At 44.2% G+C, this 142843-nt stretch overlaps 5 non-coding genes and 26 pseudogenes across 5 annotated transcripts; 5 read left to right on the top strand and 26 right to left on the bottom strand.

The window, feature by feature from the left end:
- The first annotated feature begins 65665 nt into the window (after positions 1-65665).
- On the top strand, positions 65666-65784 carry LOC141266913 (5S ribosomal RNA). Its single transcript, XR_012320932.1, has one exon. It is a non-coding gene; the product is annotated as a 5S ribosomal RNA (ribosomal RNA).
- Positions 65785-66405: 621 nt separating this feature from the next.
- Positions 66406-66525, top strand: LOC141269049 (5S ribosomal RNA; annotated as a pseudogene).
- A 2200-nt stretch (positions 66526-68725) lies between these two features.
- Positions 68726-68845, top strand: LOC141270341 (5S ribosomal RNA; annotated as a pseudogene).
- Positions 68846-69778: 933 nt separating this feature from the next.
- LOC141267031 (5S ribosomal RNA) lies at positions 69779-69897 on the top strand. The gene has a single exon (XR_012321050.1). It is a non-coding gene; the product is annotated as a 5S ribosomal RNA (ribosomal RNA).
- A 1684-nt stretch (positions 69898-71581) lies between these two features.
- LOC141267864 (5S ribosomal RNA) lies at positions 71582-71700 on the top strand (annotated as a pseudogene).
- A 3960-nt stretch (positions 71701-75660) lies between these two features.
- LOC141269151 (5S ribosomal RNA) lies at positions 75661-75779 on the bottom strand (annotated as a pseudogene).
- Positions 75780-76725: 946 nt separating this feature from the next.
- Positions 76726-76845, bottom strand: LOC141268984 (5S ribosomal RNA; annotated as a pseudogene).
- Positions 76846-77466: 621 nt separating this feature from the next.
- On the bottom strand, positions 77467-77585 carry LOC141267351 (5S ribosomal RNA; annotated as a pseudogene).
- Positions 77586-78526: 941 nt separating this feature from the next.
- LOC141269027 (5S ribosomal RNA) lies at positions 78527-78646 on the bottom strand (annotated as a pseudogene).
- A 7676-nt stretch (positions 78647-86322) lies between these two features.
- On the bottom strand, positions 86323-86442 carry LOC141268479 (5S ribosomal RNA; annotated as a pseudogene).
- A 622-nt stretch (positions 86443-87064) lies between these two features.
- On the bottom strand, positions 87065-87173 carry LOC141269132 (5S ribosomal RNA; annotated as a pseudogene).
- A 6077-nt stretch (positions 87174-93250) lies between these two features.
- On the bottom strand, positions 93251-93370 carry LOC141268683 (5S ribosomal RNA; annotated as a pseudogene).
- A 606-nt stretch (positions 93371-93976) lies between these two features.
- LOC141267085 (5S ribosomal RNA) lies at positions 93977-94095 on the bottom strand. The gene has a single exon (XR_012321100.1). It is a non-coding gene; the product is annotated as a 5S ribosomal RNA (ribosomal RNA).
- A 933-nt stretch (positions 94096-95028) lies between these two features.
- LOC141268621 (5S ribosomal RNA) lies at positions 95029-95148 on the bottom strand (annotated as a pseudogene).
- A 605-nt stretch (positions 95149-95753) lies between these two features.
- LOC141269792 (5S ribosomal RNA) lies at positions 95754-95862 on the bottom strand (annotated as a pseudogene).
- Positions 95863-96796: 934 nt separating this feature from the next.
- Positions 96797-96916, bottom strand: LOC141270184 (5S ribosomal RNA; annotated as a pseudogene).
- Positions 96917-97521: 605 nt separating this feature from the next.
- LOC141269342 (5S ribosomal RNA) lies at positions 97522-97630 on the bottom strand (annotated as a pseudogene).
- Positions 97631-98571: 941 nt separating this feature from the next.
- Positions 98572-98691, bottom strand: LOC141267817 (5S ribosomal RNA; annotated as a pseudogene).
- A 2189-nt stretch (positions 98692-100880) lies between these two features.
- Positions 100881-100990, bottom strand: LOC141270047 (5S ribosomal RNA; annotated as a pseudogene).
- Positions 100991-101611: 621 nt separating this feature from the next.
- On the bottom strand, positions 101612-101730 carry LOC141269541 (5S ribosomal RNA; annotated as a pseudogene).
- A 933-nt stretch (positions 101731-102663) lies between these two features.
- On the bottom strand, positions 102664-102783 carry LOC141268518 (5S ribosomal RNA; annotated as a pseudogene).
- Positions 102784-103404: 621 nt separating this feature from the next.
- On the bottom strand, positions 103405-103513 carry LOC141270335 (5S ribosomal RNA; annotated as a pseudogene).
- A 944-nt stretch (positions 103514-104457) lies between these two features.
- LOC141269331 (5S ribosomal RNA) lies at positions 104458-104577 on the bottom strand (annotated as a pseudogene).
- A 12782-nt stretch (positions 104578-117359) lies between these two features.
- Positions 117360-117478, bottom strand: LOC141267741 (5S ribosomal RNA; annotated as a pseudogene).
- Positions 117479-118399: 921 nt separating this feature from the next.
- LOC141268578 (5S ribosomal RNA) lies at positions 118400-118519 on the bottom strand (annotated as a pseudogene).
- A 621-nt stretch (positions 118520-119140) lies between these two features.
- LOC141269008 (5S ribosomal RNA) lies at positions 119141-119249 on the bottom strand (annotated as a pseudogene).
- A 1636-nt stretch (positions 119250-120885) lies between these two features.
- Positions 120886-121004, bottom strand: LOC141266172 (5S ribosomal RNA). The gene has a single exon (XR_012320226.1). It is a non-coding gene; the product is annotated as a 5S ribosomal RNA (ribosomal RNA).
- Positions 121005-121939: 935 nt separating this feature from the next.
- LOC141268339 (5S ribosomal RNA) lies at positions 121940-122059 on the bottom strand (annotated as a pseudogene).
- Positions 122060-139791: 17732 nt separating this feature from the next.
- LOC141269891 (5S ribosomal RNA) lies at positions 139792-139911 on the bottom strand (annotated as a pseudogene).
- A 605-nt stretch (positions 139912-140516) lies between these two features.
- LOC141269110 (5S ribosomal RNA) lies at positions 140517-140625 on the bottom strand (annotated as a pseudogene).
- Positions 140626-142299: 1674 nt separating this feature from the next.
- Positions 142300-142418, bottom strand: LOC141266190 (5S ribosomal RNA). The gene has a single exon (XR_012320244.1). It is a non-coding gene; the product is annotated as a 5S ribosomal RNA (ribosomal RNA).
- Positions 142419-142843: the final 425 nt, after the last annotated feature.

Below are 142843 nucleotides of genomic sequence, written 5' to 3'. Positions count from 1 at the left end.
TGTTCTATTAGTCCATCTATACTGACCTCCATAAGGTCGCAAACTGAATATAATTTTTTTCTGCATCTAGCACTGAAAAAATATTTGGCCTTCTAGCAGTGTGTGGGACTTGTTCTATTAGTCATCTATACTGACCTCCATCAGGTTGCAATTTCAAAATAATTTTTTGTCTGCATCTACCTCTGAAAAAATATTTGGCCTTCTAGCAGTGTGTGGGACTTGTTCTATTAGTCCATCTATACTGACCTCCATCAGGTTGCAAATTGAATATAATATTTTTCTGCATCTAGCTCTGAAAAAATGTTTGGCCTTCTAGCAGTGTGTGGGACTTGTTCTATTAGTCCATCTATACTGACCTCCATGAGGTTGCAAACTGAAAGTAATTTTTTTCTGCATCTACCTCTGAAAAAATATTTGGGCTTCTAGCTGTGTGTGGGACTTGTTCTATTAGTCCATCTATACTGACCTCCATAAGGTTGCAAACTGAATATAATTTTTTTCTGCATCTACCTCTGAAAAAATATTTGGCCTTCTAGCTGTGTGTGGGACCTGTTCTATTAGTCCATCTATACTGACCTCCATCAGGTTGCAAATTGAATATAATATTTTTCTGCATCTAGCTCTGAAAAAATGTTTGGCCTTCTAGCAGTGTGTGGGACTTGTTCTATTAGTCCATCTATACTGACCTCCATCAGGTTGCAAACTGAATATATTTTTTTCTGCATCTACCTCTGAAAAAATATTGGGCTTCTAGCTGTATGTGGGACTTGTTCTATTAATCCATCTATACAGACCTCCATCAGGTTGCAAATTGAATATAATATTTTTCTGCATCTAGCTCTGAAAAAATGTTTGGCCTTCTAGCAGTGTGTGGGACTTGTTCTATTAGTCCATCTATACTGACCTCCATCAGGTTGCAAACTAAATATAATTTTTTTCTGCATCTACCTCTGAAAAAATATTTGGGCTTCTAGCTGTGTGTGGGACTTGTTCTATTAGTCCATCTATACTGACCTCCATAAGGTTGCAAACTGAATATAATTTTTTTCTGCATCTACCTCTGAAAAAATATTTGGCCTTCTAGCTGTGTGTGGGACTTGTTCTATTAGTCCATCTATACTGACCTCCATCAGGTTGCAAATTGAATATAATATTTTTCTGCATCTAGCTCTGAAAAAATGTTTGGCCTTCTAGCAGTGTGTGGGACTTGTTCTATTAGTCCATCTATACTGACCTCCATCAGGTTGCAAACTGAATATATTTTTTTCTGCATCTACCTCTGAAAAAATATTGGGCTTCTAGCTGTGTGTGGGACTTGTTCTATTAATCCATCTATACAGATCTCCATCAGGTTGCAAACTGAATATATTTTCTTCTGCATCTACCTCTGAAAAAATATTGGGCTTCTAGCTGTGTGTGGGACTTGTTCTATTAATCCATCTATACAGACCTCCATCAGGTTGCAAACTGAATATATTTTTTTCTGCATCTACCTCTGAAAAAATATTGGGCTTCTAGCTGTGTGTGGGACTTGTTCTATTAATCCATCTATACAGACCTCCATCAGGTTGCAAACTGAATTTAATTTTTTTCTGCATCTACCTCTGAAAAAATATTTGGGCTTCTAGCTGTGTGTGGGACTTGTTCTATTAGTCCATCTATACTGACCTCCATAAGGTCGCAAACTGAATATAATTTTTTTCTGCATCTACCTCTGAAAAAATATTTGGCCTTCTAGCTGTGTGTGGGACTTGTTCTATTAGTCCATCTATACTGACCTCCATCAGGTTGCAAATTGAATATAATATTTTTCTGCATCTAGCTCTGAAAAAATGTTTGGGCTTCTAGCAGTGTGTGGGACTTGTTCTATTAGTCCATCTATACTGACCTCCATCAGGTTGCAAACTGAATATAATTTTTTTCTGCATCTACCTCTGAAAAAATATTTGGGCTTCTAGCTGTGTGTGGGACTTGTTCTATTAGTCCATCTATACTGACCTCCATAAGGTTGCAAACTGAATATAATTTTTTTCTGCATCTACCTCTGAAAAAATATTTGGCCTTCTAGCTGTGTGTGGGACTTGTTCTATTAGTCCATCTATACTGACCTCCATCAGGTTGAAAATTGAATATAATATTTTTCTGCATCTAGCTCTGAAAAAATGTTTGGCCTTCTAGCAGTGTGTGGGACTTGTTCTATTAGTCCATCTATACTGACCTCCATCAGGTTGCAAACTGAATATATTTTTTTCTGCATCTACCTCTGAAAAAATATTGGGCTTCTAGCTGTGTGTGGGACTTGTTCTATTAATCCATCTATACAGACCTCCATCAGGTTGCAAATTGAATATAATATTTTTCTGCATCTAGCTCTGAAAAAATGTTTGGCCTTCTAGCAGTGTGTGGGACTTGTTCTATTAGTCCATCTATACTGACCTCCATCAGGTTGCAAACTGAATATAATTTTTTTCTGCATCTACCTCTGAAAAAATATTTGGGCTTCTAGCTGTGTGAGGGACTTGTTCTATTAGTCCATCTATACTGACCTCCATAAGGTTGCAAACTGAATATAATTTTTTTCTGCATCTACCTCTGAAAAAATATTTGGCCTTCTAGCTGTGTGTGGGACTTGTTCTATTAGTCCATCTATACTGACCTCCATCAGGTTGCAAATTGAATATAATATTTTTCTGCATCTAGCTCTGAAAAAATGTTTGGCCTTCTAGCAGTGTGTGGGACTTGTTCTATTAGTCCATCTATACTGACCTCCATGAGGTTGCAAACTGAAAGTAATTTTTTTCTGCATCTACCTCTGAAAAAATATTTGGGCTTCTAGCTGTGTGTGGGACTTGTTCTATTAGTCCATCTATACTGACCTCCATAAGGTTGCAAACTGAATATAATTTTTTTCTGCATCTACCTCTGAAAAAATATTTGGCCTTCTAGCTGTGTGTGGGACCTGTTCTATTAGTCCATCTATACTGACCTCCATCAGGTTGCAAATTGAATATAATATTTTTCTGCATCTAGCTCTGAAAAAATGTTTGGCCTTCTAGCAGTGTGTGGGACTTGTTCTATTAGTCCATCTATACTGACCTCCATCAGGTTGCAAACTGAATATATTTTTTTCTGCATCTACCTCTGAAAAAATATTGGGCTTCTAGCTGTATGTGGGACTTGTTCTATTAATCCATCTATACAGACCTCCATCAGGTTGCAAATTGAATATAATATTTTTCTGCATCTAGCTCTGAAAAAATGTTTGGCCTTCTAGCAGTGTGTGGGACTTGTTCTATTAGTCCATCTATACTGACCTCCATCAGGTTGCAAACTAAATATAATTTTTTTCTGCATCTACCTCTGAAAAAATATTTGGGCTTCTAGCTGTGTGTGGGACTTGTTCTATTAGTCCATCTATACTGACCTCCATAAGGTTGCAAACTGAATATAATTTTTTTCTGCATCTACCTCTGAAAAAATATTTGGCCTTCTAGCTGTGTGTGGGACTTGTTCTATTAGTCCATCTATACTGACCTCCATCAGGTTGCAAATTGAATATAATATTTTTCTGCATCTAGCTCTGAAAAAATGTTTGGCCTTCTAGCAGTGTGTGGGACTTGTTCTATTAGTCCATCTATACTGACCTCCATCAGGTTGCAAACTGAATATATTTTTTTCTGCATCTACCTCTGAAAAAATATTGGGCTTCTAGCTGTGTGTGGGACTTGTTCTATTAATCCATCTATACAGATCTCCATCAGGTTGCAAACTGAATATATTTTCTTCTGCATCTACCTCTGAAAAAATATTGGGCTTCTAGCTGTGTGTGGGACTTGTTCTATTAATCCATCTATACAGACCTCCATCAGGTTGCAAACTGAATATATTTTTTTCTGCATCTACCTCTGAAAAAATATTGGGCTTCTAGCTGTGTGTGGGACTTGTTCTATTAATCCATCTATACAGACCTCCATCAGGTTGCAAACTGAATTTAATTTTTTTCTGCATCTACCTCTGAAAAAATATTTGGGCTTCTAGCTGTGTGTGGGACTTGTTCTATTAGTCCATCTATACTGACCTCCATAAGGTCGCAAACTGAATATAATTTTTTTCTGCATCTACCTCTGAAAAAATATTTGGCCTTCTAGCTGTGTGTGGGACTTGTTCTATTAGTCCATCTATACTGACCTCCATCAGGTTGCATATTGAATATAATATTTTTCTGCATCTAGCTCTGAAAAAATGTTTGGGCTTCTAGCAGTGTGTGGGACTTGTTCTATTAGTCCATCTATACTGACCTCCATCAGGTTGCAAACTGAATATAATTTTTTTCTGCATCTACCTCTGAAAAAATATTTGGGCTTCTAGCTGTGTGTGGGACTTGTTCTATTAGTCCATCTATACTGACCTCCATAAGGTTGCAAACTGAATATAATTTTTTTCTGCATCTACCTCTGAAAAAATATTTGGCCTTCTAGCTGTGTGTGGGACTTGTTCTATTAGTCCATCTATACTGACCTCCATCAGGTTGAAAATTGAATATAATATTTTTCTGCATCTAGCTCTGAAAAAATGTTTGGCCTTCTAGCAGTGTGTGGGACTTGTTCTATTAGTCCATCTATACTGACCTCCATCAGGTTGCAAACTGAATATATTTTTTTCTGCATCTACCTCTGAAAAAATATTGGGCTTCTAGCTGTGTGTGGGACTTGTTCTATTAATCCATCTATACAGACCTCCATCAGGTTGCAAATTGAATATAATATTTTTCTGCATCTAGCTCTGAAAAAATGTTTGGCCTTCTAGCAGTGTGTGGGACTTGTTCTATTAGTCCATCTATACTGACCTCCATCAGGTTGCAAACTGAATATAATTTTTTTCTGCATCTACCTCTGAAAAAATATTTGGGCTTCTAGCTGTGTGAGGGACTTGTTCTATTAGTCCATCTATACTGACCTCCATAAGGTTGCAAACTGAATATAATTTTTTTCTGCATCTACCTCTGAAAAAATATTTGGCCTTCTAGCTGTGTGTGGGACTTGTTCTATTAGTCCATCTATACTGACCTCCATAAGGTTGCAAATTGAATATAATATTTTTCTGCATCTAGCTCTGAAAAAATGTTTGGCCTTCTAGCAGTGTGTGGGACTTGTCCTATTAGTCCATCTATACTGACCTCCATCAGGTTGCAAACTGAATATATTTTTTTCTGCATCTACCTCTGAAACAATATTGGGCTTCTAGCTGTGTGTGGGACTTGTTCTATTAATCCATCTATACAGACCTCCTTCAGGTTGCAAACTGAATATATTTTTTTCTGCATCTACCTCTGAAAAAATATTGGGCTTCTAGCTGTGTGTGGGACTTGTTCTATTAATCCATCTTTACAGACCTCCATCAGGTTGCAAATTGAATATAATATTTTTCTGCATCTAGCTCTGAAAAAATGTTTGGCCTTCTAGCAGTGTGTGGGACTTGTTCTATTAGTCCATCTATACTGACCTCCATCAGGTTGCAAACTGAATATAATTTTTTTCTGCATCTACCTCTGAAAAAATATTTGGGCTTCTAGCTGTGTGTGGGACTTGTTCTATTAGTCCATCTATACTGACCTCCATAAGGTTGCAAACTGAATATAATTTTTTTCTGCATCTACCTCTGAAAAAATATTTGGCCTTCTAGCTGTGTGTGGGACTTGTTCTATTAGTCCATCTATACTGACCTCCATCAGGTTGCAAATTGAATATAATATTTTTCTGCATCTAGCTCTGAAAAAATGTTTGGCCTTCTAGCAGTGTGTGGGACTTGTTCTATTAGTCCATCTATACTGACCTCCATCAGGTTGCAAACTGAATATATTTTTTTCTGCATCTACCTCTGAAACAATATTGGGCTTCTAGCTGTGTGTGGGACTTGTTCTATTAATCCATCTATACAGACCTCCATCAGGTTGCAAACTGAATATATTTTTTTCTGCATCTACCTCTGAAAAAATATTGGGCTTCTAGCTGTGTGTGGGACTTGTTCTATTAATCCATCTATACAGACCTCCATCAGGCTGCAACTGAATATATTTTTTTCTGCATCTACCTCTGAAAAAATATTGGGCTTCTAGCTGTGTGTGGGACTTGTTCTATTAATCCATCTATACAGACCTCCATCAGGTTGCAAACTGAATATAATTTTTTTCTGCATCTACCTCTGAAAAAATATTTGGGCTTCTAGCTGTGTGTGGGACTTGTTCTATTAGTCCATCTATACTGACCTCCATAAGGTCGCAAACTGAATATAATTTTTTTCTGCATCTAGCACTGAAAAAATATTTGGCCTTCTAGCAGTGTGTGGGACTTGTTCTATTAGTCATCTATACTGACCTCCATCAGGTTGCAAATTCAAAATAATTTTTTGTCTGCATCTACCTCTGAAAAAATATTTGGCCTTCTAGCAGTGTGTGGGACTTGTTCTATTAGTCCATCTATACTGACCTCCATCAGGTTGCAAATTGAATATAATATTTTTCTGCATCTAGCTCTGAAAAAATGTTTGGCCTTCTAGCAGTGTGTGGGACTTGTTCTATTAGTCCATCTATACTGACCTCCATGAGGTTGCAAACTGAAAGTAATTTTTTTCTGCATCTACCTCTGAAAAAATATTTGGGCTTCTAGCTGTGTGTGGGACTTGTTCTATTAGTCCATCTATACTGACCTCCATAAGGTTGCAAACTGAATATAATTTTTTCTGCATCTACCTCTGAAAAAATATTTGGCCTTCTAGCTGTGTGTGGGACCTGTTCTATTAGTCCATCTATACTGACCTCCATCAGGTTGCAAATTGAATATAATATTTTTCTGCATCTAGCTCTGAAAAAATGTTTGGCCTTCTAGCAGTGTGTGGGACTTGTTCTATTAGTCCATCTATACTGACCTCCATCAGGTTGCAAACTGAATATATTTTTTTCTGCATCTACCTCTGAAAAAATATTGGGCTTCTAGCTGTATGTGGGACTTGTTCTATTAATCCATCTATACAGACCTCCATCAGGTTGCAAATTGAATATAATATTTTTCTGCATCTAGCTCTGAAAAAATGTTTGGCCTTCTAGCAGTGTGTGGGACTTGTTCTATTAGTCCATCTATACTGACCTCCATAAGGTTGCAAACTGAATATAATTTTTTTCTGCATCTACCTCTGAAAAAATATTTGGCCTTCTAGCTGTGTGTGGGACTTGTTCTATTAGTCCATCTATACTGACCTCCATCAGGTTGCAAATTGAATATAATATTTTTCTGCATCTAGCTCTGAAAAAATGTTTGGCCTTCTAGCAGTGTGTGGGACTTGTTCTATTAGTCCATCTATACTGACCTCCATCAGGTTGCAAACTGAATATATTTTTTTCTGCATCTACCTCTGAAAAAATATTGGGCTTCTAGCTGTGTGTGGGACTTGTTCTATTAATCCATCTATACAGACCTCCATCAGGTTGCAAATTGAATATAATATTTTTCTGCATCTAGCTCTGAAAAAATGTTTGGCCTTCTAGCAGTGTGTGGGACTTGTTCTATTAGTCCATCTATACTGACCTCCATCAGGTTGCAAACTGAATATAATTTTTTTCTGCATCTACCTCTGAAAAAATATTTGGGCTTCTAGCTGTGTGTGGGACTTGTTCTATTAGTCCATCTATACTGACCTCCATAAGGTTGCAAACTGAATATAATTTTTTTCTGCATCTACCTCTGAAAAAATATTTGGCCTTCTAGCTGTGTGTGGGACTTGTTCTATTAGTCCATCTATACTGACCTCCATCAGGTTGCAAATTGAATATAATATTTTTCTGCATCTAGCTCTGAAAAAATGTTTGGCCTTCTAGCAGTGTGTGGGACTTGTTCTATTAGTCCATCTATACTGACCTCCATCAGGTTGCAAACTGAATATATTTTTTTCTGCATCTACCTCTGAAACAATATTGGGCTTCTAGCTGTGTGTGGGACTTGTTCTATTAATCCATCTATACAGACCTCCTTCAGGTTGCAAACTGAATATATTTTTTTCTGCATCTACCTCTGAAAAAATATTGGGCTTCTAGCTGTTTGTGGGACTTGTTCTATTAATCCATCTTTACAGACCTCCATCAGGTTGCAAATTGAATATAATATTTTTCTGCATCTAGCTCTGAAAAAATGTTTGGCCTTCTAGCAGTGTGTGGGACTTGTTCTATTAGTCCATCTATACTGACCTCCATCAGGTTGCAAACTGAATATAATTTTTTTCTGCATCTACCTCTGAAAAAATATTTGGGCTTCTAGCTGTGTGTGGGACTTGTTCTATTAGTCCATCTATACTGACCTCCATAAGGTTGCAAACTGAATATAATTTTTTTCTGCATCTACCTCTGAAAAAATATTTGGCCTTCTAGCTGTGTGTGGGACTTGTTCTATTAGTCCATCTATACTGACCTCCATCAGGTTGCAAATTGAATATAATATTTTTCTGCATCTAGCTCTGAAAAAATGTTTGGCCTTCTAGCAGTGTGTGGGACTTGTTCTATTAGTCCATCTATACTGACCTCCATCAGGTTGCAAACTGAATATATTTTTTTCTGCATCTACCTCTGAAACAATATTGGGCTTCTAGCTGTGTGTGGGACTTGTTCTATTAATCCATCTATACAGACCTCCATCAGGTTGCAAACTGAATATATTTTTTTCTGCATCTACCTCTGAAAAAATATTGGGCTTCTAGCTGTGTGTGGGACTTGTTCTATTAATCCGTCTATACAGACCTCCATCAGGTTGCAACTGAATATATTTTTTTCTGCATCTACCTCTGAAAAAATATTGGGCTTCTAGCTGTGTGTGGGACTTGTTCTATTAATCCATCTATACAGACCTCCATCAGGTTGCAAACTGAATATAATTTTTTTCTGCATCTACCTCTGAAAAAATATTTGGGCTTCTAGCTGTGTGTGGGACTTGTTCTATTAGTCCATCTATACTGACCTCCATAAGGTCGCAAACTGAATATAATTTTTTTCTGCATCTAGCACTGAAAAAATATTTGGCCTTCTAGCAGTGTGTGGGACTTGTTCTATTAGTCATCTATACTGACCTCCATCAGGTTGCAAATTCAAAATAATTTTTTGTCTGCATCTACCTCTGAAAAAATATTTGGCCTTCTAGCAGTGTGTGGGACTTGTTCTATTAGTCCATCTATACTGACCTCCATCAGGTTGCAAATTGAATATAATATTTTTCTGCATCTAGCTCTGAAAAAATGTTTGGCCTTCTAGCAGTGTGTGGGACTTGTTCTATTAGTCCATCTATACTGACCTCCATGAGGTTGCAAACTGAAAGTAATTTTTTTCTGCATCTACCTCTGAAAAAATATTTGGGCTTCTAGCTGTGTGTGGGACTTGTTCTATTAGTCCATCTATACTGACCTCCATAAGGTTGCAAACTGAATATAATTTTTTCTGCATCTACCTCTGAAAAAATATTTGGCCTTCTAGCTGTGTGTGGGACCTGTTCTATTAGTCCATCTATACTGACCTCCATCAGGTTGCAAATTGAATATAATATTTTTCTGCATCTAGCTCTGAAAAAATGTTTGGCCTTCTAGCAGTGTGTGGGACTTGTTCTATTAGTCCATCTATACTGACCTCCATCAGGTTGCAAACTGAATATATTTTTTTCTGCATCTACCTCTGAAAAAATATTGGGCTTCTAGCTGTATGTGGGACTTGTTCTATTAATCCATCTATACAGACCTCCATCAGGTTGCAAATTGAATATAATATTTTTCTGCATCTAGCTCTGAAAAAATGTTTGGCCTTCTAGCAGTGTGTGGGACTTGTTCTATTAGTCCATCTATACTGACCTCCATCAGGTTGCAAACTAAATATAATTTTTTTCTGCATCTACCTCTGAAAAAATATTTGGGCTTCTAGCTGTGTGTGGGACTTGTTCTATTAGTCCATCTATACTGACCTCCATAAGGTTGCAAACTGAATATAATTTTTTTCTGCATCTACCTCTGAAAAAATATTTGGCCTTCTAGCTGTGTGTGGGACTTGTTCTATTAGTCCATCTATACTGACCTCCATCAGGTTGCAAATTGAATATAATATTTTTCTGCATCTAGCTCTGAAAAAATGTTTGGCCTTCTAGCAGTGTGTGGGACTTGTTCTATTAGTCCATCTATACTGACCTCCATCAGGTTGCAAACTGAATATATTTTTTTCTGCATCTACCTCTGAAAAAATATTGGGCTTCTAGATGTGTGTGGGACTTGTTCTATCAATCCATCTATACAGACCTCCATCAGGTTGCAAACTGAATATATTTTTTTCTGCATCTACCTCTGAAAAAATATTGGGCTTCTAGCTGCGTGTGGGACTTGTTCTATTAATCCATCTATACAGACCTCCATCAGGTTGCAAACTGAATTTAATTTTTTTCTGCATCTACCTCTGAAAAAATATTTGGCCTTCTAGCTGTGTGTGGGACTTGTTCTATTAGTCCATCTATACTGACCTCCATCAGGTTGCAAATTGAATATAATATTTTTCTGCATCTAGCTCTGAAAAAAATGTTTGGCCTTCTAGCAGTGTGTGGGATTTGTTCTATTAGTCCATCTATACTGACCTCCATCAGGTTGCAAACTGAATATATTTTTTTCTGCATCTACCTCTGAAAAAATATTGGGTTTCTAGCTTTGTGTGGGACTTGTTCTATTAATCCATCTATACAGACCTCCATCAGGTTGCAAACTGAATATATTTTCTTCTGCATCTACCTCTGAAAAAATATTGGGCTTCTAGCTGTGTGTGGGACTTGTTCTATTAATCCATCTATACAGACCTCCATCAGGTTGCAAACTGAATATATTTTTTTCTGCATCTACCTCTGAAAAAATATTGGGCTTCTAGCTGTGTGTGGGACTTGTTCTATTAATCCATCTATACAGACCTCCATCAGGTTGCAAACTGAATATAATTTTTTTATGCATCTACCTCTGAAAAAATATTTGGCCTTCTAGCTGTGTGTGGGACTTGTTCTATTAGTCCATCTATACTGACCTCCATAAGGTTGCAAACTGAATATAATTTTTTTATGCATCTACCTCTGAAAAAATATTTGGCCTTCTAGCTGTGTGTGGGACTTGTTCTATTAGTCCATCTATACTGACCTCCATCAGGTTGCAAATTGAATATAATATTTTTCTGCATCTAGCTCTGAAAAAATGTTTGGGCTTCTAGCAGTGTGTGGGACTTGTTCTATTAGTCCATCTATACTGACCTCCATCAGGTTGCAAACTGAATATAATTTTTTTCTGCATCTACCTCTGAAAAAATATTTGGGCTTCTAGCTGTGTGTGGGACTTGTTCTATTAGTCCATCTATACTGACCTCCATAAGGTTGCAAACTGAATATAATTTTTTTCTGCATCTACCTCTGAAAAAATATTTGGCCTTCTAGCTGTGTGTGGGACTTGTTCTATTAGTCCATCTATACTGACCTCCATCAGGTTGAAAATTGAATATAATATTTTTCTGCATCTAGCTCTGAAAAAATGTTTGGCCTTCTAGCAGTGTGTGGGACTTGTTCTATTAGTCCATCTATACTGACCTCCATCAGGTTGCAAACTGAATATATTTTTTTCTGCATCTACCTCTGAAAAAATATTGGGCTTCTAGCTGTGTGTGGGACTTGTTCTATTAATCCATCTATACAGACCTCCATCAGGTTGGAAATTGAATATAATATTTTTCTGCATCTAGCTCTGAAAAAATGTTTGGCCTTCTAGCAGTGTGTGGGACTTGTTCTATTAGTCCATCTATACTGACCTCCATCAGGTTGCAAACTTAATATAATTTTTTTCTGCATCTACCTCTGAAAAAATATTTGGGCTTCTAGCTGTGTGTGGGACTTGTTCTATTAGTCCATCTATACTGACCTCCATAAGGTTGCAAACTGAATATAATTTTTTTCTGCATCTACCTCTGAAAAAATATTTGGCCTTCTAGCTGTGTGTGGGACTTGTTCTATTAGTCCATCTATACTGACCTCCATCAGGTTGCAAATTGAATATAATATTTTTCTGCATCTAGCTCTGAAAAAATGTTTGGCCTTCTTGCAGTGTGTGGGACTTGTTCTATTAGTCCATCTATACTGACCTCCATCAGGTTGCAAACTGAATATATTTTTTTCTGCATCTACCTCTGAAAAAATATTGGGCTTCTAGATGTGTGTGGGACTTGTTCTATCAATCCATCTATACAGACCTCCATCAGGTTGCAAATTGAATATAATTTTTTCTGCATCTACCTCTGAAAAAATATTGGGCTTCTAGCTGTGTGTGGGACTTGTTCTATTAATCCATCTATACAGACCTCCATCAGGTTGCAAACTGAATTTATTTTTTTTCTGCATCTACCTCTGAAAAAATATTTGGGCTTCTAGCTGTGTGTGGGACTTGTTCTATTAGTCCATCTATACTGACCTCCATAAGGTTGCAAACTGAATATAATTTTTTCTGCATCTACCTCTGAAAAAATATTTGGCCTTCTAGCTGTGTGTGGGACTTGTTCTATTAGTCCATCTATACTGACCTCCATCAGGTTGCAAATTGAATATAATATTTTTCTGCATCTAGCTCTGAAAAAAATGTTTGGCCTTCTAGCAGTGTGTGGGACTTGTTCTATTAGTCCATCTATACTGACCTCCATCAGGTTGCAAACTGAATATATTTTTTTCTGCATCTACCTCTGAAAAAATATTGGGCTTCTAGCTGTGTGTGGGACTTGTTCTATTAATCCATCTATACAGACCTCCATCAGGTTGCAAACTGAATATATTTTCTTCTGCATCTACCTCTGAAAAAATATTGGGCTTCTAGCTGTGTGTGGGACTTGTTCTATTAATCCATCTATACAGACCTCCATCAGGTTGCAAACTGAATATATTTTTTTCTGCATCTACCTCTGAAAAAATATTGGGCTTCTAGCTGTGTGTGGGACTTGTTCTATTAATCCATCTATACAGACCTCCATCAGGTTGCAAACTGAATATAATTTTTTTCTGCATCTACCTCTGAAAAAATATTTGGGCTTCTAGCTGTGTGTGGGACTTGTTCTATTAGTCCATCTATACTGACCTCCATAAGGTTGCAAACTGAATATAATTTTTTTCTGCATCTACCTCTGAAAAAATATTTGGCCTTCTAGCTGTGTGTGGGACTTGTTCTATTAGTCCATCTATACTGACCTCCATCAGGTTGAAAATTGAATATAATATTTTTCTGCATCTAGCTCTGAAAAAATGTTTGGCCTTCTAGCAGTGTGTGGGACTTGTTCTATTAATCCATCTATACAGACCTCCATCAGGTTGCAAATTGAATATAATATTTTTCTGCATCTAGCTCTGAAAAAATGTTTGGCCTTCTAGCAGTGTGTGGGACTTGTTCTATTAGTCCATCTATACTGACCTCCATCAGGTTGCAAACTGAATATAATTTTTTTCTGCATCTACCTCTGAAAAAATATTTGGGCTTCTAGCTGTGTGTGGGACTTGTTCTATTAGTCCATCTATACTGACCTCCATAAGGTTGCAAACTGAATATAATTTTTTTCTGCATCTACCTCTGAAAAAATATTTGGCCTTCTAGCTGTGTGTGGGACTTGTTCTATTAGTCCATCTATACTGACCTCCATCAGGTTGCAAATTGAATATAATATTTTTCTGCATCTAGCTCTGACAAAATGTTTGGCCTTCTAGCAGTGTGTGGGACTTGTTCTATTAGTCCATCTATACTGACCTCCATCAGGTTGCAAACTGAATATATTTTTTTCTGCATCTACCTCTGAAACAATAATGGGCTTCTAGCTGTGTGTGGGACTTGTTCTATTAATCCATCTATACAGACCTCCTTCAGGTTGCAAACTGAATATATTTTTTTCTGCATCTACCTCTGAAAAAATATTGGGCTTCTAGCTGTGTGTGGGACTTGTTCTATTAATCCATCTATACAGACCTCCATCAGGTTGCAAATTGAATATAATATTTTTCTGCATCTAGCTCTGAAAAAATGTTTGGCCTTCTAGCAGTGTGTGGGACTTGTTCTATTAGTCCATCTATACTGACCTCCATCAGGTTGCAAACTGAATATAATTTTTTTCTGCATCTACCTCTGAAAAAATATTTGGGCTTCTAGCTGTGTGTGGGACTTGTTCTATTAGTCCATCTATACTGACCTCCATAAGGTTGCAAACTGAATATAATTTTTTTCTGCATCTACCTCTGAAAAAATATTTGGCCTTCTAGCTGTGTGTGGGACTTGTTCTATTAGTCCATCTATACTGACCTCCATCAGGTTGCAAATTGAATATAATATTTTTCTGCATCTAGCTCTGAAAAAATGTTTGGCCTTCTAGCAGTGTGTGGGACTTGTTCTATTAGTCCATCTATACTGACCTCCATCAGGTTGCAATCTGAATATATTTTTTTCTGCATCTACCTCTGAAACAATATTGGGCTTCTAGCTGTGTGTGGGACTTGTTCTATTAATCCATCTATACAGACCTCCATCAGGTTGCAAACTGAATATATTTTTTTCTGCATCTACCTCTGAAAAAATATTGGGCTTCTAGCTGTGTGTGGGACTTGTTCTATTAATCCATCTATACAGACCTCCATCAGGTTGCAACTGAATATATTTTTTTCTGCATCTACCTCTGAAAAAATATTGGGCTTCTAGCTGTGTGTGGGACTTGTTCTATTAATCCATCTATACAGACCTCCATCAGGTTGCAAACTGAATATAATTTTTTTCTGCATCTACCTCTGAAAAAATATTTGGGCTTCTAGCTGTGTGTGGGACTTGTTCTATTAGTCCATCTATACTGACCTCCATAAGGTCGCAAACTGAATATAATTTTTTTCTGCATCTAGCACTGAAAAAATATTTGGCCTTCTAGCAGTGTGTGGGACTTGTTCTATTAGTCATCTATACTGACCTCCATCAGGTTGCAATTTCAAAATAATTTTTTGTCTGCATCTACCTCTGAAAAAATATTTGGCCTTCTAGCAGTGTGTGGGACTTGTTCTATTAGTCCATCTATACTGACCTCCATCAGGTTGCAAATTGAATATAATATTTTTCTGCATCTAGCTCTGAAAAAAATGTTTGGCCTTCTAGCAGTGTGTGGGACTTGTTCTATTAGTCCATCTATACTGACCTCCATCAGGTTGCAAACTGAATATATTTTTTTCTGCATCTACCTCTGAAAAAATATTGGGCTTCTAGCTGTGTGTGGGACTTGTTCTATTAATCCATCTATACAGACCTCCATCAGGTTGCAAACTGAATATATTTTCTTCTGCATCTACCTCTGAAAAAATATTGGGCTTCTAGCTGTGTGTGGGACTTGTTCTATTAATCCATCTATACAGACCTCCATCAGGTTGCAAACTAAATATATTTTTTTCTGCATCTACCTCTGAAAAAATATTGGGCTTCTAGCTGTGTGTGGGACTTGTTCTATTAATCCATCTATACAGACCTCCATCAGGTTGCAAACTGAATATAATTTTTTTCTGCATCTACCTCTGAAAAAATATTTGGGCTTCTAGCTGTGTGTGGGACTTGTTCTATTAGTCCATCTATACTGACCTCCATAAGGTTGCAAACTGAATATAATTTTTTTCTGCATCTACCTCTGAAAAAATATTTGGCCTTCTAGCTGTGTGTGGGACTTGTTCTATTAGTCCATCTATACTGACCTCCATCAGGTTGCAAATTGAATATAATATTTTTCTGCATCTAGCTCTGAAAAAATGTTTGGGCTTCTAGCAGTGTGTGGGACTTGTTATATTAGTCCATCTATACTGACCTCCATCAGGTTGCAAAGTGAATATAATTTTTTTCTGCATCTACCTCTGAAAAAATATTTGGCCTTCTAGCTGTGTGTGGGACTTGTTCTATTAGTCCATCTATACTGACCTCCATCAGGTTGAAAATTGAATATAATATTTTTCTGCATCTAGCTCTGAAAAAATGTTTGGCCTTCTAGCAGTGTGTGGGACTTGTTCTATTAGTCCATCTATACTGACCTCCATCAGGTTGCAAACTGAATATATTTTTTTCTGCATCTACCTCTGAAAAAATATTGGGCTTCTAGCTGTGTGTGGGACTTGTTCTATTAATCCATCTATACAGACCTCCATCAGGTTGCAAATTGAATATAATATTTTTCTGCATCTAGCTCTGAAAAAATGTTTGGCCTTCTAGCAGTGTGTGGGACTTGTTCTACTAGTCCATCTATACTGACCTCCATCAGGTTGCAAACTGAATATAATTTTTTTCTGCATCTACCTCTGAAAAAATATTTGGGCTTCTAGCTGTGTGTGGGACTTGTTCTATTAGTCCATCTATACTGACCTCCATAAGGTTGCAAACTGAATATAATTTTTTTCTGCATCTACCTCTGAAAAAATATTTGGCCTTCTAGCTGTGTGTGGGACTTGTTCTATTAGTCCATCTATACTGACCTCCATCAGGTTGCAAATTGAATATAATATTTTTCTGCATCTAGCTCTGAAAAAATGTTTGGCCTTCTAGCAGTGTGTGGGACTTGTTCTATTAGTCCATCTATACTGACCTCCATCAGGTTGCAAACTGAATATATTTTTTTCTGCATCTACCTCTGAAAAAATATTGGGCTTCTAGATGTGTGTGGGACTTGTTCTATCAATCCATCTATACAGACCTCCATCAGGTTGCAAATTGAATATAATTTTTTCTGCATCTACCTCTGAAAAAATATTGGGCTTCTAGCTGTGTGTGGGACTTGTTCTATTAATCCATCTATACAGACCTCCATCAGGTTGCAAACTGAATTTATTTTTTTTCTGCATCTACCTCTGAAAAAATATTTGGGCTTCTAGCTGTGTGTGGGACTTGTTCTATTAGTCCATCTATACTGACCTCCATAAGGTTGCAAACTGAATATAATTTTTTCTGCATCTACCTCTGAAAAAATATTTGGCCTTCTAGCTGTGTGTGGGACTTGTTCTATTAGTCCATCTATACTGACCTCCATCAGGTTGCAAATTAAATATAATATTTTTCTGCATCTAGCTCTGAAAAAAATGTTTGGCCTTCTAGCAGTGTGTGGGACTTGTTCTATTAGTCCATCTATACTGACCTCCATCAGGTTGCAAACTGAATATATTTTTTTCTGCATCTACCTCTGAAAAAATATTGGGCTTCTAGCTGTGTGTGGGACTTGTTCTATTAATCCATCTATACAGACCTCCATCAGGTTGCAAACTGAATATATTTTCTTCTGCATCTACCTCTGAAAAAATATTGGGCTTCTAGCTGTGTGTGGGACTTGTTCTATTAATCCATCTATACAGACCTCCATCAGGTTGCAAACTGAATATATTTTTTTCTGCATCTACCTCTGAAAAAATATTGGGCTTCTAGCTGTGTGTGGGACTTGTCCTATTAATCCATCTATACAGACCTCCATCAGGTTGCAAACTGAATATAATTTTTTTCTGCATCTACCTCTGAAAAAATATTTGGGCTTCTAGCTGTGTGTGGGACTTGTTCTATTAGTCCATCTATACTGACCTCCATAAGGTTGCAAACTGAATATAATTTTTTTCTGCATCTACCTCTGAAAAAATATTTGGCCTTCTAGCTGTGTGTGGGACTTGTTCTATTAGTCCATCTATACTGACCTCCATCAGGTTGCAAATTGAATATAATATTTTTCTGCATCTAGCTCTGAAAAAATGTTTGGGCTTCTAGCAGTGTGTGGGACTTGTTCTATTAGTCCATCTATACTGACATCCATCAGGTTGCAAACTGAATATAATTTTTTTCTGCATCTACCTCTGAAAAAATATTTGGGCTTCTAGCTGTGTGTGGGACTTGTTCTATTAGTCCATCTATACTGACCTCCATAAGGTTGCAAACTGAATATAATTTTTTTCTGCATCTACCTCTGAAAAAATATTTGGCCTTCTAGCTGTGTGTGGGACTTGTTCTATTAGTCCATCTATACTGACCTCCATCAGGTTGCAAATTGAATATAATATTTTTCTGCATCTAGCTCTGAAAAAATGTTTGGCCTTCTAGCAGTGTGTGGGACTTGTTCTATTAGTCCATCTATACTGACCTCCATCAGGTTGCAAACTGAATATATTTTTTTCTGCATCTACCTCTGAAAAAATATTGGGCTTCTAGCTGTGTGTGGGACTTGTTCTATTAATCCATCTATACAGACCTCCATCAGGTTGCAAATTGAATATAATATTTTTCTGCATCTAGCTCTGAAAAAATGTTTGGCCTTCTAGCAGTGTGTGGGACTTGTTCTATTAGTCCATCTATACTGACCTCCATCAGGTTGCAAACTGAATATAATTTTTTTCTGCATCTACCTCTGAAAAAATATTTGGGCTTCTAGCTGTGTGTGGGACTTGTTCTATTAATCCATCTATACAGACCTCCATCAGGTTGCAAACTGAATATATTTTTTTCTGCATCTACCTCTGAAAAAATATTGAGCTTCTAGCTGTGTGTGGGACTTGTTCTATTAATCCATCTATACAGACCTCCATCAGGTTGCAAACTGAATTTAATTTTTTTCTGCATCTACCTCTGAAAAAATATTTGGGCTTCTAGCTGTGTGTGGGACTTGTTCTATTAGTCCATCTATACTGACCTCCATAAGGTTGCAAACTGAATATAATTTTTTTCTGCATCTACCTCTGAAAAAATATTTGGCCTTCTAGCTGTGTGTGGGACTTGTTCTATTAGTCCATCTATACTGACCTCCATCAGGTAGCAAATTGAATATAATATTTTTCTGCATCTAGCTCTGAAAAAATGTTTGGCCTTCTAGCAGTGTGTGGGACTTGTTCTATTAGTCCATCTATACTGACCTCCATCAGGTTGCAAACTGAATATATTTTTTTCTGCATCTACCTCTGAAAAAATATTGGGCTTCTAGCTGTGTGTGGGACTTGTTCTATTAATCCATCTATACAGACCTCCATCAGGTTGCAAACTGAATATAATTTTTTTCTGCATCTACCTCTGAAAAAATATTTGGGCTTCTAGCTGTGTGTGGGACTTGTTCTATTAGTCCATCTATACTGACCTCCATAAGGTTGCAAACTGAATATAATTTTTTTCTGCATCTACCTCTGAAAAAATATTTGGCCTTCTAGCTGTGTGTGGGACTTGTTCTATTAGTCCATCTATACTGACCTCCATCAGGTTGCAAATTGAATATAATATTTTTCTGCATCTAGCTCTGAAAAAATGTTTGGGCTTCTAGCAGTGTGTGGGACTTGTTCTATTAGTCCATCTATACTGACCTCCATCAGGTTGCAAAGTGAATAAAAATTTTTTCTGCATCTACCTCTGAAAAAATATTTGGGCTTCTAGCTGTGTGTGGGACTTGTTCTATTAGTCCATCTATACTGACCTCCATAAGGTTGCAAACTGAATATAATTTTTTTCTGCATCTACCTCTGAAAAAATATTTGGCCTTCTAGCTGTGTGTGGGACTTGTTCTATTAGTCCATCTATACTGACCTCCATCAGGTTGAAAATTGAATATAATATTTTTCTGCATCTAGCTCTGAAAAAATGTTTGGCCTTCTAGCAGTGTGTGGGACTTGTTCTATTAGTCCATCTATACTGACCTCCATCAGGTTGCAAACTGAATATATTTTTTTCTGCATCTACCTCTGAAAAAATATTGGGCTTCTAGCTGTGTGTGGGACTTGTTCTATTAATCCATCTATACAGACCTCCATCAGGTTGCAAATTGAATATAATATTTTTCTGCATCTAGCTCTGAAAAAATGTTTGGCCTTCTAGCAGTGTGTGGGACTTGTTCTATTAGTCCATCTATACTGACCTCCATCAGGTTGCAAACTGAATATAATTTTTTTCTGCATCTACCTCTGAAAAAATATTTGGGCTTCTAGCTGTGTGTGGGACTTGTTCTATTAGTCCATCTATACTGACCTCCATAAGGTTGCAAACTGAATATAATTTTTTTCTGCATCTACCTCTGAAAAAATATTTGGCCTTCTAGCTGTGTGTGGGACTTGTTCTATTAGTCCATCTATACTGACCTCCATCAGGTTGCAAATTGAATATAATATTTTTCTGCATCTAGCTCTGAAAAAATGTTTGGCCTTCTAGCAGTGTGTGGGACTTGTTCTATTAGTCCATCTATACTGACCTCCATCAGGTTGCAAACTGAATATATTTTTTTCTGCATCTACCTCTGAAAAAATATTGGGCTTCTAGATGTGTGTGGGACTTGTTCTATCAATCCATCTATACAGACCTCCATCAGGTTGCAAATTGAATATAATTTTTTCTGCATCTACCTCTGAAAAAATATTGGGCTTCTAGCTGTGTGTGGGACTTGTTCTATTAATCCATCTATACAGACCTCCATCAGGTTGCAAACTGAATTTATTTTTTTTCTGCATCTACCTCTGAAAAAATATTTGGGCTTCTAGCTGTGTGTGGGACTTGTTCTATTAGTCCATCTATACTGACCTCCATAAGGTTGCAAACTGAATATAATTTTTTCTGCATCTACCTCTGAAAAAATATTTGGCCTTCTAGCTGTGTGTGGGACTTGTTCTATTAGTCCATCTATACTGACCTCCATCAGGTTGCAAATTAAATATAATATTTTTCTGCATCTAGCTCTGAAAAAAATGTTTGGCCTTCTAGCAGTGTGTGGGACTTGTTCTATTAGTCCATCTATACTGACCTCCATCAGGTTGCAAACTGAATATATTTTTTTCTGCATCTACCTCTGAAAAAATATTGGGCTTCTAGCTGTGTGTGGGACTTGTTCTATTAATCCATCTATACAGACCTCCATCAGGTTGCAAACTGAATATATTTTCTTCTGCATCTACCTCTGAAAAAATATTGGGCTTCTAGCTGTGTGTGGGACTTGTTCTATTAATCCATCTATACAGACCTCCATCAGGTTGCAAACTGAATATATTTTTTTCTGCATCTACCTCTGAAAAAATATTTGGCTTCTAGCTGTGTGTGGGACTTGTTCTATTAATCCATCTATACAGACCTCCATCAGGTTGCAAACTGAATATAATTTTTTTCTGCATCTACCTCTGAAAAAATATTTGGGCTTCTAGCTGTGTGTGGGACTTGTTCTATTAGTCCATCTATACTGACCTCCATAAGGTTGCAAACTGAATATAATTTTTTTCTGCATCTACCTCTGAAAAAATATTTGGCCTTCTAGCTGTGTGTGGGACTTGTTCTATTAGTCCATCTATACTGACCTCCATCAGGTTGCAAATTGAATATAATATTTTTCTGCATCTAGCTCTGAAAAAATGTTTGGGCTTCTAGCAGTGTGTGGGACTTGTTCTATTAGTCCATCTATACTGACATCCATCAGGTTGCAAACTGAATATAATTTTTTTCTGCATCTACCTCTGAAAAAATATTTGGGCTTCTAGCTGTGTGTGGGACTTGTTCTATTAGTCCATCTATACTGACCTCCATAAGGTTGCAAACTGAATATAATTTTTTTCTGCATCTACCTCTGAAAAAATATTTGGCCTTCTAGCTGTGTGTGGGACTTGTTCTATTAGTCCATCTATACTGACCTCCATCAGGTTGCAAATTGAATATAATATTTTTCTGCATCTAGCTCTGAAAAAATGTTTGGCCTTCTAGCAGTGTGTGGGACTTGTTCTATTAGTCCATCTATACTGACCTCCATCAGGTTGCAAACTGAATATATTTTTTTCTGCATCTACCTCTGAAAAAATATTGGGCTTCTAGCTGTGTGTGGGACTTGTTCTATTAATCCATCTATACAGACCTCCATCAGGTTGCAAATTGAATATAATATTTTTCTGCATCTAGCTCTGAAAAAATGTTTGGCCTTCTAGCAGTGTGTGGGACTTGTTCTATTAGTCCATCTATACTGACCTCCATCAGGTTGCAAACTGAATATAATTTTTTTCTGCATCTACCTCTGAAAAAATATTTGGGCTTCTAGCTGTGTGTGGGACTTGTTCTATTAATCCATCTATACAGACCTCCATCAGGTTGCAAACTGAATATATTTTTTTCTGCATCTACCTCTGAAAAAATATTGAGCTTCTAGCTGTGTGTGGGACTTGTTCTATTAATCCATCTATACAGACCTCCATCAGGTTGCAAACTGAATTTAATTTTTTTCTGCATCTACCTCTGAAAAAATATTTGGGCTTCTAGCTGTGTGTGGGACTTGTTCTATTAGTCCATCTATACTGACCTCCATAAGGTTGCAAACTGAATATAATTTTTTTCTGCATCTACCTCTGAAAAAATATTTGGCCTTCTAGCTGTGTGTGGGACTTGTTCTATTAGTCCATCTATACTGACCTCCATCAGGTAGCAAATTGAATATAATATTTTTCTGCATCTAGCTCTGAAAAAATGTTTGGCCTTCTAGCAGTGTGTGGGACTTGTTCTATTAGTCCATCTATACTGACCTCCATCAGGTTGCAAACTGAATATATTTTTTTCTGCATCTACCTCTGAAAAAATATTGGGCTTCTAGCTGTGTGTGGGACTTGTTCTATTAATCCATCTATACAGACCTCCATCAGGTTGCAAACTGAATATATTTTCTTCTGCATCTACCTCTGAAAAAATATTGGGCTTCTAGCTGTGTGTGGGACTTGTTCTATTAATCCATCTATACAGACCTCCATCAGGTTGCAAACTGAATATATTTTTTTATGCATCTACCTCTGAAAAAATATTGGGCTTCTAGCTGTGTGTGGGACTTGTTCTATTAATCCATCTATACAGACCTCCATCAGGTTGCAAACTGAATATAATTTTTTTCTGCATCTACCTCTGAAAAAATATTTGGGCTTCTAGCTGTGTGTGGGACTTGTTCTATTAGTCCATCTATACTGACCTCCATAAGGTCGCAAACTGAATATAATTTTTTTCTGCATCTAGCACTGAAAAAATATTTGGCCTTCTAGCAGTGTGTGGGACTTGTTCTATTAGTCATCTATACTGACCTCCATCAGGTTGCAAATTCAAAATAATTTTTTGTCTGCATCTACCTCTGAAAAAATATTTGGCCTTCTAGCAGTGTGTGGGACTTGTTCTATTAGTCCATCTATACTGACCTCCATCAGGTTGCAAATTGAATAAAATATTTTTCTGCATCTAGCTCTGAAAAAATGTTTGGCCTTCTAGCAGTGTGTGGGACTTGTTCTATTAGTCCATCTATACTGACCTCCATCAGGTTGCAAACTGAAAATAATTTTTTTCTGCATCTACCTCTGAAAAAATATTTGGGCTTCTAGCTGTGTGTGGGATTTGTTCTATTAGTCCATCTATACTGACCTCCATAAGGTTGCAAATTGAATATAATTTTTTTCTGCATCTACCTCTGAAAAAATATTTGGCCTTCTAGCTGTGTGTGGGACCTGTTCTATTAGTCCATCTATACTGACCTCCATCAGGTTGCAAATTGAATATAATATTTTTCTGCATCTAGCTCTGAAAAAATGTTTGGCCTTCTAGCAGTGTGTGGGACTTGTTCTATTAGTCCATCTATACTGACCTCCATCAGGTTGCAAACTGAATATATTTTTTTCTGCATCTACCTCTGAAAAAATATTGGGCTTCTAGTTGTATGTAGGACTTGTTCTATTAATCCATCTATACAGACCTCCATCAGGTTGCAAATTGAATATAATATTTTTCTGCATCTAGCTCTGAAAAAATGTTTGGCCTTCTAGCAGTGTGTGGGACTTGTTCTATTAGTCCATCTATACTGACCTCCATCAGGTTGCAAACTGAATATAATTTTTTTCTACATCTACCTCTGAAAAAATATTTGGGCTTCTAGCTGTGTGTGGGACTTGTTCTATTAGTCCATCTATACTAACCTCCATAAGGTTGCAAACTGAATATAATTTTTTTCTGCATCTACCTCTGAAAAAATATTTGGCCTTCTAGCTGTGTGTGGGACTTGTTCTATTAGTCCATCTATACTGACCTCCATCAGGTTGCAAATTGAATATAATATTTTTCTGCATCTAGCTCTGAAAAAATGTTTGGCCTTCTAGCAGTGTGTGGGACTTGTTCTATTAGTCCATCTATACTGACCTCCATCAGGTTGCAAACTGAATATAATTTTTTTCTGCATCTAGCACTGAAAAAATATTTGGCCTTCTAGCTGTGTGTGGGACTTGTTCTATTAGTCCATCTATACTGACCTCCATCAGGTTGCAAATTGAATATAATATTTTTCTGCATCTAGCTCTGAAAAAAATGTTTGGCCTTCTAGCAGTGTGTGGGACTTGTTCTATTAGTCCATCTATACTGACCTCCAACAGGTTGCAAACTGAATATATTTTTTTCTGCATCTACCTCTGAAAAAATATTGGGCTTCTAGCTGTGTGTGGGACTTGTTCTATTAATCCATCTATACAGACCTCCATCAGGTTGCAAACTGAATATATTTTTTTCTGCATCTACCTCTGAAAAAATATTGAGCTTCTAGCTGTGTGTGGGACTTGTTCTATTAATCCATCTATACAGACCTCCATCAGGTTGCAAACTGAATTTAATTTTTTTCTGCATCTACCTCTGAAAAAATATTTGGGCTTCTAGCTGTGTGTTGGACTTGTTCTATTAGTCCATCTATACTGACCTCCATAAGGTTGCAAACTGAATATAATTTTTTTCTGCATCTACCTCTGAAAAAATATTTGGCCTTCTAGCTGTGTGTGGGACTTGTTCTATTAGTCCATCTATACTGACCTCCATCAGGTAGCAAATTGAATATAATATTTTTCTGCATCTAGCTCTGAAAAAATGTTTGGCCTTCTAGCAGTGTGTGGGACTTGTTCTATTAGTCCATCTATACTGACCTCCATCAGGTTGCAAACTGAATATATTTTTTTCTGCATCTACCTCTGAAAAAATATTGGGCTTCTAGCTGTGTGTGGGACTTGTTCTATTAATCCATCTATACAGACCTCCATCAGGTTGCAAACTGAATATATTTTCTTCTGAATCTACCTCTGAAAAAATATTGGGCTTCTAGTTGTGTGTGGGACTTGTTCTATTAATCCATCTATACAGACCTCCATCAGGTTGCAAACTGAATATATTTTTTTCTGCATCTACCACTGAAAAAATATTGGGCTTCTAGCTGTGTGTGGGACTTGTTCTATTAATCCATCTATACAGACCTCCATCAGGTTGCAAACTGAATATAATTTTTTTCTGCATCTACCTCTGAAAAAATATTTGGGCTTCTAGCTGTGTGTGGGACTTGTTCTATTAGTCCATCTATACTGACCTCCATAAGGTCGCAAACTGAATATAATTTTTTTCTGCATCTAGCACTGAAAAAATATTTGGCCTTCTAGCAGTGTGTGGGACTTGTTCTATTAGTCATCTATACTGACCTCCATCAGGTTGCAAATTCAAAATAATTTTTTGTCTGCATCTACCTCTGAAAAAATATTTGGCCTTCTAGCAGTGTGTGGGACTTGTTCTATTAGTCCATCTATACTGACCTCCATCAGGTTGCAAATTGAATATAATATTTTTCTGCATCTAGCTCTGAAAAAATGTTTGGCCTTCTAGCAGTGTGTGGGACTTGTTCTATTAGTCCATCTATACTGACCTCCATCAGGTTGCAAACTGAAAATAATTTTTTTCTGCATCTACCTCTGAAAAAATATTTGGGCTTCTAGCTGTGTGTGGGACTTGTTCTATTAGTCCATCTATACTGACCTCCATAAGGTTGCAAACTGAATATAATTTTTTTCTGCATCTACCTCTGAAAAAATATTTGGCCTTCTATCTGTGTGTGGGACCTGTTCTATTAGTCCATCTATACTGACCTCCATCAGGTTGCAAATTGAATATAATATTTTTCTGCATCTAGCTCTGAAAAAATGTTTGGCCTTCTAGCAGTGTGTGGGACTTGTTCTATTAGTCCATCTATACTGACCTCCATCAGGTTGCAAACTGAATATATTTTTTTCTGCATCTACCTCTGAAAAAATATTGGGCTTCTAGCTGTATGTAGGACTTGTTCTATTAATCCATCTATACAGACCTCCATCAGGTTGCAAATTGAATATAATATTTTTCTGCATCTAGCTCTGAAAAAATGTTTGGCCTTCTAGCAGTGTGTGGGACTTGTTCTATTAGTCCATCTATACTGACCTCCATCAGGTTGCAAACTGAATATATTTTTTTCTGCATCTACCTCTGAAAAAATATTGGGCTTCTAGCTGTGTGTGGGACTTGTTCTATTAATCCATCTATACAGACCTCCATCAGGTTGCAAATTGAATATAATATTTTTCTGCATCTAGCTCTGAAAAAATGTTTGGCCTTCTAGCAGTGTGTGGGACTTGTTCTATTACTCCATCTATACTGACCTCCATCAGGTTGCAAACTGAATATAATTTTTTTCTGCATCTACCTCTGAAAAAATATTTGGGCTTCTAGCTGTGTGTGGGACTTGTTCTATTAGTCCATCTATACTGACCTCCATAAGGTTGCAAACTGAATATAATTTTTTTCTGCATCTACCTCTGAAAAAATATTTGGCCTTCTAGCTGTGTGTGGGACTTGTTCTATTAGTCCATCTATACTGACCTCCATCAGGTTGCAAATTGAATATAATATTTTTCTGCATCTAGCTCTGAAAAATGTTTGGCCTTCTAGCAGTGTGTGGGACTTGTTCTATTAGTCCATCTATACTGACCTCCATCAGGTTGCAAACTGAATATATTTTTTTCTGCATCTACCTCTGAAAAAATATTGGGCTTCTAGATGTGTGTGGGACTTGTTCTATCAATCCATCTATACAGACCTCCATCAGGTTGCAAATTGAATATAATTTTTTCTGCATCTACCTCTGAAAAAATATTGGGCTTCTAGCTGTGTGTGGGACTTGTTCTATTAATCCATCTATACAGACCTCCATCAGGTTGCAAACTGAATTTATTTTTTTTCTGCATCTGCCTCTGAAAAAATATTTGGCCTTCTAGCTGTGTGTGGGACTTGTTCTATTAGTCCATCTATACTGACCTCCATAAGGTTGCAAACTGAATTTAATTTTTTTCTGCATCTACCTCTGAAAAAATATTTGGCCTTCTAGCTGTGTGTGGGACTTGTTCTATTAGTCCATCTATACTGACCTCCATCAGGTTGCAAATTGAATATAATATTTTTCTGCATCTAGCTCTGAAAAAAATGTTTGGCCTTCTAGCAGTGTGTGGGACTTGTTCTATTAGTCCATCTATACTGACCTCCATCAGGTTGCAAACTGAATATATTTTTTTCTGCATCTACCTCTGAAAAAATATTGGGCTTCTAGCTGTGTGTGGGACTTGTTCTATTAATCCATCTATACAGACCTCCATCAGGTTGCAAACTGAATATATTTTCTTCTGCATCTACCTCTGAAAAAATATTGGGCTTCTAGCTGTGTGTGGGACTTGTTCTATTAATCCATCTATACAGACCTCCATCAGGTTGCAAACTGAATATATTTTTTTCTGCATCTACCTCTGAAAAAATATTGGGCTTCTAGCTGTGTGTGGGACTTGTTCTATTAATCCATCTATACAGACCTCCATCAGGTTGCAAACTGAATATAATTTTTTTCTGCATCTACCTCTGAAAAAATATTTGGGCTTCTAGCTGTGTGTGGGACTTGTTCTATTAGTCCATCTATACTGACCTCCATAAGGTTGCAAACTGAATATAATTTTTTTCTGCATCTACCTCTGAAAAAATATTTGGCCTTCTAGCTGTGTGTGGGACTTGTTCTATTAGTCCATCTATACTGACCTCCATCAGGTTGCAAATTGAATATAATATTTTTCTGCATCTAGCTCTGAAAAAATGTTTGGCCTTCTAGCAGTGTGTGGGACTTGTTCTATTAGTCCATCTATACTGACCTCCATCAGGTTGCAAACTGAATATATATTTTTCTGCATCTACCTCTGAAAAAATATTGGGCTTCTAGATGTGTGTGGGACTTGTTCTATCAATCCATCTATACAGACCTCCATCAGGTTGCAAATTGAATATAATTTTTTCTGCATCTACCTCTGAAAAAATATTTGGGCTTCTAGCTGTGTGTGGGACTTGTTCTATTAATCCATCTATACAGACCTCCATCAGGTTGCAAACTGAATTTATTTTTTTTCTGCATCTACCTCTGAAAAAATATTTGGGCTTCTAGCTGTGTGTGGGACTTGTTCTATTAGTCCATCTATACTGACCTCCATAAGGTTGCAAACTGAATATAATTTTTTTCTGCATCTACCTCTGAAAAAATATTTGGCCTTCTAGCTGTGTGTGGGACTTGTTCTATTAGTCCATCTATACTGACCTCCATCAGGTTGCAAATTGAATATAATATTTTTCTGCATCTAGCTCTGAAAAAAATGTTTGGCCTTCTAGCAGTGTGTGGGACTTGTTCTATTAGTCCATCTATACTGACCTCCATCAGGTTGCAAACTGAATATATTTTTTTCTGCATCTACCTCTGAAAAAATATTGGGCTTCTAGCTGTGTGTGGGACTTGTTCTATTAATCCATCTATACAGACCTCCATCAGGTTGCAAACTGAATATATTTTCTTCTGCATCTACCTCTGAAAAAATATTGGGCTTCTAGCTGTGTGTGGGACTTGTTCTATTAATCCATCTATACAGACCTCCATCAGGTTGCAAACTGAATATATTTTTTTCTGCATCTACCTCTGAAAAAATATTGGGCTTCTAGCTGTGTGTGGGACTTGTTCTATTAATCCATCTATACAGACCTCCATCAGGTTGCAAACTGAATATAATTTTTTTCTGCATCTACCTCTGAAAAAATATTTGGGCTTCTAGCTGTGTGTGGGACTTGTTCTATTAGTCCATCTATACTGACCTCCATAAGGTTGCAAACTGAATATAATTTTTTTCTGCATCTACCTCTGAAAAAATATTTGGCCTTCTAGCTGTGTGTGGGACTTGTTCTATTAGTCCATCTATACTGACCTCCATCAGGTTGCAAATTGAATATAATATTTTTCTGCATCTAGCTCTGAAAAAATGTTTGGCCTTCTAGCAGTGTGTGGGACTTGTTCTATTAGTCCATCTATACTGACCTCCATCAGGTTGCAAACTGAATATATTTTTTTCTGCATCTACCTCTGAAAAAATATTGGGCTTCTAGATGTGTGTGGGACTTGTTCTATCAATCCATCTATACAGACCTCCATCAGGTTGCAAATTGAATATAATTTTTTCTGCATCTACCTCTGAAAAAATATTTGGGCTTCTAGCTGTGTGTGGGACTTGTTCTATTAGTCCATCTATACTGACCTCCATAAGGTTGCAAATTGAATATAATATTTTTCTGCATCTAGCTCTGAAAAAAATGTTTGGCCTTCTAGCAGTGTGTGGGACTTGTTCTATTAGTCCATCTATACTGACCTCCATCAGGTTGCAAACTGAATATATTTTTTTCTGCATCTACCTCTGAAAAAATATTGGGCTTCGAGCTGTGTGTGGGACTTGTTCTATTAATCCATCTATACAGACCTCCATCAGGTTGCAAACTGAATATATTTTCTTCTGCATCTACCTCTGAAAAAATATTGGGCTTCTAGCTGTGTGTGGGACTTGTTCTATTAATCCATCTATACAGACCTCCATCAGGTTGCAAACTGAATATATTTTTTTCTGCATCTACCTCTGAAAAAATATTGGGCTTCTAGCGGTGTGTGGGACTTGTTCTATTAATCCATCTATACAGACCTCCATCAGGTTGCAAACTGAATATAATTTTTTTCTGCATCTACCTCTGAAAAAATATTTGGGCTTCTAGCTGTGTGTGGGACTTGTTCTATTAGTCCATCTATACTGACCTCCATAAGGTTGCAAACTGAATATAATTTTTTTCTGCATCTACCTCTGAAAAAATATTTGGCCTTCTAGCTGTGTGTGGGACATGTTCTATTAGTCCATCTATACTGACCTCCATCAGGTTGCAAATTGAATATAATATTTTTCTGCATCTAGCTCTGAAAAAATGTTTGGGCTTCTAGCAGTGTGTGGGACTTGTTCTATTAGTCCATCTATACTGACATCCATCAGGTTGCAAACTGAATTAATTTTTTTCTGCATCTACCTCTGAAAAAATATTTGGGCTTCTAGCTGTGTGTGGGAGTTGTTCTGTTAGTCCATCTATACTGACCTCCATAAGGTTGCAAACTGAATATAATTTTTTTCTGCATCTACCTCTGAAAAAATATTTGGCCTTCTAGCTGTGTGTGGGACTTGTTCTATTAGTCCATCTATACTGACCTCCATCAGGTTGCAAATTGAATATAATATTTTTCTGCATCTAGCTCTGAAAAAATGTTTGGCCTTCTAGCAGTGTGTGGGACTTGTTCTATTAGTCCATCTATACTGACCTCCATCAGGTTGCAAACTGAATATATTTTTTTCTGCATCTACCTCTGAAAAAATATTGGGCTTCTAGCTGTGTGTGGGACTTGTTCTATTAATCCATCTATACAGACCTCCATCAGGTTGCAAATTGAATATAATATTTTTCTGCATCTAGCTCTGAAAAAATGTTTGGCCTTCTAGCAGTGTGTGGGACTTGTTCTATTATTCCATCTATACTGACCTCCATCAGGTTGCAAACTGAATATAATTTTTTTCTGCATCTACCTCTGAAAAAATATTTGGGCTTCTAGCTGTGTGTGGGACTTGTTCTATTAGTCCATCTATACTGACCTCCATAAGGTTGCAAACTGAATATAATTTTTTTCTGCATCTACCTCTGAAAAAATATTTGGCCTTCTAGCTGTGTGTGGGACTTGTTCTATTAGTCCATCTATACTGACCTCCATCAGGTTGCAAATTGAATATAATATTTTTCTGCATCTAGCTCTGAAAAAATGTTTGGCCTTCTAGCAGTGTGTGGGACTTGTTCTATTAGTCCATCTATACTGACCTCCATCAGGTTGCAAACTGAATATATTTTTTTCTGCATCTACCTCTGAAAAAATATTGGGCTTCTAGCTGTGTGTGGGACTTGTTCTATTAATCCATCTATACAGACCTCCATCAGGTTGCAAACTGAATATATTTTTTTCTGCATCTACCTCTGAAAAAATATTGAGCTTCTAGCTGTGTGTGGGACTTGTTCTATTAATCCATCTATACAGACCTCCATCAGGTTGCAAACTGAATTTAATTTTTTTCTGCATATACCTCTGAAAAAATATTTGGGCTTCTAGCTGTGTGTGGGACTTGTTCTATTAGTCCATCTATACTGACCTCCATAAGGTTGCAAACTGAATATAATTTTTTTCTGCATCTACCTCTGAAAAAATATTTGGCCTTCTAGCTGTGTGTGGGACTTGTTCTATTAGTCCATCTATACTGACCTCCATCAGGTAGCAAATTGAATATAATATTTTTCTGCATCTAGCTCTGAAAAAATGTTTGGCCTTCTAGCAGTGTGTGGGACTTGTTCTATTAGTCCATCTATACTGACCTCCATCAGGTTGCAAACTGAATATATTTTTTTCTGCATCTACCTCTGAAAAAATATTGGGCTTCTAGCTGTGTGTGGGACTTGTTCTATTAATCCATCTATACAGACCTCCATCAGGTTGCAAACTGAATATATTTTCTTCTGCATCTACCTCTGAAAAAATATTGGGCTTCTAGCTGTGTGTGGGACTTGTTTTATTAATCCATCTATACAGACCTCCATCAGGTTGCAAACTGAATATATTTTTTTCTGCATCTACCTCTGAAGAAATATTGGGCTTCTAGCTGTGTGTGGGACTTGTTCTATTAATCCATCTATACAGACCTCTATCAGGTTGCAAACTGAATATATTTTTTTTCTGCATCTACCTCTGAAAAAATATTTGGGCTTCTAGCTGTGTGTGGGACTTGTTCTATTAGTCCATCTATACTGACCTCCATAAGGTCGCAAACTGAATATAATTTTTTTCTGCATCTAGCACTGAAAAAATATTTAGCCTTCTAGCAGTGTGTGGGACTTGTTCTATTAGTCATCTATACTGACCTCCATCAGGTTGCAAATTCAAAATAATTTTTTGTCTGCATCTACCTCTGAAAAAATATTTGGCCTTCTAGCAGTGTGTGGGACTTGTTCTATTAGTCCATCTATACTGACCTCCATCAGGTTGCAAATTGAATAAAATATTTTTCTGCATCTAGCTCTGAAAAAATGTTTGGCCTTCTAGCAGTGTGTGGGACTTGTTCTATTAGTCCATCTATACTGACCTCCATCAGGTTGCAAACTGAAAATAATTTTTTTCTGCATCTACCTCTGAAAAAATATTTGGGCTTCTAGCTGTGTGTGGGACTTGTTCTATTAGTCCATCTATACTGACCTCCATAAGGTTGCAAACTGAATATAATTTTTTTCTGCATCTACCTCTGAAAAAATATTTGGCCTTCTAGCTGTGTGTGGGACCTGTTCTATTAGTCCATCTATACTGACCTCCATCAGGTTGCAAATTGAATATAATATTTTTCTGCATCTAGCTCTGAAAAAATGTTTGGCCTTCTAGCAGTGTGTGGGACTTGTTCTATTAGTCCATCTATACTGACCTCCATCAGGTTGCAAACTGAATATATTTTTTTCTGCATCTACCTCTGAAAAAATATTGGGCTTCTAGTTGTATGTAGGACTTGTTCTATTAATCCATCTATACAGACCTCCATCAGGTTGCAAATTGAATATAATATTTTTCTGCATCTAGCTCTGAAAAAATGTTTGGCCTTCTAGCAGTGTGTGGGACTTGTTCTATTAGTCCATCTATACTGACCTCCATCAGGTTGCAAACTGAATATAATTTTTTTCTACATCTACCTCTGAAAAAATATTTGGGCTTCTAGCTGTGTGTGGGACTAGTTCTATTAGTCCATCTATACTGACCTCCATAAGGTTGCAAACTGAATATAATTTTTTTCTGCATCTACCTCTGAAAAAATATTTGGCCTTCAAGCTGTGTGTGGGACTTGTTCTATTAGTCCATCTATACTGACATCCATCAGGTTGCAAATTGAATATAATATTTTTCTGCATCTAGCTCTGAAAAAATGTTTGGCCTTCTAGCAGTGTGTGGGACTTGTTCTATTAGCCCATCTATACTGACCTCCATCAGGTTGCAAACTGAATATATTTTTTTCTGCATCTACCTCTGAAAAAATATTGGGCTTCTAGCTGTATGTAGGACTTGTTCTTTTAATCCATCTATACAGACCTCCATCAGGTTGCAAATTGAATATAATATTTTTCTGCATCTAGCTCTGAAAAAATGTTTGGCCTTCTAGCAGTGTGTGGGACTGGTTCTATTAGTCCATCTATACTGACCTCCATCAGGTTGCAAACTGAATATAATTTTTTTCTGCATCTAGCACTGAAAAAATATTTGGGCTTCTAGCTGTGTGTGGGACTTGTTCTATTAGTCCATCTATACTGACCTCCATCAGGTTGCAAATTGAATATAATATTTTTCTGCATCTAGCTCTGAAAAAAATGTTTGGCCTTCTAGCAGTGTGTGGGACTTGTTCTATTAGTCCATCTATACTGACCTCCATCAGGTTGCAAACTGAATATATTTTTTTCTGCATCTACCTCTGAAAAAATATTGGGCTTCTAGCTGTGTGTGGGACTTGTTCTATTAATCCATCTATACAGACCTCCATCAGGTTGCAAACTGAATATATTTTTTTCTGCATCTACCTCTGAAAAAATATTGAGCTTCTAGCTGTGTGTGGGACTTGTTCTATTAATCCATCTATACAGACCTCCATCAGGTTGCAAACTGAATTTAATTTTTTTCTGCATATACCTCTGAAAAAATATTTGGGCTTCTAGCTGTGTGTGGGACTTGTTCTATTAGTCCATCTATACTGACCTCCATAAGGTTGCAAACTGAATATAATTTTTTTCTGCATCTACCTCTGAAAAAATATTTGGCCTTCTAGCTGTGTGTGGGACTTGTTCTATTAGTCCATCTATACTGACCTCCATCAGGTAGCAAATTGAATATAATATTTTTCTGCATCTAGCTCTGAAAAAATGTTTGGCCTTCTAGCAGTGTGTGGGACTTGTTCTATTAGTCCATCTATACTGACCTCCATCAGGTTGCAAACTGAATATATTTTTTTCTGCATCTACCTCTGAAAAAATTTTGGGCTTCTAGCTGTGTGTGGGACTTGTTCTATTAATCCATCTATACAGACCTCCATCAGGTTGCAAACTGAATATATTTTCTTCTGCATCTACCTCTGAAAAAATATTGGGCTTCTAGCTGTGTGTGGGACTTGTTTTATTAATCCATCTATACAGACCTCCATCAGGTTGCAAACTGAATATATTTTTTTCTGCATCTACCTCTGAAGAAATATTGGGCTTCTAGCTGTGTGTGGGACTTGTTCTATTAATCCATCTATACAGACCTCTATCAGGTTGCAAACTGAATATAATTTTTTTCTGCATCTACCTCTGAAAAAATATTTGGGCTTCTAGCTGTGTGTGGGACTTGTTCTATTAGTCCATCTATACTGACCTCCATAAGGTCGCAAACTGAATATAATTTTTTTCTGCATCTAGCACTGAAAAAATATTTAGCCTTCTAGCAGTGTGTGGGACTTGTTCTATTAGTCATCTATACTGACCTCCATCAGGTTGCAAATTCAAAATAATTTTTTGTCTGCATCTACCTCTGAAAAAATATTTGGCCTTCTAGCAGTGTGTGGGACTTGTTCTATTAGTCCATCTATACTGACCTCCATCAGGTTGCAAATTGAATAAAATATTTTTCTGCATCTAGCTCTGAAAAAATGTTTGGCCTTCTAGCAGTGTGTGGGACTTGTTCTATTAGTCCATCTATACTGACCTCCATCAGGTTGCAAACTGAAAATAATTTTTTTCTGCATCTACCTCTGAAAAAATATTTGGGCTTCTAGCTGTGTGTGGGACTTGTTCTATTAGTCCATCTATACTGACCTCCATAAGGTTGCAAACTGAATATAATTTTTTTCTGCATCTACCTCTGAAAAAATATTTGGCCTTCTAGCTGTGTGTGGGACCTGTTCTATTAGTCCATCTATACTGACCTCCATCAGGTTGCAAATTGAATATAATATTTTTCTGCATCTAGCTCTGAAAAAATGTTTGGCCTTCTAGCAGTGTGTGGGACTTGTTCTATTAGTCCATCTATACTGACCTCCATCAGGTTGCAAACTGAATATATTTTTTTCTGCATCTACCTCTGAAAAAATATTGGGCTTCTAGTTGTATGTAGGACTTGTTCTATTAATCCATCTATACAGACCTCCATCAGGTTGCAAATTGAATATAATATTTTTCTGCATCTAGCTCTGAAAAAATGTTTGGCCTTCTAGCAGTGTGTGGGACTTGTTCTATTAGTCCATCTATACTGACCTCCATCAGGTTGCAAACTGAATATAATTTTTTTCTACATCTACCTCTGAAAAAATATTTGGGCTTCTAGCTGTGTGTGGGACTTGTTCTATTAGTCCATCTATACTGACCTCCATAAGGTTGCAAACTGAATATAATTTTTTTCTGCATCTACCTCTGAAAAAATATTTGGCCTTCAAGCTGTGTGTGGGACTTGTTCTATTAGTCCATCTATACTGACATCCATCAGGTTGCAAATTGAATATAATATTTTTCTGCATCTAGCTCTGAAAAAATGTTTGGCCTTCTAGCAGTGTGTGGGACTTGTTCTATTAGCCCATCTATACTGACCTCCATCAGGTTGCAAACTGAATATATTTTTTTCTGCATCTACCTCTGAAAAAATATTGGGCTTCTAGCTGTATGTAGGACTTGTTCTTTTAATCCATCTATACAGACCTCCATCAGGTTGCAAATTGAATATAATATTTTTCTGCATCTAGCTCTGAAAAAATGTTTGGCCTTCTAGCAGTGTGTGGGACTGGTTCTATTAGTCCATCTATACTGACCTCCATCAGGTTGCAAACTGAATATAATTTTTTTCTGCATCTAGCACTGAAAAAATATTTGGGCTTCTAGCTGTGTGTGGGACTTGTTCTATTAGTCCATCTATACTGACCTCCATCAGGTTGCAAATTGAATATAATATTTTTCTGCATCTAGCTCTGAAAAAAATGTTTGGCCTTCTAGCAGTGTGTGGGACTTGTTCTATTAGTCCATCTATACTGACCTCCATCAGGTTGCAAACTGAATATATTTTTTTCTGCATCTACCTCTGAAAAAATATTGGGCTTCTAGCTGTGTGTGGGACTTGTTCTATTAATCCATCTATACAGACCTCCATCAGGTTGCAAACTGAATATATTTTTTTCTGCATCTACCTCTGAAAACATATTGAGCTTCTAGCTGTGTGTGGGACTTGTTCTATTAATCCATCTATACAGACCTCCATCAGGTTGCAAACTGAATTTATTTTTTTTCTGCATCTACCTCTGAAAAAATATTTGGGCTTTTAGCTGTGTGTGGGACTTGTTCTATTAGTCCATCTATACTGACCTCCATCAGGTTGCAAACTGAATATATTTTTTTCTGCATCTACCTCTGAAAAAATATTGGGCTTCTAGCTGTGTGTGGGACTTGTTCTATTAATCCATCTATACAGACCTCCATCAGGTTGCAAACTGAATATATTTTTTTCTGCATCTACCTCTGAAAAAATATTGAGCTTCTAGCTGTGTGTGGGACTTGTTCTATTAATCCATCTATACAGACCTCCATCAGGTTGCAAACTGAATTTAATTTTTTTCTGCATGTACCTCTGAAAAAATATTTGGGCTTCTAGCTGTGTGTGGGACTTGTTCTATTAGTCCATCTATACTGACCTCCATAAGGTTGCAAACTGAATATAATTTTTTTCTGCATCTACCTCTGAAAAAATATTTGGCCTTCTAGCTGTGTGTGGGACTTGTTCTATTAGTCCATCTATACTGACCTCCATCAGGTAGCAAATTGAATATAATATTTTTCTGCATCTAGCTCTGAAAAAATGTTTGGCCTTCTAGCAGTGTGTGGGACTTGTTCTATTAGTCCATCTATACTGACCTCCATCAGGTTGCAAACTGAATATATTTTTTTCTGCATCTACCTCTGAAAAAATATTGGGCTTCTAGCTGTGTGTGGGACTTGTTCTATTAATCCATCTATACAGACCTCCATCAGGTTGCAAACTGAATATATTTTCTTCTGCATCTACCTCTGAAAAAATATTGGGCTTCTAGCTGTGTGTGGGACTTGTTTTATTAATCCATCTATACAGACCTCCATCAGGTTGCAAACTGAATATATTTTTTTCTGCATCTACCTCTGAAAAAATATTGGGCTTCTAGCTGTGTGTGGGACTTGTTCTATTAATCCATCTATACAGACCTCTATCAGGTTGCAAACTGAATATAATTTTTTTCTGCATCTACCTCTGAAAAAATATTTGGGCTTCTAGCTGTGTGTGGGACTTGTTCTATTAGTCCATCTATACTGACCTCCATAAGGTCGCAAACTGAATATAATTTTTTTCTGCATCTAGCACTGAAAAAATATTTAGCCTTCTAGCAGTGTGTGGGACTTGTTCTATTAGTCATCTATACTGACCTCCATCAGGTTGCAAATTCAAAATAATTTTTTGTCTGCATCTACCTCTGAAAAAATATTTGGCCTTCTAGCAGTGTGTGGGACTTGTTCTATTAGTCCATCTATACTGACCTCCATCAGGTTGCAAATTGAATAAAATATTTTTCTGCATCTAGCTCTGAAAAAATGTTTGGCCTTCTAGCAGTGTGTGGGACTTGTTCTATTAGTCCATCTATACTGACCTCCATCAGGTTGCAAACTGAAAATAATTTTTTTCTGCATCTACCTCTGAAAAAATATTTGGGCTTCTAGCTGTGTGTGGGACTTGTTCTATTAGTCCATCTATACTGACCTCCATCAGGTTGCAAACTGAATATAATTTTTTTCTGCATCTACCTCTGAAAAAATATTTGGCCTTCTAGCTGTGTGTGGGACCTGTTCTATTAGTCCATCTATACTGACCTCCATCAGGTTGCAAATTGAATATAATATTTTTCTGCATCTAGCTCTGAAAAAATGTTTGGCCTTCTAGCAGTGTGTGGGACTTGTTCTATTAGTCCATCTATACTGACCTCCATCAGGTTGCAAACTGAATATATTTTTTTCTGCATCTACCTCTGAAAAAATATTGGGCTTCTAGTTGTATGTAGGACTTGTTCTATTAATCCATCTATACAGACCTCCATCAGGTTGCAAATTGAATATAATATTTTTCTGCATCTAGCTCTGAAAAAATGTTTGGCCTTCTAGCAGTGTGTGGGACTTGTTCTATTAGTCCATCTATACTGACCTCCATCAGGTTGCAAACTGAATATAATTTTTTTCTACATCTACCTCTGAAAAAATATTTGGGCTTCTAGCTGTGTGTGGGACTTGTTCTATTAGTCCATCTATACTGACCTCCATAAGGTTGCAAACTGAATATAATTTTTTTCTGCATCTACCTCTGAAAAAATATTTGGCCTTCAAGCTGTGTGTGGGACTTGTTCTATTAGTCCATCTATACTGACATCCATCAGGTTGCAAATTGAATATAATATTTTTCTGCATCTAGCTCTGAAAAAATGTTTGGCCTTCTAGCAGTGTGTGGGACTTGTTCTATTAGTCCATCTATACTGACCTCCATCAGGTTGCAAACTGAATATATTTTTTTCTGCATCTACCTCTGAAAAAATATTGGGCTTCTAGCTGTATGTAGGACTTGTTCTATTAATCCATCTATACAGACCTCCATCAGGTTGCAAATTGAATATAATATTTTTCTGCATCTAGCTCTGAAAAAATGTTTGGCCTTCTAGCAGTGTGTGGGACTGGTTCTATTAGTCCATCTATACTGACCTCCATCAGGTTGCAAACTGAATATAATTTTTTTCTGCATCTAGCACTGAAAAAATATTTGGCCTTCTAGCTGTGTGTGGGACTTGTTCTATTAGTCCATCTATACTGACCTCCATCAGGTTGCAAATTGAATATAATATTTTTCTGCATCTAGCTCTGAAAAAAATGTTTGGCCTTCTAGCAGTGTGTGGGACTTGTTCTATTAGTCCATCTATACTGACCTCCATCAGGTTGCAAACTGAATATATTTTTTTCTGCATCTACCTCTGAAAACATATTGAGCTTCTAGCTGTGTGTGGGACTTGTTCTATTAATCCATCTATACAGACCTCCATCAGGTTGCAAACTGAATTTATTTTTTTTCTGCATCTACCTCTGAAAAAATATTTGGGCTTTTAGCTGTGTGTGGGACTTGTTCTATTAGTCCATCTATACTGACCTCCATAAGGTTGCAAACTGAATATAATTTTTTTCTGCATCTACCTCTGAAAAAATATTTGGCCTTCTAGCTGTGTGTGGGACTTGTTCTATTAGTCCATCTATACTGACCTCCATCAGGTAGCAAATTGAATATAATATTTTTCTGCATCTAGCTCTGAAAAAATGTTTGGCCTTCTAGCAGTGTGTGGGACTTGTTCTATTAGTCCATCTATACTGACCTCCATCAGGTTGCAAACTGAATATATTTTTTTCTGCATCTACCTCTGAAAAAATATTGGGCTTCTAGCTTTGTGTGGGACTTGTTCTATTAATCCATCTATACAGACCTCCATCAGGTTGCAAACTGAATATATTTTCTTCTGCATCTACCTCTGAAAAAATATTGGGCTTCTAGCTGTGTGTGGGACTTGTTCTATTAATCCATCTATACAGACCTCCATCAGGTTGCAAAATGAATATATTTTTTTCTGCATCTACCTCTGAAAAAATATTGGGCTTCTAGCTGTGTGTGGGACTTGTTCTATTAATCCATCTATACAGACCTCCATCAGGTTGCAAACTGAATATAATTTTTTTCTGCATCTACCTCTGAAAAAATATTTGGGCTTCTAGCAGTGTGTGGGACTTGTTCTATTAGTCCATCTATACTGACCTCTATAAGGTCGCAAACTGAATATAATTTTTTTCTGCATCTAGCACTGAAAAAATATTTGGCCTTCTAGCAGTGTGTGGGACTTGTTCTATTAGTCATCTATACTGACCTCCATCAGGTTGCAAATTCAAAATAATTTTTTGTCTGCATCTACCTCTGAAAAAATATTTGGCCTTCTAGCAGTGTGTGGGACTTGTTCTATTAGTCCATCTATACTGACCTCCATCAGGTTGCAAATTGAATATAATATTTTTCTGCATCTAGCTCTGAAAAAATGTTTGGCCTTCTAGCAGTGTGTGGGACTTGTTCTATTAGTCCATCTATACTGACCTCCATCAGGTTGCAAACTGAAAATAATTTTTTTCTGCATCTACCTCTGAAAAAATATTTGGGCTTCTAGCTGTGTGTGGGACTTGTTCTATTAGTCCATCTATACTGACCTCCATAAGGTTGCAAACTGAATATAATTTTTTTCTGCATCTACCTCTGAAAAAATATTTGGCCTTCTAGCTGTGTGTGGGACCTGTTCTATTAGTCCATCTATACTGACCTCCATCAGGTTGCAAATTGAATATAATATTTTTCTGCATCTAGCTCTGAAAAAATGTTTGGCCTTCTAGCAGTGTGTGGGACTTGTTCTATTAGTCCATCTATACTGACCTCCATCAGGTTGCAAACTGAATATATTTTTTTCTGCATCTACCTCTGAAAAAATATTGGGCTTCTAGCTGTATGTAGGACTTGTTCTATTAATCCATCTATACAGACCTCCATCAGGTTGCAAATTGAATATAATATTTTTCTGCATCTAGCTCTGAAAAAATGTTTGGCCTTCTAGCAGTGTGTGGGACTTGTTCTATTAGTCCATCTATACTGACCTCCATCAGGTTGCAAACTGAATATAATTTTTTTCTGCATCTACCTCTGAAAAAATATTTGGGCTTCTAGCTGTGTGTGGGACTTGTTCTATTAGTCCATCTATACTGACCTCCATAAGGTTGCAAACTGAATATAATTTTTTTCTGCATCTACCTCTGAAAAAATATTTGGCCTTCTAGCTGTGTGTGGGACTTGTTCTATTAGTCCATCTATACTGACCTCCATCAGGTTGCAAATTGAATATAATATTTTTCTGCATCTAGCTCTGAAAAAATGTTTGGCCTTCTAGCAGTGTGTGGGACTTGTTCTATTAGTCCATCTATACTGACCTCCATCAGGTTGCAAACTGAATATATTTTTTTCTGCATCTACCTCTGAAAAAATATTGGGCTTCTAGATGTGTGTGGGACTTGTTCTATCAATCCATCTATACAGACCTCCATCAGGTTGCAAATTGAATATAATTTTTTCTGCATCTACCTCTGAAAAAATATTGGGCTTCTAGCTGTGTGTGGGACTTGTTCTATCAATCCATCTATACAGACTTCCATCAGGTTGCAAACTGAATTTATTTTTTTTCTGCATCTACCTCTGAAAAAATATTTGGGCTTCTAGCTGTGTGTGGGACTTGTTCTTTTAGTCCATCTATACTGACCTCCATAAGGTTGCAAACTGAATATAATTTTTTTCTGCATCTACCTCTGAAAAAATATTTGGCCTTCTAGCTGTGTGTGGGACTTGTTCTATTAGTCCATCTATACTGACCTCCATCAGGTTGCAAATTGAATATAATATTTTTCTGCATCTAGCTCTGAAAAAAATGTTTGGCCTTCTAGCAGTGTGTGGGACTTGTTCTATTAGTCCATCTATACTGACCTCCATCAGGTTGCAAACTGAATATATTTTTTTCTGCATCTACCTCTGAAAAAATATTGGGCTTCTAGCTGTGTGTGGGACTTGTTCTATTAATCCATCTATACAGACCTCCATCAGGTTGCAAACTGAATATATTTTCTTCTGCATCTACCTCTGAAAAAATATTGGGCTTCTAGCTGTGTGTGGGACTTGTTCTATTAATCCATCTATACAGACCTCCATCAGGTTGCAAACTGAATATATTTTTTTCTGCATCTACCTCTGAAAAAATATTGGGCTTCTAGCTGTGTGTGGGACTTGTTCTATTAATCCATCTATACAGACCTCCATCAGGTTGCAAACTGAATATAATTTTTTTCTGCATCTACCTCTGAAAAAATATTTGGGCTTCTAGCTGTGTGTGGGACTTGTTCTATTAGTCCATCTATACTGACCTCCATAAGGTTGCAAACTGAATATAATTTTTTTCTGCATCTACCTCTGAAAAAATATTTGGCCTTCTAGCTGTGTGTGAGACTTGTTCTATTAGTCCATCTATACTGACCTCCATCAGGTTGCAAATTGAATATAATATTTTTCTGCATCTAGCTCTGAAAAAATGTTTGGGCTTCTAGCAGTGTGTGGGACTTGTTCTATTAGTCCATCTATACTGACATCCATCAGGTTGCAAACTGAATATAATTTTTTTCTGCATCTACCTCTGAAAAAATATTTGGGCTTCTAGCTGTGTGTGGGACTTGTTCTATTAGTCCATCTATACTGACCTCCATAAGGTTGCAAACTGAATATAATTTTTTTCTGCATCTACCTCTGAAAAAATATTTGGCCTTCTAGCTGTGTGTGGGACTTGTTCTATTAGTCCATCTATACTGACCTCCATCAGGTTGCAAATTGAATATAATATTTTTCTGCATCTAGCTCTGAAAAAATGTTTGGCCTTCTAGCAGTGTGTGGGACTTGTTCTATTAGTCCATCTATACTGACCTCCATCAGGTTGCAAACTGAATATATTTTTTTCTGCATCTACCTCTGAAAAAATATTGGGCTTCTAGCTGTGTGTGGGACTTGTTCTATTAATCCATCTATACAGACCTTCATCAGGTTGCAAACTGAATATATTTTTTTCTGCATCTACCTCTGAAAAAATATTGAGCTTCTAGCTGTGTGTGGGACTTGTTCTATTAATCCATCTATACAGACCTCCATCAGGTTGCAAACTGAATTTAATTTTTTTCTGCATCTACCTCTGAAAAAATATTTGGGCTTCTAGCTGTGTGTGGGACTTGTTCTATTAGTCCATCTATACTGACCTCCATAAGGTTGCAAACTGAATATAATTTTTTTCTGCATCTACCTCTGAAAAAATATTGGGCTTCTAGCTGTGTGTGGGACTTGTTCTATTAATCCATCTATACAGACCTCCATCAGGTTGCAAACTGAATATATTTTCTTCTGCATCTACCTCTGAAAAAATATTGGGCTTCTAGCTGTGTGTGGGACTTGTTCTATTAATCCATCTATACAGACCTCCATCAGGTTGCAAACTGAATATATTTTTTTCTGCATCTACCTCTGAAAAAATATTGGGCTTCTAGCTGTGTGTGGGACTTGTTCTATTAATCCATCTATACAGACCTCCATCAGGTTGCAAACTGAATATAATTTTTTTCTGCATCTACCTCTGAAAAAATATTTGGGCTTCTAGCTGTGTGTGGGACTTGTTCTATTAGTCCATCTATACTGACCTCCATAAGGTTGCAAACTGAATATAATTTTTTTCTGCATCTACCTCTGAAAAAATATTTGGCCTTCTAGCTGTGTGTGAGACTTGTTCTATTAGTCCATCTATACTGACCTCCATCAGGTTGCAAATTGAATATAATATTTTTCTGCATCTAGCTCTGAAAAAATGTTTGGGCTTCTAGCAGTGTGTGGGACTTGTTCTATTAGTCCATCTATACTGACATCCATCAGGTTGCAAACTGAATATAATTTTTTTCTGCATCTACCTCTGAAAAAATATTTGGGCTTCTAGCTGTGTGTGGGACTTGTTCTATTAGTCCATCTATACTGACCTCCATAAGGTTGCAAACTGAATATAATTTTTTTCTGCATCTACCTCTGAAAAAATATTTGGCCTTCTAGCTGTGTGTGGGACTTGTTCTATTAGTCCATCTATACTGACCTCCATCAGGTTGCAAATTGAATATAATATTTTTCTTCATCTAGCTCTGAAAAAATGTTTGGCCTTCTAGCAGTGTGTGGGACTTGTTCTATTAGTCCATCTATACTGACCTCCATCAGGTTGCAAACTGAATATATTTTTTTCTGCATCTACCTCTGAAAAAATATTGGGCTTCTAGCTGTGTGTGGGACTTGTTCTATTAATCCATCTATACAGACCTCCATCAGGTTGCAAACTGAATATATTTTTTTCTGCATCTACCTCTGAAAAAATATTGAGCTTCTAGCTGTGTGTGGGACTTGTTCTATTAATCCATCTATACAGACCTCCATCAGGTTGCAAACTGAATTTAATTTTTTTCTGCATCTACCTCTGAAAAAATATTTGGGCTTCTAGCTGTGTGTGGGACTTGTTCTATTAGTCCATCTATACTGACCTCCATAAGGTTGCAAACTGAATATAATTTTTTTCTGCATCTACCTCTGAAAAAATATTTGGCCTTCTAGCTGTGTGTGGGACTTGTTCTATTAGTCCATCTATACTGACCTCCATCAGGTAGCAAATTGAATATAATATTTTTCTGCATCTAGCTCTGAAAAAATGTTTGGCCTTCTAGCAGTGTGTGGGACTTGTTCTATTAGTCCATCTATACTGACCTCCATCAGGTTGCAAACTGAATATATTTTTTTCTGCATCTACCTCTGAAAAAATATTGGGCTTCTAGCTGTGTGTGGGACTTGTTCTATTAATCCATCTATACAGACCTCCATCAGGTTGCAAACTGAATATATTTTCTTCTGCATCTACCTCTGAAAAAATATTGGGCTTCTAGCTGTGTGTGGGACTTGTTCTATTAATCCATCTATACAGACCTCCATCAGGTTGCAAACTGAATATATTTTTTTCTGCATCTACCTTTGAAAAAATATTTGGGCTTCTAGCTGTGTGTGGGACTTGTTCTATTAGTCCATCTATACTGACCTCCATAAGGTCGCAAACTGAATATAATTTTTTTCTGCATCTAGCACTGAAAAAATATTTGGCCTTCTAGCAGTGTGTGGGACTTGTTCTATTAGTCATCTATACTGACCTCCATCAGGTTGCAAATTCAAAATAATTTTTTGTCTGCATCTACCTCTGAAAAAATATTTGGCCTTCTAGCAGTGTGTGGGACTTGTTCTATTAGTCCATCTATACTGACCTCCATCAGGTTGCAAATTGAATAAAATATTTTTCTGCATCTAGCTCTGAAAAAATGTTTGGCCTTCTAGCAGTGTGTGGGACTTGTTCTATTAGTCCATCTATACTGACCTCCATCAGGTTGCAAACTGAAAATAATTTTTTTCTGCATCTACCTCTGAAAAAATATTTGGGCTTCTAGCTGTGTGTGGGACTTGTTCTATTAGTCCATCTATACTGACCTCCATAAGGTTGCAAACTGAATATAATTTTTTTCTGCATCTACCTCTGAAAAAATATTTGGCCTTCTAGCTGTGTGTGGGACCTGTTCTATTAGTCCATCTATACTGACCTCCATCAGGTTGCAAATTGAATATAATATTTTTCTGCATCTAGCTCTGAAAAAATGTTTGGCCTTCAAGCAGTGTGTGGGACTTGTTCTATTAGTCCATCTATACTGACCTCCATCAGGTTGCAAACTGAATATATTTTTTTCTGCATCTACCTCTGAAAAAATATTGGGCTTCTAGCTGTGTGTGGGACTTGTTCTATTAATCCATCTATACAGACCTCCATCAGGTTGCAAACTGAATATATTTTCTTCTGCATCTACCTCTGAAAAAATATTGGGCTTCTAGCTGTGTGTGGGACTTGTTCTATTAATCCATCTATACAGACCTCCATCAGGTTGCAAACTGAATATATTTTTTTCTGCATCTACCTTTGAAAAAATATTTGGGCTTCTAGCTGTGTGTGGGACTTGTTCTATTAGTCCATCTATACTGACCTCCATAAGGTCGCAAACTGAATATAATTTTTTTCTGCATCTAGCACTGAAAAAATATTTGGCCTTCTAGCAGTGTGTGGGACTTGTTCTATTAGTCATCTATACTGACCTCCATCAGGTTGCAAATTCAAAATAATTTTTTGTCTGCATCTACCTCTGAAAAAATATTTGGCCTTCTAGCAGTGTGTGGGACTTGTTCTATTAGTCCATCTATACTGACCTCCATCAGGTTGCAAATTGAATAAAATATTTTTCTGCATCTAGCTCTGAAAAAATGTTTGGCCTTCTAGCAGTGTGTGGGACTTGTTCTATTAGTCCATCTATACTGACCTCCATCAGGTTGCAAATTGAATATAATATTTTTCTGCATCTAGCTCTGAAAAAATGTTTGGCCTTCTAGCAGTGTGTGGGACTTGTTCTATTAGTCCATCTATACTGACCTCCATCAGGTTGCAAACTGAATATATTTTTTTCTGCATCTACCTCTGAAAAAATATTGGGCTTCTAGTTGTATGTAGGACTTGTTCTATTAATCCATCTATACAGACCTCCATCAGGTTGCAAATTGAATATAATATTTTTCTGCATCTAGCTCTGAAAAAATGTTTGGCCTTCTAGCAGTGTGTGGGACTTGTTCTATTAGTCCATCTATACTGACCTCCATCAGGTTGCAAACTGAATATAATTTTTTTCTACATCTACCTCTGAAAAAATATTTGGGCTTCTAGCTGTGTGTGGGACTTGTTCTATTAGTCCATCTATACTGACCTCCATAAGGTTGCAAACTGAATATAATTTTTTTCTGCATCTACCTCTGAAAAAATATTTGGCCTTCTAGCTGTGTGTGGGACTTGTTCTATTAGTCCATCTATACTGACCTCCATCAGGTTGCAAATTGAATATAATATTTTTCTGCATCTAGCTCTGAAAAAATGTTTGGCCTTCTAGCAGTGTGTGGGACTTGTTCTATTAGTCCATCTATACTGACCTCCATCAGGTTGCAAACTGAATATATTTTTTTCTGCATCTACCTCTGAAAAAATATTGTTCTTCTAGCTGTATGTAGGACTTGTTCTATTAATCCATCTATACAGACCTCCATCAGGTTGCAAATTGAATATAATATTTTTCTGCATCTAGCTCTGAAAAAATGTTTGGCCTTCTAGCAGTGTGTGGGACTGGTTCTATTAGTCCATCTATACTGACCTCCATCAGGTTGCAAACTGAATATAATTTTTTTCTGCATCTAGCACTGAAAAAATATTTGGCCTTCTAGCTGTGTGTGGGACTTGTTCTATTAGTCCATCTATACTGACCTCCATCAGGTTGCAAATTGAATATAATATTTTTCTGCATCTAGCTCTGAAAAAAATGTTTGGCCTTCTAGCAGTGTGTGGGACTTGTTCTATTAGTCCATCTATACTGACCTCCATCAGGTTGCAAACTGAATATATTTTTTTCTGCATCTACCTCTGAAAAAATATTGGGCTTCTAGCTGTGTGTGGGACTTGTTCTATTAATCCATCTATACAGACCTCCATCAGGTTGCAAACTGAATATATTTTTTTCTGCATCTACCTCTGAAAAAATATTGAGCTTCTAGCTGTGTGTGGGACTTGTTCTATTAATCCATCTATACAGACCTCCATCAGGTTGCAAACTGAATTTAATTTTTTTCTGCATCTACCTCTGAAAAAATATTTGGGCTTCTAGCTGTGTGTGGGACTTGTTCTATTAGTCCATCTATACTGACCTCCATAAGGTTGCAAACTGAATATAATTTTTTTCTGCATCTACCTCTGAAAAAATATTTGGCCTTCTAGCTGTGTGTGGGACTTGTTCTATTAGTCCATCTATACTGACCTCCATCAGGTAGCAAATTGAATATAATATTTTTCTGCATCTAGCTCTGAAAAAATGTTTGGCCTTCTAGCAGTGTGTGGGACTTGTTCTATTAGTCCATCTATACTGACCTCCATCAGGTTGCAAACTGAATATATTTTTTTCTGCATCTACCTCTGAAAAAATATTGGGCTTCTAGCTGTGTGTGGGACTTGTTCTATTAATCCATCTATACAGATCTCCATCAGGTTGCAAACTGAATATATTTTCTTCTGCATCTACCTCTGAAAAAATATTGGGCTTCTAGCTGTGTGTGGGACTTGTTCTATTAATCCATCTATACAGACCTCCATCAGGTTGCAAACTGAATATATTTTTTTCTGCATCTACCTCTGAAAAAATATTGGGCTTCTAGCTGTGTGTGGGACTTGTTCTATTAATCCATCTATACAGACCTCCATCAGGTTGCAAACTGAATATAATTTTTTTCTGCATCTACCTCTGAAAAAATATTTGGGCTTCTAGCTGTGTGTGGGACTTGTTCTATTAGTCCATCTATACTGACCTCCATAAGGTCGCAAACTGAATATAATTTTTTTCTGCATCTAGCACTGAAAAAATATTTGGCCTTCTAGCAGTGTGTGGGACTTGTTCTATTAGTCATCTATACTGACCTCCATCAGGTTGCAAATTCAAAATAATTTTTTGTCTGCATCTACCTCTGAAAAAATATTTGGCCTTCTAGCAGTGTGTGGGACTTGTTCTATTAGTCCATCTATACTGACCTCCATCAGGTTGCAAATTGAATATAATATTTTTCTGCATCTAGCTCTGAAAAAATGTTTGGCCTTCTAGCAGTGTGTGGGACTTGTTCTATTAGTCCATCTATACTGACCTCCATCAGGTTGCAAACTGAAAATAATTTTTTTCTGCATCTACCTCTGAAAAAATATTTGGGCTTCTAGCTGTGTGTGGGACTTGTTCTATTAGTCCATCTATACTGACCTCCATCAGGTTGCAAATTGAATATAATATTTTTCTGCATCTAGCTCTGAAAAAAATGTTTGGCCTTCTAGCAGTGTGTGGGACTTGTTCTATTAGTCCATCTATACTGACCTCCATCAGGTTGCAAACTGAATATATTTTTTTCTGCATCTTCCTCTGAAAAAATATTGGGCTTCTAGCTGTGTGTGGGACTTGTTCTATTAATCCATCTATACAGACCTCCATCAGGTTGCAAACTGAATATATTTTCTTCTGCATCTACCTCTGAAAAAATATTGGGCTTCTAGCTGTGTGTGGGACTTGTTCTATTAATCCATCTATACAGACCTCCATCAGGTTGCAAACTGAATATATTTTTTTCTGCATCTACCTCTGAAAAAATATTGGGCTTCTAGCTGTGTGTGGGACTTGTTCTATTAATCCATCTATACAGACCTCCATCAGGTTGCAAACTGAATATAATTTTTTTCTGCATCTACCTCTGAAAAAATATTTGGGCTTCTAGCAGTGTGTGGGACTTGTTCTATTAGTCCATCTATACTGACCTCCATCAGGTTGCAAATTGAATATGATATTTTTCTGCATCTAGCTCTGAAAAAATGTTTAGCCTTCTAGCAGTGTGTGGGACTTGTTCTATTAGTCCATCTATACTGACCTCCATCAGGTTGCAAACTGAATATATTTTTTTCTGCATCTACCTCTGAAAAAATATTGGGCTTCTAGCTGTGTGTGGGACTTGTTCTATTAATCCATCTATACAGACCTCAATCAGGTTGCAAACTGAATATATTTTTTTCTGCATCTACCTCTGAAAAAATATTGGGCTTCTAGCTGTGTGTGGGACTTGTTCTATTAATCCATCTATACAGACCTCCATCAGGTTGCAAACTGAATATATTTTTTTCTGCATCTACCTCTGAAAAAATATTGGGCTTCTAGCTGTGTGTGGGACTTGTTCTATTAATCCATCTATACAGACCTCCATCAGGTTGCAAACTGAATATAATTTTTTTCTGCATCTACCTCTGAAAAAATATTGGGCTTCTAGCTGTGTGTGGGACTTGTTCTATTAGTCCATCTATACTGACCTCCATAAGGTTGCAAACTGAATATAATTTTTTTCTGCATCTAGCACTGAAAAAATATTTGGCCTTCTAGCAGTGTGTGGGACTTGTTCTATTAGTCATCTATACTGACCTCCATCAGGTTGCAAATTCAAAATAATTTTTTGTCTGCATCTACCTCTGAAAAAATATTTGGCCTTCTAGCAGTGTGTGGGACTTGTTCTATTAGTCCATCTATACTGACCTCCATCAGGTTGCAAACTGAATATAATTTTTTTCTGCATCTAACTCTGAAAAAATATTTGGCCTTCTAGCAGTGTGTGGGTCTCATTGTATTAGGCCATCTATACCAAGCTCCACCAGCTTTTCAATTAATAATAATTTTTTGCTGCATCTAGCCCTGAAAATAATTTTTCTTCCCAATAGTGGTAGCAATAGAAATATGGGGCGCGCTCCTGGCTTACAAAAATATACGCTTCATAACAAAAAACACCACCTTAGCGCACTGCATTAATAAGATGGCATCATTGTCTCTCCCAGTGCTAGGCCTACTACCCAGGCTAGCATTCCTGTGCCTAAAACACAATGTATGGGTCCGCGCTAGCCACTATGCTGAGTGGTCTAAAGCTGCTGCTAACGCTTTATAACAATTCAATTGGCAGATTTTCACAGAGCTCTTCCACAATGCCCACCCATCGGGACAACAGTTGCCCACCTTCCCTATGGGATCTAGTGGCGAATAGTTGATGCCATTAATCAGAGCGTCAGTTGCCCCGTCGACGTGGCAAGCATACGGTAAGGCATGGGAAGAGTGGACACGACTAGTAGCAGGCAGACGGGTTGACCAATGTGAACAAGCCAGATCACAAGTCACCATAGAATTTCTCCACCAGCTAATGATGAGGGGCATATCAGGGGCGTCAGCGCAGCGGTGTCTGACCGGAGTAGCATTTCACTTCCAACTACTGAATTGGGGAGATGTGACAAAGATTCATCATCAGACAATCCATAAAAGGGTGGAAAAGGGGTCAGCCAAGTCAGGAGTGTAGACGTCCCGTCCCGTGTCACTAAAACTGATTTCTCACATCATATCCCTAACACCATTAACATGACACTCACAATTTGAAGCAACACTACTGTCTACTGCATTTGTGATCGCCTTCTTCGGGGCGCTATGCATAAGCGAATTAGTCCCTCAATCCAAAATTAGCACCAGTGGAGGCTTATTACACCAGGACGTAGTCATAGGCAATAATGCAATACGTCTACGCATACACAAATCGAAAATGGTTCCAGCGGGCAGGGGCACTTGGGTACTTCTACAACCCACAAACGGTACACTGAGTCGGGTAACAATAGTAAAACCATATCTAACCATCAGATCACAAAGTAATTTGTTCCTATCACACATTGATGGGACGCCATTATCAAGATACCAGTTCCAAGCTATATTTAATTAATGCATAACATCGGCAGGGAACCACCCCAAAGATTACGGGACACACTCATTCCGCATAGGCGCGGCCACAGAAGCAGCAAGAGCAGGACTGTCACAAACGGAAGTTCAGAGGATAGAGAGATGGTGATCCACGTGTTTGGCAAGATACATAAGACCGGACTTGTTATCCTAACGTGGTTTGTTTCTTTTACAGGTGACGCTAAGCCAACAGTGTGGGTGATAGGCCACTCGTATATATATTGGGCAGATTAAAGGGCGAAAGTCCGCCCAGGCGGGAGGAAATTAGAGTTTCATAACACATATTTCAACTGGAGAGGTATTAGAGGCCTGCTGTGGCCACAGGTACTAATGGAGGTAATCAAGGTAGGGAGAGAGGCAAGATGTCTGGTCATCTTAGTTATACAGGCCGGGGGAAACAACCTAGGTCATCACAAGAGCGCATAACTAATGGCAATAATGAAACTAGACACTGAGCGCTTCAGAGAATTTTTCACAAAACTAGCTATAGTATGGTCAGAGATTGTGCCGATAGCGGTATGGCAAGGTGCGCGAGACATCACGGCCATCGAACGGACAAGGCGGATAATAAATATTCGGATGGCAAAATTTAGAAGAGACAGAGGCGGTGTAGTGGTACGACACCGACAACTGGAAGGAGATTAAGCAGGCCTCATACGGCCCGACGGTGTTCACTTAATGGATATTGGACTGGACATATTCCTGTCAGGACTCCAGGACGGAGTGGAACAAGCGTTAAGAGTGATGGGTGGGGGTCAGAGTCCTGCATACGAGTACGCAGGATCCTCCGTGGCCTGGAAATAGAAAGGACATGTTGGAGAGTTACACTTGTTGGCCAAGTTGCCGGAGTGGAGACCCAGGGCATGCTGCAACAAGCTGAATTATTTTAGAAATAAAATGTCTTTCTAATGGAATGAGTATAAAGAGTTAATAAAGCTGTGACCGATCCTCACCCATCCAGTTGTAAGAGTTACATTATTGTTTTGTCAAGGAAAGGTGGGCGGTAGGGGGGCTGAGCGTCTGGGTTTGGTTGGGCGTCCCCACAGTCTGCCTAGGCTAGATGCATTTAAAAATTCTTATTAGATACACAGGCGGTGCAGCTTGCTTCGCAGCTGGGCTACTACGCCCAAAGTATTGCCTAGGCTAGATGTAGTTAAAAATTCTACGCTGACTAGCAGACACTGAAGATTTGGAGCAGACCTCTGAGTAAACAGCTCTTCAGACTCAATCATCTGTGTTACCCCAAGCCATAGTGTATGTAGTTTCTTACAGTTAAAAGGGGGGGGGGAGCGACCCAACCCACCGGGAATTGACGATGCCAACGTCACGTAAGACACAGCAAGGGGACTCCAAAAAGAGTTTCCATTTTTTCCCAAAATTGTGGCACAGACACCACTTAACCCTAGAACGCATACCTGGGGCCTCGCAGTCCCGCCCTGTTAATTGTTTTCTATTTTCTGCAAGATTACTTTAGTTAGAATTTTGAAACTCTAGGTATTCTTCATGTATATAGTTGTTTGTCATTTGAGTTTGAGTTATTCAATGTTATTTGCACACGGGCCTAAAAGGCCCCAGGTATATGAAAGTGTAGATTTTTATGGTCATGCGTTCTAGGGTTAAGTGGCATCAATTGCCCCACAGTTGCTTAAAACGGTTGGTGAGGTGATATTACCAAATCCTCAAGCTTTTAGCCTCCCAAGGATAACACAGGATTAGAAAAGTCCTTGCGAATCCATGATTTGTTCATCTTTATGAACGTGAGTCTGTCTACATTCTCAGTGGACAGCCGCGTGCGCTTATCTGTCAGCACACCATCAGCAGCGCTGAACACACGTTCAGAGAGAACACTGGCTGCAGGGCATGACAAGATCTCCAAGGCGTGAGTGGCGAGCTCCGGCCATTTTTCCAGATTGGAATACCAAAATGAGCAAGGGTCCAGTGACACAGTCATGGCTTCGATGTTCACTTGGAGATACTCCTGCACCATCCTCTCTAGGCATTGACTATGTGTCAGACTTCTTGTCTCCTGTGGCCTTGCAAAGGATGGTCTAAAAAAGTGGTGAAACGATTTCACAAAATTGCTGTTACCAGCAGATACTGTGTTACTGTTACGGTTTGAGTGATGAAGACTCGACAGTCCCGCGGTTGGCAAGTTAGAACTGTGAGATTCACTTCGTGCACCACTGGTGTTTTGTGGAAAAGCACATGTAAGATTCTGCAACAGCGTCTGCAGATACTCCTGCATGCGTCAATCCCTTTTTATGGCAGGAATTATTTCGGCAAATTTACTTTTGTACCGGGGATCTAAGAGTGTGGCAACCCAGTAGTCGAGATTACTTCGAATTCTGCAATCTGAGGGTCATGTTGCAGGTAGTGCAGCAAGAAGGCACTCATGTGTCTTGCGCATCCAGGAGGACCAAGTCCTTGTTGTGTTCGTAGCGAGGTAAGAATCATGCTTCTTTCCTCTGCCCTCTCCTCCCAACCTCGCACAACAGAAATGTGATCAAGGTCTCCCTCATCTGATGAGTCTTCCATGCCCATCGCCAGTTCATCCTCCACTTCTTCCTCGGCTCCTGCACCTTCCTCAACAGTTTGGCTGCTACCATGCGCCCTGTTTAATCCCTCTCCCCCACCCTCCCATGCCTGCCTCCTTGGTGCTGCCAACCGTCTGGACCTTGGAGATGTTATCCCTTCCGCATACGACTCCTCCTCTACTTCCTCCACCTCCTCTTGTCCGACCACCTGACTCTGAATTCTGTTTAATGTGTGCTCCAGCATGTAAATCACCGGAATAGTTATGCTGATAATGGCATCGTCGTCAGCACTAAACATCTTCGTCGCCATTTCAAAACTGTGCAGAAAGGTGTGTGGCGCCCCTGAGGGTGCAGTCACCACAGAGTTACTGCATCTCACCCAGAGGTGTGGTATCTCACCCTCAGGTAAGGAAGGCGTATGGCTCGGGACCCTAACACCTGCATCCAACACATACCCGCAGTGGGGTTAGGGCGAGATTGCTCCTAAGGGAGAGCACAGTCCCAGGTCCCTAGCTGGTGGGAGGATCCTATGTAGTGGGTGCTTAGGGGAGCAGCTTAGGGGAGCACATGACAGGGAGAGTATAAATAGGAAGCCATCTTAGAAAGAGCAAGCCAGTCAGAGGAGGAAAAGTGACAGGAGCAGAGGCTCGGCATGAGCTCTGCTCCGGAGGCGGGCCTAGCCTGGGAGGCCCAGGACTGAAGGAGAGAAGAGAGGAGTGGGAGCAGGAAGGCTCCAGTAACCGAAGGGACCCTAGGGCTACGGGCCGTGCAGAAGGCCACCTGTACTCCCGCTGCTACCAGGAGGTAGAGGGGTCAGGCCAGATAAGGGGAACCGGTCCCTCAACTAGAGGAGAAACAGCAAGGCTCAACTAGAAACCGGAGGCTGCAGCATTTCATGTACTGCAGGCAAAAGTCCACACCAGTCTCACTAAGAAGGTAGCCACATAGGACCCAGGGGACGGAACACAAGTCGACCGCCAAGGCCCGAGGATACCGGATAGAAGTGTCACTGGGTGTGAGGTGCAGGGAGAAGGCCAGAGAAAGGACACACAGAAGGGGGTCCTGCTAAGTACTCCGGAGCTATCTGGGGGTGGACTGAGCCCCTCACTGAGTACGCACAGCACGACGGGTGAGATAGCTCTGGTACCTGTAATCTGGACTGCAACAACTGTGAGTTAAGATCTTGGGACTGCATCACACGGACTCTGTGTTCATTACCGACTCCCTACACTACAACCACCATCATCCACCCACACTGCCCTGAAGCTACACTCTTCCTGTGGTGAGTAATAATACCATTGCAGCAAAACCACCAGCTTCAGAGGACTGTTCCGCAGCGGCGGCCCCTTTGGCCGCACTCCACAGGTGGCGTAGTCGGACATTATAAAATCCATATATACAAATTACCGTTGGATTGACCGCCCTGGGTAACGGACCGGGTCACCGCCACAGTGACTACAACCCCCAGCGTCTACCGGCCCGGCTCCGGGTACCCCACGGCCCAGGGGGCGCGTCAACTTCATAGGTCCCTGATCTGAGACCACTCCTGCTGTGTGATTTGCCCCACCTCTGGATCTTGTTGGCCCAGGCTATACGTCAGAAACTATTGCATCAGGGCTTGTCGGTGCTGCCACAGTCGCTGCAACATGTGCAGAGTTGAATTCCACCGTGTCGGAACATCGCATTTCAGCCGGTGAACTGGCAGGCCCAACGACTTCTGTAGAGATGTAAGTCGTTGAGCTGCGGGATGCGAACGGCGGAAGTGAGCACACAGCGACCGTGCCCTCTGCAGAAGGCCACCTAGTCCGGGATAGTGGGCTAAAAATTTATGGACAACCAGGTTCAACACGTGAGCCATACAAGGCACGTGTGTAACATTGCCCCGGCGAAGGGCCGCACCCAGGTTTGCAGCATTGTCGCACACGGCCTTCCCTGGTTGCAGGTCCAGTGGAGACAACCATTCATGAAACTGGGTCTCCAGAGCTGACCACAAGTCCTCAGCTGTGTGACTCACATTTCCCAGACATTTCAAAGTAAACACTGATGCCGTTGAGCCCTGCTGCCAGCATAGTAAGGAGGTGCGCAGTTAGAAAGCAGGTGGCATTACCAGACAGGCTTTGGGTGCAGGTGGAGGACCGAGAGGAGGTTGAGGAGGCAGAACCAGTGGAGGAACTTCTAGATAAAGAGGATTGACGTACAACTCGCGGGGACGGCAAGACTTGGACAGCAGCCCCTTGTCCTGCTGTCACCATAGTTACCCAGTGCCCTGTCAGCGACATGTAACGCCCCTGTCCATGCCTACTCGTCCAAGTGTCTGTGGTGAAATGCACCCTGTCACACACAGAGTTTCTCAAAGAAGCGGTGATGTTGTGTGCGACATGCTGGTGGAGCGCAGGCACATCTTTCTTTGAGAAGTAGTGCCGACTGGGCATCTGGTACTGGGTGTAACGGGTCTGGGAGGTGGAACCTCTGGGCTACTATACAAGGGGGCGGTCCTTGTAAGGGAGCGGGTGGCGACCAGGCAGGCAGTCACAGCAGGTGACCGGGACAGTCTCTAGAAGAACGGGCAGGAGGTCACGGCAAGTGACCGGGGCAGTCTCTGGATGAACGGGCAGATGTTCACGGCAAGTGACCGGGGCAGTCTCTGGGTGAACGGGCAGATGGTCACGGCAAGTGACCGGGGCAGTCTCTGGGTGAACGGGCAGATGGTCACGGCAAGTGACCGGGGCAGTCTCTGGGTAAAGGGTTGGTACGACCTGTGGCGGCTGATGGTAGACGTGAGCTCCCAGGTGAGCAGGCGAGAGTCTCTGGATAAACGGGTGGTCACAGCATGTGACGGCGGAGCCTCCAGGAAGACCAACAGACAGGCGGCAGAAGAGCGCTCCCAGGTGAGCGGGCAGGAGTCACTGGACAGGCAGGTGGTCACAGCACGTGACGGCAGAGCCTCCAGGTAGGCTAGCAGACAGGTAGCAGATGTGCGCTCCCAGGTGAGCGGGCAAGCTGGTCCATAGACACACTGACAAGAGTTGGAAGGCAGACCGTCGGACCTCAGGCAAGCAGGCAGGTAGTTGATGTGCGCTCCCAGGTGAGCGGGCAAGCTGGTCCTTAGACAGACTGACAGGAGAAGTAAGGCAGACCGTCGGACCTCAGGCTAGCAGGCAGGTAGCAGGATATCAGGCAGGAATTAGACAGCAGACTGGCAGGAATCTGGTAGGAATCTGGCAGGTAACTGGCAACGGGACCTGAGGGCTGAAGCAGAGTAGTGAACAGTGCTACAACATTGCTCGGGCACCTCCATTTTGGAGGAGGTGCCTTTTATATGGGAGGTCCTCCGGCAATTGGCCGGGGACTCCTTAGGACGGCGCGCGTGGTCCCTTTAAGAGAGGGGGAGCGCGCGCGCCCTAAGCACACTGCCGGGGAAGGAGCGCGTGCCGGAAGCAGCGGGGAGAGCAGCGCTGGAGGACGCCGCGCCAGGAGCGGGGAGGTGAGAGGGACGGCGTCTCTGCCTAGAACGGGGCAGAGACGCCGATGCTACAGTACCCCCCCCCTTTAGGCCCCCTCTTTTTTTGGCCAGAAAGAAATTTCTCAAGGAGAAGCGGGGCGTTGATGTTCTCCCTGGGTTCCCAAGTTCTCTCCTCTGGACCAAACCCCTTCCAATCTACCAGAAAAAAGTTTTTTCCTCTTACCCTCTTGGAGGCCAGAATACTCTCTACCTCAAAGATGTCATCAGCGGAAACCGGAGCAGGAGGGGCACCTGGATTTTTGGAAAAAAAGTTAAAGACAACGGGTTTGAGGAGAGATACGTGGAAGGAGTTGGGGATCCGTAGGGTGGCCGGGAGTTTTAATTTGTAGGCCACAGGGTTAATTTGCCTGAGGACTTCGAAGGGGCCGATGAATCGAGGACCCAACTTGTAGGAGGGTACTTTGAGCCGCACATGTTTGGATGAGAGCCAAACCTTGTCTCCCGGACGGAATTGGGGCAGATCCAGACGTCTCTTATCAGCATATCTCTTCATCCGCTCAGAGGAGAGAAGAAGAGCGGACCTGGTGCTCTCCCAAATAGTAGAAAATTCGCTGACAAGAGACTCCGCAGCAGGGTTGTCCACAGAAACGGAGACAGGAAGTGGAATCCGGGGATGTTGGCCACCGACTATAAAGAACAGGGATTTGGAAGAGGACTCGCTCTCATGGTTGTTATAAGAGAACTCGGCCCATGGTAGGAGATCCACCCAGTCCGAGTGGTGAGCATCAACGAAGTGCCGGAGGTAGCTGGACTAGATCTGATTGATCCGCTCCACTTGACCATTGGACTGAGGGTGGTAAGCGGAGGAGAAATCCAGGGAAATGTCCAGCAGCTTACATGTGGCTCTCCAGAAGCGAGAGGTGAACTGAACCCCACGATCCGACACGATGTGGAGGGGCAGACCATGGAGACGGAAGATGTGGCGGATAAAGTCTTTAGCCAGCTCTGGTGCAGACGGAAGACCAGGCAGGGGAATGAAGTGGGCCATCTTAGAAAAACGGTCAGCGACAACCCAAATGACAGTGCAACCGGCAGAAACTGGAAGGTCGGTGATAAAGTCCATAGCGATGTGTTGCCAAGGAGCAGCAGGTACGGGAAGGGGCAGGAGATGGCCGGCAGGTAGATGTCGGGGAACTTTGTTACGGGCACAGGATGAACAGGCCGCGACGAAGTCTACCACGTCCTTACGCAGGGTAGGCCACCAGTAATGCCGGGTAATAAGTTGGAAGGTCTTCTTTTGGCCAGCATGGCCAGCTAGTTTAGAAGAATGTCCCCAGCGAAGAACCCTCTCCCGATCTGGCACAGCTACGAACGTCTTACCGGGTGGAAGACGAGTCAGATCCAAGGGGGCCACATTCATCACCTTGGAGGAGTCGATGATGTGCGTAGGTTCCTCCTCTTGATCGGAGGACAGGAAGGACCGGGACAAGGCATCAGCTTTGACGTTCTTGTCCGCCGGACGGAAATGAAGAATGAAGTCGAAGCGGGCAAAAAACAACGACCACCGGGCCTGGCGAGGATTGAGTCTCTGGGCATTTTGGAGATATGCCAGGTTTTTGTGATCCGTGTAGATAATTACCGGGTAGAGAGCCCCTTCAAGCAGATAGCGCCACTCTCCCAGTGCCAATTTGATGGCTAGCAATTCCCAGTCTCCAATGGAGTAGTTGCGCTCCGACGAGGAGAAGATTTTGGAGAAGAAGCCGCACGTTACCATTCTCCCAGTAGAAGACTTCTGGGTGAGCACCGCTCCGGCTCCGGAAGAGGAGGCATCAACCTCCAGGTAGAATTGTTTATTACAGTCCGGACGGTGCAGGAAGGGAGCAGAGGTGAAGGCTTTCTTTAGGGAAAGGAAGGCCTCCTCGGCTTCAGGCGACCATGTTCTGCGGTTAGCCCCCTTACGGGTAAGTGCAGACATGGGAGCAGTCCGAGACGAGAAGTGTGGGATGAAAAGACGATAATAATTAGCGAAGCCCAGGAATCGCTGTATCGCCTTCAAACCTTCAGGACGAGGCCATTTTAGAACGGAAGAGAGCTTCTCGAGATCCATTTGCAGACCTGTTTGGGAGATGACATAGCCCAAGAACGGAAGGGAGGTCTGATCGAAGAGGCACTTCTCGTATTTGGCGTAAAGGTGGTTCTGCCGAAGCCTAAGCAGGACCTGACGAACATCCCTCCGGTGTGTGGGGAGATCCGGAGAGAAGACTAAGATATCGTCCAGGTATACCACTACGCAGGAGTACAGGAGGTCACGGAAGATGTCGTTGACTAGTTCCTGAAAGACCGCGGGAGCATTACAGAGACCGAAGGGCATCACAAGGTACTCGTAGTGACCGTCCCGGGTATTGAATGCCGTCTTCCACTCGTCTCCTTGACGGATACGGACCAGATTATACGCTCCTCGTAGATCCAGCTTGGAGAAGATCCTGGCGCCCTTGAGACGGTCAAACAATTCGGAGATGAGTGGCAGGGGATATTTGTTTTTTACCGTGATGAGATTGAGTCCTCTGTAGTCAATACAGGGACGTAGCGAGCCGTCTTTCTTTTTGACAAAGAAGAATCCGACTCCTGCCGGGGAGGTAGATTTTCGGATAAATCCCCTAGCCAGATTCTCTTCAATGTACTCAGACATGGCTCGGGTCTCGGCTGCAGACAACGGGTAGATACGCCCACGGGGAGGAGTGGTGCCAGGTACCAGGTCGATCGGGCAATCGTATGGCCTATGGGGTGGCAACGTCTCAGCTTCCTTCTTACCGAAGATGTCCGCATAGGGCCAGTAGGGAGCCGGGAGACCAGGTAAGTTAGCTGGAGTAGGCTGAGGGCGAAGTGGACGGACCGGGACCAAGCAGGTCCTATGGCAATCAGGACCCCATCGGAGTACTTCACCGGACCGCCAGTTCAATACGGGTTCATGTGTCTGGAGCCAAGGTAGACCTAGCAACAGGGAGTGAGAAAGTCCGGACAGCACATGGAATGAGATCTCCTCAGAGTGCAGCATTCCCACCTGCAGGGTTATGGGTTCGGTGACGAGCAGGATGGTCTCCGAGAGAAGTCTTCCATCCACGGAGGCGGCTGACAATGGTTCAGCCAGGGACTTGGTGGGAATATGGTATCTCTCTACCAGAGACTGGGAGATGAGGTTTCCAGCAGCTCCAGAATCCAGATGGGCGAGTTCAAAGAGACAGTTTTCTCCCCAAGCAATAGAGACCGGTAAGGTCAGAGACGGAGAGGGCTTACTTTTGTCTAGGACGACCTCTCCGAGTGGTCCTAGACACTGGCGTTTCCCGGCTTTTCCGGGCAGGAACGGATGAAGTGCTTCATACTGCCACAATAGAAACAGCTTCCCTCGGCTCGGCGAGATTCTTGGAGAGAACCGACCATCTTGGTCTGGTCGACCTGCATAGGCTCAGGAGAGTGTAGCTGAGGAGAGACGGAGGGAGTGACGGGTTTCTGAAAAGTAGGAGCTAGACGTGGAAACCTCCTCTCACGGGTGACCTCTTTGGCACGCTCCTGGAACCGCAGGTCAATCCGGGTGGCAAGAGTTATTAGGTCATCGAGAGTGGTAGGAATATCCCGACCGGCAAGTTCATCTTTTATATGGCCGGACAGACCCTCCCAGAAGACGGAAAAAAGAGCGTCATTATCCCAGGCCAGCTCCGAGGCAAGGGTACGGAACCGTATGGCATATTGGCCCACGGTGAGACTTCCCTGACGGAGGCGTAGCAGAGATGATGCGGATGAGGTCTTCTGTCCGGGTTCGTCGAAGACTTTCCGGAAAGCCGTGAGAAAGGCAGGCAAGTCGGACACCAGGGGGTCTCCTCTCTCCCATAGAGGATTTAGCCAGGCCAGGGCCTCTCCGGTGAGATGGGTCAAGATGAAGGCAATTTTGGCCCTGTCGGAGTTAAACTGGTGAGACAGGAGTTCAAAGTGCAGGGTGCACTGATTTATGAAGCCCCGAGCCTGGGCGGAGTCGCCTCCGAAACGAGGAGGTGCAGAAAGCCGGGGTCCGGGGTAGGATACCATGTTATTAGTGGGCAGTGGAGCTGCCGGATTGCGAGTCATGGCACTGGCGGTGGTTGCAGGCAGAGCAGTCAGAGTGTCCAGGCGAGAATTGACATTCCGCAGGTGACCCAGGATGGACTCCTGTTGGGACCTCTGACGGGACAGTTCATGACACAGGTCCGAGAGCGAGGGATCTTGGGGGCCACCGGGTTCCATGGCCCGAGCAAACTGTAACGGGTCTGGGAGGCGGAACCTCTGGGCTACTATACAAGGGGGCGGTCCTTGTAAGGGAGCGGGTGGCGACCAGGCAGGCAGTCACAGCAGGTGACCGGACAGTCTCCAGGTAGGCTAGCAGACAGGTAGCAGATGTGCACTCCCAGGTGAGCGGGCAAGCTGGTCCATAGACAGACTGACAAGAGTTGGAAGGCAGACCGTCGGACCTCAGGCAAGCAGGCAGGTTGTTGATGTGCGCTCCCAGGTGAGCGGGCAAGCTGGTCCTTAGACAGACTGACAGGAGTAGTAAGGCAGACCGTCGGACCTCAGGCTAGCAGGCAGGTAGCAGGATATCAGGCAGGAATTAGACAGCAGACTGGCAGGAATCTGGCAGGTATCTGGCAGGTAACTGGCAACGGGACCTGAGGGCTGAAGCAGAGTAGTGAACAGTGCTACAACATTGCTCGGGCACCTCCATTTTGGAGGAGGTGCCTTTTATATGGGAGGTCCTCCGGCAATTGGCCGGGGACCCCTTAGGACGGCGCGCGCGGTCCCTTTAAGAGAGGGGGAGCGCGCGCGCGCACCCTAAGCACACTGCCGGGGAAGGAGCGCGTGCCGGAAGCAGCGGGAAAAGCAGCGCTGGAGGACGCCGCGCCAGGAGCGGGGAGGTGAGAGGGACGGCGTCTCTGCCTAGAACGGGGCAGAGACGCCGATGCTACACTGGGGCACTGCGACGGACATAAGGTCTCAAAAATCCACTGTGTCCTCCAGGCGGAAAGGCAGCATTTCTGTAGCCAACAGCTTGCAGATGGTGAAATTCAACCTCTTAGCTTTCTCATGGCTAGGAGGAAATCGTCTTTTACTTGTCTACATCTGAGGGACCGAGGGCTGGCTGTTGTGCTTTGACGGGGTTGAGTAGGGTGTCCCTGGCAAACTGCCGGTCTGTGAGGAAGATGCAGGCGGACATGTTAGGTTGCCTTGATCCAAAGGTGGTGCTCTCGATGTCAGAGAGCTCTCAACACCAGCAGGTGTTTCCACTTCCCAATGAACTGACGACCTGCCAATCACACTGGCTGTTGCAGGTAAAGAGGTGGCAGGTCTGCGTCCAAAAACATGTGTGACTGCTGTCCCCCCAGTCACAGAGGATGAAGAGGCCGTGAATGCAAAAGATGGGGCAGACGGTGGTTGGCCCAGCCTGCTAGGCCGCATTGTAGCACAGTGAGCTTCCCACTGCAACTTATGCTTCATATCCATGTGACGGTACATGCATGAAGTACTCAAACTATGGATTTTTTGGCCTCTACTTAGCTTTTGGTGACAAATATTACAGATAACACGAGTTGGGTCATCCTTATCGATCTGAATAAATGCCCAGGCTATGCAAGGCTTGGAGCCCATGCGACCTGAAGAGCCACTACGACTTGTGGTCAGAGGCGGAGTAGTGGTTGAGGATGCAGTTGTTGACGTGCTTCCAGTACTCCGTCTCTGTCCAGGAAGGCGCAACCTAACCTCGTCGTCAATAGCATCTGTGACGCCCCGCTGCGCTTGGTATCACAGATCCTAGAAGAGTGTATTGATGGAATCCTCCACAAGAGGCCCCCATAAACATTCACACATCTCCACCTTCCACCTCAGACCAGCAGAGGGAGCCCGTTAGGGATATAAATAGGGAAGGTGGAGCTAGGCAGTTCAGTTCCTCTGAAGAGTTCCTGCAGTAGAGAAGCCTAAGAGAGGTCAGTCTGCAGTGGAGCTCAGTCTAGTCTAGAGAACTCAGTTAATAGTTCAGCAGTGGAGCACGAGGCTCCTGCTAGCTAGATTCAGGGAGCCCAGATAGAGCTTAAGGTGTGCCGGCGACATAAGATCGGTGAAGCGCGGCAAGCTGCCGTTAGTGTGTATAGCCTATTGAGGGCCCGAGTAGGCCGAAGGCGAGTGGCGAGTTAGTATATAAGGGGCAGAGGAGCTTAACCAGCTCACCCCGAAGCATTTACCGGACACCGGATCCGAGCTTACCGGGATCTCTATGACCCAGTAAGGCATAACCGGAATCCCTGGAGAACTACAAGTCCCAGGATCGCTAAGGTGCTGATACGTAACAGAGCCAGGAGACGCTTAGGCCCCGCATACTGGGAGCGTGAACTTCAAGAGAAGGCCCTACCACAAGGTCAGCCAGCGCAGGACAGAGACAAAGTTAGGCCTAGCTCCAGGCAGGTCAGAAACTTACTGCGCAAAGGCAAGAAACAGGAGGCCCTACACCCGCTCATTGGGGATGATCCTGATATGCACCCTTCACCCTACAGTGCTCCAGGATGTGCCTGAATTTCCTCCAGTAAAAGGTACTGAAGTGACTACCGTGTCCGTTTCCGTTCTTGCTCTGACCCAGCTGGGTCTCGCCTGTCCTGCATTCCCCCTGCATACGCTGCCCTGAGACCTAGCTCCACCTGTGGGGAGCTATACCATCGAGCTGCCTTATCACGGGCCTCAGTGGACTGCTGCAGCGCTGGTGCTTCTCACCAGATACCACAGGTGGTGTCACAAACTCTTATAAAATTAACAATTATCCACCCTTTTAAAGAGTGACCCCAGGGTACGGGCCAGGGAGCCGACCACCGCGACATCCCAAAGGCCAGGCAAAGGCCCGGGTGACCTCATCGACTGGCTGACTGTGGGTTGACAGTAAGTGGGATCTCCAACCTTGTCATCATCACCCTGTGTGTTATCACACCCGTCGTCCTCAAAGCCAACCTCTTCCTGCCCTGACCGAAAAGTCAAGTTGTCGCTCCAATCAGGTATTTGAGTCTCATCATCGTCTTCATCATTGTCTCCACCAACAGGAGTTACAGTTTGGGAACGAGGGTCTACATTATGCTCAGAACCTTCTTCATCTGGTCCTGGATCCGACTTATAAAGATTCTGGGCATCAGTGCAGATCATTTCCTCGTCTGGATTAACAGAAGCTCTGGAGCAGACCTCCGTTTCCCAGGCTATAGTATGAGTAAACAGCTGTGCAGACTCAACCATCTGTGTTACCCCATACTCAGACCGGCAGCTGGAGACTTGGGAGCTGTGAGGAAGCAAGTGCGATTGGGGTGACACCTCTGAGGACTGGAGTATTTGTGATGTTGAAGTTGAGGTGGAGGAGAGCCCACTTGAAGGAGCACTTGATATCCGCTGAAGCACCTGCTGTTTTTGTGCCTCATCTGGAATTTGTAGCGATGGGCGTGTCTGTAACAAAGGGATCGTATCACAGTATCACATTGTCCACGAAAAGAAGTCGACATGTTAGTTTGGCTGGAAGATGGTCTTTCTTCTGCAGATGTTACTCCCCCCCCACCGCGGGGGGCTCGACCCACCAGCGGACAGGCACCAGTATTAGGAGAGGGGGGCTGGCCGTCAGGGTTCACCGCGGCTCTGGCACAAACCCGGCGACACGGAGGTGGCACGGGCAGGAACGGACTGGCTGTGTCGGCTTCTCACTTTTTGGATTTTAGAAGGGCATGACATGCCTATATCTGTGTCTCCCCCTCCTTTTACTCCTCCACCTCTTTTATTTTCGCATGACTATATGTACTTGTCACTTTTCCATGTGTTAGTTATGTCTTCTGAGCAGTTTGTCAGCTTTTGGACACCTTTGAAGGTGTTTTCTATGTGTTTCTATGTGTTTTTGTTTGCCTGCCATTGGTTTTAACGGTGTTCGAAGGTGTTCGACGAACAGTTCGGCGAACACACGGGTGTTCGACGAACCGAACTGAACTCGAACACTACGGGGGTGGCTCAACACTAGTTGTGTCTACAAGACCTTTTAAGGAAGCCAGCAAAAAAATTGAAAAGAAGGGAAAGCACAAAAGGACCTGGACTTGCTGAGCACTGGAAAGGGCAGCCGGCAACCAGACGTCAAAGTAGAAAAGCAGCAAGTGAGAGACTTATCTCTGCCTACGGCCACACCACCCTGAACACGCCTGATCTCGTCTGATCTTGGAAGCTAAGCAGAGTTTGGCCTGGTTAGTACTTGGATGGGAGACCCCCTGGGAATACCAGGTGCTGTAGGCTTTTGCTTTTTCCTTCATTCCACCAGCAGGGGGCACTCTCTTCTATGCCTTTTTTCCATTCCCTTTCACAAGTGCACACATTCATTCTCTTTTCTTTTTTTCATTTGCTTTCTCTCTTGCGCTATTACATCTCTGCAAAATACCAGCATCCTTCTGATCACCGTGGGCCTCCAGCATTGTTGCTTCTTTACTTTTAATACTAGGCTCCTTTTCACCAGGACCGGCGTCTCCCGCGTGGCTGGAAGCAACCAACGGTAACCCCAAGCAGAAGACCTTTGCAGGCAACACGAACCTCCCCACTGAAGAACAGCTCAAAGTCACTGGCAACCATCTCACCCTCTTCCTTCATTCACCCCTGGATGTCTCGCTCCGCCCCCAGGTTACGGATCCAGCGTGCTCTTTCTGTCACATTACCGCGATGAAGGGTTTAGCCTGCAGGAGACCCTGCGCCGAGACATTTTTGAAGACACCTGATGCGGCGGGTGAATCACTGCTAAACAAACCACACCTGTAGGGACGGCACAGCCTTTGCATGGACACTTCGGAGCCCGCCCCATCACGGCCAGATTGCTCGCCACCAAGCGATCCTGAGAAAAGCTGGCCGGGCGATGGATCAAGCAGCGTCTACTGGCCACACCACCTTGGATACGCCTGATCTCTTCTGATCTCGGAAGCAAAGCAGTGCTGGGCTCGGACAGTACTTGGATGGGAGACCTCCTGGGAACACTGGGTGCTGTAGACCATTTTGATGACGTTTTGCCCTACTGCCCAGCTCGGCTAGCATGGAACGGCGCCTTGCCGGACACCGACCTTAAGTAACTTAGATGATGGAAGCCCCAAGGCCTCTGAGCCAGTTAGCAGCTGAGTACGCTACCCCGCCGCCTTCACGCAGGCCTGACACCGAGCTCCTTGCCACGACTAGGAGTGCTTATTGACTCCGCAGCTCGCCGTGTGGAAATGATTGTATTAAAAGCACCCGGGGCCGTGAAGGGGCCAGGCTTACAGCAGGTGCCCAGGGAAGGTTTTGGATGCCGGCCGCCTAGCGAGGGCCAGCAGAAGTAACATGTTTCTCTGCAAAGAAGCTTGTGTAACCAAGCCAGACGGCTAACAAAGAGCTAACCTCAGTGCAAGGAAGGCAAGGAAGGTGCGGAAGGAATTGGGGAGGGGGGGGGTGATTCCTGCTAGGGCCCTGAAATCATAAAACAGGCAGGAGAGTCTGACGCATGGTGACGGAGAGGTTGTAGGGGCAGATAGGGGGTGTTGTCACGTGCGAGCACGTGTGCATGCTGGCTTGTGTGTGAGAGTGCGCTTCCTTGGTGTTGCGCGCTGCAGACAGTCAAAGGGATTGTTCCCTTTCATTAAAAGTTAATCCCCGGCTGCAGGCTATTAGAAAGCAACTAACCGCGCTCTACTCACCCTACCCGGGTCTACCGGTGAGTCTCGCCTCTGCTCCCGGCCTGTGGCATTGGCCGTGAAGCTGACGTTCCGTCGACAGCGCTGCAGCCGATCAGTGAGCTCAGCGGCTCTGAGTGGGGCGTTGTGTCTACAAGACCTTTTAAGAAAGCCAGCAAAAAAATTGAAGAGAAGGGAACGCACAAAAGGACCTGGTCTTGCTGAGCACTGGAAAGGGCAGCCGGCAGCCAGACGTCAAAGTAGAAAATCAGCAAGTGAGAGGCTTGTCTCTGCCTATGGCCACACCACCCTGAACACGCCCAATCTCATCTGATCTCAGAAGCTAAGTAGGGTTGGGCCTGGTTAGTACTTGGATGGGAGACTGTAAAATAATTCTCTTCCTGAATTATTTTTTTCTACTGAGGACTTCTCAAAGTATCAATATCACGATATTCTTATAAAAAAATGTATCTATTTATTCTTGGATTGTCCATTAAAAAGAATCAGATTGCAGCAGGTACATACAATAATTAGTTATAAAGTAATTGTCCATTTGTCCATAATTAGCTTAATTGTTGAGATTCACCCATCTTTCCTTGGATCCTGGCTGGTAAATCATGTCTTTGTCCAGCATGTGTCCAGGCCTACATGTCATCTGCTTCTCAGCATGAAGATTCTGTGTCTTGTGGGGTGGGCAGAGCAAGAGAGCCCCCCCTTTCTGTACCATGGGCTTTTATAGCCAGTCGTATGGCACACCTGTTCTACATATTGTAGTGAACCAAAAATACACACACAAATAGCGCATGTCAACTAGACACGATGGCTGAGGCATAGAACTCAGAAAAATGATTATCGATTAACATTCCAAATGAATTTCCATAATTAACCATTTAACAGAGACCGCCTGGGAATGCCAGGTGCTGTAGGCTTTTGCTTTTTCCTTCCTTCCACCAGCAGGGGGCACTCTCTTCTGTGCCTTTTTTCCATTCCCTTTCACAAGTGCACACATTCATTCTCTTTTCTTTTTTTCATTTGCTTTCTCTCTTGCGCTATTTCATCTCTGCAAAATACCAGCATCCTTCTGATCACCGTGGGCCTCCAGCATTGTTGCTTCTTTACTTTTAATACTAGGCTCCTTTTCACCAGGACCAACGTCTCCCTTGTGGCTGGAGGCAACCACCGGTAACCCTAAGCAGAAGACCTTTGCAGGCAACACGACCCTCCCCCCTGAAGAGCAGCTCAAAGTCACTGGCAACCATCTCACTCTCTTCCTTCAATCACCCCTGGACGTCTCGCTCTGCCCCCAAGTTACGGGTTCAGCTTGCTCTTTCTGTCACATTACCGTGATGAAGGGTTTAGCCTGCAGGAGACCCTGCGCCGAGACATTTTTGAAGACACCTGATGCGGCGGGTGAATCACTGCTAAACAAACCACACCTGTAGGGACGGCACAGCCTTTGCATGGACCCTTCGGAGCCCGCCCCGTCACGGCCAGATTGCTCGCCACCAAGCGATCCTGAGAAATGCTGGCCGGGCGATGGATCGAGCAGCGTCTACTGGCCATACCACCTTGGATATGCCCGATCTTGTCTGATCTCAAAAGCAAAGCAGGGCTGGGCTTGGACAGTGCTTGGATGGGAGACCTCCTGGGAACATCAGATGCTGTAAACCATTTTGATGACGTTTTGCCCTACTGCCCAGCTCGGCTAGCATGGAACGGCGCCTTGCCGGACACCGACCTTAAGCAACTTAGATGATGGAAGCCCCAAGGCCTCTGAGCCAGTTGGCAGCTAAGTACGCTACCACGCAGGCCTGACACCGAGCTCCTTGCCACGGCTAGGAGTGCCTATTGACACCGCAGCTCGCCTTGTGGAAATGATGGCGTTAAAAGCACCCGGGGCTGTGAAGGGGCCAAGCTTACAGCAGGTGCCCAAGGAAGGTTTTGGATGCCGGCCGCCTAGCGAGGGACAGCAGAAGCAACATGTTTCTCTGCAAAGAAGCTTGTGTAACCAAGCCAGACGGCTGACAAAGAGCTAACCTCAGTGAATGTAAGGCAAGGAAGGTGCGGAAGGAATTGGGGAAGGGGGGGGGGGGATACCTGCTAGGGCCCTGAAATCATAAAGCAGGCAGGAGAGTCTGACACATGGTGACGGAGAGGTTGTAGGGGCAGATAGGGGGTGTTGTCACGTGCGAGCACGTGTGCATGCTGGCTTGTGTGTGAGAGTGCGCTTCCTAGGTGTGGCGCGCTGCAGACAGTCAAAGGGATTGTTCCCTTTCATTAAAAGTTAATCCCCGGCTGCAGGCTATTAGAAAGCAACTAACCGCGCTCTACTCACCCTACCCGGGTCTACCGGTGAGTCTCGCCTCTGCTCCCGGCCTGTGGCATTGGCCGTGAAGCTGACGCTCCGTCGACAGCGCTGCAGCCGATCAGTGAGCTCAGTGGCTCTGAGTGGGGCGTTCTTTCTACAAGACCTTTTAAGGAAGCCAGCAAAAAAATTGAAGAGAAGGGAAAGCACAAAAGGACCTGGTCTTGCTGAACAGTGGAAAGGGCATCCGGCAGCCAGACTTCAAGGTAGGAAAGCAGCAAGTGAGAGGTTTGTCTCTGCCTACGGCCACACCACACTGAACACGCTTGATCTCATCTGATCTTGGAAGCTAAGCAGGGTTGGGCCTGGTTAGTACTTGGATGGGAGACTGCCTGTGAATACCAGGTGCTGTAGGCTTTTGCTTTTTCCTTCCATCCACCAGCAGGGGGCACTCTCTTCTATGCCTTTTTTCCATTCCCTTTCACAAGTGCACACATTCATTCTCTTTTCTTTTTTTCATTTGCTTTCTCTCTTGCGCTATTTCATCTCTGCAAAATACCAGCATCCTTCTGATCACCGTGGGCCTCCAGCATTGTTGCTTCTTTACTTTTAATAGTAGGCTCCTTTTCACCAGGACCAGCGTCTCCCGGGTGGCTGGAGGCAACAACCGGTAACCCCAAGCAGAAGACCTTTGCAGGCAACACGACCCTGCCCCCTGAAGAGCAGCTCAAATTCACTGGCAACCATCTCACCCGCTTCCTTCATTCACCCCTGGACGTCTCGCTCCGCCCCCAAGTTACGGGTCAAGCTTGCTCTTTCTGTCACATTACCGCGATGAAGGGTTTAGCCTGCAGGAGACCCTGCGACGAGACATTTTTGAAGACACCTGATGCGGCGGGTGAATCACTGCTAAACAAACCACACCTGTAGGGACGGCACAGCCTTAGCATGGACCCTTCGGAGCCCGCCCCGTCACGGCCAGATTGCTCGCCATCAAGTGATCCTGAGAAAAGCTGGCCGGGCGATGGATCGAGCAACGTCTACTTGCCATGCCACCTTGGATACTACCAATCTCTTCTGATTTCGGAAGCAAAGCAGTGCTGGGCTCAGACAGTACTTGGATGGGAGACCTCCTGGGAACACCGGGTGCTGTAGACCATTTTGATGACGTTTTGCCCTACTGCCCAACTCGGCTAGCACGGAACGGTGCCTTGCCGGACACCGACCTTAAGTAACTTAGATGATGGAAGCACCAAGGCCTCTGAGCCAGTTGGCAGCTAAGTACGCTACCCCGCCGCCCTTCACGCAGACCTGACACCGAGCTCCTTTGCACAGCTAGGAGTTCTTATTGACTCCGCAGCTCGCTGTGTTGAAATGATGGCGTTAAAAGCACCCGGGGCCGTGAAGGGGCCAAGCTTTCAGAAGGTGCCCAGGGAAGGTTTTGGATGCCGGCCGCCTAGCGAGGGCCAGCAGAAGTAACATGGTTCTCTGCAAAGAAGCTTGTGTAACCAAGCCAGATGGCTGACAAAGAGCTAACCTCAGGGCAAGGAAGGCAAGGAAGGTGTGGAAGGAATTGGGGAGGGGGGGGGTGATTCCTGCTAGGGCCCTAAAATCATAAAACAGGCAGGAGAGTCTGACGCATGGTGACGGAGAGGTTGTAGGGGCAGATAGGGGGTGTTGTCACGTGCGAGCACGTGTGCATGCTGGCTTGTGTGTGAGAGTGCGCTTCCTAGGTGTGGCGCGCTGCAGACAGTCAAAGGGATTGTTCCCTTTCATTAAAAGTTAATCCCCGGCTGCAGGCTATTAGAAAGCAACTAACCGCGCTGTACTCACCCTACCCGGGTCTACCGGTGAGTCTCGCCTCTGCTCCCTGCCTGTGGCATTGGCCGTGAAGCTGACGCTCCGTCGACAGCGCTGCAGCCGATCAGTGAGCTCAGCGGCTCTGAGTGGGGTGTTGTGTCTACAAGACCTTTTAAGGAAGCCAGCAAAAAAATTGAAGAGAAGGGAAAGCACAAAAGGACCTGGTCTTGCTGAGCACTGGAAAGGGCAGCCGGCAGCCAGACGTCAAAGTAGAAAAGCAGCAAGTGAGAGGCTTGTCTCTGCCTACGGCCACACCACCCTGAACACGCTTGCTCTCATCTGATTTTGGAAGCTAAGCAGGGTCGGGCCTGGTTAGTACATGGATGGGAGACCGCTTGGGAATACCAGGTGCTGTAGGCTTTTGCTTTTTCCTTCCTTCCACCAGCAGGGGGCACTCTCTTCTATGCCTTTTTTCCATTCCCTTTCACAAGTGCACACATTCATTCTCTTTTCTTTTTTTCATTTGCTTTCTCTCTTGCACTATTTCATCTCTGCAAAATACCATCATCCTTCTGATCACCGTGGGCCTCCAGCATTGTTGCTTCTTTACTTTTAATACTAGGCTCCTTTTCAGCAGGACCAGCATCTCCCGCGTGGCTGGATGCAACCACCGGTAACCCCAAGCAGAAGACCTTTGCAGGCAACACGACCCTCCCCCCTGAAGAGCAGCTCAAAGTCACTGGCAACCATCTCACCCTCTTCCTTCATTCACCCCTGGACGTCTCGCTCCGCCCCCAAGTTACGGGTCCAGCTTGCTCTTTCTGTCACATTACCGCGATGAAGGGTTTAGCCTGCAGGAGACCCTGCGCCGAGACATTTTTGAAGACACCTGATGTGGCGGGTGAATCACTGCTAAACAAACCACACCTGTAGGGACGGCACAGACTTTGCATGGACCCTTCGGAGCCCGCCCCGTCATGGCCAGATTGCTGACTTTTATGCACACGCCCGGACTGACTGGCGTGTGCGGGAGTCGTGGTTCCACTGGACCATGAACCGGAGAGTGCCTGGAGGGGCGTGACTAAGTATCTGGCCGATCCGACCAAGGTGGCACGACGGCATACGACGCCAGGGCACCAAGGAGAAACCGGGCAGAGGGACCAGGTGCTACTCCAGGTCAAACTCCGGACACGGGGGTTGACCCACACAGGGATTACTGGAACAGGCAGGTTAGGTTGGCACAGACTGGTGGATATAAGCGAACACGGCAGGTATGCAGACGGGTGGATACAGGCGAGTATGCAGGCGGGGAGGTACTGGCTGAAAGGACGGGCTGGAGCACAGAGAGGACAAGACCCAGTACAGACTGGGTCACAGAAACAGAACCGCAGATGCGGTAGCCAAACACAGCAGAGAGGGAAAACCCGAAGCGGTGGGCAAGAGCAGAGCAGGATGGGACTGGCGGAGCAGCGAGCGCAAGCAGAGCAGGACAGGACTGCCGGAGCAGCGAGCAGATGCAGAGCAGGACGGGACTGCCGGAGCAGCGAGCAGAAGCAGAGCAGGACAGGACTGCCGGAGCAGCGAGCAGATGCAGAGCTGAAACCGCAGAAGCGGCAAGCAAAGCAAGAGCAGAGTGGAAACCGCAAGAGCGGCAAGCTAAGCAGGAGCAGAGCGGAAACCGCAGAGCGGTAAACAAGGCAGGAGCAGAGTGGAAACCGCAGAGCGGTAAACAAGGCAGGAGCAGAGCGGAAACCGCAGAGCGGCTAAGTAGGCAGGAGCAGAGCGGAAACCGCAGAGCGGCAAACAAGGCAGGAGCAGAGCAGAAACCGCAGAGCGGCAAACAAGGCAGGAGCAGAGCAGAAACCGCAGGAGCGGCAAGCAAGGCAAGAGCAGGGCAGAAACCGCAAGAGAGGCAAGCTAAGCAGGAGCAGAGCGGAAACCGCAGAGCGGTAAACAAGGCAGGAGCAGAGCGGAAACCGCAGAGCGGTAAACAAGGCAGGAGCAGAGCGGAAACCGCAGAGCGGTAAACAAGGCAGGAGCAGAGCGGAAACCGCAGAGCGGTAAACAAGGCAGGAGCAGAGCGGAAACCGCAGAGCGGCAAACAAAGCAGAGCAGGGGGGACAGGGCTCTGATCACACAGAACAGACAGGAAGAGAAAGGCAGAGCCAGATACCCACAGGGTACTTGCAGTGAAGTAGCGAGTGGACCACAAACTCACAAACGTGAGTACAGAGACAACAAGCAGGAGTTAGGTACGAGTTCAGACTCTGCAGAAAAAGGAAGGGAACGGACATAGAGGCAAAACAGGTAAAGGATAGGAGAGAGTTCAGACTGGAACTGAGTGTACGGAGGAGACCGACACTGCAGCGGGATACAGGAGCGGGTCTGGGAATACGGCCCCCAGAGAGGCGGGACGAACAGGCAAGGAGCGTGTTCAGACAGGACAGACAAGATACAGGAGCGGGTCTAGGTAATCGGCCCCTAGAAGGCGGGAGGAACAGGCAAGGAGCGTGTTCAGACAGGACTGGAAATACAGCCTCCAGGAGAGGCAGCAGGCAAGAGTACACAGACAGGACTCATTTCAGACACGGGAACTGATACCGCAAGGCAGGAGACATAGACAGGACTCAGTTCAGACACGGGAACTGATACCGCAAGGCAGGAGACAAAGACAGGACTCAGTTCAGACACGGGAACTGATACCGCAAGGCAGGAGACATAGACAGGACTCAGTTCAGACACGGGAACTGATACCGCAAGGCAGGAGACAAAGAACGGGACCTGGCACCTTCAGAGTGCAACCACACACTGAATGAAACACTATTATTTTTAATTTGGTTCTGATATATACATAAATTTTATAAAATAATATTTTTGGTATTAAGGGGGAAAATGTGTTTTTGATCCTGATTACATAATCACTTTTGATCAATACTTATTTTCCACACATTTTAATAAAGAAGAAATAATAATAAGGTACTATGGTATAATTAAGAAGGGTATTACATGCAAAGTTGCATAATTTAATATTTTTTGGTGGTACAAGGTTATGACAAATATGAAATCATCCAGATAATGGAGATATAAGGGTACTTTTTATGGAGAATATAATTACTCTGCATTTGTCATTAAAATTTAAAGGCCTTATTTTTATTTTTATTCTTATTTTTACTCTTAATTTTATTTTTCATTTTTAAAATTTTATTCTTACTTTATACTTCTTATTTTTCTATTTTTTCATTTTTTAATTCTCATTTGATTTTATTTGAGTTCAATATCTCAATTGAGAAAACACATTAATATTTAATAAAGCAATGTCTAATACAAGAGTATTGCTTCATTAAATATATATTGCTAAGGAAAAAAATGTTTACATTTTCTGAGTAAACACAACAATTCATTCATTCATTTATTCATTCATTCATTCATTCATTCATTCATACATTCATATATTTATTCATTTTGGTTCAGGAGTATACATTCTTTGATATTATTGGTTTAATAAAGATATAAAAACTTGTTTTTCAAAATACACTGACACCTATGGGTTGGAAAAGGTAATTACACCTATGACATAAAAATGTTCTATCATATGGAGAACTTGATTGATAATGAATTATTATCTATTATTGTTTATTATTCCAAACATAATTTATTTTAATATTTTGATAATAATTAGATGGATATTACTGATTGCTATGGTACGCTGTGATATTATCAGATGAGATCGGGCGTATCCAAGGTGGTATGGCCAGTAGAAGCTGCTGGATCCATCGCCCGGCCAGCCTTTCTCAGGATCGCTTGGTGGCGAGCAATCTGGCCGTGACGGGGTGGGCTCCGAAGGGTCCAATCAAAGTCTGTGCCGTCCCTACAGGTGTGGTTTGTTTAGCAGTGATTCACCCGCCGCATCAGGTGCCTTCAAAAATGGCTCGGCGCAGGGTCTACTGCAGGTTAAACCCTTCATCGCGGTAATGTGACAGAAAGAGCAAGCTGGACCGTAACTTGGGGGCGGAGCGAGACGTCCAGGGGTGAATGAAGGAAGAGGGTGAGATGGTTGTCAGTGATTTTGAGCTGCTCTTCAGGGGAGAGGGTCATGTTGCCTGCAAAGGTCTTCTGCTTGGGGTTACCGGTGGTTGCCTCCAGCCACGCGGGAGACGCTGGAACTGGTGAAAAGGAGCCTAGTATTAAAAGTAAAGAAGCAACGATGCTGGAGGCCCACGGTGATCAGAAGGATGCTGGTATTTTGCAGAGATGAAATAGCGCAAGAGAGAAAGCAAATGAAAAAAAGAAAAGAGAATGAATGTGTGCACTTGTGAAAGGGAATGGAAAAAAGGCATAGAAGAGAGTGCCCCCTGCTGGTGGAAGGAAGGAAAAAGCAAAAGCCTACAGCATCTGGTATTCCCAGGTGGTCTCCCATCCAAGTACTAACCAAGAACAACCCTGCTTAACTTTTGAGATCAGACGAGATTGGGCGTGTTCAGGGTGGTGTGGCCGAAGGCAGAGACTAGTCTCTCACTTGCTGCTTTTCTACTTTGATGTCTGGCTGCCGGCTGCCCTTTCCAGTGCTCAGCAAGACCAGGTCATTTTGTGCTTTCCCTTCTCTTCAATTTTCTTGCTGGCTTCCATAAAAGGTCTTGTAGACACAACGCCCCACTCAGAGCCGCTGAGCTCACTGATCGGCTGCAGCGCTGTCGACGGAACGTCAGCTTCACGGCCAATGCCACAGGCCGGGAGCAGAGGCGAGACTCACCGGTAGACCCGGGTAGGGTGAGTAGAGCGCGGTTAGTTGCTTTCTAATAGGCCGCAGCTGGGGATTAACTTTTAATGAAAGGGAACAATCCCTTTGACTGTCTGCAGCGCGCCACACCTAGGAAGCGCACTCTCACACACAAGCCAGCATGCACACGTGCTCGCACGTGACAACACCCCCTATCTACCCCTACAACCTCTCCGTCACCATGCATCAGACTCTCCTGCCTGTTTTATGATTTCAGGACCCTATCAGGAATCACCCCCCCACCCCGTCCCCAATTCCTTCCGCACCTTCCTTGCCGTCCTTGCACTGAGGTTAGCTCTTTGGCGGCCGTCTGGCTTGGTTACACAAGCTTCTTTGCAGAGATACATGTTACTTCTGCTGGCCCTCGCTAGGCGGCCGGCATCCAAAACCTTCCCTGGACACCTGCTGAAAGCCTGGCCCCTTCACGGCCCCGAGTGCTTTTAACGCCATAATTTCCACACGGCGAGCTGCGGAGTCAATAAGCACTCCTAGCCCTGACAAGGAGCTCGGTGTCAGGCCTGCGTGAAGGCGGCGGGGTAGCGTACTTAGCTGCCAACTGGCTCAGAGGCCTTGGGGCTTCCATCATCTAAGTTACTTAAGGTCGGTGTCCGGCAAGGCACCGTTCCATGCTAGCCGAGCTGGGCAGTAGGGCAAAACGTTATCAAAATGGTCTACAGCACCTGGTGTTCCCAGGAGGTCTCCCATCCAAGTACTGTCTGAGCCCAGCCCTTCTTTGTTTCTGAGATCAGACAAGATCAGGCATATCCAAGGTGGTATGGCCAGTAGACGCTGCTTGATCCATCGCCCGGCCAGCCTTTCTCAGGATCGCTTGGTGGCGAGCAATCTGGCCGTGACAGGGCGGGCTCCGAAGGGTCCATGCAAAGTCTGTGCCGTCCCTACAGGTGTGGTTTATTTAGCAGTGATTCACCCGCCGCATCAGGTGTCTTCAAAAATGTCTCAGCGCAAGGTCTCCTGCAGGCTAAACCCTTCATCGCGGTAATGTGACTGAAAGAGCAAGCTGGACCCGTAACTTGGGGGCGGAGCGAGATGTCCAGGGGTGAATGAAGGAAGAGGGTGAGATGGTTGCCAGTGACTTTGAGCTGCTCTTCAGGGGGGAGGGTCGTGTTGCCTGCAAAAGTATTCCGCTTGGGGTTACCGGTTGTTGCCTCCAGCCACCCGGGAGACGCTGGTCCTGGTGAAAAGGAGCCTAGTATTAAAAGTAAATAAGCAACAATGCTGGAGGCCCACGGTGATCAGAAGGATGCTGGTATTTTGCAGAGATGAAATAGCGCAAGAGAGAAAGCAAATGAAAAAAAGAAAAGAGAATGAATGTGTGCACTTGTGAAAGGGAATGGAAAAAAGGCATAGAAGAGAGTGCCCCCTGCTGGTGGAAGGAAGGAAAAAGCAAAAGACTACAGCACCTGGTATTCCCAGGTGGTCTCCCATCCAAGTATTAACCAGGCCCAACCCTGCTTAGCTTCTGAGATCAGTCGAGATCGAGCATGTTCAGGGTGGTGTGGCCGTAGGCAAAGGCAGGCCTCTCACTTGCTGCTTTCCTCCTTTGAAGTCTGGCTGCCGGATGCCCTTTCCAGTGTTCAGCAAGACCAGGTCCTTTTGTGCTTTCCCTTCTCTTCAATTTTTTTGCTGGCTTCCTTAAAAGGACTTGTAGACATAACGCCCCACTCAGAGCCACTGAGCTCACTGATCGGCTGCAGCGCTGTCGACGGAACATCAGCTTCACGGCCAATGCCACAGGCCGGGAGCAGAGGCGAGACTCACCGGTAGACCCGGGTAGGGTGAGTAGTGCGCGGTTAGTTGATTTCTAATAGCCTGCAGCCGGGGATTAACTTTTAATGAAAGGGAACAATCCCTTTGACTGTCTGCAGCGCGCCACACCTAGGAAGCGCACTCTCACACACAAGCCAGCATGCACACGTGCTCTCACGTGACAAAACCCCCTATCTGCCCCTACAACCTCTCCGTCACCATGCGTCAGACTCTCCTGCCTGTTTTATGATTTCAGGGCCCTAGCAGGAATCACCCCTCCCCTCCCCAATTCCTTCCGCACCTTCCCTGCCTTCCTTGCACTGAGGTTAGCTCTTTGTCAGCCGTCTGGCTTGGTTACACAAGCTTCTTTGCAGAGAAACATGTTACTTCTGCTGGCCCTCGCTAGGCGGCCGGCATCCAAAACCTTCCCTGGGCACCTGCTGAAAGCCCGGCCCCTTCACGGCCCTGAGTGCTTTTAACGTCATCATTTCCACACGGCGAGCTCGGAGTCAATAAGCACTCCTAGCCGTGGCAAGGAGCTCGGTGTCAGGCCTGCGTGAAGGTGGCGGGGTAGCGTACTTAGCTGCCAACTGGCTCAGAGGCCTTGGGGCTTCCATCATCTAAGTTAATTAAGGTCGGTGTCCGGCAAGGCGCCGTTCCATGCTAGCCGAGCTGGGCAGTAGGGCAAAACGTCATCAAAATGGTCTACAGCACCCGGTGTTCCCAGGAGGTCTCCCATCCAAGTACTGTCTGAGCCCAGCCCTGCTTTGCTTCCGAGATCAGTTGAGATCGGGCGTATCCAAGGTGGTATGGCGAGTAGGCGCTGCTCGATCCATCGCCCGGCCAGCCTTTCTCAGGATCGCTTGGTGGCGAGCAATCTGGCCTTGACGGGGCGGGCTCCGAAGGGTCCATGCAAAGGCTGTGCCATCCCTACAGGTGTGGTTTGTTTAGCAGTGATTCACCCGCCGCATCAGGTGTCTACAAAAATGTCTCGGCGCAGGGTCTCCTGCAGGCTAAACACTTCATCGCGGTAATGTGACAGAAAGAGCAAGCTGGACCCGTAACTTGGGGGCGGAGCGAGACGTCCAGGGGTGAATGAAGGAAGAGGGTGAGATGGTTACCAGTGACTTTGAGCTGCTCTTCAGGGGGGAGGGTCGTGTTGACTGCAAAGGTCTTCTGCTTGGGGTTACCGGTGGTTGCCTCCAGCCACCCGGGAGACGCTGGTCCTGGTGAAAAGGAGCCTAGTATTAAAAGTAAATAAGCAACAATGCTGGAGGCCCACGGTGATCAGAAGGACGCTGGTATTTTGCAGAGATGAAATAGCGCAAGAGAGAAAGCAAATGAAAAAAAGAAAAGAGAATGAATGTGTGCACTTGTGAAAGGGAATGGAAAAAAGGCATAGAAGAGAGTGCCCCCTGCTGGTGGAAGGAAGGAAAAAGCAAAAGCCTACAGCACCTGGCATTCCCAGGCGGTCTCTGTTAAATGGTTAATTATGGAAATTCATTTGGAATGTTAATCGATAATCATTTTTCTGAGTTCTATGCCTCAGCCATCGTGTCTAGTTGACATGCGCTATTTGTGTGTGTATTTTTGGTTCACCACCATATATAGAACAGGTGTCCATACGACTGGCTATAAAAGCCCATGGTACAGAAAGGGGGGGCTCTCTTGCTCTGCCCACCCCACAAGACACAGAATCTTCATGCTGAGAAGCAGATGACATGTAGGCCTGGACACATGCTGGACAAAGACATGATTTATCAGCCAGGATCCAAGGAAAGATGGGTGAATCTCAACAATTAAGCTAATTATGGACAAATGGACAATTACTTTATAACTAATTATTGTATGTACCTGCTGCAATCTGATTCTTTTTAATGGACAATCCAAGAATAAATAGATACATTTTTTATAAGAGTATTGTGATATTGATACTTTGAGAAGTCCTCAGTAGAAAAAAATAATACAGGAAGAGTATTATTTTACAATGGTGAGCCAGCCAGTCCTGTTTTTTTGTTTTTTTAAATTAAGTAAGTGAATTTCTTCCGTGAACAAGGGGGGAGTCCTGACGAGCTGAACAGCTGTTGTTCACGTGTCAGTAAATTCACTAGCTTGTCACGAGAAGCAGAAAGGACCTACAGACTGAGGAAAGACAGGAAGCAGAGGTACTAACAAGGAACAGAATCACACAGGAAAAGAATCAGACGAACTGAAGACAGGACGTGCTGATAAAGAGAAGCCAAGGAATCTTAAGGTAAGCAAAATATGGATATAATTTCTTCTTTTGCTAAACAAAGTAATATTAATTTCAAAGTTAATGTAGGAGATGACATAGAAGTTTTGTGGCTCAGTTTATACAAAGAATGTGAATTGCAGAATTTACAGATAACTTCTAAATTGGTAAATAGAGACAAACAGAAATTGAGAAATATTCTACATTTGGTAGATTTTTTTCATAGTCTTGTGTTAGAGATTTCTAAGCAGGAAAATAGTGTAGAAGTGTCAGACGGTGATACTGATTCTGACTGTAATGTGGAAAATGAACAAAAAGTAAGACACGTGTCTGTAACTGAAGGTGACCTTGGGTCTGACCAAGAGACGGACATACAGAAACCTGACATGGGAGGAGACATGACTGACATACGAGAAACCTATATACTAGGTGATGTGGGAGGAGACGTGAGTGACGTAGGAGGAACGGACGTACAAGAGCCACTAAAAATATCAGAGAATTCTGGAATTACCCAGGCTCAACTCCAAATTAAAATGAGGAAAAATTTGCTGAAATTATACAAAATCATGCCAAAATATGATGTCAAAATCCATGCCTGTAGAAATTCAGAGACATTTGAGAACTTCTCTGATACGTTTGATTTATCCAATGAGGAGAGGAATCAATTATTTAAAATATGGATTCCTGTGACATTGTCCAGACGTTTACATTTAATGCCCTGTGAAAATGACTCTCCTAATGGATGGGAAAATGATTCGGACAGATTAAGATATTTGATTTATTGTGTCACAAAGGATTTTCCCAACATAGAAGATCTGCAGAAACTAAGGATTGGTAGGAAGGAATGTACATATACATTCATGTCCATATTTGAACGGTTGTACAAAGCTCTCATCAAAAATGGAAAAGTACAACATATGATAACAACTTTTGTACAAAAATTCAAATTTCTAAATTCAGTTTCCCAAGTTATGGCATCACAAAAAAATTCATTATTTGAATGTGCGCAGATGCTGGATTTTGTTAGAAAACATGAGAATCGTGAAAAGAAAATAAATCAAGCTAAATTTATAAAACTAGGAAAGGTAAAATCTTACCAAAAGCCAATATCAAACTCTCCTAGACTGAGTCATCCCCATAGTGAACTCTATCAAATACGCAGAAGATTTCATATATGTTATAAGCCATATCAGCCAGTGCAAAGATCCATCTCTCCACAGAATGAGTTAATTCTCAGTCAGAACTGTGATTCTCTAAAAAGGAAAATGGCTGAAACTGATGGACAGAAACAGATGAGACGACCAACTCACAGTGACGTCATGGAATGTGGACAGAAGAACAAGCAGTTTTCTGAGGTTTTGAAGGATAGAAAAATGTCTTTCCTAAATAGGGCGTTCCTGGAGATATTTGAGAGAGACAGAAGATTTGGTTTAGGGAGTGGCTAAGGAAAAACTGTAATTAAAATGTTGTATCAAAATGTAATACAATGTCTCAATATTTATTTATAATCTTATACAGTAAAATTGTAGTTACATAGTTTCTAATAGTTCATATATATATATATATATATATATATATATATATATATATATATATATATATATACACTTGTCTAAGTAGAGATTGCGTATAATTGTATTTATATATACGTTTATAAAATATATATATATATTAATTAATAAATTAGAACTTCATATATATAAATTTAAATAGCAATATTTTGAATTACATTAGAACCAACCAATATATGTATAAGATATTTAAATAATTCTGTTTCTGTATGAATTTGATATTTTATTTTCTTATATTTCCTTAGAGTTTTCATTCCAAAGCAGGATTTGATCAAAGAACTCTAAAATGGATTTATTTCTTTATTCACACAGGAAGTGAAAAAATTGCATGATTTTATGTGTATAACATTTTAAAATAATAACAATATATCTAGTTGAACTATAATATATATGTAATACTTATTAATTCTTTTGTGTTGCTAATATTTTCTGTGCATGAAGTGTTCGTGCAAATTAAAGTAGCTTTACAGCATGACGTGTGACAGCTGCGGCCTTTGAACTTTGAGCTAATAGTATAGGATCCCATTCATTCTATTTTCAACTGATGTAACTTAAGACCGGGCAGCCAGTGAAAAAAGAATCTAAGAAAAGAGTTTTTTCAAGTGTCTGAAATTCCAGTGACTTACTCTCATATTATATAATATGTACTTGGGGAATATTCAAAGAAATATAAAGATATTCAAATGATATGGCAATGCGCATTAATAAATTGGGATACAACAATTTTGGGTTAAATATATATATATATATATATATATCTAAAACTTCATATGTGGAATGTTTGAGTTGAACAGATCTGTGAATGTCAGAGTGAAGGTGACAGATGAGTAAATCAGCAGCTGCTAAGTGTGATTGATGTGACAGAGGCCTCGTATGTTTGTATGTTTGAAAAAAAAAATGTTTCTTTATGTGAAGGTACAAAAATATATTTAATTCTGAGGAAATTATAATACATAATTAGGTATTATCTACATATATATATTTCTATATTTCTTTAATAATTATTATTTCTTGATTTAACTAATAGTGGATAAGGGCAACCACACATCAAAATGGTTTACAAAGCAAATTTATATTTAGAATAATTTTCCACATGATAATATTCTTGAATAACTATAATATTATTTTTAATGGTTACCTAAATAGGTACACACCTCTCTTTAGTCAAATCTATGCTACTCATCGATATGAAATTTATGCACAATATTTCTAGAAGAATAATTATTTTTAATTTGGTTCTGATATATACATAAATTTTATAAAATAATATTTTTTGGTATTAAGGGGGAAAATGTGTTTTTGATCCTGATTACATAATCACTTTTGATCAATACTTATTTTCCACACATTTTAATAAAGAAGAAATAATAATAAGGTACTATGGTATAATTAAGAAGGGTATTACATGCAAAGTTGCATAATTTAATATTTTTTGGTGGTACAAGGTTATGACAAATATGAAATCATCCAGATAATGGAGATATAATGGTATTTTTATGGAGAATATAATTACTCTGCATTTGTCATTAAAATTTAAAGGCCTTATTTTTATTTTTATTCTTATTTTTACTCTTAATTTTATTTTTAATTTTTAAAATTTTATTCTTACTTTATACTTCTTATTTTTCTATTTTTTCATTTTTTAATTCTCATTTGATTTTATTTGAGTTCAATATCTCAATTGAGAAAACACATTAATATTTAATAAAGTAATGTCTAATACAAGAGTATTGCTTCATTAAATATATATTGCTAAGGAAAAAAATGTTTACATTTTCTGAGTAAACACAACAATTCATTCATTCATTTATTCATTCACTCATTCATTCATACATTCATATATTTATTCATTTTGGTTCAGGAGTATACATTCTTTGATATTATTGGTTTAATAAAGATATAAAAACTTGTTTTTTCAAAATACACTGACACCTATGGGTTGGAAAAGGTAATTACACCTATGACATAAAAATGTTCTATCATATGGAGAACTTGATTGATAATGAATTATTATCTATTATTGTTTATTATTCCAAACATAATTTATTTTAATATTTTGATAATAATTAGATGGATATTACTGATTGCTATGGTACGCTGTGATATTATAGGTTAGGAAAAACTGCCAGATTTGGTATCAGATTAGGGAATGAAGACTTCAATCAAGACATCGCAATTATGAATTCTATCTTAATAAAGACTTTTAATTTTTATAAATCAAAGAGATTCTCAAAAGTTACAAGAAGAAGCAACTGATATCCGGACGTCTCAGAAGGTAACAGGTGTGAATGCTGAGTGTTATAATAGACTGTGTCCATTACATAAAATACAATTCACACCACTGATCACCAGGACGGCAGAGGACAATGATCCTATATGTACTGTGTTGTGTTCAAGTTTCATCACGTTCCTGTGGTTTCTTATCACCTGCAACGCTTCAATGAAAGCTGGTGAACAGGTAATACCTGGCATATGTGTCCTGTATATAAAGGACTGAGTACTGGTTATGGTGCTATATAAAGCAGGAAAGTGTCAAGTTAACCCTTGCTTTACTGACCAAAGACGTCACATCTGTTCCAAAAGTGACACGAGACCAGTGCGGACACACGGAAGATTCCAAAGACGATCCAACGTAAGTCCAGGTGACACTGCACAGATATTAAAGCTACATTTCATCCATGGACTTTGTTTTCTTATCAACTGACACACATGATCTTTCTAATAAAGAGTACAGTTTATGGACTGAACAATAATGAGCACAATTATGGACTGTACAATATCTACATGCTGTAATTTATTTCAAAGGAGTTTTCATCTAAAGACTGTGTTATAAAAGAACCAAGAAGAAGACGAGACGACGACCCGATGACATCAGATGATGACGATTGAACCCGCGATTGCTTCAATTTAGATATAGGGAAGTATAATTATACATATTAAATGAATATTAGTCACGGCTAACCATAACATGAATTCACATCATTATATAACAATAATCCGTTATTGATACTATTATTACTATTATTATTATTATGGAAATTTAATGATATTGCCAAGGAAGAAGGAAAGAAAAAATGATTAATGAATGTATCTTCTTTTGAGAATTTTCAGTTAAAGTCCTTTTATTCTCAAAAAGGGGGAAATGTTAAATGGTTAATTATGGAAATTCATTTGGAATGTTAATCGATAATCATTTTTCTGAGTTCTATGCCTCAGCCATCGTGTCTAGTTGACATGCGCTATTTGTGTGTGTATTTTTGGTTCACTACCATATGTAGAACAGGTGTCCATACGACTGGCTATAAAAGCCCATGGTACAGAAAGGGGGGGCTCTCTTGCTCTGCCCACCCCAAAAGACACAGAATCTTCATGCTGAGAAGCAGATGACATGTAGGCCTGGACACATGCTGGACAAAGACATGATTTACCAGCCAGGATCCAAGGAAAGATGGGTGAATCTCAACAATTAAACAATTAAGCTAATTATGGACAAATGGACAACTACTTTATAACTAATTATTGTATGTACCTGCTGCAATCTGATTCTTTTTAAAGGACAATCCAAGAATAAATAGATACATTTTTTTATAAGAATATCGTGATATTGATACTTTGAGAAGTCCTCAGTAGAAAAAAATAACACAGGAAGAATATTATTTTACAGTCTCCCATCCAAGTACTAAACAGGCCCAACCCTGCTTAGCTTCTGAGATCAGATGAGATCGGGCGTGTTCAGGGTGGTGTGGCCGTAGGCAGAGACATGCCTCTCACTTGCTGCTTTTCTACTTTGACGTCTGGCTGCCGGCTGCCCTTTCCAGTGCTCAGCAAGACCAGGTCCTTTTGTGCTTTCCCTTCTCTTCAATTTTTTTGCTGGCTTCCTTAAAAGGTCTTGTAGACACAACGCCTTACTCAAAGCTGCTGAGCTCACTGATCGGCTGCAGCGCTGTAGACGGAACGTCAGCTTCACGGCCAATGCCACAGGCCGGGAGCAGAGGCGAGACTCACCGGTAGACCCGGGTAGGGTGAGTAGAGCGCGGTTAGTTGCTTTCTAATAGCCTGCAGCCGGGGATTAACTTTTAATGAAAGGGAACAATCCCTTTGACTGTCTGCAGCGCGCCACACCTAGGAAGCGCACTCTCACACACAAGCCAGCATGCACACGTGCTTGCACGTGACAACACCCCCTATCTGCCCCTACAACCTCTCCGTCACCATGCGTCAGACTCTCCTGCCTGTTTTATGATTTCAGGGCCCTAGCAGGAATCACCCCCCCTCCCCAATTCCTTCCGCACCTTCCTTGCCTTCCTTGCACTGAGGTTAGCTCTTTGTCAGCCGTCTGGCTTGGTTACACAAGATTCTTTGCAGAGAAACATGTTACTTCTTCTGGCCCTCGCTAGGCAGCCGGCATCCAAAACCTTCCCTGGGCACCTGCTGAAAGCCTGGCCCCTTCACGGCCCCGGGTGCTTTTAACACCATCATTTCCACACGGCGAGCTGCGGAGTCAATAAGCACTCCTAGCCGTGGCAAGGAGCTCGGTGTCAGGCCTGCGTGAAGGCGGCGGGGTAGCGTGCTTAGCTGCCAACTGGCTCAGAGGCCTTGGGGCTTCCATCATCTAAGTTACTTAAGGTCGGTGTCCGGCAAGGCGCCGTTCCATGCTAGCGAAGCTGGGCAGTAGGGCAAAACGTCATCAAAATAGTCTACAGCACCTGGTGTTCCCAGGAGGTCTCCCATCCAAGTACTGTCCGAGCCCAGCCCTGCTTTGTTTCCGAGACCAGACGAGATCGTGTGTATCCAAGGTGGTATGGCCAGTAAACACTGCTCGATCCATCGCCCGGCCTGACTTACTCAGGATCGCTTGGTGGCGAGCAATCTGGCCGTGACGGGGCGGGCTCCGAAGGGTCCATGCAAAGGCTGTGCCGTCCCTACAGGTGTGGTTTGTTTAGCAGTGATTCACCCGCCACATCAGGTGTCTTCAAAAATGTCTCGGCGCAGGGTCTCCTGCAGGCTAAACCCTTCATCGCGGTAATGTGACAGAAAGAGCAAGCTGGATCCATAACTTGGGGGCGGAGCGAGACGTCCAGGGGTGAATGAAGGAAGAGGGTGAGATGGTTGCCATTGACTTTGAGCTGCTCTTCACGGGACAGGGGCGTGTTGCCTGCAAAGGTCTTCTGCTTGGGGTTACCGGTGGTTGCCTCCAGCCACGCGGGAGACGCTGGTCCTGGTGAAAAGGAGCCTAGTATTAAAAGTAAAGAAGCAACAATGCTGGAGGCCCACGGTGATCAGAAAGATGCTGGTATTTTGCAGAGATGAAATAGCGCAAGAGAGAAAGCAAATGAAAAAAAAGAAAAGAGAATGAATGTGTGCACTTGTGAAAGGGAATGGAAAAAAGGCATAGAAGAGAGTGCCCCCTGCTGGTGGAAGGAAGGAAAAAGCAAAAGCCTACAGCACCTGTTATTCCCAGGCAGTCTCCCATCCAAATACTAACCAGGCCCAACCCTGCTTAGCTTCTGAGATCAGATGTGTTCAGGGTGGTGTAGCCGTAGGCAGACACAAGCCTCTCACTTGCTGCTTTTCTACTTTGAAGTCTGGCTGCCGGCTGCCCTTTCCAGTGCTCAGCAAGACCAGGTCTTTTTGTGCTTTCCCTTCTCTTCAATTTTTTTGCTGGCTTCCTTAAAAGGTCTTGTAGACACAACGTCCCACTCAGAGCCGCTGAGCTCACTGATCGGCTGCAGCGCTGTCGACGGAACGTCAGCTTCACGGCCAATGCCACAGGCCGGGAGCAGAGGCGAGACTCACGGGTAGACCCGGGTAGGGTGAGTAGAGCGCGGTTAGTTGCTTTCTAATAGCCTGCAGCAGGGGATTAACTTTTAATGAAAGGGAACAATCCCTTTGACTGTCTGCAGCGCACCACACCTAGGAAGCGCACTCTCACACACAAGCCAGCATGCACACGTGCTCGCACGTGACAACACCCCCTATCTGCCCCTACAACCTCTCCGTCACCATGCGTCAGACTCTCCTGCCTGTTTTATGATATCAGGGCCCTAGCAGGAATCACCCCCCCCTCCCCAATTCCTTCCTTGCCTTCATAGAATCATAGAATCATTGAATCATAGAATGGTAGAGTTGGAAGGGACCTCCTGGGTCATCTGGTCCAACCCCCTGCTCAAAGCAGGATTCACTAGATCATCTCAGACAGATGTCTGTCCAGCCTCTGTTTGAAGACGTCCATTGAAGGGGAACTCACCACCTCTCGTGGCAGCCTGTTCCACTCATTAATCACCCTAACTGTCAAAAAGTTTTTTCTAATATCTAATCTGTGTCTCCTCCCATTTAGTTTCATCCCATTGCTTCTAGTCTTTCCTTGTGCAAATGAGAATAAAGATCATCCTTCTACAATGTGACAGCCCTTGACATATTTGTAGACAGCTATTAAGTCTCCTCTCAGTCTTCTTTTTTGCAAGCTAAACATTCCTAAATCCTGCAACCGTTCCTCATAGGACATGGTTTGCAGACCAGTCACCATTCTGGTCGCTCTTCTCTGAACTTGCTCCAGTTTGTCTATGTATTTTTTAAAATTTGGTGCCCAAAACTGTACACAGTATTCCAGATGAGGTCTGACCAAAGAGGAGTAAAGACCGATAATGACTTCACGTGATCTAGACTGTATGCTTCTGTTAATACATCCCAGAATTGTATTTGCCTTTTTTGCTGCTGCATCACACTGTTGACTCATGTTCAGTCTATGATCTATTAGTATACCTAAGTCTTTTTCACATGTACTGTTGCTTAGCTCTATTCCTCCCATTCTGTATATGCTTTTTTCATTTTTATTGCCCAGATGTAGTACTTTGCATTTTTCCCTGTTAAAAACCATTCTGTTGGTTGCTGCCCACTGCTCCAGTTTATTTAGGTCTTTTTGAATCCTCTCTCTCTCTTCTCTAGTATTAGCTATCCCTCCTAGCTTTGTGTCATCAGCAAATTTAATCAGTTTACCCTCAATTCCTTCATCTAAATCATTGATAAAGATGTTGAACAATACAGGTCCCAGGACGGAGCCCTGTGGTACCCCACTTGAGACATTCATCCAGCTGGATGTGAAGCCATTTACAACCACCCTTTGAGTCCGATCACTAAGCCAGTTATGAATCCACCTAACAGTTGCCTGGTCCATTGCATACTTGGTCATTTTTTCAATAAGGATGGTGTGAGATACTTTGTCAAATGCTTTGCTGAAGTCAAGATATACTATATCTACAGCATTTCCCTGATCCACCCAGTCAGTGATTCTGTCATAGAAGGAAATTAAGTTAGTCTGACATGACTTGTTAGTTACAAACCCATGCTGACTCTGGTTAATCACTTCATTCTTATCCATGTACTTACATACATGTTGTTTAATAATTTGTTCAAAGATCTTTCCTGGTATAGAAGTCAGACTCACCGACCTATAGTTCCCTGGGTCCACCTTCTTCCCCTTTTTGAAGATTGGAACAACATTTCCTCTTCTCCAGTCTTCTGGGACTTCTCCTGTTCTCCAAGAATTTTCAAAGATTATGGAGAGTGGTTCTAAAATTTCTTCTACGATCTCCTTCAGTACTCTGGGGTGTAATTCATCTGGACCTGGAGACTTGAACTCATTTATGTTAGCTAAATATTCCCTCACAATCTTTCTGTTTACAGATAATTTGGATTCCTCTATTCCTTTAAAAGGACAGTGAAGATCAGCTGATGTTACATTTTCTTTCTGAGAGAAAACAGATGCAAAATAGGAATTAAAAAGTTCGGCCTTCTCAACATCCTCTCTTACCATTTCTCCATTTTCATCCTGTAAAAATCCTATAGCATCTTTGACTTTTCTTTTACTTTTGACATACCCCCAAAATCCTTTTTTATTGCTTTTGACATCTCTTGCAAACCTTAATTCATTGTCAGCTTTAGCTAACCTGATACGTGCCCTGCAGGATCTGCAGACTGCATTATAATATTCTTTAGATATGCCTCCCTCTTTCCATTTAATAAACATTTCTTTCTTTCTTTTTAGCATGTGTTTAAGTTCTGTGTTCATCCATCCTGGTTTCCTTAAATGCTTCCCATTCTTCCTACTTTTCGGGATTGTTAACGATTGTGCTTTGAGAATCTCATTTTTAAAAATTTCCCATCCTTCCTGGACATTTTTGTCCTTAAGGACATCCAGCCATTGGATCCTTCCTATTCTCTTTCTGAGTCTCTTGAAATCTGTCTTTCTAAAATCTAACCTTGAAGTTTGAGTCTTCACATGTCTTCCTCTTCTAGTTATCCAAAATTCTATAATAGCATGATCGCTGCCTCCTAGGGTCCCAGCCACCTTTACCTCCTCAACCATTTCCTCCCTGTTTATAAGGATTAGATCCAAAGTAGCAGATCCCCTTGTTTTCTCCCCTACCTTTTGGAAGATAAAGTTGTCAGCAAGAGAGGATAAGAATTTGCTTGACCTGTTAGTTTTACTTGAGAGAGATTCCCAACAAATGTCTGGATAGTTGAAATCTTACATGACCACTACGTCATATTTTTGGAGAACTTGGTCATTTGATACATAAAGAGTTCATCCATATCTTCAGCTTGCCCAGGTGGCCTGTAGTAAATGCCTACAATGGTGTCCTTTTCGTTGTTCTCTCCTTGTATTCTTACCCAAACAGTTTCCACAGAACTCCCATTCTCTGAAGCTTCAATCTCTGTGCAGATATACACTTTTCTAACATACAATGCAACACCTCCTCCTCGTTTATCAAGTCTGTTTCTTGCAAATAAGTTGTATCCTTTTAGCCTTTTATTCCAATCATGTGTATCGTCCCACCAAGTTTCAGTGATTCCAATGACATCATATTCCTTTTCCTGCATTAGTAGTTCCAATTCTCCTTGTTTGTTGCCCATGCTTTGTGCATTTGTATAAAAACATTTTAGTTTGTGATTGGTTTCTCTTCCTCCCATATTTTTATTATTTAAATTGTTTTGTCTTTGTTCTTCCTTTCCACTTCCAGTAGCAGAGATCTCAATAGTATTTGTCAGCTGTATGGCTTTTTCTGGCCTTTTGCTTCCCTTCCCACATTGTTCTAGTTTAAAGCTCTTCTGATGAGTGTAGCAAGGCGACTTCCAAATACATGTTTTCCAGTCTTCGTAAGGTGCACCCCATCTCTAGCAAGTAGTCCATCGTATAGGTAATTCATTCCGTGATCCAGAAATCCAAATCCTTGTTGACGGCACCATCGACGTAGCCAGTTGTTCACCTGTAAAATCTTATTCCACCTCATTGTTCCATGGCCATCCACTGGGAGGATGGATGAGAAGACCACCTGCGCTCCCAATTCTTTCACTTTCTTGCCTAAGTCTTCAAAGTCACTGTAGATGGTTTCCAGGTCCTTTCTTGCGGTGTCATTTGTCCCCACATGTATTAGCAGGAATGGGTAGTGATCTGTAGGTCTGAAGAGTCTTGATATCCTGTCAGACACATCTTTAATTTTTGCTCCTGGAAGACAGCACATTTCTCTTGAGGTTATGTCTGGTCTGCAGATAGCGGCCTCTGTTCCTCTTAACAGGGAATCCCCCATGACCACCACTCTCCGTTTTTTCTTCACAACATTCTTCTTTCTCCATCCAGGAGGATTCTGAGGGCTTACAAGGTTATTCATTGCTGGCAAAGTCTTATTTTGCTGTATTTCTTCATGGTTCTCCTGCGTGAGAGCCTGGTACTGGTTCCTGAGCAGTATGGGTGCTGACTGCCTCTCGATCCTCCTGCTTCTGTGGTTCACATGCTTCCATTCCTCTGTTTCGTCAGGTGCAGTTCGAATTTCTTCTCTTTCTGAATCATGAAGAGATAATTCTGCTCTGTCTAAGAACTCTTCACCTTCCTTAATGATTTTCAAGGTAGTTAACCTCTCTTCTAGATTTCGCAACTTTTCCTCCAACAGGGACACAAGCTTGCATTTCTGGCATGTGAAGTTTGGCTTTTCCACTGGCAAGTCTGTGAACATGTAGCAGGATATGCAGCTCACCAAATGGCTCCTGGACTCTTCCATGTTCTTATTGTTAATGTTCTGAAAACAGTGAAAAAAGCTTAAAAAAAAAAGATCCAAAATGCGCGCCCCTACCGACGCGCGGTTTACCGATGTCCTCAGCTCCAACAGCCAAAATCCAGTGTTCTTTGAGCTCGCGGAGACTCTTCGCTTACCCCAAAATGCAGTGGGAATATGCAAATTATCTCCTCAGGACTCCTCCCCTGGTTTACCGATGTCCTCTTTTCAGCTCCAACAGCCAAAATCCAGTGTTCTTTGATCTCACGGAGACTCTTCACTTACCCCAAAATGCAGTGGGAATATGCAAATTATCTCCTCAGGACTGCTCCCCTGGTTTACCGATGTCCTCTTTTCAGCTCCAACAGCCAAAATCCAGTGTTCTTTGATCTCACGGAGACTCTTCACTTACCCCAAAATGCAGTGGGAATATGCAAATTATCTCCTCAAGACTCCTCCCCTGGTTTACCGTTTCCTCTTTTCAGCTCCAACAGCCAAAATCCAGTGTTCTTTGAGCTCGCGGAGACTCTTCACTTACCCCAAAATGCAGTGGGAATATGCAAATTATCTCCTCAGGACTCCTCCCCTGGTTTACCGATGTCCTCTTTTCAGCTCCAACAGCCAAAATCCAGTGTTCTTTGAGCTCGCGGAGACTCTTCACTTACCCCAAAATGCAGTGGGAATATGCAAATTATCTCCTCAGGACTCCTCCCCTGGTTTTGTGCTTTCCCTTCTCTTCAATTTTTTTGCTGGCTTCCTTAAAAGGTCTTGTAGACAGAAGGCCCCACTCAGAGCCGCTGAGCTCACTGATCGGCTGCAGCGCTGTCGACGGAACGTCAGCTTCACGGCCAATGCCACAGGCCGGGAGCAGAGGCGAGACTCACCGGTAGACCCGGGTAGGGTGAGTAGAGCGCGTTTAGTTGCTTTCTAATAGCCTGCAGCCGGGGATTAACTTTTAATGAAAGGGAACAATCCCTTTGACTGTCTGCAGCGCGCCACACCTAGGAAGCGCACTCTCACACACAAGCCAGCATGCACACATGCTCGCATGTGACAACACCCCCTATCTGCCTCTACAACCTCTCCGTCACCATGCGTCAGACTCTCCTGCCTGTTTTATGATTTCAGGGCCCTAGCAGGAATCACCCCCCCTCCCCAATTCCTTCCGCACCTTCCTTGCCTTCCTTGCACTGAGGTTAGCTCTTTGTCAGCCGTCTGGCTTGGTTACACAAGCTTCTTTACAGAGAAACATGTTACTTCTGCTGGCCCTCGCTAGGCGGCCGGCATCCAAAACCTTCCCTGGGCACCTGCTGAAAGCCTGGCCCCTTCACGGCCCCGGGTGCTTTTAACGCCATCATTTCCACACGGCGAGCTGCGGAGTCAATAAGCACTCCTAGCCGTGGCAAGGAGCTCGGTGTCAGGCCTGCGTGAAGGCGGCGGGGTAGCGTACTTAGCTGCCAACTGGCTCAGAGGCCTTGGGGCTTCCATCATCTAAGTTACTTAAGGTCGGTGTACGGCAAGGCGCCGTTCCATGCTAGCCGAGCTGGGCAGTAGGGCAAAACTTCATCAAAATGATCTACAGCACCCGGTGTTCCCAGGAGGTCTCCCATCCAAGTACTGTCTAAGCCCAGCCCTGCTTTGCTTCCGGGATCAGACGAGATCGGGCGTATCCAAGGTGGTATGGCCAGTAAACGCTGCTCGATCCATCGCCCGGCCAGCCTTTCTCAGGATCGCTTGGTGGCGAGCAATCTGGCCGTGACGGGGCGGGCTCCGAAGGGTCCATGCAAAGGCTGTGCCGTCCCTACAGGTGTGGTTTGTTTAGCAGTGATTCACCCGCCGCATCAGGTGTCTTCAAAAATGTCTCGGCACAGGGTCTCCTGCAGGCTAAACCCTTCATCGCGGTAATGTGACAGAAAGAGCAAGCTGGACCCGTAACTTGGGGGCGGAGCGAGACGTCCAGGGGTGAATGAAGGAAGAGGCTGAGATGGTTGCCAGTGACTTTGAGCTGCTCTTCAGGGGGGAGGGTCGTGTTGCCTGCAAAGGTCTTCTGCTTGGGGTTACCGGTGGTTGCCTCCAGCCACCCGTGAGACGCTGGTCCTAGTATTAAAAGTAAAGAAGCAACAATGCTGGAGGCCCACGGTGATCAGAAGGATGCTGGTATTTTGCAGAGATGAAATAGCGCAAGAGAGAAAGCAAATGAAAAAAAGAAAAGAGAATGAATGTGTGCACTTGTGAAAGGGAATGGAAAAAAGGCATAGAAGAGAGTGCCCCCTGCTGGTGGAAGGAAGGAAAAAGCAAAGGCCTACAGCACCTGGTATTCCCAGGCAGTCTCCCATCAAAGTACTAACCAGGCCCAACCCTGCTTAGCTTCCAAGATCAGACAAGATCAGGTGTGTCCAGGGTGGTGTGGCAGTAAGCGTAGATAAGCCTCTCACTTGCTGCTTTTCTACTTTGACGTCTGGCTGCCGGCTGCCCTTTCCAGTGCTCAGCAAGACCAGGTCCTTTTGTGCTTTCCCTTCTCTATAATTTTTTGCTGGCTTCCATAAAAGGTCTTGTAGACAGAAGGCCCCACTCAGAGCCGCTGAGCTCACTGATCGGCTGCAGCGCTGTCGACGAAACGTCAGCTTCGCGGCCAATGCTACAGGCCGGGAGCAGAGGCGAGACTCACCGGTAGACCCGGGTAGGGTGAGTAGAGCGCGGTTAGTTGTTTTCTAATAGCCTGCAGCCGGGGATTAACTTTTAATGAAAGGGAACAATCCCTTTGACTGTCTGCAGCGCGCCACACCTAGGAAGCGCACTCTCACACACAAGCCAGCATGCACACCTGCTCGCACGTGACAACACCCCCTATCTGCCCCTACAACCTCTCCGTCACCATGCGTCAGACTCTCCTGCCTGTTTTATGATTTCAGGGACCTAGCAGGAATCACCCCCCCCCTCCCCAATTCCTTCCTTGCCTTCCTTGCACTGAGGTTAGCTCTTTGTCAGCCGTCTGGCTTGGTTACACAAGCTTCTTTGCAGAGAAACATGTTACTTCTGCTGGCCCTCGCTAGGCGGTAGGGCATCCAAAACCTTCCCTGGGCACCTGCTGAAAGCCTGGCCCCTTCACGGCCCCGGGTGCTTTTAACGCCATCATTTCCACACAGCGAACTGCGGAGTCAATAAGCACTCCTAGCCGTGGCAAGGAGCTCGGTGTCAGGCCTGCGTGAAGGCGGCGAGGTAGCGTACTTAGCTGCCAACTGGCTCAGAGGCCTTGGGGCTTCCATCATCTAAGTTACTTAATGTCGGTGTCCGGCAAGGCGCCGTTCCATGCTAGCCGAGCTGGGCAGTAGGGCAAAACGTCATCAAAATGGTCTACAGCACCTGGTGTTCCCAGGAGGTCTCCCATCCAAGTACTGTCTGAGCCCAGCCCTGCTTTGCTTTCGAGATCAGACAAGATCGGGCGTATCCAAGGTGGTATGGCCAGCAGACACTGCTCGATCCATCGCCCGGCTAGCCTTTCTCAGGATCGCTTGGTGGCGAGCAATCTGGCCGTGACGGGGCGGGCTCCGAAGGGTCCATGCAAAGGCTGTGCCATCCCTACAGGTGTGGTTTGTTTAGCAGTGATTCACCCGCCGCATCAGGTGTCTTCAAAAATGTCTCGGCGCAGGGTCTCCTGCAGGCTAAACCCTTCATCGCGGTAATGTGACAGAAAGAGCAAGCTGGACCCGTAACTTGGGGGCGGAGCGAGACGTCCAGGGGTGAATGAAGGAAGAGGGTGAGATGGTTGCCAGTGACTTTGAGCTGCTCTTCAGGGGGGAGGGTCGTGTTGCCTGCAAAGGTCTTCTGCTTGGGGTTACCTGTGGTTGCCTCCAGCCACGCGGGAGACGCTGGTCCTAGTATTAAAAGTAAAGAAGCAACAATGCTGGAGGCCCACGGTGATCAGAAGGATGCTGGTATTTTGCAGAGATGAAATAGCGCAAGAGAGAAAGCAAATGAAAAAAGAAAAGAGAATGAATGTGTGCACTTGTGAAAGGGAATGGAAAAAAGCCATAGAAGAGAGTGCCCCCTGCTGGTGGAAAGAAGGAAAAAGCAAAAGCCTACAGCACCTGGTATTCCCAGGCGGTCTCCTATCCAAGTACTAACCAGGCCCAACCCTGATTAGCTTCCGAGATCAGGCGTGTTCAGTATGGTGTGGCCGTAGACAGAGACAAGCCTCTCACTTGCTGCTTTTCTACTTTGACGTCTGGCTGCCGTCTGCCCTTTCCAGTGCTCAGCAAGACCAGGTCCTTTTGTGCTTTCCCTTCTCTTCAATTTTTTTGCTGGCTTCCTTAAAAGGTCTTGTAGACACAACGCCCCACTCAGAGCCACTGAGCTCACTGATCGGCTGCAGCGCTGTCGACGGAACGTCAGCTTCACGGCCAATGCCACAGGCCGGGAGCAGAGGCGAGACTCACCGGTAGACCCGGGTAGGGTGAGTAGAGCGCGGTTAGTTGCTTTCTAATAGCCTGCAGCCGGGGATTAACTTTTAATGAAAGGGAACAATCCCTTTGACTGTCTGCAGCGCGCCACACCTAGGAAGCGCACTCTCACACACAAGCCAGCATGCACACGTGCTCGCACGTGACAACACCCCCTATCTGCCTCTACAACCTCTCCGTCACCATGCGTCAGACTCTCCTGCCTGTTTTATGATTTCAGGGCCCTAGCAGGAATCACCCCCCCACTCCCAAATTCCTTCCGCACCTTCCTTGCACTGAGGATTGCTCTTTGTCAGCCGTCTGGCTTGGTTACACAAGCTTCTTTGCAGAGAAACATGTTACTTCTGCTGGCCCTCGCTAGGCGGCCGGCATCCAAAACCTTCCCTGGGCACCTGCTGAAAGCCTGGCCCCTTCACGGCCCCGGGTGCTTTTAACGCCATCATTTCCACACGGCCAGCTGTGGAGACAATAAACACTCCTAGCCGTGACAAGGAGCTCGGTGTCAGTCCAACGTGAAGGGCGGCGGGGTAGCGTACTTAGCTGCCAACTGGCTCAGAGGCCTTTGGACTTCCATCATCTAAGTTACTTAAGGTCGGTGTCCGGCAAGGCGCCGTTCCATGCTAGCCGAGCTGGTCAGTAGGGCAAAACGTCATCAAAATGGTCTACAGCACCCGGTGTTCCCAGAAGGTCTCCAATTCAAGTACTGTCCAAGCCCAGCCCTGCTTTGCTTCCAAGATCAGACGAGATCGTGCGTATCCAAGGTGATAAGACCAGTAGACGCTGCTTGATCTATCGCCCGGCCAGCCTTTCTCAGGATCGCTTGGTGGCGAGCAATCTGGCCGTGACGGGGCGGGCTCCGAAGGGTCCATGCAAAGGCTGTGCCGTCCCTACAGGTGTGGTTTGTTTAGCAGTGATTCACCCGCCGCATCAGGTGTCTTCAAAAATGTCTCGGCGCAGGGTCTCCTACAGGCTAAACCCTTCATCGCGGTAATGTGACAGAAAGAGCAAGCTGGACCCGTAACTTGGGGGCGGAGCGAGACGTCCAGGGGTGAATGAAGGAAGAGGGTGAGATGGTTGCCAGTGACTTTGAGCTGCTCTTCAGGGGGGAGGGTCGTGTTGCCTGCAAAGGTCTTCTGCTTGGGGTTACCTGTGGTTGCCTCCAGCCACGCGGGAGACGCTGGTCCTTGTATTAAACGTAAAGAAGCAACAATGCTGGAGGCCCACGGTGATCAGAAGGATGCTGGTATTTTGCAGAGATGAAATAGCGCAAGAGAGAAAGCAAATGAAAAAAGAAAAGAGAATGAATGTGTGCACTTGTGAAAGGGAATGGAAAAAAGCCATAGAAGAGAGTGCCCCCTGCTGGTGGAAAGAAGGAAAAAGCAAAAGCCTACAGCACCTGGTATTCCCAGGCGGTCTCCTATCCAAGTACTAACCAGGCCCAACCCTGCTTAGCTTCCGAGATCAGGCGTGTTCAGTATGGTGTGGCCGTAGACAGAGACAAGCCTCTCACTTGCTGCTTTTCTACTTTGACGTCTGGCTGCCGACTGCCCTTTCCAGTGCTCAGCAAGACCAGGTCCTTTTGTGCTTTCCCTTCTCTTCAATTTTTTTGCTGGCTTCCTTAAAAGGTCTTGTAGACACAACGCCCCACTCAGAGCCGCTGAGCTCACTGATCGGCTGCAGCGCTGTCGACGGAACGTCAGCTTCACGGCCAATGCCACAGGCCGGGAGCAGAGGCGAGACTCACCGGTAGACCCGGGTAGGGTGAGTAGAGCGCGGTTAGTTGCTTTCTAATAGCCTGCAGCCGGGGATTAACTTTTAATGAAAGGGAACAATCCCTTTGACTGTCTGCAGCGTGCCACACCTTGGAAGCGCACTCTCACACACAAGCCAGCATGCACACGTGCTCGCACGTGACAACACCCCCTATCTGCCCCTACAACCTCTCCGTCACCATGCGTCAGACTCTCCTGCTTGTTTTATGATTTCAGGGCCCTAGCAGGAATTACCCCCTCCTCCCCAATTCCTTCCGCACCTTCCTTGCCTTCGTTGCACTGAGGTTAGCTCTTTGTCAGCCGTCTGGCTTGGTTACACAAGCTTCTTTGCAGAGAAACATGTTACTTCTGCTGGCCCTTGCTAGGCAGCCAGCATCCAAAACCTTCCCTGGGCACCTGCTGAAAGCCTGGCCCCTTCACGGCCCCGGGTGCTTTTAACGCCATCATTTCCACACGGCGAGCTGCGGAGTCAATAAGCACTCCTAGCCGTGGCAAGGAGCTCGGTGTCAGGCCTGCGTGAAGGCGGCGGGGTAGCGTACTTAGCTGCCAACTGGCTCAGAGGCCTTGGGGCTTCCATCATCTAAGTTACTTAAGGTCGGTGTCCGGTAAGGCGCAGTTCCATGCTAGCCGAGCTGGGCAGTAGGGCAAAACATTATCAAAATGGTCTACAGCACCCGGTGTTCCCAGGAGGTCTCCCATCCAAGTACTGTCTGAGCCCAGCCCTGATTTGCTTCCGAGATCAGACGAGATCGGGCGTATCCAAGGTGGTATGGCCAGTAGACGCTGCTCGATCCATTACCCGGCCAGCCTTTCTCAGGATCGCTTGGTGGCGAACAATCTGGCCGTGACGGGGCGGGCTCCAAAGGGTCCATGCAAAGTCTGTGCCGTCCCTACAGGTGTGGTTTGTTTAGCAGTGATTCACCCGCCGCATCAGGTGTCTTCAAAAGTGTCTCGGCGCAGGGTCTCCTGCAGGCTAAACCCTTCATCACGGTAATGTGACAGAAAGAGCAAGCTGGACCCGTAACTTGGGGACGGAGCGAGACGTCCAGGGGTGAATGAAGGAAGAGGGTGAGATGGTTGCCAGTGACATTGAGCTGCTCTTCAGGGGGGAGGGTCGTGTTGCCTGCAAAGGTCTTCTGCTTGGGGTTACCAGTGGTTGCCTCCAGCCACGCGGGAGACGCTGGTCCTGGTGAAAAGGAGCCTAGTATTAAAAGTAAAGAAGCAACAATGCTGGAGGCCCACGGTGATCAGAAGGATGCTGGTATTTTGCAGAGATGAAATAGCGTAAGAGAGAAAGTAAATGAAAAAAAGAAAAGAGAATGAATGTGTGCACTTGTGAAAGGGAATGGAAAAAAGGCATAGAAGAGAGTGCCCCCTGCTGGTGGAAGGAAAGAAAAAGCAAAAGCCTACAGCACCTGGCATTCCCAGGCGGTCTCTGTTAAATGGTTAGTTATGGAAATTCATTTGGAATGTTAATCGATAATCATTTTTCTGAGTTCTATGCCTCAGCCATCGTGTTTAGTTGACATGCGCTATTTGTGTGTGTATTTTTGGTTCACTACCATATGTAGAACAGGTGTCCATACGACTGGCTATAAAAGCCCATGGTACAGAAAGGGGGGGCTCTTTTGCTCTGCCCACCCCACAAGACACAGAATCTTCATGCTGAGAAGCAGATGACATGTAGGCCTGGACACATGCTGGACAAAAACATGATTTACCAGCCAGGATCCAAGGAAAGATGGGTGAATCTCAACAATTAAGCTAATTATAGACAAATGGACAATTACTTTATAACTAATTGATGTATGTACCTGCTGCATTCTGATTCTTTTTAATGGACAATCCCAGAATAAATAGATACATTTTTTATAATAATATCGTGATATTGATACTTTGAGAAGTCCTCAGTAGAAAAAAATAATACAGGAAGAGTATTATTTTACAGTCTCCCATCCAAGTACTAACCAGGCCTGACCCTGCTTAGCTTCCGAGATCAGATGAGATCAGGCGTGTTCAGGGTGGTGTGGCCATAGGCAGAGAAAAGCCTTTCACTTGCTGCTTTTCTACTTTGACGTCTGGCTGCCGGCTGCCCTTTCCAGTGCTCAGCAAGACCAGGTCCTTTTGTGCTTTCCCTTCTCTTCAATTTTTTTGCTGGCTTCCTTAAAAGGTCTTGTAGACACAACGCCCCACTCAGAACCGCTGAGCTCACTGATCGGCTGCAGCGCTGTCGACGGAATGTCAGCTTCACGGCCAATGCCACAGGCCGGGAGCAGAGGCGAGACTCACCGGTAGACCCGGGTAGGGTGAGTAGAGCGCGGTTAGTTGCTTTCTAATAGGCTGCAGCCGGGGATTAACTTTTAATGAAAGGGAACAATCCCTTTGACTGTCTGCAGCGCGCCACACCTAGGAAGCGCACTCTCACACACAAGCCAGCATGCACACGTGCTCGCACGTGACAACACCCCCTATCTGCCCCTACAACCTCTCCGTCACCATGCGTCAGACTCTCCTGCCTGTTTTATGATTTCAGGGCCCTAGCAGGAATCACCCCCCCCCTCTCCCCAATTCCTTCCTTGCCTTCCTTGCCTTCCTTGCACTGAGGTTAGCTCTTTGTCAGCCGTCTGGCTTGGTTACACAAGCTTCTTTGCAGAGAAACATGTTACTTCTGCTGGCCCTCGCTAGGCGACCGGCATCCAAAACCTTCCCTGGGCACCTGCTGAATGCCTGGCCCCTTCACGGCCCCGGTTGCTTTTAACGCCATCATTTCCACCCGACGAGCTGCGGAGTCAATAAGCACTCCTAGCCGTGACAAGGAGCTCGGTGTCAAGCCTACGTGGTAGCGTACTTAGCTGCCAACTGGCTCAGAGGCCTTGGGGCTTCCATCATCTAAGTTGCTTAAGGTCGGTGTCCGGCAAGGTGCCGTTCCATGCTAGCCGAGCTGGGCAGTAGGGCAAAATGTCATCAAAATGGTCTACAGCACCCGGTTTTCCCAGAAGGTCTCCCATCCAAGTACTGTCCAAGCCCAGCCCTGCTTTGTTTCCAAGATCGGGCATATCCAAGGTGGTATGGCCAGTAGACGCTGCTCAATCCATCGCACGGCCAGCCTTTCTCAGGATCGCTTGATGGCGAGCAATCTGCCCGTGACGGGGCGGGCTCCGAAGGGTCCATGCAAAGGCTGTGCCGTCCCTACAGGTGTGGTTTGTTTAGCAGTGATTCACTCGCCGCATCAGGTGTCTTCAAAAATGTCTCGGCGCAGGGTCTCCTGCAGGCTAAACCCTTCATCGCGGTAATGTGACAGAAAGAGCAAGCTGGACCCGTAACTTGGGGGCGGAGCGAGACGTCCAGGGGTGAATGAAGGAAGAGGGTGAGATGGTTGCCAGTGACTTTGAGCTGCTCTTCAGGGGGGAGCGTCGTGTTGCCTGCAAAGGTCTTCTGCTTGGGGTTACCGGTTGTTGCCTCCAGCCACACAGGAGACGCTGGTCCTGGTGGAAAGGAGCCTAGTATTAAAAGTAAAGAAGCAACAATGCTGGAGGCCCACGGTGATCAGAAGGATGCTGGTATTTTGCAGAGATGAAATAGCGCAAGAGAGAAAGCAAATGTAAAAAAGAAAAGAGAATGAATGTGTGCACTTGTGAAAGGGAATGGAAAAAAGGCATAGAAGAGAGTGCCCCCTGCTGGTGGAAGGAAGGAAAAAGCAAAAGCCTACAGCATTTTGTATTCCCAGGCGGTCTCCCATCCAAGTACTAACCAGGCCCAACCCTGCTTAGCTTCCAAGATCAGACAAGATCGTGCGTGTTCAGGGTGGTGTGACCCTAGGCAGAGACAAACCTCTCACTTGCTGCTTTTCTACTTTGACGTCTTGCTGCCGGCTGCCTTTTCCAGTGCTCAGCAAGAGCAGGTCCTTTTGTGCTTTCCCTTCTCTTCAATTTTTTTGCTGGCTTCCTTAAAAGGTCTTGTAGACACAACGCCCCACTCAGAGCCACTGAGCTCACTGATCGGCTGCAGCGCTGTCAACGGAACGTCGGCTTCACGGCTAATGCCACAGGCCGGGAGCAGAGGCGAGACTCACCGGTAGACCCGGGTAGGGTGAGTAGAGCACGGTTAGTTGCTTTCTATTAGCCTGCAGCCGGGGATTAACTTTTAATGAAAGGGAACAATCCCTTTGACTGTCTGCAGCGCGCCACACCTAAGAAGCGCTCTCTCACACACAAGCCAGCAAGCACACATGCTCGCACGTGACAACACCCCCTATCTTCCCCTACAACCTCTCCGTCACCATGCGTCAGACTCTCCTGCCTGTTTTATGATTTCAGGGCCCTAGCAGGAATCACCCCCCCCTCCCAAATTCCTTCCGCACCTTCCTTGCCCTGAGGTTAGCTCTTTGTCAGCCGTCTGGCTTGGTTACACAAGCTTCTTTGCAGAGAAACATGTTACTTCTGCTGGCCCTCGCTAGACGGCCGGCATCCAAAACCTTCCTTTGGCACCTGCTGAAAGCCTGGCCCCTTCACGGCCCCGTGTGCTTTTAACGCCATCATTTCCACACGGCGAGCTGCGGAGTCAATAAGCACTCCTAGCCATGGCAAGGAGCTCGGTGTCAGGCCTGCGTGAAGGGCGGCGGTGTAGCGTACTTAGCTGCCAACTGGCTCAGAGGCCTTGGGGCTTCCATCATCTAAGTTACTTAAGGTCGGTGTCCGGCAAGGCGCCGTTCCATGCTAGCCGAGCTGGGCAGTAGGGCAAAACGTCATCAAAATGGTCTACAGCACCCTGTGTTCCCAGGAGGTATCCCATCCAAGTACTGTCCGAGCCCAGCCCTGCTTTGCTTCCGAGATCGGACGAGATCAGGCGTGTCCAAGGTGGTATAGCCAGTAGACGCTGCTCGATCCATCGCCCGGCCAGCCTTTCTCAGGATCGCTTGGTGGCGAGCAATCTGGCCGTGACGGGGCGGGTTCCGAAGGGTCCATGCAAAGGCTGTGCCGTCCCTACAGGTGTGGTTTGTTTAGCAGTGATTCACCCGCCGCATCAGGTGTCTTCAAAAATGTCTCGTCGCAGGGTCTCCTGCAGGCTAAACCCTTCATCGCGGTAATGTGACAGAAAGAGCAAGCTGGACCCGTAACTTGGGTGCGGAGCGAGACGTCCAGGGGTGAATGAAGGAAGAGGGTGAGATGGCTGCCAGTGACTTTGAGCTGCTCTTCAGGGGGGAGGGTCGTGTTGCCTGCAAAGGTCTTCTGCTTGGGGTTACCGGTGGTTGCCTCCAGCCACGCGGGAGACGCTGGTCCTGGTGAAAAGGAGCCTAGTATTAAAAGTAAAGAAGCAACAATGCTGGAGGCCCACGGTGATTAGAAGGATGCTGGTATTTTGCAGACATGAAATAGCGCAAGAGAGAAAGCAAATGAAAAAAAGAAAAGAGAATGAATGTGTGCACTTGTGAAAGGGAATGGAAAAAAGGCAAAGAAGAGAGTGCCCCCTGCAGGTGGAAGGAAAGAAAAAGCAAAAGCCTACAGCACCTGGTATTCCCAGGCGGTCTCCTGTTCAAGTACTAACCAGACCCAACCATGCTTAGCTTCTTAGATCAGGCGAGTTCAGGGTGGTGTGGCCGTAGGCACAGACAAGCCTCTCACTTGCTGCTTTTCTACTTTGAAGTCTGGCTGCCGGCTGCCGGCTGCCCTTTCCAGTGCTCAGCAAGACCAGGTCCTTTTTTTGCTTTCCCTTCTCTTCAATTTTTTTGCTGGCTTCCTTAAAAGGTCTTGTAGACACAACGCCCCACTCAGAGCCGCTGAGCTCACTGATAGGCTGCAGCGCTGTCGACGGAACGTCAGCTTCACGGCCAATGCCACAGGCCGGGAGCAGAGGCGAGACTCACCGGTAGACGTGGGTACGGTGAGTAGAGCGCGGTTAGTTGCTTTCTATTAGCCTGCAGCCGGGGATTAACTTTTAATGAAAGGGAACAATCCCTTTGACTGTCTGCAGCGCGCCACACCTAGGAAGCGCACTCTCACACACAAGCCAGCATGCACACGTGCTCGCACGTGACAACACCCCCTATCTGCCTCTACAACCTCTCGGTCACCATGCGTCAGACTCTCCTGCCTGTTTTATGATTTCAGGGCCCTTTCAGGAATCACCCCCCCCCCCCTCCCCAATTCCTTCCGCACCTTCCTTGCACTGAGGTTAGCTCTTTGTCAGCCGTCTGGCTTGGTTACACAAGCTTCTTTGCAGAGATACATGTTACTTCTGCTGGCCCTCTCTAGGCGGCCGGCATCCAAAACCTTCCCTGGGCACCTGCTGAAAGCCTGGCCCCTTCACGGCCCCGGGTGCTTTTAATGCCATCATTTCCACACGGCGAGCTGAGGAGTCAATAAGCACTCCTAGCCGTGACAAGGAGCTCGGTGTCAGGCCTGCATGAAGGCGGCGGGGTAGCGTACTTAGCTGCCAACTGGCTCAGAGGCCTTGGGGCTTCCATCATCTAAGTTACTTAAGGTCGGTGTACGGCAAGGCGCCGTTCCATGCTAGCCGAGCTGGGCAGTAGGGCAAAACGTTATCAAAATGGTCTACGGCACCCGGTGTTCCCAGGAGGTCTCCCATCCAAGTACTGTCTGAGCCCAGCCCTGCTTTGCTTCCGAGATCAGACGAGAATGGGCGTATCCAAGGTGGTATTGCCAGTAGACGCTGCTTGATCCATCGCCCGGCCAGCCTTTCTCAGGATCGCTTGGTGGCGAGTGTAACATACCTGGCGGCGTCCTTGCATAGTGGTCCATCTCCCACTGTGCAAGAGCGCGCACTTGATCTCCTGTCCAGAATGTCTCTCTGGCTTCCCTCCATGCTGTCTGTTTGTGTCTGTTTCTGCTGCTTAATGGCGGCGCCCAATCACTTCCTGCTTTTTGTACCTGCTGTGGGTCACACCCCTTGTGCGTCCTCAGCCTATTGCTGTCTGTCACCTGGTATATAGCTCAGCTGCTCCCATCTATCCCTGCCTGAGCATAGTGTTTCATTCAGTGTGTGCTTGCACTCTGAAGGTGCCAGGTCCCGTTCTTTGTCTCCTCCCTTGCGGTATCAGTTCCCGTGTCTGAACTGAGTCCTGTCTATGTCTCCTGCCTTGTGGTATCAGTTTCCGTGTCTGAACTGAGTCCTGTCTTTGTCTCCTGCCTTGCGGTATCAGTTCCCGTGTCTGAACTGAGTCCTGTCTATGTCTCCTGCCTTGCTGTATCAGTTCCCGTGTCTGAACTGAGTCCTGTCTGTGTACTCTTGCCTGCTGCCTCTCCTGGAGGCTGTATTTCCAGTCCTGTCTGAACACGCTCCTAGCCTGTTCCTCCCGCCTTCTAGGGGCCGATTACCTAGACCCGCTCCTGTATCTTGTCTGTCCTGTCTGAACACGCTCCTTGCCTGTTCGTCCCGCCTCTCTGGGGGCCGTATTCCCAGACCCGCTCCTGTATCCCGCTGCAGTGTCGGTCTCCTCCGTACACTCAGCTCCAGTCTGAACTCTCTCCTATCCTTTACCTGTTTTGCCTCTATGTCCGTTCCCTTCCTTTTTCTGCAGAGTCTGAACTCGTACCTAACTCCTGCTTGTTGTCTCTGTACTCCCGTTTGTGAGTTTGTGGTCCACTCGCTACTTCACTGCAAGTACCCTGTGGGTATCTGGCTCTGCCTTTCTCTTCCTGTCTGTTCTGTGTGAACAGAGCCCTGTCCCCCCTGCTCTGCTTTGTTTGCCGCTCTGCGGTTTCCGCTCTGCTCCTGCCTTGTTTACCGCTCTGCGGTTTCCGCTCTGCTCCTTCCTTGTTTACCGCTCTGCGGTTTCCGCTCTGCTCCTGCCTTGTTTACCGCTCTGCGGTTTCCGCTCTGCTCCTGCCTTGTTTACCGCTCTGCGGTTTCCGCTCTGCTCCTGCTTAGCTTGCCTCTCTTGCGGTTTCTGCCCTGCTCTTGCCTTGCTTGCCGCTCCTGCGGTTTCTGCTCTGCTCCTGCCTTGTTTGCCGCTCTGCGGTTTCTGCTCTGCTCCTGCCTTGTTTGCCGCTCTGCGGTTTCCGCTCTGCTCCTGCCTACTTAGCCGCTCTGCGGTTTCCGCTCTGCTCCTGCCTTGTTTACCGCTCTGCGGTTTCCGCTCTGCTCCTGCCTTGTTTACCGCTCTGCGGTTTCCGCTCTGCTCCTGCCTTGTTTACCGCTCTGCGGTTTCCGCTCTGCTCCTGCTTAGCTTGCCGCTCTTGCGGTTTCCACTCTGCTCTTGCCTTGCTTGCCACTAGTGTTGAGCCACCCCCGTAGTGTTCGAGTTCGGTTCGGTTCGTCGAACACCCGTGTGTTCGCCGAACTGTTCGTCGAACTGTTCGTCGAACACCTTCGAACACCGTTAAAACCAATGGCAGGCAAACAAAAACACATAGAAACACATAGAAAACACCTTCAAAGGTGTCCAAAAGCTGACAAACTGCTCAGAAGACACAACTAACACATGGAAAAGTGACAAGTACATATAGTCATGCGAAAAGAAAAGAGGTGGAGGAGTAAAAGGAGGGGGAGACACAGATATAGGCATGTCATGCCCTTCTAAAATCCAAAAAGTGAGAAGCCGAGACGGCCAGTCCGCTCCTGCCCGTGCCACCTCCGTGTCGCCGGGTTTGTGCCAGAGCCGCGGTGAACCCCGACGGCCATCCCCCCTCTCCCAATACTGGTGCCTGTCCGCTAGTGGGTCGAGAGAGCCCCCCTGTGGTGGAGGCAGCTCTAAGCTTTTTAATTTAAATTGTCCCTCTAATTTGAATGAATACACTTTAAATCCATTTACAAGGATCTATTGGAGGGCAAGTCTCATGCCAGCAGCCGCGTAATTCCAGCTCCAGTAGCGTCCACTAAAGCTGCTGCAGTTACAAAGCTTTTATAAGGATCGAGCTCGGCTGTCCACCGCAAGGCATCCTAGTGCCAGTCCCAGCCCCTATGCCTTGGGGTGCCTCCTGATGCTCTTCACTGAGTATCCCGTGGTCCCGAAGCATTTCCTTTGAAAAAATTAAGTGTCCAAACTACAGGTGGTGTAGCTTGCTTAACAGCCGGGATAATCCGCTGACTAGCAGACACTGCTACTAGGCACAAAGTATTTCCTGGGCTAGATGCAGTTAAAAATTTGTAAGTAGATACTCTCGTTGGATGCTGAGAAAGCATTCCATAGAGTCTCCTGGCACGCCATATATGATTCTCTTAAAAAGCTTGGGGTAGGGGTCTAGGGGACCCTTTTATAGCCAAAATCATGGCCCTGTATCACAATACGTCACCTAGGCTGAAGATAAATGGAACTGTAGCACCGAGGGCTCGGTTGCTACAGACGTATTGCACCTCACCCAGAGGTGTGATATCTCACTCTCAGATAAGGATGGAGTGTGGATCAGGACCCGACACCTGCATGCATTACACCACATTGCCGTGGGGCAGGGCGACCAATATGCCCCTGAGATGGGCACGACAGTCCCTGTCCCTGGCTGGAGTGGGGGGAGGGAACACTGAGGAAGGGGAACCCTGCAGTGCAGGAGCAGGGAGGAAGCAGTTCCTGGGTGCATTGATAAGGGAGTATAAAAGGTGGGCACCATCTTAGTTCAGTGCAGAGAAGTCTGAGCAGAAGTGGCAAGGAGCAGGGGCTCTGCATGAGCTCTGCTCCGGAGGCGGGCCTAGTAACAGAGGCCCAGGCCTGCAAGAGGGAGAAGGAAGGAAGAGGAGCGGAGAAGGCTCCAGGAACGAGGAATGAAGGGATCCCAGGGGTGCGGACGGGCGAGTCGCCACCGCACGCCCGAATCCACCTGCGTGGAGGGGTCAGGCCAAAGGGGGAGACCGGTCCCCGAACTAGTGGAGGCAGGAAACGACCCTCAGCTAGAAACCGGAGGCTCTGACATTTTATGTGGCGCAGCCCCTTGCTCCACCCGCTAGGAAGGCACCACATAGGGTCAGGGAAACTGGCGCCAAGTTTACCAAGAGGAGGCCCGAGGCAGCCGGACAGAAGTGTTGGTAAGAAAGGCCAGACAAAGGACACACAAAGGGGGTCCTGTGAAGCGCTCCAAAGTTATCTGGGAGTTGTCTGAGCCCCTCACCTGGTGAGCACAGTACGACGTGGGCAGCCGTTACCTGCAGACGTGGTCTGGATAATAAGAACTGTGAGTAAAGGCCCTGAACTGCATCACTGAGTCCGTGTCGTTACTGCTGCTGCCCTGCACTATCACCCCCATCCTCCGCATACACTGCCCTGAGGCTATACTCCTCCCGTGGGGAGTTATGCTACGCTCTGCTGCACCCACAACACCAGCCTTAGCGGTCTGCCCTGTAGCGGCGGTTCACTCTGACCGCAATCCACGGGTGGCGTAGTCGGACATTTAAACATCAAAACCACATAAATAGTTCCGCCACTGGTTTGACCGCCCTGAGCCACGGAACCGGATCGCCGCCACGAAGACTACAACCACCAGCATCCACCAAAAAGGGTCCGGCTCCGGGTGTCCCAAGGCCCAGGGGGTGCGTCAGAACATTTTCATCACCTTTCACAATCACCAATGGGACAAGGCAGGGATGTCCTCTGTCCCCTCTCTTATACATCCTAGTGACGGAGCACCTGCTCTCATCAATTCGCCATAACCCCAATATTAGGTGGATTGAGGTGGGAGGCACCGAGTACAAGTGCTCTCTATTTGCTGATGATGTCCTAGTATATATCACTCAATCACATATATCCATCCCTGCTGTTATGGCTGAAATAGATCACTTTGTTACATGGTAAAATTTTAAAATCAATGCAGCGAAGTCTGAGGCCCTCGATGTCTCCCTCCCTAAATCCATATAGGATTCCATCCAGTCCAACTTTCCCTTTGCCTGGCCCTCACAGGGTATCAAATACTTAGGAATTCCTATTCATAGAGAACTCTCCCATCTATGTTATCTTAATTTTGGGCCCTTTATTGAACAATTCCATACAGACCACGGTTGGCAAGTTAGAACTGTAAGATTCACTACGTGAACCACTGGTGTTTTGTGGAAAAGCACATGTACACCGCGTTCCAAATTATTATGCAAAAAGTGTTTAGGAGTGATAAGGGAAGAATTTGTTTGTTTGTCAGTTAAACTCATTGATGGTGATGTGTGTCAGGGCTCTTTATATCACTGTAAGCAATTGCAGACACCTGTGCTAATTAGTTTGGCAGGTGTGTCCAATGAAAGGCAAGACTACTTAAGAAGGCTCTCTCACATTATTAAGCAGCCTACATTTTCTGCCAAAATGGGAAAGAAAAAGGATGTGTCGGCTGCTGAGAAGCAACAAATTGTGGAGTGTTTAGGTCAAGGCATGACTACAATCAACATTGTGCGATGATCAGGATGAAGTGTCTTGGCAATCAAGAAGTATGTAGCTGATTCACAGTACACACGTGTGCGTGCTGATAAGGGCAAATTGAGGACTCTTTCCTACAGGCAATTACGTCAGGTTGAAAGAGCAGCGGCAAAAAAGCCTTGTCATAGCAGCAGACAAGTTTTTGAAGCTGCTTGTGCCTCCAACGTCCCCCGAACAACAAGATGCAGGGTCCTTCAGAGGTTTGCAGCTGTGCATACGCCATCCTGTCGACCTCCTCTATCCACTTCACACAAGCAGAAACGGCTCCAGTGGGCCAAACATTACATGAAGACTGATTTCAAAACTGTTTTGTTCACGGATGAGTGCCGTGCAGCGCTCGATGGTCCAGATGAATGGAGTGGAGGATGGCTGGTTGATGGACACCCCACGCAAAATGGCTACAGCGCCAACAAGGAGGAGGTGGAGTAATGTTTTGGGCTGGAATCATGGGGAGAGAGATTGTCGGCCCCTTTAGGATCCCTGAAGGCGCTAAAGATGAACTCCATAATGTATGTGGATTTTCTCAAACAGCACTTCCTGCCATGGTTCAAGAAGAAGAACCGTGTATTTCACAGCAAGATCATTTTTCTGCATGATAATGCACCATCTCATGCTGTACATAAAACATCTGCATCTCTGGCTGATATGGGCATAAAAGGGGACAAACTTATGGTGTGACCCCCATGCTCCCCTGACCTCTACCCCATTCAGAACCTTTGGAGCATCATTAAAAGGAGTGTCTATGATGGCGGGAGGCAGTTCACATCTAAGCAACAGCTCTGGGAGGGTATTCTGTCCTCATGCAAAACAATTGAAGCAGAAACCATCCAAAACCTGACAAATTCAATGGACGAGAGAGTTCAGAAGCTCCTTTCGAACAAGGGGTCCTATGTGAAAATGTAACATCACCTGGAATAAAGTTTTGAGTTGAAAACTGTTTGATTTCAGTTTCTAACAACCTGCTAATGCTTATAATTTCAAAAATGACCATTTTTTTGGTCTTTATTAAAATGAAAAGGTTGATCGAAAAGTTTGGGGGATCTAAGAGTGTGGCAACCCAGTAGTCATGATTACTTCGAATTCTGACAATATGAGGGTCATGCTGCAGGTAGTGCAGCAAGAAGGCACTTATGTGTCTTGCGCATCTCGGAGCCCCAAAATTATTTTCCGGGCTAGATGCAGCTAAAAATTATTTTTAATTTTAAATCTGGTGAAGCTTATTATAGATGGCCTAATAGGATCAGTGCTGCACACTGCTACAAAGCCCAAATTATTTTCCAGTCAAGATACAGATAAACATGATTAGTAATTTGAAAGCATAAAAAGGTTGGTAGGGTGATTTTAACCAATCATCAAGCTTTTACTCTCCCCAGGATGACACAGGGGTAGAAAAGTCGTTTCGGATCCATGATTTGTTCATCTTTATGAACGTGAGTCTGTCTACATTATCAGTGGAGAGCCGCGTGCGCTTATCTGTCAGCACACCACCAGCAGCGCTGAACACACGTTCAGACAGAACGCTGGCTGCGGGGCATGACAAGATCTCCAAGGCGTAAGTGGCTAGCTCCGGCCATTTATCCAGATTGGAAGCCCAAAAAGAGCAAGGGTCCAGTGACACAGTCGTGGCTTCAATGTTTACTTGGAGATACTCCTGTACCATCGTCTCTAGGCGTTGACTATGTGTCAGACTTCTTGTCTCCTGTGGCCTTGCAAAGGATGGGCTAAAAAAGTGGTGAAATGATTCCGCAAAATTGATGTTACCAGCAGATACTGTGGTTCTGTTACGGTTTGAGTGCTGAACACTTGACGGTCCCACGGTTGGCAAGTTGGAACTGTGAGATTCACTACGTGCACCACTGGTATTTTGTGGAAAAGCACATGTAAGATTCTGCAACAGTCTCTGCTGATACTCCTGCATGCGTGCATCCCTTTCTATGGCAGGAATAATTTCTGCAAATTTACTTTTGTACCAGGGATCTAACAGTGTGGCAACCCAGTAGTCAGGATTATTTCTAATTCTCACAATTCGAGGGTCATGTTGCAGGTAGTGCAGCAAGAAGGCACTCATGTGTGTTGCGCATACAGGAGCACCAAGTCCCTGTTGTGTTGGTGGCGAGGTAACAATCATGTTTCCTTCCTCTGTCCTCTCCCCCCAACCTCGCACAACAGAAATGTGATCAAGGTCTCCCTCATCTGATGAGTCTTCCATCAGTTCGTCCTCCACTTCTTCCTGGGCTCCTGCACCTTCCTCACTAGTTTGGCTGCTACCATGCACCCTGGTAAAACCATCTCCCCCACCCTCACATGCCTGCCGCCTTGGTGCTGCCGACCGTCTGGACCTTGCAGATGTTAGCCCTTCCGCATACAACTCCTCCTCCTCTACTTCCTCCACCTCCTCTTGTGCCTCCACCTGACTCCGAATTCTGTTTAACATGTGCTCCAGCATGTAAATCACCGGAATAGTCATGCTGATAATGGCATTGTCAGCACTAAACATCTTCGTCGCCATTTCAAAACTGTGCAGAAGGGTGCATAGGTCCCTGATCTGAGACCACTCCTCCAGCGTGATTTGCCCCACCTCTGAATCTCGTTGGCCCAGGCTATACGTCAGAACGTATTGCACCAGGGCTTGTCGGTGCTGCCACAGTCGCTGCAACATGTGCAGAGTTGAATTCCACCGGGTAGGCACATCGCATTTTAGCCGGTGAAGTGGCAGGCCCAACGACTTCTGTAGATATGTAAGTCGCTGAGCTGCGGGATGCGAACGGCGGAAGTGAGCACACAGCGACCGTGCCCTCTGCAGAAGGCCATCTAGTCTGGGATAGTGGGCTAAAAATTGCTGGAAAACCAGGTTCAACACGTGAGCCATACAAGGCACGTGTGTGACATTGCCCCGGCGAAGGGCCGCACCCAGGTTTACAGCATTGTCGCACACGGCCTTCCCTGGTTTCAGGTCCAGTGGAGACAACCATTCATGAAATTGGTTCTCCAGAGCTGACCACAACTCCTCAGCTGTGTGACTCACATTTCCCAGACATTTCAATGTAAAAACCGCCTGATGACGTTGAGCCCTACTGCCAGCATAGTAAGGAGGTGTGCAGGATCCCTTCTGCGCAGTTAGAAAGCTTGTGGCATGACCAGACAGGCTTTGGGTGCAGGTGGAAGACCGAGAGGAGGTTGAGAAGGCAGAAGCAGTGGAGGAACTTTGACATAAAGAGGATTGACGCACAACTCGTGGGGACGGCAAGACTTGGACAGCAGCCCCTTGTCCTGCTGTCACCATAGTTACCCAGTGCCCAGTCAGCGACATGTAACGCCCCTGTCCATGCCTACTCGTCCAAGTGTCTGTGGTGAAATGCACCCTGTCACACACAGAGTTTCTCAAAGAAGCGGTGATGTTGTGTGCGACATGCTGGTGGAGCGCAGGCACACCTTTCTTTGAGAAGTAGTGCCGACTGGGCATCTGGTACTGGGGCACTGCGACGGACATAAGGTCTCGAAAATCCTCTGTGTCCACCAGGCGGAAAGGCAGCATTTCTGTAGCCAAGAGCTTGCAGATGGTGAAATTCAACCTCTTAGCTTTCTCATGGCTAGGAGGAAATGGTCTTTTACTTGTCCACATCTGAGGGACCGAGGGCTGGCTATTGTGCTTAGACGGGGTTGATAAGGGTGTCCCCGGCAAACTGCCGGTCTGTGAGGAAGATGCAGGCGGACATGTTAGGTTGCCTTGATCCAAAGGTGGTGCTATCGATGTCGGACAGCGCTCAAGACCAGCTGGTGTTACCACCTCCAAAGAAAATGATGACCTGCCAATCACGCTGGCTGTTGCGGGTAAAGAGGTGGCAGGTCTGCGCCCCAAAACAGGTGTGACTGCTGTCCCCCCAGTCACAGAGGATGAAGAGGCCGCGGATGCACAAGATATGGCAGACGGTGGTTGGCCCGGCCGGCTAGGCCGCATTGTAGCACACTGAGCTTCCCACTGCAACTTATGCTTCATGTCCATGTGCCGGTTCATGCATGAAGTACTCAAACTATGTATTTTTTGGCCTCTACTTAGCTTTTGCTGACAAATGTTACAGATAACACGAGTTGGGTCATCTTTATCGATCTGAAAAAATGCCCAGGCTATGCAAGGCTTAGCACCCATGCGACCTGAAGAGCCACCACGACTTGTGGTGAGAGGCAGAGTTGTGTTTGAGGATGCAGTTGTTGACGTGCTTCCAGTACTACGTCTCTGTCCAGGAAGGCGCAACCTGACCTCGTCGTCACTAGCATCTTCCTCCACCTCCTCTGCTGACCTCATCTCTTGGCTGACTGTGGGTTGACAGTAAGTGGGATCTCCGACCTCATCATCATCACCCTGTGCGTTATCACACCCGTCGTCCTCAGAGCCAACCTGTTCCTGCCCTGACAAAAAACTAAAGTTGTCGCTCCAATCAGGTATTTGAGTCTTATCATCGTCTTCCTCATTGTCTCCACCAACAGGAGTTACAGTTTGGGAATGAGGGTCTACATTATGGTCAGAACCTTCTGCGTCTGGTCCTGGATCCGACTCATAAAGATTCTGGGCATCAGTGCAGTTCATTTCCTCGTCTGGATTCACAGAAGCGCTGGAGTCGACCTCTGATTCCCAGGCTATAGTATGAGTAAACAGCTCTGCAGACTCAACCATCTGTTCTACCTCATACTCAGACGGGCAGCTGGAGATTTGGGAGCTGTGAGGAAGCAAGTGCGATTTGGGTGACACCTTTGAGGACTGGAGTATTTGTGATGTTGAAGTTGATGTGGAGGAGAGCCCACTTAAAGGAGCACTTGATATCCGTTGAAGCACCTGCTGTTTTTGTGCCTCATCTGGAATTTGTAGCGATTGGCGTGGCCGTAAGAAAGGGATCTTATCACATTGTCCGCTAAAATAAGTAGACAATTTAGTTTGGCTGGAAGATGGTCTTTCTTCTGCACCTACCCCACGGACACAACCTTTTTTCCCCTTCCCAACACGCCTATTCCCCTTTCCACCAGCAGCAGGCCTTTTTCCACTCATTTTGGTGGTTAACTAATTCACAACTCTGGAGTTGTTTGCACAAAAAACAATGGATGGTAACCGAGCAGAGCTGAGTGGCCAAACTGTGGTATTAGGCCAAAACTATTGGCTGGGTTAGATGCAGAAAAAAATTATTTTTAATTTGCAACCTGATGGAGGTCAGTATAGATGGACTAATAGACCAAGTCCCACACACCGCTAGAAGCCCAAATATTTTTTCAGAGCTAGATGCAGAAAATATTTTTATTCAATTTGCAACCTGATGGAGGTCAGTATAGATGGACTAATAGACCAAGTCCCACACACTGCTAGAAGCCCAAATATTTTTTCAGAGCTAGATGCAGAAAAAAATTATTTTTAATTTGCAACCTGATGGAGGTCAGTATAGATGGACTAATAGAACAAGTTCTACATGCTGCTAGAAGCCCAAATATTTTTTCAGAGATAAATGAAGAAAAAAATTATTTTTAATTTGCAACCTGATGGAGGTCAGTATAGATGGACTAATAGACCAAGTCCCACACACTGCTAGAAGCCCAAATATTTTTTCAGAGCTAGATGCAGAAAAAAATTATTTTTAATTTGCAACCTGATGGAGGTCAGTATAGATGGACTAATAGACCAAGTCCCACACACCGCTAGAAGCCCAAATATTTTTTCAGAGCTAGATGCAGAAAAAAATTATATTCAATTTGCAACCTGCTGGAGGTCAGTATAGAAGGACTAATAGAACAAGTCCCACACACTGCTAGAAGCCCAAATATTTTTTCAGAGCTAAATGAAGAAAAAAATTATTTTTAATTTGCAACCTGATGGAGGTCAGTATAGATGGACTAATAGACCAAGTCCCACACACTGCTAGAAGCCCAAATATTTTTTCAGAGCTAGATGCAGAAAAAAATTATATTCAGTTTGCAACCTGATGGAGGTCAGTATAGATGGACTAATAGAATGATGCTATGCCCAAAAGATTTTACTTCACTAGGTGCAGTAAAAAAATTGGTATTCTATACACAGGTGGTATATCTTGCAACACAGATAGGCTACTCCACTGACTAACACACTCTGCAATAGGCCAAAAAGGATTAGCTTTGCTAGATTCAGCCAAATGCTGTGAAAAAAACTTGCACAGCACTGGCACAGACCTGCCTGGCAAAAACTGATAGGAACTGATGTAACCTAGTCCTGAAAAGGACTCCAATTACAATTAGTCTTTACCACCACAATCTATCTATTTAAGAGCACAGACCTGCTTGATAAAAGTCGTAGGAAATGCTGTAACCTAGTCTTTAAAAGGACTGCAATCACAACTATTCCCTACTCCCAAGCTATCTGTATATTTGTGCGAAAATTGGCTTGAAATTAACAAGGTATAGCGCACACAGCAACAGCGGTGCCGTCTAACACGCAGCTGCAGCAGTGAGAAAATGGTGGCGACGGGGAAAATGGCTTGGTCTTATAGGGCAAGGACATGTGACATACACTGCCAATCACACATGCCCTTGCTTGTGTGAAAAAAAGCACTTCGCTCCGTGTGTGCGCTGCTGATAGGCTGACAGATTGCACCTCCCCACTGCAAATGCGGGAAAGAGAAAAAAAAATGGAGATCTTCATTGTTCCTGCAGAGATCCATCCCCTGCCCCTCCCCCCGCCCCGCTGTACACTCAAACTGCGTATTAACATTAATTTTCATCATTACTGAGAAAAAATCCAGTTATGATTTTGGTGCACGAACAGTTATCGAACATAACCTCGAACAGCCGAATTTTTCTCAAATTGTTCGTGTTCGCCGACCGGCTCGAACACCGCCCAAAACAGCTCGAATTTGAGATTGGCGAACAGTTCGAGTAGAACAACGCTCATCTCTACTTGCCACTCCTGCGGTTTCTGCTCTGCATCTGCTCGCTGCTCCGGCAGTCCTGTCCTGCTCTGCTTCTGCTCGCTGCTCCGGCAGTCCCGTCCTGCTCTGCATCTGCTCGCTGCTCCGGCAGTCCTGTCCTGCTCTGCTTGCACTCGCTGCTCCGGCATTCCCGTCCTGCTCTGCTCTTGCCCACCACTTCGGGCATTCCCTCTCTGCTGTGTTTGGCTACCGCATCTGCGGTTCTGTTTCTGTGACCCAGTCTGTACTGGGTCTTGTCCTCTCTGTGCTCCAGCCCGTCCTTTCGGCCAGTACCTCCCCGCCTGCATACTCGCCTGTATCCACCCGTCTGCATACCTGCCGTGTTCGCTTATATCCACCAGTCTGTGCCAGCCTAACCTGCCTGTTCCAGGAATCCCTGTGTGGGTCAACCCCCGTGTCCGGAGTTTGACCTGGAGTAGCACCAGGTCCCTCTGCCCGGTTTCTCCTTGGTGCACTGGCGTCGTATGCCGTCGTGCCACCTTGGTCGGATCGGCCAGATACTTAGTCACGCCCCTCCAGGCACTCTCCGGTTCATGGTCCAGTGGAACCACTACTCCCGCACACGCCAGTCAGTCCGGGCGTGTGAATAAAAGCGAGCAATCTGGCCGTGACGGGGCGGGCTCCGAAGGGTCCATGCAAAGGCTGTGCCATCCCTACAGGTGTGTTTTTTTAGCAGTGATTCACCCGCCGCATCAGGTGTCTTCAAAAATGTCTTGGCGCTGTGTCTCCTACAGGCTAAACCCTTCATCGCGGTAATGCGACAGAAAAAGCAAGCTGGACCCGTAACTTGGGGGCGGAGCGAGACGTCCAGGGGTGAATGAAGGAAGAGGGTGAGATGGTTGCCAGTGACTTTGAGCTGCTCTTCAGGGGGGAGGGTCGTGTTGCCTGCAAAGGTCTTCTGCTTGGGGTTACCGGTGGTTGCCTCCAGCCACGCGGGAGACGCTGGTCCTGGTGAAAAGGAGCCTAGTATTAAAAGTAAAGAAGCAACAATGCTGGAGGCCCACGGTGATTAGAAGGATGCTGGTATTTTGCGGAGATGAAATAGCGCAAGAGAGAAAGCAAATGAAAAAAAGAAAAGAGAATGAATGTGTGAACTTGTGAAAGGGAATGGAAAAAAGGCATAGAAGAGAGTGCCCCCTGCTGGTGGAAGGAAAGAAAAAGCAAAAGCCTACAGCACCTTGTATTCCCAGGTGGTCTCCCATCCAAGTACTAAGCAGGCCCAACCCTGCTTAGCTTCTGATATCAGACAAGATCGGGCGTGTTCAGGGTGGTGTGGCCGTAGGCAGAGACAAGCCTCTCACTTGCTGCTTTTCTACTTTGAAGTCTGGCTGCCGGCTGCCCTTTCCAGTGCTCAGCAAGACCAGGTCCTTTTGTGCTTTCCATTCTCTTCAATTTTTTTGCTGGCTTCCTTAAAAGGTCTTGTAGACACAACGCCCCACTCAGAGCCGCTGAGCTCACTGATCGGCTGCAGCGCTGTCGACGGAACGTCGGCTTCACGGCCAATGCCACAGGCCGGGAGCAGAGGCGAGACTCACCGGTAGACCCGGGTAGGGTGAGTAGAGCGCGGTTAGCTGCTTTCTAATAGCCTGCAGCCGGGGATTAACTTTTAATGAAAGGGAACAATCCCTTTGACTGTCTGCAGCGCGCCACACCTAGGAAGCGCACTCTCACACACAAGCCAGCATGCACACGTGCTCGCACGTGACAACACCCCCTATCTGCCCCTACAACCTTTCCGTCACCATGCGTCAGACTCTCCTGCCTGTTTTATGATTTCAGAGCCCTAGCAGGAATCACCCCCCCCCTCCCCAATTCCTTCTGCACCTTCCTTGCACTGAGGTTAGCTCTTTGTCAGCCGTCTGGCTTGGTTACACAAGCTTCTTTGCAGAGAAACATGTTACTTGTGCTGGCCCTCGCTAGGCGGCCGGCATCCAAAACCTTATCGGGCACCTGCTGAAAGCCTGGCCCCTTCACGGCCCTGGGTGCTTTTAACGCCATCATTTCCATACAGCGAGCTGGGGAGTCAATAAGCACTCCTAACCGTGGCAAGGAGCTCGGTGTCAGGCCTGCGTGGTAGCGTACTTAGCTGCCAACTGGCTCAGAGGCCTTGGGGCTTCCATCGTCTAAGATACTTAAGGTTGGTGTCCGGCAAGGAGCATTTCCATGCTAGCTGAGCTGGGCAGTAGGGCAAAACGTCATCAAAATTGTCTACAGCACCCAGTGTTCCCAGGAAGTCTCCCATCCAAGTACTGTCCGAGCCCAGCCCTGCTTTGCTTCCGAGATCAGACGAGATCGAGCATATCCAAGGTGGTATGGCCAGTAGACACTGCTCAATCTATCGCCCGGCCAGCCTTTCTCAGGATCGCTTGGTGGCGAGCAATCTGGCCGTGACGGGGCGGGCTCCGAAGGGTCCATGCAAAGGCTGTGCCGTCCCTACAGGTGTGGTTTGTTTAGCAGTGATTCACCCGCCGCATCAGGTGTCTTCAAAAATATCTCGGCGCAGGGTCTCCTGCAGGCTAATCCCTTCATCGCGGTAATGTGACAGAAAGAGCAAGCTGGACCCGTAACTTGGGGGCGGAGCGAGACGTCCAGGGGTGAATGAAGGAAGAGGGTGAGATGGTTGCCAGTGACTTTGAGCTGCTCTTCAGGGGGGAGGGTCGTATTGCCTGCAAAGGTCTTCTGCTTGGGGTTACCGGTGGTTGCCTCCAGCCACGCGGGAGGCGCTGGCCCTGGTGAAAAGGAGCCTAGTATTAAAAGTAAAGAAGCAACAATGCTGGAGGCCCACGGTGATCAGAAGGATGCTGGTATTTTGCAGAAATGAAATAGCGCAAGAGAGAAAGCAAATGAAAAAAAGAAAAGAGAATGAATGTGTGCACTTGTGAAAGGGAATGGAAAAAAGGCGTAGAAGAGAGTGCCCCCTGCTGGTGGAAAGAAGGAAAGAGCAAAAGCCTACTGCACCTGGAATTCCCAGGCGGTCTCCCATCCAAGTACTAACCAGGCCCAACGCTGCTTGGCTTCCGAGATCAGGTGTGTTCAGGGTGGTGTGGCCGTAGGCAGAGACAAGCCTCTCACTTGCTTCTTTTCTACTTTGAAGTCTGGCTGCCGGATGCCCTTTCCAGTGCTCAGCAAGACCAGGTCCTTTTGTGCTTTCCCTTCTCTTCAATTTTTTTGCTGGCTTCCTTAAAAGGTCTTGTAGACACAACGCCCCACTCAGAGCCGCTGAGCTCACTGATCGGCTGCAGCGCTGTCAACGGAACGTCAGCTTCACGGCCAATGCCACAGGCCGGAAGAAGAGGCGATACTCACCGGTAGACCCGGGTAGGGTGAGTAGAGCGCGGTTAGTTGCTTTCTAATCGCCTGCAGCCGGGGATTAACTTTTAATGAAAGGGAACAATCCCTTTGACTGTCTGCAGAGCGCCACACCTAGGAAGCACACTCTCACACACAAGCCAGCATGCACATATGCTCGCACGTGACAACACCCCCTATCTGCCCCTACAACCTCTCCGTCACCATGCGTCAGACTCTCCTGCCTTTTTTATGATTTCAGGGCCCTAGCAGGAATCACCCCCCCTTCCCCAATTCCTTCCTTGCCTTCCTTGCACTGAGGTTAGCTCTTTGTCAGCCGTCTGGCTTGGTTACACAAGCTTCTTTGCAGAGAAACATGTTACTTCTGCTGGCCCTCGCTAGACGGCCGGCATCCAAAACCTTCCCTGGGCACCTGCTGAAAGCCTGGCCCCTTTACGGCCCCGGGTGCTTTTAACGCCATCATTTCCACACGGCGAGCTGCGGAGTCAATAAGCACTCCTAGCCGTGGCAAGGAGCTCGGTGTCAGGCCTGCGTGAAGAGCGGCGGGGTAGCGTACTTAGCTGCCAACTGTCTCAGAGGCCTTGGGGCTTCCATCATCTAAGTTACTTAAGGTCGGTGTCCGGCAAGGCGCCGTTCCATGCTTGCCGAGCTGGGCAGTAGGGCAAAACGTCATCAAAATGGTCTACAGCACCCGGTGTTCCCAGGAGGTATCCCATCCAAGTACTGTCCGAGCCCCGCCGAGATCAGGCGTATCCAAGGTGGTATGGCCAGTAGACGCTGCTCGATCCATCGCCCGGCCAGCCTTTCTCAGGATCGCTTGGTGGCGAGCAATCTGGCCGTGACGGGGCGGGCTCCGAAGGGTCCATGCAAAGGCTGTGCCGTCACTACAGGTGTGGTTTGTTTAGCAGTGATTCACCCGCCGCATCAGGTGTCTTCAAAAATGTCTCGGCGCAGGGTCTCCTGCAGGCTAAACCCTTCATCGCGGTAATGTGACAGAAAGAGCAAGCTGGACCCGTAACTTGGGGGCGGAGCGAGACGTCCAGGGGTGAATGAAGGAAGAGGGTGAGATGGTTGCCAGTGACTTTGAGCTGCTCTTCAGGGGTGAGGGTCGTGTTGCCTGCAAAGGTCTTCTGCTTGGGGTTACCGGTGGTTGCCTCCAGCCACGCGGGAGACGCTGGTCCTAGTATTAAAAGTAAAGAAGCAACAATGCTGGAGGCCCACGGTGATCAGAAGGATGCTGGTATTTTGCAGAGATGAAATAGCGCAAGAGCGAAATCAAATGAAAAAAAGAAAAGAGAATGAATGTGTGCACTTGTGAAACGGAATGGAAAAAAGGCATAGAAGAGAGTGCCCCCTGCTGGTGGAAGGAAAGAAAAAGCAAAAGCTTACAGCACCTGGTATTCCCAAGCGGTCTCCCATCCAAGTACTAACCAGGCCCAACCCTGCTTATCTTCCGAGATCAGAGGAGATCAGGCATGTTCAGGGTGGTTTGGCCGTAAGCAGAGACAAGCCTCTCACTTGCTGCTTTTCTACTGTGACGTCTGGCTGCCGGCTTCCCTTCCCAGTGCTCAGCAAGACCAGGTCCTTTTGTGCTTTCCCTTCTCTTCAATTTTTTTGCTGGCTTCCTTAAAAGGTCTTGTAGACACAAGGTCCCACTCAGAGCCGCTGAGCTCACTGATCGGCTGCAGCGCTGTCGACGGAACGTCAGCTTCACGGCCAATACCACAGGCCGGGAGCAGAGGCGAGACTCACCGGTAGACCCGGGTAGGGTGAGCAGAGCGCGGTTAGTTGCTTTCTAATAGCCTGCAGCCGGGGATTAACTTTTAATGAAAGGGAACAATCCCTTTGACTGTCTGCAGCGCGCCACACCTAGGAAGCGCACTCTCACACACAAGCCAGCATGCACACGTGCTCGCACGCGACAACACACCCTATCTGCCCCTACAACCTCTCCGTCACCATGCGTCAGACTCTCCTGCCTGTTTTATGATTTCAGGGCCCTAGCAGGAATCACCCCCCCTCCCTCCCCAATTCCTTCCTTGCCTTCCTTGCACTGAGGTTAGCTCTTTGTCAGCCGTCTGGCTTGGTTACACAAGCTTCTTTGCAGAGAAACATGTTTCTTCTGCTGGCCCTCCCTAGGCGGCCAGCATCCAAAACCTTCCCTGGGAACCTGCTGAAAGCCTGGCCCCTTCACGGCCCCGGGTGCTTTTAACGCCATCATTTCCACACGGCGAGCTGCGGAGTCAATAAGCACTCCTAGCCGTGGCAAGGAGCTCGGTGTCAGGCCTGCGTGAAGGCGGCGGGGTAGCGTACTTAGCTGCCAACTGGCTCAGAGGCCTTGGGGCTTCCATCATCTAAGTTACTTAAGGTCGGTGTCCGGTAAGGCGCCGTTCCATGCTAGCCGAGCTGGGCAGTAGGGCAAAACGTCATCAAAAAGGTCTACAGCACCCGGTGTTCCCAGGAGGTATCCCATCCAAGAACTGTCCGAGCCCAGCCATGCTTTGCTTCCGAGATCAGACGAGATCAGGCGTATCCAAGGTGGTATGGCCAGTAGACGCTGCTTGATCCATCACCCGGACTGCCTTTGTCAGGATCGCTTGGTGGCGACCAATCTGGCCGTGACGGGGTGGGCTCCGAAGGGTCCATGCAAAGGCTGTGCCGTCCCTACAGGTGTGGTTTATTTAGCAGTGATTCACCCGCCGCATCAGGTGTCTTCAAAAATGGCTCGGCGCAGGGTCTCCTGCAGGCTAAACCCTTCATCGCGGTAATGTGACAGAAAGAGCAAGCTGGACCGTAACTTGGGGGCTGAGTGAGACGTCCAGGGGTGAATGAAGGAAGGAGGTGAGATGGTTGCCAGAGACTTTGAGCTGCTCTTCAGGGGGGAGGGTCGTGTTGCCTGCAAAGGCCTTCTGCTTGGGGTTACCGGTGGTTGCCTCCAGCCACCCGGGAGACGCTGGTCCTGGTGAAATGGAGCCTAGTATTAAAAGTAAAGAAGCAACAATGCTGGAGGCCCACAGTGATCAGAAGGATGCTGGTATTTTGCAGAGATGAAATAGCGCAAGAGAGAAAGCAAATGAAAAAAAGAAAAGAGAATGAATGTGTGCACTTGTGAAAGGGAATGGAAAAAAGGCATAGAAGAGAGTGCCCCCTGCTGGTGGAAGGAAGGAAAAAGCAAAAGCCTACAGCACCTGGCATTCCCAGGCGGTCTCTGTTAAATGGTTAATTATGGAAATTCATTTGGAATGTTAATCGATAATCATTTTTCTGAGTTCTATGCCTCAGCCATCGTGTCTAGTTGACATGCGCTATTTGTGTGTGTATTTTTGGTTCACTACCATATGTAGAACAGGTGTCCATACGACTGGCTATAAAAGCCCATGGTACAGAAAGGGGGGGCTCTCTTGCTCTGCCCACCCCACAAGACACAGAATCTTCATGCTGAGAAGCAGATGACATGTAGGCCTGTACACATGCTGGACAAAGACATGATTTACCAGCCAGGATCCAAGGAAAGATGGGTGAATCTCAACAATTAAGCTAATTATGGACAAATGGACAATTACTTTATAACTAATTATTGTATGTACCTGCTGCAATCTGATTCTTTTTAATGGACAATCCAAGAATAAATAGATACATTTTTTTATAAGAATATCGTGATATTGATACTTTGAGAAGTCCTCAGTAGAAAAAAATAATACAGGAAGAGTATTATTTTACAATGGTGAGCCAGCCAGTCCTGTTTTTTTGTTTTTTAAATTAAGTAAGTGAATTTCTTCCGTGAACAAGTGGGGAGTCCTGACGAGCTGAACAGCTGTTGTTCACGTGTCAGTAAATTCAATAGTTTGTCACGAGAAGCAGAAAGGACCTACAGACTGAGGAAAGACAGGAAGCAGAGGTACTAACAAGGAACAGAATCACACAGGAAAAGAATCAGATGAACTGAAGACAGGACGTGCTGATAAAGAGAAGCCAAGGAATCTTAAGGTAGGCAAAATATGGATATAATTTCTTCTTTTGCTAAACAAAGTAATATTAATTTCAAAGGTAATGTAGGAGATGACATAGAAGTTTTGTGGCTCAGTTTATACAAAGAATGTGAATTGCAGAATTTACAGTTAACTTCTAAATTGGTAAATAGAGACAAACAGAAATTGAGAAATATTCTACATTTGGTAGATTTTTTTCATAGTCTTGTGTTAGAGATTTCTAAGCAGGAAAATAGTGTAGAAGTGTCAGACGGTGATACTGATTCTGACTGTAATGTGGAAAATGAACAAGAAGTAAGACACGTGTCTGTAACTGAAGGTGACCTTGGGTCTGACCAAGAGACGGACATACAGAAACCTGACATGGGAGGAGACATGACTGACATACGAGAAACCGACATACTAGGTGGTGTGGGAGGAGACGTGAGTGACGTAGGAGGAACGGACGTACAAGAGCCACTAAAAATATCAGAGAATTCTGGAATTACCCAGGCTCAACTCCAAATTAAAATGAGGAAAAATTTGCTGAAATTATACAAAATCATGCCAAAATATGATGTCAAAATCCATGCCTGTAGAAATTCAGAGACATTTGAGAGCTTCTCTGATAAGTTTGATTTATCCAATGAGGAGAGGAATCAATTATTTAAAATATGGATTCCTGTGACATTGTCCAGACGTTTACATTTAATGCCCTGTGAAAATGACTCTCCTAATGGATGGGAAAATGATTCGGACAGATTAAGATATTTGACTTATTGTGTCACAAAGGATTTTCCCAACATAGAAGATCTGCAGAAACTAAGGATTGGTAGGAAGGAATGTACATATACATGCATGTCCATATTTGAACGGTTGTACAAAGCTCTCATCAAAAATGGAAAAGTACAACATATGATAACAACTTTTGTACAAAAATTCAAATTCCTAAATTCAGTTTCCCAAGTTATGGCATCACAAAAAAATTCATTATTTGAATGTGCGCAGATGCTGGATTTTGTTAGAAAACATGAGAATCGTGAAAAGAAAATAAATCAAGCTAAATTTATAAAACCAGGAAAGGTAAAATCTTACCAAAAGCCAATATCAAACTCTCCTAGACTGAGTCATCCCCATAGTGAACTCTATCAAATACGCAGAAGATTTCATATATGTTATAAGCCATATCAGCCAGTGCAAAGATCCATCTCTCCACAGAATGAGTTAATTCTCAGTCAGAACTGTGATTCTCTAAAAAGGAAAATGGCTGAAACTGATGGACAGAGACAGGTGAGACGACCAACTCACTGTGACGTAATGTAATGTGGACAGAAGAACAGGCAGTTCTCTGAGGTTTTGAAGGATAGAATAATGTCTTTCCTAAATAGGGCGTTCCTGGAGATATTTGAGAGAGACAGAAGATTTGGTTTAGGGAGTGGCTAAGGAAAAACTGTAATTATAATGTTGTATCAAAATGTAATACAATGTCTCAATATTTATTTATAATCTCATACAGTAAAATTATAGTTACATAGTTTCTAATAGTTCATATATATATATATATATATATATATACACTTGTCTAAGTAGAGATTGCGTATAATTGTATTTATATATACGTTTATAAAATATATATATATATCAATTAATAAATTAGAACTTCATATATATAAATTTAAGTAGCAATATTTTGAATTACATTAGAACCAACCAATATATGTATAAGATATTTAAATAATTCTGTTTCTGTATGAATTTGATATTTAATTTTATTTTCTTATATTTCCTTAGAGTTTTCATTCCAAAGCAGGATTTGATCAAAGAACTCTAAAATTGATTTATTTCTTTATTCACACAGGAAGTGAAAAAATTGCATGATTTTATGTGTATAACATTTTAAAATAATAACAATATATCTAGTTGAACTATAATATATATGTAATACTTATTAATTCTTTTGTGTTGCTAATATTTTCTGTGCATGAAGTGTTCGTGCAAATTAAAGTAGCTTTACAGCATGACGTGTGACAGCTGCGGCCTTTGAACTTTGAGCTAATAGTATAGGATCCCATTCATTCTATTTTCAACTGATGTAACTTAAGACCGGGCAGCCAGTGAAAAAAGAATCTAAGACAAGAGTTTTTTCAAGTGTCTGAAATTCCAGTGACTTACTCTCATATTATATAATATGTACTTGGGGAATATTCAAAGAAATATAAAGATATTCAATTGATATGGCAATGCGCATTAATAAATTGGGATACAACAATTTTGGGTAAAATATATATATATATATATATATATATATATCTAAAACTTCATATGTGGAATGTTTGAGTTGAACAGATCTGTGAATGTCAGAGTGAAGGTGACAGATGAGTAAATCAGCAGCTGCTAAGTGTGATTGATGTGACAGAGGCCTCGTATGTTTGTATGTTTGAAAAAAAAAATGTTTCTTTATGTGAAGGTACAAAAATATATTTAATTCTGAGGAAATTATAATACATAATTAGGTATTATCTACATATGTATATTTCTATATTTCTTTAATAATTATTATTTCTTGATTTAACTAATAGTGGATAAGGGCAACCACACATCAAAATGGTTTACAAAGCAAATTTATATTTAGAATAATTTTCCACATGATAATATTCTTGAATAACTATAATATTATTTTTAATGGTTACCTAAATAGGTACACACCTCTCTTTAGTCAAATCTATGCTACTCATCGATATGAAATTTATGCACAATATTTCTAGAAGAATAATTATTTTTAATTTGGTTCTGATATATACATAAATTTTATAAAATAATATTTTTGGTATTAAGGGGGAAAATGTGTTTTTGATCCTGATTACATAATCACTTTTGATCAATACTTATTTTCCACACATTTTAATAAAGAAGAAATAATAATAAGGTACTATGGTATAATTAAGAAGGGTATTACATGCAAAGTTGCATAATTTAATATTTTTTGGTGGTACAAGGTTATGACAAATATGAAATCATCCAGATAATGGAGATATAAGGGTATTTTTTATGGAGAATATAATTACTCTGCATTTGTCATTAAAATTTAAAGGCCTTATTTTTATTTTTATTCTTATTTTTACTCTTAATTTTATTTTTCATTTTTAAAATTTTATTCTTACTTTATACTTCTTATTTTTCTATTTTTTCATTTTTTAATTCTCATTTGATTTTATTTGAGTTCAATATCTCAATTGAGAAAACACATTAATATTTAATAAAGTAATGTCTAATACAAGAGTATTGCTTCATTAAATATATATTGCTAAGGAAAAAAATGTTTACATTTTCTGAGTAAACACAATTCATTCATTCATTTATTCATTCATTCATTCATTCATTCATTCATACATTCATATATTTATTCATTTTGGTTTAGGAATATACATTCTTTGATATTATTGGTTTAATAAAGATATAAAAACTTGTTTTTTCAAAATACACTGACACCTATGGGTTGGAAAAGGTAATTACACCTATGACATAAAAATGTTCTATCATATGGAGAACTTGATTGATAATGAATTATTATCTATTATTGTTTATTATTCCAAACATAATTTATTTTAATATTTTGATAATAATTAGATGGATATTACTGATTGCTGTGGTACGCTGTGATATTATAGGTTAGGAAAAACTGCCAGATTTGGTATCAGATTAGGGAATGAAGACTTCAATCAAGACACTGCAATTATGAATTCTATCTTAATAAAGACTTTTAATTTTTATAAATCAAAGAGATTCTCAAAAGTTACAAGAAGAAGCAACTGATATCCGGACGTCTCAGAAGGTAACAGGTGTGAATGCTGAGTGTTATAATAGACTGTGTCCATTACATACAATACAATTCACACCACTGATCACCAGGACGGCAGAGGACGATGATCCTATATGTACTGTGTTGTGTTCAAGTTTCATCACGTTCCACTGGTTTCTTATCACCTGCAACGCTTCAATGAAAGCTGGTGAACAGGTAATACCTGGCATATGTGTCCTGTATATAAAGGACTGAGTACTGGTTATGGTGCTATATAAAGCAGGAAAGTGTCAAGTTAACCCTTGCTTTACTGACCAAAGACTTCACATCTGTTCCAAAAGTGACACGAGACCAGTGCGGACACACGGAAGATTCCAAAGACGATCCAACGTAAGTCCAGGTGACACTGCACAGATATTAAAGCTACATGTCATCCATGGACTTTGTTTTCTTATCAACTGACACACATGATCTTTCTAATAAAGAGTACAGTTTATGGACTGAACAATAATGAACACAATTATGGACTGTACAATATCTACATGCTGTAATTTATTTCAAAGGAGTTTTCATCTAAAGACTGTGTTATAAAAGAACCAAGAAGAAGACGAGACGACGACCCGATGACATCAGATGATGACGATTGAACCCGCGATTGCTTCAATTTAGATATAGGGAAGTATAATTATACATATTAAATGAATATTAGTCGCGGCTTACCATAACATGAATTCACATCATTATATAACAATAATCCGATATTGACACTATTATTACTATTATTATTATTATGGAAATTTAATGATATTGCCAAGGAAGAAGGAAAGAAAAAATTATTGATGAATGTATCTTCTTTTGAGATTTTTCAGTTAAAGTCCTTTTATTCTCAAAAAAGGGGGAAATGTTAAATGGTTAATTATGGAAATTCATTTGGAATGTTAATCGATAATCATTTTTCTGAGTTCTATGCCTCAGCCATCGTGTCTAGTTGACATGCGCTAGTTGTGTGTGTATTTTTGGTTCACTACTGATAGGAAAATTAGTATACCATATCAATTAATCCCTTTTAATATAACCCTTTAACACTCCTATAAACCAATGTAGTAAAATATGCTGCTTAAACAACTAAATTATAATAAGATTAATCAATAATCTCTAAGCAAAGATGTAAAGTTTACCCAAGCCACTGTGGAATTTGCAGGGGTTGCTTATCTTAATCAAAATGCCCTTTTGAGGTCAGGTTGATCTAGGGAAAGCACATTGACCAACAAAACAGGTACATTGCATCAAGTAATTATATAAGTACATAGGTAAGTATTTTATGTAATCGCCTGATTACTAATGATTGGATGCTAGTTGTTTATATTGTAAGATGATTGGTTATGTTATAATCTTCCTATGTCCCACCTACTATGTACAACCCACAATTTATACTATGAGAATTGTGCCCCAATACAATGGAGGCAGTTCTGTTCTAATATTGATCAGAGCTCTTGTGGCTACAATAAAACTTTCTTTAATCTGCAGAGATAGTGTGTGCACTCATCCTTTGGGAGACTGAGATGTTATTCCATATCAGTTGGTGCCGAAACCCGGGACCTCACGCCGCTACTTTGGACGGGAGAATTGCAAGCTGTATTCTGGCTGGACAGGTGGATCACTACTACAAAAGCGCGCTGCAGGTGAGAATTCCCTGTTGTTTGGGTGGTCATCCACTTTGGCCTGTCAGTAACTTCTTGTTCCTGTCCAGTAGCGTCTGAGGTATTTATTTTAGCCTTTATTTTATCCACTCTCCCAAAGGGTATATAGTAAATGTACGTAAGGTATTAGAGTTTATTTCAATGTTATAAAGTTTTACTGTCATGTAAATATTGCTGATATTTCTGGTCTGTTTCCTGAGAGAGCTGTGTAATATACTATTGTTACTATTGTTTACCTAATCAATATATCACTCACACTCACTGCCAGTTTCTCCTGTTCAGTGAACGTTTCACAAGCACAAGCTAATGAGATGGGACAGTGGTATTAATATTGCACAGCACTCTGAGCAAACATATTGGAATAACCAGATAAAAATTACAAATAGACATACGGTTATTATCATTAATTGTTTGAACTAATAACTTAGTTTAGAAAAATAAGTTTGAAAAGTGATAAGAAACTTAGTATCATTCATATATATATATATTTACACTGAATATTGTTAACTCATAAGTTGGTCTGACGAGACCCACATTTATTTCCTGTAATAAAATAACTCCAAAGAGGAAATGGGGAATGTCCATAGCAATTGTGCTAAATCCGGCAAAACCCCACAGAAGGAAATTAAATGTGTTCAATACTCAGAAGGGAGTCCGATGATTTATATGATTGATACATATGGGCAACCAGCATTCAATATATGGACTAGATGGAGATCTGTTTTGCCTGATCTACCAATCGAAGGCACATTAGATATTACTCTATTAAAGACTATATCACCTTGCTGTATCAGTGAGGAAGAACAGAAAATGTACTGTTCTTGGTTAGACGTAGCTGCATCTACCACTAATCCAGTATCCGTGACTCCTCTTATGCCTCGTGCCCCACCATCATATTATTCTAGTAAACCAAAATTATTAAATATGATGGATTGTGATGATGAACAAATGATAGCCTGCATGGCCCAGAGCCTGGTAGACCAAGCCCGGGCTGCCAGAGTTGCACAAGCAGCTCAGCCTTATGCATCCGTAACCACACCTTCCCCATTGCAAGCTTCTGCCCCAATAGGTCCCGATGCACCTTTATCCATGATCACAGATACTGGTTTTATAAAAACAAGCCCATCATCATCTGGTGCTAGTATAGATGAGAAGGTGCATGAAGGAACACTTGCTAGGACCACTGTAGTAAGAGAAGAATTATACCCAAATAGGGAATTGGAAGAATATTCTGACAAAACACCAATAATAGATAAAAATTATACCAATGTAAGCACAGATAACATTATAACTGAAGGTAGAAGGCGCCTACAAAACAATCCCCCTGCTCAAATGTACCCCATGCAAGAAATCACAGGCCCAGGTAACCAGTCATGGAAGATGAGAAAACCTTACACTTGCACTGATTTGTTTGAGATAAATAAGCAAGTGGGTGAATATAGGAAAAATCCCAGAAGATCTTGGGAAATGTTAGATAAGATCTTTCATACACATCAACTATATGGTCAAGATATTCTACAAATCTTGCATACTGTATTTACACCTGCAGAGGTTGTAGAATTACTTAAGAATACTCAATATACTGGACCTAATCCAGAGTTCAAAATTGATGACGTACAAAATCAGTGGGATAAAATTCGTCACAATTATAAGGAAATGTTTAAGCAAACCCCTGATTGGAATACTATAAGCAATATACAACAAGGGTCAACTGAATCAGTAAGAGAGTATTATCACAGATTCAGTCAGTTGGTGAAAGATCAGAGTGGTGAAAAAAGTCTATTTGAAGTTCCTGAAGTAGCTATAATTCTTATCCAAACATTTGTTGATGGGTTAACTAAGGTGTTAAAAAGCAGATTAACCACTCAGATGCCTCATTGGAAAACTTTAACTATGGATAGTGTGTTAGCTGATTTATATCATCACGAGAAAAATCTAGAGGGGGCACAAAAGAAAAAGGAAGAAAGATTAATGCAGTTACAAATATCTGCTACAGAGAGAACTCTGAAAACCACAGGCACTGCTAACAAGGATGACAACTCAAAAGGGAAGGATTTTAGGTGTTTCAATTGCAATGGGAAGGATCACATTGCCAGGTATTGCAAGAAACCAAAGAAACAACAAAAGCAGGAAGAAGATAAACAGAGTTGACTAGATGATAGTGAAACTGTGCAATATATGGTTAACCCTTTAATGCCTTTAAACACTTCTTCCTTTTCCTCTAGAGAACCAGTTTTACACTGTGAAGTGGCAGGAGAAACTGTACCTTTTCTTATTGACACAGGTGCTTCAGTGTCTCTAATTAATGATAACTCATTCCTTCCCAAAACAGGAGAAAAATTGAAAACGGTTGGAGTCACAGGAAAACCTAATTTTCTTTCTATTTCAGATCCAACTAGGGTTACTATAGGTCCCATTACAACTGAACATTCTTTTCTGTTGTCAGCAGATGCCCCGATAAGCCTCCTGGGACGGGACCTGCTATGTAAGCTGAATTGTACCATATTTTGTACCCCGGATGGAGTACATTTACAGGTACCCAAGGGTCATACGGAGGATGCAGTGAATTTATTGTACATGAGTCCAGATACCATATTGGTCTCCAAAATATTGGATCCGGCGGTAGAATCAATGTTGACAAAGGTCCCACCTAAATTGTGGAATACTGATTCTACTGAGGTTGGTAACATGAATCATGTCCAACCTGTACAAATTGACTTAAAACCTCACTGTATCCTCCCCTGTAAACCTCAATACCCATTAAAACCAGAAGCTGAAGTTGGCATAGCCCCAACTATTAAATCACTCTTGATACAAGGTGTGTTGAAGAAAATTCAGAGTCCATGTAACAGTCCTATTTTCCCCATCAAGAAACCTGGTAGTAAGGGACAGTGGAGGATGGTTCAAGATCTAAGGACCATAAATGAAGTGGTTGTACCATTACACCCAGTCGTTCCAAATCCAGCTACTATCTTAATGCAGATCCCAGCAAATAGTTCTTATTTTTCTGTCATAGATCTGTGTTCCGCTTTCTTCTCCATCCCCATTCACCCTGACTCCCAGTACCTTTTTGCCTTTACTTACAGAGGACAGCAGTATACATGGACTCGGTTGCCACAAGGTTTTCTAAACTCACCTACCATCTTCAGTCAAGCACTCAGTAACAACCTGGCAGATCTAGTGCTCCCATGCGGATCCATCTTGATTCAGTATGTGGATGACCTGTTGCTGTGTTCTGTTTCAAAAGATGAGAGTCTGGAAGATGCAGAAGCCCTTCTGTGCTTTCTAGCAGAAAACGGACACAAAGCAGCACTTGCCAAGTTGCAACTGTGCCAGACTAAGGTAGTATACATTGGACACTGTTTGACAAAAGGACTAAGACATCTCTTGACAGAAAGAGTAATGGCCATTAAACATATGACCATTCCCTATAACAAGAAACAGAGGAGACAGTTTTTAGGGATGGTTGGATACTGTAGACAGTGGATTCCTTGTTTTTCTTTATATTCCACACCACTGTATGCCCTTACCAAAGATACTGTCCCAGAACCTTTTGAGCATACAGAGGAAGTTCAAACTGCTTTTGTAGAACTGAAGGAAGCCTTGATCTCTGCCCCTGCTCTTGGTTTACCCAATTATGCTCTCCCTTTTCATCTTTTTTGCCATGAAGTACAAGGGCATGCTCAAGCTGTATTGACTCAACGTCATAATGATGCTAACAGACCAATTGCCTACTACAGCTCAGAACTAGACCCGGTTGCACGAGGAATGCATGCTTGTCTTAAGGCCGTTGCAGCAGCAGCATTTTCTGTGGAGAAATCTGCAGACCTGGTTCTCATGCACTCCTTGATTGTATGGGTCCCCCACTCTGTGTATGCACTGCTCAACTGCCAGAGGACCAAGCATGTCACCCAGGCCAGACTTACCAGATGGGAAGTGACACTCTTACAGCCAAGTCACATCACTTTACGCAGATGTTCCCAGTTGAACCCTGCTACTTTACTACCATATGAGACACTCTTGTCTCAGAGAGAGGGAGTAAATGGTGAGACTGGTGAATTTGACACAGACAGTGAGTTTCACAGAATGGCATGCCCTGATGAACATGATTGTGTACTTCACACGCAAACATTGACACTGCCTAGGGCAGATTTACAAGAAGAACCGCTGCAAAACCCAGATCTGGTGTTTTACGTTGATGGAAGTTGCCACAGGCAAACAGACACAGGAGAATTGAATTCTGGGTTTACAGTAGTGGATGACCACAATGTGGTCCATGCTGAAGCATTAGGAACACCACACTCAGCACAAAGAGCAGAACTAATTGCACTCACAAAAGCATGCCAGCTAGCAGAAGGACAACGTGTTAACATTTATTCAGACTCAAGGTACGCATTTGGTGTAATATATGATTTTGGTACTATATGGAAAATGAGAAATTTTCTCACTGCTAGTGGTTCTCCAATAAGCCACTCAGGAGAAATTGCTCAGTTACTTGATGCAGTGAATCTCCCAAAGGAGATTGCTGTCATCAAGTGTCAGGCTCATACCACTGGACAAGATCCAGTAGCAAAAGGAAACAACAGAGCTGATGCAGCTGCAAAAACGGCAGCAAGCAAAGTTTTAAACACCCATATGATGAATCTGATTGAAATCCCAAATTGGGAAAAACTGCAAACAATGCAAAATAATTGTTCTCCTCAGGAAAAGGCCCGATGGAAGGACATAGGATGCACCCAGGATTCAGAAGGCCTCTGGAGAAACGGTGAAGGTAAACCAGTGGCCCCAAAATCTCTGCTGACAGCGTTAGCAGATGCTGCACATGGTTTAACCCATGGAGGTAAAACCGCGATGCGAAATTTGGTATATACGTACTGGTGTGCACCAGGTTTCACAGTTATTGCAAAAAGAAAATGTTTGTCTTGTCAAACATGTCTCCAGCAAAATGCTGGAGGAGCTGTGAAAGCCCCACCTTCTCACCTCCCATCAACCACGGGTCCTTTCCAAATTCTGCAGATTGATTACATTCAACTACCTAAAGTTGGTAGATTGCAATATGTCTTGGTATGTGTTGATCAATTCTCAGGGTGGGTAGAGGCTTATCCAACAGCCTCACAGACAGCAGAAATAACTGCTTCAAAGATATGTAAGGAATTTGTGTGTAGATATGGTATTCCACAGATAATATCTAGTGATCAAGGTCCTGCATTTACAGGTAAAGTGTTCCAAAAAGTATGTTCAATGATAGGAGTAAAACAACAATTGCATACTCCTTATCACCGACAAGCTAGTGGGAAAGTGGAAAGGTATAACCGAACCATAAAAGAGAAACTAGCAAAATGTTGTAAAGAAACAGGTATGAAGTGGCCAGATGCCCTACCTTTGGTATTAATGGATATCAGAATAACACCACGAGGTCTTTTACAGTTATCACCTTTTGAGATTCTGTATGGCAAGATACCTAATCACCCACTTTCACCCCCAGAAACTGCCCAGGCTGCTCAGAATACCTTGAATGTGGACTACGTCTTACGCTTGCAAAAACAACTAAAAGACATTGCCCAGAGTGTACATCTACAGCAACCACAAGTCACTTTGTCCTGTCACGAGGTGCAGCCAGGAGACTACGTGTTGGTACGTAAATTCTTGAGATCTGGTTCCCTTACAGAACGGTGGGAAGGTCCATACCAAGTCCTGTTGACAACCCCTATCAGCGTTAAGGTAGAAGGAAGAGGGACGTGGATCCACGCATCTCACTGCAAAAGAGTGCAACCCACTGCCGAGACGACATCTTCATCTGCGCCAGATAAAGAAGATCCAGCTGACATCATCTGTACCACACACCCTGAGCTGCACCCCTAAGTAAGTTTTTGTGGTCTGAGACAAAGCAGAAATACGCTTCTCTCAGGCTGCCACCTAAGTCGCTGCTGTAACAGCTGAAGATAATTCCAGCGCTGTTCTTCCATCGCGTGAAGAGAATAAAACAAAGAAGAAGATGTCACTCTATGAGCAGTTATATGGACCACATGCGAGCAAAAGACTCTGGGGAGCGGTGATAGGCCTATGTAGTCTTTTGGTGATAATGGTGTGTTTACACAGTTTAAGTGAATGTTCTACGTCCACAGATACTGATAATCCAATAATACCACTAGATCCATTCTTGGGAGGGAGGAAGAAAAGAGGTATCCCAGATGTTCATGACTGTATAGAGTACTATTGTAAACCTAATGGTTATGAAGCCCGGTGCATAGTTTGGTGTTTTGATGATAGAGAATTCCTTCGAGGTAAACGGGAGTTACATGAACACCTACAAGAGCCCTGGGACAATAAATTGTTAAATATGCATGACACTATAGCCAAGCGCACAGGAACTAAAGATTGTTGGATATGCACTCTGTAGCATCGGCGTCTCTGCCCCGCTCTAGGCAGAGACGCCGTCCTTCTCACCTCCCCGCTCCTGGCGCGGCGTCCTCCAGCGCTTCTCTCCCCGCTGCTTCCGGCACGCGCTCCTTCCCCGGCAGTGTGCTTAGGGCGCGCGCGCGCGCTCCCCCTCTCTTAAAGGGACCGCGCGCGCCGTCCTAAGGAGTCCCCGGCCAATTGCCGGAGGACCTCCCATATAAAAGGCACCTCCTCCAAAATGGAGGTGCCCGAGCAATGTTGTAGCACTGTTCACTACTCTGCTTCAGCCCTCAGGTCCCGTTTCCAGTTACCTGCCAGATACCTGCCAGATTCCTGCCAGTCTGCTGTCTAATTCCTGCCTGTTATCCTGCTACCTGCCTGCTAGCCTGAGGTCCGACGGTCTGCCTTCCAACTCCTGTCAGTCTGTCTAAGGACCAGCTTGCCCGCTCACCTGGGAGCGCTCATCTACTGCCTGTCTGCTAGCCTACCAGGAGGCTCTGCCGTCACGTGCTGTGACCACCCGCCTGTCCAGAGACTCCTGCCCGCTCACCTGGGAGCGCTCATCTGCTACCTGTCTGTTGGTCTTCCTGGAGGCTCCGCCGTCACATGCTGTGACCACCTGATTATCCAGAGACTCTCGCCTGCTCACCTGGGAGCTCACGTCTATCATCTGCCGCCACAGGTCGAACCAATCCTTTACCCAGAGACTGCCCCGGTCACTTGCCGTGACCTCCTGCCCGTTCATCCAGAGACTGCCCCGGTCACTTGCTGTGACCTCCTGCCCGTTCATCCAGAGACTGCCCCGGTCACTTGCTGTGACCTCCTGCCCATTCATCCAGAGACTGCCCCGGTCACTTGCCATGACCTCCTGTCCGTTCATTCAGAGACTGTCCCAGTCACCTGCTGTGACTGCCTGCCCGTCTACCCTGGTCGCCACCCGCTCCCTTACAAGGACCGCCCCCTTGTATAGTAGCTCAGAGGTTCCGCCTCCCAGACCCGTTACACACTCATTCACCAATATCCTCAAAATCTATGCCTTTCTTAGCTACTCCTGTACCAATGGAGGAACTTATCCTGTCATTGGAAGAAACTTTCACATTCCCCACAAATCTAAGTGCTTCACGATATAACAACACTCGTGTGTCCCTTCCAATAGCAGGATGGACAGCTCCACCATGGTGGGTAGCGATTCAAGATCTATCCCTCATTACACCCCACAGCATAGCTGTATGTGGTCCAGGATCTACCAGCATACGATGTAATAGAATTAATATTACAAATAATGAGTTGGGATCCATACCTGTTAATCTAGAATCATTACAGGTTATATTTCTACCAAGTCATGTCCCCTATACATCAGAAAATAATGAAGGATCTACTCTATTCGGGGGCCTAGTATACGAATTAACCGAAGGAACATCAGGTTTGTTGCATGATTTAATAAATAGTTCAGGATATAATGAAGATACGAATACATGCAATCAAACAGTAAGATTAATACTAAGACACCCCTGGTGCCCGTCCCCGAGGTTACAACCCCTCATATGGTATGCATCTGAAATTTCTTATAGGTTACTATCCCATTTAGGTGGAGAACATATCATTCTTCCAGAAAATATGTATTATGTTTGTGGAACTTTTGCTTACAAATTTCTACCTTATGATGGTGTTGGTACATGTACCCTAGCAAGATTGACCCTAGCTACATTGACCATCGCCCATGATGAGATAGACCTTGATCAGATACCAAGACATATGATGCAGAAGAGAAGAGCTAAAACCCAGCCTTTGATACACACTCCATGGTACACAAAGTTTGGACTCACTCTCACAATTACAGGATTGGCTATCCACAATTCTCATAACATTGAACAATTAGCAGAATTGTTTGATAATGTCATAGATGAAGTATTCGATGCCATCCTAATACTAAACAATCAAACTCGGTTTCATGCAAAAGTACTAAATCAACATACTATAGTATTGGACTATTTAACGGCCAGTCAAGGAGGTATGTGTCAGATAATCGGTCCTGCCTGTTGCAACTATGTAGATGCCAATTTTTCAGTCAGAGTAGATAAACACATCGCCAAAGCCATGGAATTAAAAGAAAGATTCAGAGAAGAACATTCCCATGATGATGAAACCATTTTTAGCAGTTGGTTACAATGGTTGAATCCTGCTAACTGGTTTAAAGGTATAGGAGGATGGATTGTCGGTGTAGGTCACATGTTCCTACAAATTTGTCTGTTTGCTTTCATCATCATATTGCTCATAAAATTATGTAAGTGGGCCATAAACAAAATCCGAAGACCCAAGAACGTCTTAAACGTTCATCTCCTTCCGGCAAATGAAAATTCTGAAATACCTCTCCTTGCTCCTCCCCCTCCTTTTCGGAGAGAGGGCAGAAGATACTATTACTTTGATGTAGAGGTGTAAGTGACAAGTGATAATATTATTATCAGAGAGAGGAAAATGATAGGAAAATTAGTAAACCATATCAATTAATCTCTTTTAATATAACCCTTTAACACTCCTATAAACCAATGTAGTAAAATATGCTGCTTAAACAACTAAATTATAATAAGATTAATCAATAATCTCTAAGCAAAGATGTAAAGTTTACCCAAGCCACTGTGGAATTTGCAGGGGTTGCTTATCTTAGTCAAAATGCCCTTTTGAGGTCAGGTTGATCTAGGGAAAGCACATTGACCAACAAAACAGGTACATTGCATCAAGTAATTATATAAGTACATAGGTAAGTATTTTATGTAATCGCCTGATTACTAATGATTGGATGCTAGTTGTTTATATTGTAAGATGATTGGTTATGTTATAATCTTCCTATGTCCCACCTACTATGTACAACCCACAATTTATACTATAAGAATTGTGCCCCAATACAATGGAGGCAGTTCTGTTCTAATATTGATCAGAGCTCTTGTGGCTACAATAAAACTTTCTTTAATCTGCAGAGATAGTGTGTGCACTCATCCTTTGGGAGACTGAGACGTTATTCCATATCAACTACCATATGTAGAACAGGTGTGCCATACGACTGGCTATAAAAGCCCATGGTACAGAAAGGGGGGGCTCTCTTGCTCTGCCCACCCCACAAGACACAGAATCTTCATGCTGAGAAGCAGATGACATGTAGGCCTGGACACATGCTGGACAAAGACATGATTTACCAGCCAGGATCCAAGGAAAGATGGGTGAATCTCAACAATTAAGCTAATTATGCACAAATGGACAATTACTTTATAACTAATTATTGTATATACCTGCTGCAATCTGATTCTTTTTAATGGACAATCCAAGAATAAATAGATACATTTTTTTATAAGAATATCGTGATATTGATACTTTGAGAAGTCCTCAGTAGAAAAAAATAATACAGGAAGAGTATTATTTTACAGTCTCCCATCCAAGTAATAACCAGGCCCGACCCAGCTTAGCTTCCGAGATCAGATGAGATCAGGCATGTTCAAGGTGGTGTGGCCATAGACAGAGACAAGCCTCTCACTTGCTGCTTTTCTACTTTGACGTCTGGCTGCCGGCTGCCCTTTCCAGTGCTCAGCAAGACCAGGTCCTTTTGTGCTTTCCCTTCTCTTCAATTTTTTTGCTGGCTTCCTTAAAAGGTCTTGTAGACACTGATCGGCTGCAGCGCTGTCGACGGAACGTCAGCTTCACGGCCAATGCCACAGGCCGGGAGCAGAGGCGAGACTCACCGGTAGACCCGGGTAGGGTGAGTAGAGCGCGGTTAGTTGCTTTCTAATAGCTTGCAGCCGGGGATTAACTTTTAATGAAAGGGAACAATCCCTTTGACTGTCTGCAGCGCGCCACACCTAGGAAGCGCACTCTCACACACAAGCCAGCATGCACACGTGCTCGCACGTGACAACACCCCCTATCTGCCCCTACAACCTCTCCGTCACCATGCGTCAGACTCTCCTGCCTGTTTTATAATTTCAGGGGCCTAGCAGGAATCACCCCCCCCCTCCCCAATTCCTTCCGCACCTTCCTTGCCTTCCTTGCACTGAGGTTAGCTCTTTGGCAGCCGTCTGGCTTGGTTACACAAGCTTTTTTGCAGAGAAACATGTTACTTCTGCTGGCCCTCGCTAGGCGGCCGGCATCCAAAACCTTCCCTGGGCACCTGCTGAAAGGCTGGCCCCTTCACTGCCCTGAGTGCTTTTAACGCCATCATTTCCACACGGCGAGCTGCGGAGTCAATAAGCACTCCTAGCCGTGGCAAGGAGCTCGGTGTCAGGCCTGCGTGAAGGCGGCAGGGTAGCGTACTTAGCTGCCAACTGGCTCAGAGGCCTTGGGGCTTCCATCATCTAAGTTACTTAAGGTCGGTGTCCGGCAAGGCGCCGTTCCATGCTAGCCGAGCTGGGCAGTAGGGCAAAACGTCATCAAAATGGTCTACAGGACCCGGTGTTCCCAGGAGGTATCCCATCCAAGTACTGTCCGAGCCCAGCCCTGCTTTGTTTCCGAGATAAGATGAGATCGGGCGTATCCAAGGTGGTATGGCCAGTAGAAGCTGCTCGATCCATCGACGGCCAGCCTTTCTCAGGATCGCTTGGTGGCGAGCAATCCGGCCGTGACGGGGCGGGCTCCGAAGGGTCCATGCAAAGTTTGTGCCGTCCCTACAGGTGTGGTTTGTTTAGCAGTGATTCACCCGCCGAATCAGGTGTCTTCAAAAATGTCTCGGCGCAGGGTCTCCTGCAGGATAAACCCTTCATCGCGGTAATGTGACAGAAAGAGCAAGCTGGACCCGTAACTTGGGGGCAGAGCGAGACGTCCAGGGGTGAATGAAGGAAGAGGGTGAGATGGTTGCCAGTGACTTTGAGCTGCTCTTCAGGGGGGAGGGTCGTGTTGCCTGCAAAGGTCTTCTGCTTGGGGTTACCGGTGGTTGCCTCCAGCCACGCGGGAGACGCTGGTCCTAGTATTAAAATTAAAGAAGCAACAATGCTGGAGGCCCACGGTGATCAGAAGGATGCTGGTATTTTGCAGAGATGAAATAGCGCAAGAGAGAAAGCAAATGAAAAAAAGAAAAGAGAATGAATGTGTGCACTTGGGAAAGGGAATGGAAAAAAGGCATAGAAGAGAATGCCCCCTGCTGGTGGAAGGAAGGAAAAAGCAAAAGCCTACAGCACCTGGTATTCCCAGGCGGTCTCCTATCAAAGTACTAACCAGGCCCGACCCTGCTTAGTTTCCGAGATCAGGCGTGTTCAGGGTGGTGTGGCCGTAGGCAGAGACAAGCCTCTCACTTGCTGCTTTTCTACTTTGACGTCTGGCTGCCGGCTGCCCTTTCCAGTGCTCAGCAAGACCAGGTCCTTTTGTGCTTTCCCTTCTCTTCAATTTTTTTGCTGGTTTCCTTAAACGGTCTTGTAGACACAACGCCCCACTCAGAGCCGCTGAGCTCACTGATCGGCTGCAGCACTGTCGACGGAACGTTAGCTTCACGGCCAATGCCACAGGCTGGGAGCAGAGGCGAGACTCACCGGTAGACCCGGGTAGGGTGAGTAGAGCACGGTTAGTTGCTTTCTAATAGGCTGCAGCCGGGGATTAACTTTTAATGAAAGGGAACAATCCCTTTGACTGTCTGCAGCGCGCTATACCTAGGAAGCGCACTCTCACACACAAGCCAGCATGCACACGTGCTCGCACGTGACAACACCCCCTATCTGCCTCTACAACCTCTCCGTCACCATGCGTCAGACTCTCCTGCCTGTTTTATGTTTTCAGGGCCCTATCAGGAATCACCCCCACCCTCCCCAATTCCTTCCTTGCCTTCCTTGCACTGAGGTTAGCTCTTTGTCAGCCGTCTGGCTTGGTTACACAAGCTTCTTTGCAGAGAAACATGTTACTTCTGCTGGCCCTCGCTAGGCGGCTGGCATCCAAAACCTTCCCTGGGCACCTGCTGAAAGCCTGGCCCCTTCACGGCCCCAGGTGCTTTTACCGCCATCATTTCCACACGGCGAGCTGCGGAGTCAATAAGCACTCCTAGCCGTGGAAAGGAGCTCGGTGTCAGGCGTGCGTGAAGGCGGCGGGGTAGCGTACTTAGCTGCCAACTGGCTCAGAGGCCTTGGGGCTTCCATCATCTAAGTTACTTAAGGTCGGTGTCCGGCAAGGCGCCGTTCCATGCTAGCCGAGCTGGGCAGTAGGGCAAAACGTCATCAAAATGGTCTACAGCACCCGCTGTTTCCAGGAGGTCTCCCATCCAAGTACTGTCCGAGCTCAGCCCTGCTTTGTTTCCGAGATAAGTCGAGATTGGGTGTATCCAAGGTGGTATGGCCAGTAGACGCTGCTCGATCTATCGCCCAGCCAGCCTTTCTCAGGATCGCTTGGTGGCGAGCAATCTGGCCGTGACGGGGCGGGCTCCGAAGGGTCCATGCAAAGACTGTGCCGTCCCTACAGGTGTGGTTTGTTTAGCAGTGATTCACCCGCCGCTTCAGGTGTCTTAAAAAATGTCTCGGCGCAGGGTCTCCTGCAGTCTAAACCCTTCATCGCGGTAATGTGACAGAAAGAGCAAGCTGGATCCGTAACTTGGGGGCGGAGCGAGACGTCCAGGGGTGAATGAAGGAAGAGGGTGAGATGGTTGCCAGTGACTTTGAGCTGCTCTTCAGGGGGGAGGGTCGTGTTGCCTGCAAAGGTCTTCTGCTTGGGGTTACCGGTGGTTGCCTCCAGCCACCCGGGAGACGCTGGTCCTGGTGAAAAGGAGCCTAGTATTAAAAGTAAATAAGCAACAATGCTGGAGGCCCACGGTGATCAGAAGGATGCTGGTATTTTGCAGAGATGAAATAGCGCAAGAGAGAAAGCAAATGAAAAAAAGAAAAGAGAATGAATGTGTGCACTTGTGAAAGGGAATGGAAAAAAGGCATAGAAGAGAGTGCCCCCTGCTGGTGGAAGGAAGGAAAAAGCAAAAGCCTACAGCACCTGGTATTCCCAGGTGGTCTCCCATCCAAGTACTAACCAGGCCCAACCCTGCTTAGCTTCTGAGATCAGATGAGATCGGGCATGTTCAGGGTGGTGTGGCTGTAGCCTGAGACAAGCCTCTCACTTGCTGCTTTTCTACTTTGACGTCTGGCTGCCAGCTGCCCTTTCCAGTGCTCAGCAAGACCAGGTCCTTTTGTGCTTTCCCTTCTCTTCAATTTTTTTGCTGGCTTCCTTAAAAGGTCTTGTAGACACAACGCCCCACTCAGAGCCGCTGAGCTCACTGATCGGCTGCAGCGCTGTCGACGGAATGTCAGCTTCACGGCCAATGCCACAGGCCGGGAGCAGAGGCGAGACTCACCGGTAGACCCGGGTAGGGTGAGTAGAGCGCGGTTAGTTGCTTTCTAATAGCCTGCAGTCGGGGATTAACTTTTAATGAAAGGGAACAATCCCCTTGACTGACTGCAGCACGCCACACCTAGGAAGCGCACTCTCACACACAAGCCAGCATGCACACGTGCTCGCACGTGACAAC

This window comes from Phyllobates terribilis, unplaced genomic scaffold, assembly GCF_046119375.1.
Source record: "Phyllobates terribilis strain yellow unplaced genomic scaffold, ASM4611937v1 Scaffold_4__5_contigs__length_816908805, whole genome shotgun sequence".
In the NCBI taxonomy this organism is placed as follows: Eukaryota; Metazoa; Chordata; class Amphibia; order Anura; family Dendrobatidae; genus Phyllobates; species Phyllobates terribilis.
The sequence above is the reverse complement of the archived record's forward strand: the minus strand, read 5'-3'. Positions and strand labels throughout refer to the sequence as shown.